Source organism: Muntiacus reevesi, chromosome 1, assembly GCF_963930625.1.
Source record: "Muntiacus reevesi chromosome 1, mMunRee1.1, whole genome shotgun sequence".
NCBI classification, from domain to species: domain Eukaryota; kingdom Metazoa; phylum Chordata; class Mammalia; order Artiodactyla; family Cervidae; genus Muntiacus; species Muntiacus reevesi.
The window spans coordinates 220,703,982-220,820,851 of NC_089249.1; the positions used below are offsets into that span (position 1 = coordinate 220,703,982).

The window sequence follows — 116,870 nt, forward strand, 5'->3', positions numbered from 1 at the left end:
TCAGTGGAAAGCCTTCACTCCACCTCCACAGCTTTTGAAGTTCTTATCTTTTCCCCAACCTGACTCCACCGGATGTTTCACAGGCTGCCGGTCCAAACGTACTCAAACTCCTCCTGATCCACAACAGGTCAAGCCCTGACTTGAGAGTCACCTTTTACCTATGTTAAATTTTAATTTCAGACAATTGACAACACGTATGTCCTAAACACTGCAGGGAGGCAAAAATACTGTCTTATCTGGAACTCAAGTTTAACTGGGCCCCCTGTATATTTGCTAAATGCCATAATCCTACTTGTCCCTCCCCTTTATTTATGCTCATGTCCAGGATTGGCAGCACCATCTCATCTATACCACCAGTGGCTGACACACCCACTCCACCCTGCAGAGAGCCCTTCCTGGCTTGCAGACTGGTGGTTGTGGGGGGTGGGGGAGAGTGTTGCTGGACACCACTGACCTGGTGTGCATTCACCCCAGCCCTGTGGCCATAAGCCTTCCCTCCTCTCACGGCTGGAAGTTTGATCATTCTCATCCTTTACCTCCCAAGAGACCTTCCCTGACTACTCCATCAAAATGCACCTTGCTTCACCCTGCTCCTCCCTTCTCTCCATCTTCACCCCTTCTCCTCTTCCCTCCCCTGAAAGGGACAATAAACATTACTGTTACATAAACTATTTTATTTAAATAAAATCAGGGGCAGACCCTTTCCCCCCATACACACAGGCACATGCATGCACGCACGCACGCCCACGTCCTCCTCCATTTTCCCTCCACCCATGGCCACCTCAAACCTGGCAGTTCTCATCATGACCATCCTGTTTTAACCCTGGGACAGGGAGACAACCTCAATTTGAAGGCCTGCTCCCCACCCCCCACCCCCCATAGTTGATGGCAGCAGCACACAGGCCTAGGCACAAATTCTCCTGTCCAGAGTCCAGCTCTCAGCCCTCCTGGGGTGGGACAGGAGGATCGGTTCCCCAAGGCACCCAGATCCAGTGTAGCTTCCCTGCCTTTCCCCCACACAGCATGGGAGTGCCATCAGACACCTGAAACTGCTCCCTATGGAGGGTGGGTTCCCTCACCGCAGGCCAACCCTGCCCGGTATCAGCAGAGGTTCTGCAGCCAAACCTGAGCATCCCCCAAGAGATCCTGGACTAGGTATGGTTTGGTTTCGAGAAGAGTGAGGGAGAGCAATTGAGCACCAAATTCCCTAACTCCACCCTGTAGAAGAATGCTGAGATTTGGCTCAGCATCCTCTACCCAGAAAAAGTAAACAGACCTAACTCCACAGCAGAAATGGGAAGAGTTTCAGCCGTCAGAACCTCTCTACATCTCCACCCCCCCCCAACATGGACCCACTAGCACCTTGGCAATGTTGGACACAGCCCAGCTGGGGAAACGCAACGCACACAGGAGCCTGTTTGGAGTTGGTAGTGTCCCCTCTGTTGACAATGGGATTGGGCTTCACCTTCTCTGACACCAGTATCCCTCAAGTCCTGCTTTGAGGCACAGGTGGCTTCGGTCATGAGGAGGGAGTACTGAAGGGATGGGTGGTGTCTTCCAGAGGCACACAGTCCTGCAGCACTTCTTACATGTTACCCACAAGGAGGTTGGGACAGAGGATGGGCTGCTGGGCTGCTGGAGGGTTCCGCAGCATCCCAGGAACCACCTGGGAGATGAGTAGGTGGGAGGGGGACCCATCCATTCACTCAAGCTGGGGGGACCAAGATGCTGGGACCCAGATCCAGTGCCCACCTTCTCTGATGCTTTCCCTGTGCCGCCCAGACAAATTTCCCTGAGGGGAAAAACCAGACAGAAATCAGAAAGAGGGCAGCAGACAGACAGACTATGAAGGACCAACACAGGGAAAGGAGATGTCAGAGCCAAAGGTAAGCCTTCTGAAAGGGTAAGGCAAAGAGAGCTGCCACCTGTGGGGGGCAGGGCCAGGTGAGAAAGCCAGGACATATACAACAGACTCAAGACACAGCCAACCTGCCCTCTCTGAGGGAAGCAAGGACCCGAGGAGAGGGAGCTAGGAACCTGCAGGGCCCTCCTTGGGCCAGTGGTGGTATGAATGCATCAGCCACCCTGAGCACGGGGTTACAGGCTGATACTGCGCTGGTGGCGACCTCCACGACCCCCACTCCGAGGACCCAACTCCTGGCCATCTAGACTGGTGTGGTCCGAGAGACCCCGCAGGTGCTCCACGGAATCGCACTTCTGCAGGTCCGAAGCCACAGTGCGCAGGCTCAGCAGGCTCAGCGTGTCGGTGTCCGGGGCAGGGCCAGGCCCCAGGCTAACGCCTTCCTCCAGCCCTCCACCCTCCGCCCCCTCGATGATCCCGCTGTCCGCATCCTCGCCACCATCAGGCCCAGCCTCCGCCCCCACTGGAGAGGAGCGCCTCTGGCCCGGGGTATGAGCAGGCTGGCCCCGGCGCCGCGCATGAATCTGCTCGCTGATTTGCTCCAGGTTGCGCAGGGCGACTGAGTAACGGGTCTTGGCCTGGGCCACCTGCTGCTCCAGCTCTGTCACCTTGGCCTTGTGCTCCTGCAGAGGGAGGGTCAAAGTCAGGTGACCCTTTGGGCAACTGTCTGAGGCCCCTGGAGCTGCCAAGTCCTCTCAAACCATCTGAGATGTCCCGTTCCCAATCTGGGCTCTGCTCATCCCCAACCACTCATCTGCAGTGCAGAACCAACCCTACACAGCCCCTCTCCACTCCTCTTTTTCCTGGGATCCTCCTTCCCCAGCAACCTGCCCTGGTCCTGCGTGACATTCCAGGGCCTTCCTCCTAGGTCTTCATTCCCACCCACTGCTTCTCCTCTTCCCGTTGTTCCCTTTCCCTATCTGGCCAATTCTTCGTTCCCCATTCTCTCTGGTTTCCCCCAATTCTCACTTCTCCTTTACCTCCCTTCTCTGTCAGCATCCATTCTCCAACCCCAACTCCCATTCTGAACATACCTGTCCCACTACACGGGCCTGGTGGACGGCCCAGAGAAACAGACTAGTGTTCCCTCTACCTGCCCTCCCTTCCTAGCCTGCCCCTCTCCCATCCTTCCCCCGACCTCCACCCCCATCCCCCACTCGGCTACCTCCAGGATCTGGCTGAACTGGGCCTTGAGCTCAAAGTAGGGCCGGCTCTTGCCAATGGCGCGGCGGAGGGTCTTCTGCAGGGCCTGAACCCGAGCCTCGGCCTGCTGGCACAGCCGCGTCACCCGCTGGTGCTCCCGCTCACCACGAAGCCGCTCTTCCTCTGCCTCGTTCACCTGGGCCAAGTGGGGCGGAGCACACACATCACTGAACACGGAGCCACTCTCCTGCCCCTACAACCTGCCCAGTCTTGTCACTCCGAATGTTAAACTGTCTACAGAGCCCGGAGACGGCACTGAGCTGCCAAGACGCAAGAGAACCCTGGGTCCTCGCGCCTGCCTACTGTTACCCGCACCACCCGCCACCTCAGCTTTGTTGCTGCCAAGAGGTGCTGAGGTCCTCTAGCCCGCTCATGAGCATGCAGGAAATGTCCATCCATCTGTGACACATCTGCCACATCACGGTTCTCAGAGCTCAACCGTGGGGGTTGGGGGGAGGGAGGAGCCTCACTGGGAGAGCCACAGCTCTGCACTGGGTTCTCCAGGTTTCCATGTCCAAGCAGCTAACAGGCAAGGGCTCCAGCCACCGCATCCAGGAAGACCAAGGAGTCGACCTCACACACACACAGACTCAGCAACCCCTCCCCCAGGGCTGTGTGAGTTCCAGAGGAGTGGAACTCCTGCCCTCATGTGACCCATGGGCCTGGACTAAGGAGGAGCACACAAAAAAGCTTGAGACATGACCACTCATCAGGAGCTGACACTTACTCCTACAAAATAAATGATTGTGTCCCCTCAAAGTTTTTTTTTTAGGTGTTTTGTTTTTGTTTTTTAAATGTGGACCATTTTTAAAGTCTTTATTGAATTTGTTACATTGTTTTATCTTTGGTTTTTTTGGCCACCAGCCATGTGGGATCTTAGCTCCCCCCACCAGGGATCAAACCCATACCTTCTGCACTGGAAGGTGAAATCTTAACCACCAGAGAAGTACACGCCCCACCTCATCCCCCTGCAAAAAAAATTCTTGTGTTGAAATCCTAACCTTAATTTGGGCCCTCTAAGAAGTGATTAACTCAAGAGCAGGGAGCTTTCATGAATGAAATTATCTGCTTTATAAAAGAGGCTTCAAAGAGCTTCCCCAGTCCTTCAGCCATGTTATAATACAGTGAAAAGACAGCTGGCCATATGGGAAGCAAGAAGCGGGCCCTCAGCAAAGACCAAATCTGCCTGTGCCTTGATCTTGAAATGTCCTAGCCTCCAGAAAATAAACTTTTGATGTTTAAGCCACCCAGTCTGTTATTTTGTAGTAAAGCCAAGGGACTAAGACACTTGCTCTTTACAAGGTGAAGGTGGGAGACTAGAGCTGATGCCAGGGATCCTCCCACTCCCCAACCCCCACAAAAGCAACACCAAAGTCTCTCAGTCACGTCCAACTTCAGGCCAGAATACTGGAGTGGGTGGCCTTTCCCTTCTCCAGAGGATCTTCCCAACCCAGGTATCGAACCTAGGTCTCCCACATTATAGGTAGATTCTTTACCATCTGAGCCACAAGGGAATCCCCATAGAAAAGACTGGAAATAATACACAGGGTATACTTCAAAAACCAAGGTACACTGGCAGAGCTCAAAAGCAAGAAAGGTAGAATATTCAGAAAACAGAAACAAAGGGTCACAGCTAAACATAACAAAGGAGAGTTGAATCCAGAGCATTCAGGAATGAACTACTTGAGTCACTCCCACATCTGGAGGCAAAGATTCAAGAAGAGCCAAGAAGGACCTTCTAAGTCAAAAGGAAGTATATATGGGACACACTGGAGGCCAAATAGGGCAGAGAGCTAGGATCAGACTTTTCCTGAAACAGAATCAAAACTGAGGGAAGGGAGGAGCAGAAGACAGACAGAAAGGAGTGAGGAAGGTGACAGGATTCAGGGAAAGCAAACAAAGCACTAGAACTAGCAGAAGGGACCAGCTGGCACTGCCTGGCTCACCTTGCAGGTGGCATGGTTGAGCATCTCCTGCCACGTGGGGTCCAGCCGGTTCTTGTCAGCCATGACGCCCTGCTCAGCCACAAACACCATCTCCCGGGCAGCGTTGTGCATGCTCACAGCCCGCTCATACCGCAGTGCTGCCTTCTGTGTCTCCTGCTGGGCCTGGAAAGGGGGGGTGGGGAAGGATCACCAGGAGAGTGAGCTGCAAAGGACACCTGGCTGCCCACGGAGACCCTCCCTGGGCAAGGACGAGAGAAGGAAAAAGGCCCACTGTAATGTTGGCTTCACCTCGCAAACTGCACTAAGGATAAGTGCTGAGGAAGCAAAATTCTACAAAGAATATGTTGCAAGGGAATAGCTAAGAGAAGAAATACATGTAGAAATAGGACACTGCCAGTGGAGGGCAAAGTGTATAAAATCCAGCACTCTCCAAGGCTGCTGGACTTTTGCCCTAGAGAAAACAAAGAAAATCCACACCTTTTAGTTGGAAGGTGGTTAGTTGATGGTTGAGACCATCAGCTCCAGTCCAGCAGGTAAGCTGAATGAAATAACCAGACAACTGCTTGGAGATATTCATCATAACCATAGTTACCAAACAAAATACTAGATTTTGGGCTAAGTTTTCAGTTACAGAAAACTGGTTAAACAAATAATAGTAAATCTTACATAAGAAAATTTAAGTTCCTAAAAACAATGGCATGGATGGGTAATTCCTGACATGGAACCATGTCCTCAAATAATAGAGATAAAAACACTACAGTGTGATTCCATTTTGGCAGGATATATTAAAAAAAAATTTTTTTAAGAGATTATTTGTGTTGTGTTAATCACATTTTTATTTTCTATGTTTCATGATGTTTTGGTATCTTGGAGGCCTTGCTGGCCCTTCTAGGGCTGCCTAATTTCTAGAGACTAGAACTACTCTGTGAGCACACTTTTTATATGTAAATCCACCAATCTGAAGCCCATCACCTTCTTTATCTAACTCTCTTAAGCCAGTATTTCCCCTGCTCTAAATCAGAAAGGCTAGGTACCAGAAAACTAGAGACCTTCTCCTTGGCCCAGAGCCTGCCTCTGTTATTCAAACTGGTCAATCCTAAATTTGCTCAAAGCTGCCTACCCTGTCTTACCCACATCTTCCCACGAAAACAACAATAAAGGCTCTACAATAAAAGCTCTGAGATAAGCTTTCCCCTCACATTTTCTGCCTCCTCACCCACTCAGGTGCTTCCCCATGTAGTCCTAAATAATCTGACAGGCTCTATTCTCTTAGGAACTAAGTAATAAACTTTTTTAAGGCAGTTGTCTCTGTGTCTGTCACCTTCACACTTGACTAAAACAACTTTCAGATACAAAAATCACAAAACATGCATGAGGTTGAATCTGGGGAAGATTCTGGTTCTCTTGTTTTATTGTTACAAGTTACACTTACAGCCGTCTAACAGTGACACCATATTATTTATATAAAGAAAAATTTTAAAAGAAGGAAAGGGCGTAAACGAGTGGAGAAGTAAGCAAAGAGAGCATGAATCAAAGGGGATACAAGAGGAAAAGATAACTAAAAAAGGTGATCTGTCTCACACCCCATACAGAGACAGAAGACTACAGGGCCAGGCTCTGCATGCAGCCCCCCACTCCAGAATGTGGGTCAGCTGGCCGTACCTCCTTAGCCAGCCGCCGAGCTTCATAGTAGGGCCGGGCCTTCTCAATGCAGCTCCCTAAGTGGGAGCCCTGCGTGTTGAGCTTCCTTGCTGACTCCTGCAGGATCCTCCGGTAGGTGGTTCTGGCCTCCTGGCAAAAGGATAGGGACACGGGCAGAGGGAGGCACGCGCGTGGGCCCTAACCCCTCTTGTTTTTCATACATGCCCCTTCCCTTGCCACTGTACTGAAAGAGGACAGAAAATGATGAAAACACCTCTGGAACCAGCTCAAGAGTGTGAGGAAAAGGAGTATCACTCACATCCAGCTGCAGCTCCACTTGGTTGATTTCCTCGCTGGCCTGGTTCAGATGCTCCAGCTCCTCCTGACAGAGAGAGAGGCAGAAAGTTAGAGCAGTGGAGGAAAGCAGCCTCATATGAACCAGGCAGGGCAGGAACATGGGCACAGAGGGAAAGTCCAGCCAAGTAGCAAAGGGAAGAAATGGAACAGGAGGTCACTATCAAATGCCTTCTTGTCAGAGATCTAGTAACATACAGCCTCTTGTAATCCTCACAATTTCACCTCTATATCAAGTAGTAAACCCCCATTTTAAGGACAAGAGAATTGAGGTTGGAAAACTCCAATGCACACAACACAGTGGCAACAAGTCTGTTGCCATCAGACTGCACCACCACCTCCTTCTCATACTCCAGCCAGGAGTCTCCTCAGAGCTAATGGTCTCTGTCCCAAGCAAGGAGAAACCCCTGGGCCCTACTCACCCGGCATATTTTTACCACACACTTAGATACTCAGCACCATGAAACCTAGAATTTAGAGCACAAAGATGCAGCAGCTCACAGCCCAATAGTAAGCAACAGGCCCTTGGTGGTGTGAGGAGCCATAGGAGAGGGGGGCATGATAAGGGCTGGGAATCAACAGGAGAGCCGGTGATCGGGGCAGGCAGGCTGTCAGGAGAGAAGCCAGAGAGGCTGGGGCACAGGGACACGATACTCGGACTTCTCCCAACGGCAGGGGCAACCCCTCAGAGCTTGATGCCCCCGGTGGTTTAGGAAGGCAGACTTGGGCAATGTAGGGAAAGCTTGGAGGGGCCAGAGAGACAAAAGTGGAGGTTGTCTGTAGTACTTCAGGTGGGAGAGGAGAGGGCAGATCCCTGAGAAATCCAGGATGCAAAATCATTAGGACTTCGTGACAATTAAGGTCAAGATTAGGGAAGAACACGTGGTTCAAGAGACCTCTAACTGCTTGGGCAGTGGTGACAGGACCCCAGGCCCCCACAGAGTAGATCCTATGGCAAGGAGGGAGAGCCTCAGGAAGAAGTTCACCAGTCACACTGGCCTGAACTCCTCACTGGCCCCAGGTGCTGGCAAAAGACGCAAAAGCCACCCGTGTCTTTCAGTGGCAAGGAGGGTGCTGGCCGTGAGTATCCTCCCCTCCCCTTGGTCAAGTTCCTGGGGCCCAGGGAGCCAATGACACTCCCAAGGAGGAGCAGTGCCTGGAGAGATGCCTGGTGCTCAGCTATAGCTTCCTCCTCCAGGAGCCCTGGACAGGCCAGCAGTAGCCAGCCTGGTGTCTGCTTGCTGCCCATGGCCAAGCCCTACATTCCACCTGCACCGGGCAGTGAGGAACGCTGCCATCACTGCTCCTGCATACTTCACTTGGCCCTTTCAAAAGCCCACTGTGTGATCTTTCAGTCCTTTTATTTCTGTACCTCACCTCAAGCTCTAAAAGATTTGAGTCAGCAAGTAAGAATGCAAGAAATCAAGTTATATGCTCTAATTACAGTATAAGATAGAACACAAAGGAGGAAACATACAACAAAACCAGGAACAATCATATGAAAATACACATGCTCACAACAATGTAGACTCTGCCTCAAAAAGGACCACAAACTTGTCTCTAAACTTTTCAGAACAGAGATATCTGACAGAAATATAATGTGAGCCTTATGTGAAATTTTTAGTTTTATAAAAGCCACATTTGTAAAAGAAAGAAAACCACCAAGATGAAATTTTAACAGTACATTTCATTTAACTCAGTATATCTAAAATAATAACAGTTTCAACCTGTTATCGACATAAAATAATAATTACCAATATTGTAACTTTTTTTTTTTAAACCATGGCTTTGAAATCCACATGCATCTGACCTTAGAGCACACCTTAGCGTAGATAGTCGCATGTGGCTCCTGTACTGGTCTGTGTAGATCTAGAAGCTAGTGCACAAGATCCACTGGCCACTGTGGCAAACAGGCAGCCGGCATGGCTCAGAGAACCCCAGAAGAAGCCTGGGGCAGTGCCAACACCACCCTACACACACAGTCCTGAGTTTCACAGGGCCTTCCTGACAAGAACGTCACTTTCAGCTAATGAGATCACCACAAAGAAATTGTCAGAAAGGACAATTCCTGTCTGGGTGAGAGGGAACTGGGCCCTCTTTGCGCTCTGCTTTCTGTGGCTGGACTTGGCCCACAGGGGGTTTCAGATAATCTAAGGGAGGAGATGACCAGTCCTTTCAGCAGTTCCCACTGGAATACTCTCTACCTCAACCCATTCACATTTGACAGACAAGAGACAATAGGGCAGGGAATCAGGGATGGAGTTGGGACCCAGAACCTGACCTATGATCTGGATTTCTGCTACTGTCGATTACATTCCTAAGACTACTGATGTCCTTAGATGGATGCCTCAAAGACAGGTGTACCACCACCTAAGAAAACCACCTAGTCCTGTTAAGATAATAATAATTTGGGGGAGAAGAGGAAGAGGTGGGTAAAAGGCACCTATAACGTTCCTCTGAGTGAACCAAGGTCTAAGACAGGATCCCATTTGATTCCACAGCCCAAAGCATTCTCAGACCCTGACAAGATCATCAGAGGAGTGAATGGCAAGTCATCGTCACTAGAAAGAAAACAAAAGACTTTGGCTCATGGTCTACAGAAGCAGGCATGTATGTCTTTCTACACTGAAACTTGTACCCATGAAGCACGTCCAGCAATTTAAAAAGGCTTCCTATTGACTCTGAGGTCTGCTCCTTAGAGTCACAAAGCTCTAACAGGACAAGGAGACTGGTGAGAGAGCAGGCTGGAGGGCAAAGGGTTAGGGGATGAGGGTAGCCAGGCTGAGGCAGACCCAGGGCAAAGCACAGCAGGAAGCCAACAAGCACCCAGGGCTATGCTTTTGGCCACTGGCGACACATTCCATTTGGCCTGCTGCACCAGGGACTCCTGGCACCTGACTGAAATCGAATTCAAGGAGGATGAAGCCTGAGTCAGCATTCACCATCCATCAGTGAGCCTGCAGCCCGCAGGGAGGGTGACCTTCCCGGAGCACACCAGGCTGATGCCCAGGATGCCAGGCCACTGAGTCAAAGGCAGTTAGGAGACAGATGCTGTTGCCCAACTTGTGCAAGCCATTAAAACACTCAAGCCCAAAATGAAGTATAATCTTATTGTACACCTGAAATGTATATAATACCCTAAATCAAATATTGATATATCTTGATTTTAAAAAAAAACCCAAGTCCACAGTCAGTCAGGAGGACTGGGGTGATCCATGACCTAAAGACTTAGAAATAAAGTAAAAATGACCTCCAAAGCAAGCTAAACTAAACATTTCAGACAATCCAGAGATTGCAAAGTCACTCTGAGGAGGAGGAGGTGAATGAGGAAAGAAATGTGTCCATCACAAAGAGGGCTGAGAAAGGTCATAGGAGAGAAGACCCAGGCCCATCCCAGTACTACCCTCCTCTATTCCTTCCTGTCACTGGGACCCTGCCTCTCAGAAAGCTAAGGCCCAGCCTGGAAGCCTCAGAAAAACTGTGCTGAGGTCAAGGCACACAGAGACATCCAGTGGACTTCCCTGGGATGAGCACACTTCAGGTAGGCCTACAGCTGGCAACCACCTGGCTTCCCTCCAACTTCCAGAAGGATTCTAGACAACTTCCAGACAAGAAGGCACAAGCTGCCTGTCTGCCAAGAATCCCCATTCCCCACGCCAGAAAGAGCCTGGCCCTAAAGGACCATTTCTGGGAGTTCCAGAAAATATGTGAAGAGGGTCTCCATTGTTGGGCTATCCTTGGATCAGTGGACTCGCCCAGGCCACCAGTCATAACTTCTCACCCCAAACAAGAGAAGAATGTCTGGCCGAAGCTCAGGAACAAGTGTTTCTAAACTTCCCTGGTAGGTACTGATGGATCTGTGGGTAGAAACCCACTGAATGCACCAATCTATTTAAAGTGCTAAAACACAGGATCAGGATAACATGATCTTGCACACTGTCAACACTACAGTGTTGCCAACACTACAAAGAACAACAACACTGTAGTGTTGCCAACACCACAAAGAAACTCAAAAGATACATACGCAATGTCTTTCTCATCTAGAAGAGCCCAAACCCAGATCTGAAGGCTACCAGTCTTCACCATGAAAGGCGCTCCTCACATCAAGCTGCCTCTCCCACACAGCAAGAAGACGCTGCATCTCTGCTGAGGCCAGAGAACTACACCAGTCTCATCAGCGAGGGAGGCCTCTAAAATAAGACCTTGCCTCCCTACATAACCTACAACATTCCACAATGTGCCTCTTGGTTTAGCAAGAGAGACTAGGGTCCTCCTGTCCCTCTTGCTTCATTAACACTGAAAGCTCACTGAAGGCAAGGTGAATCTTACTCTCGCTCAATATTCTCAGACCCTTACAGAGTTCACCCAATACAACTGTCGATGATGATGGAAATGTTCTACATCTGCCCTGCCAGCAACACCTGAGGAACTGCATTTTTTTTTTATTGATTCTTAACTGAATTTAAATATCCACATGTAGCTAGTGACTACTTTATTGAACAGCGCAGCATGAAAGCTGCCTTTTCACACCACCACTTTTGCCTGTGTAGGCAATGGAAAAATACACAGGAGCAGAAGCGACTGAGCAAAGAAATCACAACTGATTCTCCTCTTGAGTGGAACAAGGAATGATGCAGAGGGGAATATGAAGGATATCAACAGGCCCTCCTCCCTGACAAACAGAGATCTCTTTCTCAAAGCAAGACCTACAGACTTTCATCAAAGACAGGCAAGAGAGTTTGCAAAAGAAAAGAATCACAGGACAGGGTCAGAGCAGAGCGCAAAGAGCTGTGCAAATAAGCTAGACCAAGCTTCCATGTTACAAATGAAGAAAAGGAGGCTTGAAAAGGTTATGTAACTTACAAGAAAATCACAAATCATAGGGCTAGAAGAGGCTTGAATCTCAGCCCAAGGCTTTTTTTTTCACTACAACTTGTTTCCTAGGCGGACAACAAATCTATATAGAACTAGGAGGAGAAATTGAGTTGTTTTCAATACAATGCCCATGAAACAGAGCAGAAATAAATTACTGACTCATGCCAGTAAACAAATGGCTCACCACTGCTACACTATCAGCACAGACAGTTTCCCCACACATGTCCCAGGAAACTCCACCAAGAGAAAGCAGGAAGGATGCTAGGAGTAGCTTTGAAACCTTCCTGACTCACTAAAGTAGCCTAATAAAGGTCTGTTGACAGAGAAGCCCAGGAATGAGAGCGCTGGGAGGCTCTTGCTCACCTGCAGAGGTGTGAATCACTGCCACTTCAGAATCTGTGGGATGCCACCATACCAAACGGCAGACTCAGGCCCCAAACATACAGGAGCACCCCGCTCTCACCTACCTGAACAGCTTCTCCAGGGAACTCTTCCCTGCCACTGTCCAGAAACACCACAATCCAGCCTCAGCTGGTCATGCATCTACTGGATGTGCGGCCTGTCCTCCTCCTCCACGGCCTCCTTCACCAAGTTCTGCCCCTCTACCAACTAGTAAATGCTTCAAGGCAACAGATCAGCTCCTCCACTCGTTTGATTGACCCAGCATCCTCAAAGCAAGAAATCTGTATTATGAAAGATTGACCGCACCTGATATAACTGTCTGCACACATCAGATTTCGTTACAGGCCTAAGCCTGGTGCCACCTTTGTAAGACATGAAAAGTCTCACCTTTCACAAATAAGAATGTCCCTGGGAGGCAATGATAAGAAAGCAGGAGAGGGGGAAAGATCCAAAATTGCCTCCAATCTCAAATACATCTTCTCTCACATCCCATTCCAAATACGCCAAGGGGGTTGTTGAGCCCCTTGGCGTATTTGGAAAAGAAACAACAGTTCTACTCTCTTCTGACCTAAAGTGTGCTTCCTACACCTACTGCCAATTTGTCACTTCAATTTATCAGTAAAGCCAGCAGCAACACATCCCAGGCACTCAGGTCCAGCCTCTCTCTGTACTCCCACCCACACAACTTTTAGCACTTGTGACACTACACTGCAATGATTTGTTGACAATCGTTTTCCTTTCCTGCCCCAGTGCACTGGGAAAAGAGTAAGTCTAACTCATTTATCTGACAGTTCTTCAGAAAAGCTAGAATCTAATTTCCCTGTCCTCCCCCAGCTCAGTCTTCTCACCTGTATTCTAGGATCCAGTTCTTCTTCTTCTCTTGGGGACAATTTGGCTTCACTGCTGTTGCTTCCGCCTCCTCCAGGCTCCTCTGCAACTGGGCTCCGAGGGACTTCATCCTCTACAACCTCAGGCCGAAGCTCCCCTTGTGGGGTCTCCCGCCCCCCTGGAATCTCCCTGAGTTCAGCCATGCTGGCAGGGAGAAGGCACAGCCCTAAGCATAAAAGAGGACTGACATGCTGGGACCAGGGCCCCAGCTTGGGGCTTCCTGGGCTCTGAGTGGCAAGAGGGTTTCTCTTCTCAAAGGGTGGAAACAGGACACAAGAAGAACCTCAGACTCGGTTAGAGGCCGAGATTCAAGTGGCCAGTGGGGTCCCAAGAGCTATAGCTTTGTATATGCAAAAGTCCTTCCCTCCCCGTCACAGGGAGTCCACCAGGAGAGACCCGGAGCAATAGCTCCGAGGCGGGGGGCAAAGGGGGCCTGGATCCTGGGCCGAGGCCTGCGAGGAGGAGCACCATTCGGGAGGGCGGAGGCAGGCGCCTCCAGGCTGTGGTGGCAACTGGAGAGAGAAGGCTGGGCCTGAGCAGAGGCTGCTGGCTAAGAGTTTCTGAGGAGCTGCAGGGGAAACAATGGCCAAGTACACGATCAGCATTCGAACGTCGGCTACCAGCCTCTTTCCATCCCTCAGCCTCCCAAGGACTTTACTACCTTCCTCCCACACCTCCACATTCCGACCAACCCCCTCAACTCCTTTCCCGCGTCCCAGGATCTCTGGCCCCAGCCCCTCCCCCACCAGCTCCTTCCAGACGTCCCTCCGCATCCTAATCCTCTTCATCATTTCCCCCAACCCTTCCCCAGCCCGCGTCATTCCACCCCAGTCTGGCTTTGCAAATCACCTTTTAACCCCCAGCCCCACCCCACCTCCTCTTCTCTCTCCAATTCTGCGGACAACCCGAGCCTCGCATCTCCAACCCCCGCTCTTCCTAAATCAGAAGGACCCTGGCTGGCCGCAAGCCTCCTACACAGCCAGGCGCAAAGCCCGCCCTCTGTTCGACTTTACCTCAGTTTACCTTCCCGTGCGCGGATCTCCGCTGCAAACAATCTTCCCCCGCCCTCCCCGCAACAAGCTGGTCCAACCAAATACAACGAGGCCGAAAGGAAGCGGAAATACATCATCCTGTTAAAAAAACGCCTTTCTTCCCTCTCGCCCCTCCCTCTCACGCTCTCCTGCTAACCAGGTCACGTCTGGATTCCTCAACGCTCATCTTCTCCTGGCCTTCGGTTTCCGTACAAAATGGTGTCTCACGGCGCTTGACTCTCACCTTACATTGCCTCCAGCCCTTCCTCTACCACTGATAAATGAAACTGAAATACGGGAGGGTTGTGCCGAGGAAAACTACGGAGGATAATGGAAGTCGAGAGATCCTGGTAAATAGGGAAAGGTTGGAAATTAAACGGAGATTAGACAATTGCCTCAAAAAGAGTGCTGCCATCTTGCTTTACGGTGCAGGGTTCCGGCTGCACCCAAAACCGTTTCCGGCCTCGCCCGGGAAGTCGAAAGTGGTCTTGTGGGCATCCCGCAGCGGTGGCACTTGTCTGCTGGAGTCTGGCTTCAGCGGACTGTGCTCCGGGGAAGATGGGTTGTTTTTTCAGAAGTAACTCCCCTTATTCAAGTGATAGGGTTTCCCTGGTGGCTCAGATGGTAAAGAATCTCCCTGCAATGCGGGAGACCTGGGTTCAATCCCTGGGTTGGGAAATCCCCTGGAGAAGGGGATGGCAACCCACTCCAGTATTCTGGCCTGAAGAATTCCATGAACTGTATATAGTCCATGGAGTCGCAAAGAGTCAGACACGACTGAGTGACTTTCACTTTCACTTTAAGGGACTTCCCTGGTGGTCCAATGGCTAAGACCCTGACCTCCCAATACAGAGGGCCCAAGTTCAATCCCTGATCAGGGAGCTAGATCCACATGCTGCAACCAAGAGTTCGGGATTCCCTGGTGGCTCAGACAGTAAAGCGTCTGCCCACAATGCGGGAGACCCCGGTTCTATCCCTGGCTTGGGCAGATCTGGAGAAGGAAATGGCAACCCACTCCAGTACTCTTGCCTAGAAAATTCCATGGATGGAGGAGCCTGGTGGGCTAAAATCCATGGGGTCGCGAAGAGTCTGACACGACTGAGTGACTTCACTCTCACTTTCTTATTCAAGTGAAGTCAGTGGTTCCCTTAGTTAGTAACAAAGTCTAAATGGCAGCTCTGATATGTAAATCTCACTTGCCGGCGTCCTCCCCATGGCTCTGGCGCTGCACTTCGCCATCACCTCCCCGAACCAGGCACTGTCCCACTGAACGTCGTTGCAGTGGTATCGCCGATTAATCCGTGAGCACTGATTAGAAGTTTTGTTAACTGAATTCAGTGCTATCGTGCACTCTGTTCAAAAGCCCACGAGGAAGAGGAGTTTGTTACATGGTTTTGTGTATCAGTGAAAGGACCTGACCTAAGTCACCACTTCTCAGTGTCACCAGGAGAGACCTGAAAGGAGGGCTTCAGGTTGGAAGGTTTACTTTTGCTAAAGACTTAACTTCCTCTGAGGTGAAGAAGTCAAATGGGCTGAATTTTCCGTCTTCCCTTGTGCATCCCTCCCTCCATCCCTTCACCCCATGAATAACCATGTTAAAAAAAAAAAACAAAAAAAAAAAACATTTTTTTTAAGAAGTAGACCCAAATATATTTTTAAGTAATTTAAAAGTGATTTTCTTCCCCCCAAATTGGAATTATATTTTTTAAATTCCAGAATTGACTTTTCTCCAGTGAATCAGTGAGACCCTAAGTAGCAATTCTAAGTAGATAAATCTGATAGATAATAATGTCTTATATCATACTCCTGTTTGTTATTAAGGTGCCATACAAAAACCATGAAAATTACATACAGAAATCATAAATTGCCTGCTAATTTCTTTAATTTTGTAAAACTGGAGCTTCACTGTAATCATTCAGTTTTACCTACCATCTTCTGTGTGTGCTATCCTGAGTTTTCTGAACCTTTCCTATTCAACACTGCTATAATATCTATAATCTTTATATCTTGTCCTACAGCTTCTTTTCCCTGTGTGTTCATTCCTTAGCAGTCATGAGTTTCAAGTCGTCATATATCTCTTGCGTTTGGTGGGAAAACACCTTGAACACACATAGTACCCAGACTGCCCCTAGATCACATCCTGAAGTTCAGTTGCCTCCCTGATGTCTCCACTGACCTATCCTTGGGTTAACTGTCACTCACTGGGAGCAAAAGTGATATCATCATGTCTGTGTGCCTGGTAAGTCACCTCTGACTCCGTGCTACCCTATGGACCATAGCCCACCAGGCTCCTAGGTCAGTGGAATTCTCCAGGCAAGAATACTGGTGTGGGTTATCATGCCCTCCTCCAGAGGATCTTCCCAACCCAGGTATCGGAACGGTGTCTCGTCTCCTACTTTGGCAGGCAGGTTCTTTACCACTAGTGCCACCTGGGGAGCCCCTCATCATGTATGGATTGTAATGTAATCCGCAGAAGTTTTTCTGCTAGGTTTGGATAATGTTTCAGGTGGAAAGAGGTTAGGGAGAGCTGTGCACTGGCTTGTTTTATTGAGGCCAGTATAAACATTATGAGTTTTTTTTGTTTGTTTGTTTTTTCAGAGCAGCACTATCCAATAGACCTACCTGCAGTGATGGAAGTGTTTTATATTAGCTCTGTGCCATATGTAAGCTGAACATTTGAAATGGACCTAGTATTATTAAGTAAGCGCATTTTTAAGTTTAATTTAAACAGCCATGTGTAGCTATTGATTCCATTATTGGACAGCATGATTCTAGAGCATGCCTTTCCTATGTAATCTTTTCCAGGCAGGTAGTGAACCACTGTCTGTGACAAAACAAATATCTCTCACTCTCCACTCTCCTTTCTCTCATCTCTATTTCCTCACCTCTTGTTTATTTCTATAGTCTGACTTCTGCTCCTGCCACAGAAATGGCAGGGATAAGCTCTGAGTATCACCAAGTGACTGACATCTGACAATGGGTTGTTACTTCTCTCTCATCCTTCTTTAGCTTCTGAGTCACCCTTGTCCTGAGTTTCCTCTTTTTCCCTGACCTATTGGTTAATTCCTTTGTATAGTATGTTTACTGAGTGTCTGCTACATGCCAGGAGTTTGTTTGTATGTAGCTTGTAGTCTGTGCTGTCATTTTATAAATTGGTGATATTCAAACTAATCAACTCAGAAATATATTTTACCTTGCAACTTGGTATACATATATGTATGTAAATATATTCATAACAAAACTTTCAAAAGAATTTCAGTTTTCAAAAGAAGATCTTTGTTTGCAGCTGCAATAGGTCTTTGTTGCTGCATGTAGGCTTCCTCTAGTTTTGGCAAGAGGGGGCTACTCTTCCTTCAAGTATGCAGGCTTCTCATTTCAGTGGCTTCTCTTGTTGCGGCACATGGGCTTTAGGTGCATGGGCTTCAGTAGTTGCATCACGCAGTTTCAGTAGTTGTGGGACAGGGGCCCAGTTGCCCCATGGCAATGAGTGAGAGGAATCTTCCTAGACCAGGATTCAAATCCATGTGCCCTGCATTTGCAGGTGGACTTCCAACCCCTGCACCACCAAGGAAGGCCCAGGAAAAGGTCTTTACTTAATATGCAAAGCACATTAATATTTGTTTTACTGTTTTTTTTAATGCTTGTGGAGACCTATTCTGTTAATTTCATGAGCCACTCACAGTTTGAAAATCCTGCCCTAAATGTCAGTTCTTTCCAGGCCCTGATACTAGCCTCTGACCTTCTTATGTAGCCTAATTTCTCTGAAAGCCCTCACCCAAGTACATGGCTCCGATTCCTACCCATGGCTACTGCTCCTTCCTTGCAACTCTGTCTCTACCTAGAATCCCCACAGATCAGATTCTGAGATCCAGCAGCTTCTCAGACCAATGGCCAGTCCATGGCTGCCTCTCACTCATTGCACACAAGTCTGATGCCATCCCCTTTTCCCAAATCCTGCTGCTTCTCCTATATTTAGTTGGTTGGTGAATGATTTTAATCATCAACCTATTTACTCCAAACCTAGAAGACATCTTAAATGAATCCTGCTGTCTTCACTCAGCATCACATTAAGTATCTCAGTATCTGGAGGTGAGACACCTTCTCTCCATTTCATTGCCATTGCTTCAGCTTAGAACCTCCTCACCTCCCATATAGATAATATACTCAAGAATCTTCTAAATTAACTCTACAGAATAGAGCTTGGAGCAATGATAACTAATTTCTGTATCCACACTGTTCAGTATAGTAGCCACTAGCCAGGTGAGGGGTGCTTGAGAACTTAAAATGTGGCCAGTGCAACTGAGAAACTGAAATTTTAATTTCAATTTCAATAACCATATGTGATTAGTGACTAATACACTGGACAGCACAATTTCAACGTTCTCCCCATTACAAGTGTACCCCCTTCCAGTCCCTGACACAAATAACTAACCCCTGTTGTCTAATGAATGAAATATAAAAATATGAAAGTCATATAAAGATGTTAGTAACACCACCAATTACTAAGTAGTATCACAAGTCATCTCTTTCTCAATGAAATAAAGTTTTCTCATAAATTACTTTTAATTTCTTCAAATAATGTTACCTTCATGTTTAAAAACTACCCTTTTTTAGTTTGTTTTTTTCACCAAGAGAAACTACCTTCTATGTTGATTTTTTCTTACTATAAGTCAAATATTTAATAAATAGCACCATCAATTGCTAATGAAATGTTTTAGTTGACTGATGTGTAGTGATAGAAAGCAGATCAGTGGTTGCCTAGGGGAGTGGTGGATTACAAAGTGGTACACAGAAATCCGTGGGTAGTGGATGTGTTCTCTATCTTGATTGTTGTGAGGATATAATTTGTGTATGTCAGAAGTTTTCAAACCATACATTTCAATATCTGAAATTTTGTATGTCAATTATAAAGCTGTTTTTAAAAAAAAAAAATCTGGCTGAATACTTGCCGCTCTTAGAAATACATAGTGTAGAGTCCACTAATACAGATGGATAAAAGGGAGAGCCTTTACTCAAATCCAAGAATTATTTCTACCCTTGTTAAATCTACTGGGTCTTCCAGAAGTAAATTATTTTCCCTGATTTGCTCATATAATTTGACAATAAAAACAGCAAACACTTATGCAATGTTTATCTTGTACCAGGCACCAAGTTCTGAGTAGTTTATAATCTATCTATTCATTTGATCCTCATGACAACCAACTGAGGTATATTGTACTTCCATTTTTACAATTGAGGGACTGGAGGTTAAATAACTTGATCGAGTTTAGCAGAGTTGGAGAGAACAGATTGGAAAGTCAGATTGGAACAGATAGAAAAGGGTATTAATGTCATATCAGGAGCGTAAATTTTATGTAATGGTTAATACAAACCTTGACAGTTTTTTAGCAGGAGTATGACACAGCCAGAGATTATTTTAGGGCAATTCACCTGGCAGTTCACAGCCATATTCCCCAGTGCGTAGAACACCACTTGGCATATGGTAGGCCCTCCATAAATATTTTGAATATTTATGGAACTGTGTTGGGAGTTGTCCCATTTATTGATATAAATTTGTAGGGAAAGAAACATTTGGATTCAATATTTTCAAACTGACAAATATGCCCATAACTTTATTCTTGACCTTCTAACTTTCTCTCACTACACTCATTATTATAGTTCCAATTATCATTTCCATCTATAATGACTCCCCATAAGAAACTCCCAAAATATACCTTCCTGTATTTCCCTTCATTGTTTGAGTTCTTCTCTCCATAGCTTCACAAAAGAAAGTTATGTAATCCAACTCTCTTTCATATGACGGTGTGTCAAATCTGTGCGCAGTCATCATGTACAGGTTTCTCTTTTCCAGGTCTCAGCCCATTCAATCATGTATCTGTCACCATCCTAGTTACCCCTCTGGAACTAACCAGTGTCACTTAAACACATGACATCAATACTGACCAGTGAGTCCAGAAATATCCTAATTAGTCCATTTCCTTGCCTTCAAAAGCTTTGGAGTTATCCTCAGATGATAAAGAATCTGTCTGTCTTTCAGGAGACCTGTGTTCAATCCAGGGGTGGGGAAGATCCCCTGGGGGAGAGCATGGCAACCCACTCCAGTTTCTTGCGTGGAGAATCCCATGGACAAAGAAACCTGGTAGACCACAGCCCATGGACTCACACAGAGTCAAACACAAATGAAGTGACTTAGCACAGCCTGCAGTCATCCTCAATACAGTGCTACCTTAAAATGAATGGTACCTTACATCAGGCACATTTTTCATTTCTGCATCTGCCTCCTCTATTCCTTCTGTTTCAGGTTGTCATCACCCTAGGCCTGTGTCTGTTTTCCATTTCCTTGCCTCCTGCTGCCAAACATGTACTCCCTATTTCATGCCGCTCTGCATGTATCAGCAGACATTCATTGAGTGTTTGTGATGAGCAGGCCCTGTGCTCATGTTCCAGGGCATTGTTTTCAGGGCAAAGCCTTTTTCTTAACTATGGGGAAGAAGGGCATTCCAGCATAGGCATCTCCAGGGTTATGGAGATGGCATTTGACTAAACTTTTAAAAATGGGTGGAATTCAAAGCAGAGTTGAATAGCATTCCAAAACTGCCAGAACCTAGGGGGAGATGCATGGAATAGATTCTTCTGCATATCCTTCCAAAAGAACCAACTTTGCTGACATTGATCTCAGACTTCTAGACTCCAGAACTGTGAGAAAATAAATTTCCATTGCTTAAACCACTCAGTTTGTGGTGCTTTGTTACAACTACCTTAGGAAACTAATACAAGCCCCAAACTAGAAACAACCCAAATGTTAATCAGCTGTATTTATTTAGTAGAACAGGTAAATAAATATGGTATAGTTACACAATGGAATACTATACAGCAACTAAAGTGAACTAACTACAACCACACTTAACAATATGAATAAACCTTACATCTAAAGTTAAGCAAAATGAATCAGATTCCAAAAGAGCACCTATAATATGATTCTATGTCTCAATGAAAAGTCAAAGTGTTAGTTGCTCAGTTGTGTAGGACTCTTTGCGACCCTATGGACTGTAGGCCACCAGGCTTCTCTGTCCATGGAATTCTCCAGGAAAGAATACTGGAAGATTCCCTTCTCCAGGGGATGTTTCCCACTCGGGGATCAAACCTGGGTCTCCTGCACTGCAGGCAGATTATTACTGTCTGAGCCACCAGGGAAGTCAAAACTATAAATTAGCCAAAACTAATTTATGTTGTCAGAATTATGGTTACTCTATACATGGGAGGAGAGACAAAAAGTGAGCCAAAGGGTTTTGGGGGATTCTGGAAATATTCCATTTCTTTTCTTTTTATTTTGAAATATTCCATTTCTTAATACGAATGCTGGTTGCATGGGTTTATTCAGTTGTTAACAAGCAATGGGAAGGGCTTGAAGGATCTAAGTGTACACAAACTACTGAACAACTGCACCTATCTCACACACTAGCAAAGTAATGCTCAAATTCTCCAAGCCAGGCTTCAACAGTATGTGAACCAAGAAATTCCAGATGTTCAAGCTGGATTTAGAAAAGGCAGAGGAACCAGAGATCAAATTGCCAACATTCACTAGATCATAGAGAAAACAAAGACATTCCAGAAGAACATCTGCTTTATTGGCTACACCAAAGCCTTTGACTGTGTGGATCATTAACAAACTGTGGAAAATTCTTAAAGACATGGGAATACCAGACCACCTTACCTGCCTCCTGAGAAATCTGTGTGCAGGTCAAGAAGCAACAGTTAGAACCAGATATGGAACAACGGACTGGTTTCAAATTGGGAAAGGAGTACGTCAAGCCTGTATATTGTCTCCCTGCCTATATAACTTACATGCAGAGTACATCCGGAGAAGGCAATGGCAACCCAGTACTCTTGCCTCGAAAATTCCATGGACAGAGGAGCCTGGTAGGCTGCAGTCCATGGGGTTGCTAGGAGTCAGACACGACTGAGCAACTTCACTTTCACTTTTCACTTTCATGCATTGGAGAAGGAAATGGCAACCCACTCCAGTGTTCTTGCCTGGAGAATCCCAGGGACGGGGGAGCCTGGTGGACTGCCGTCTATGGGGTCGCACAGAGTTGGACACGACTGAAGTGATTTAGCAGCAGCAGCAGCAGACTACATCATGTGAAATGCTGGGCTGGATGAAGCACAAGCTGGAATCAAGATCACCAGGAGCAATAACCACAGATAGGCAGATGACACCACCCTTGTGGCAGAAAGCAAAGAACTAAAGAACCTGTTGATGAAAGTGAAGGAGGAGAGTGAAAAATTTGACTTAAAATTCAACATTCAAAAAACTAAGATCATGGTATCTGGTTCCATCACTTCATGGCAAATAGATGGGGAAATAATGGAAATGGTGACAGACTTTATTTTCTCGGTCTCCAAAATCACTGCAGATGGTGGCTGCAGCCATGCAATTAAAAGACGCTTGCTCCTTGGAAGAAAAGCTATGACAAACCTAGACAGCATATTAAAAAGTAGAGACGTTACTTTGCCAACAAAGGTCCATCTAGTCAAAGCTATGGTTTTTCCAGTAGTCATGTATGGATGTGAGAGTTGGACTATAAAGAAAGCTGAGCACGGAAGAAATGATGCTTTTGAACTGCGGTGTTGGAGGAGACTCGAGAGTCCCTTGGACTGCAGGGAGATCAAACCAGTCAGTCCTCAAGGAAATTAGTCCTGAATATTCATTGGAGGGACTGATGCTAAAGCGTCAATACGTTGGCCACCTGATGCTAAAAACTGACTCATTGGAAAAGATTCTGATGCTAGGAAAGATTGAAGGCAGAAGGAGAAGTAGACGACAGAAGATGAGATGGTTGGATGGCATCATCGACCCGATGGACATGAGTTTGAGCAAGCTCCAGGAGTTGGTGATGGACAGGGAGGCCTGGCGTGCTGCAGTCCATGGGGTCGCAAAGAGTCGGACACGACTAAGCGACTGAACTGAGCAGAGGAGAGGGGTAGAAGCTCTGGATGGATGACAAGATATGTGGCACTAAGTGACCATGAAAGGAAGATTAGAACTGGTAAAGAATGATCCTGAGTGGCATCATACGGAGTCTGACAGGCAGCCCTGAGGGCAGACAGTCACATCCCCAAATGCGTTTCTGGAAAATATTAACAGCACATCTAAGTGGAACAAGACATTGAACAGAGAGCTCAGCCAGTATGCTTTTGTAGAGACAACTGGAAAGCCGACTAGGAGCACCCCCCAATATTGGTAATGCAATCTCGGACGGGTTATCAATTCCTTGGCAGGGCTGTGGCAAGGATTAAGATAACAGGTATCACGTGTGGCCTCTTTGTAAGAAGTCACTAGCTTACTGCGGGGACTTTCGGGCGGGTGGCCCCCAAGGTCACTCCACCCAGGGGCACCCCTAGCCAGGCTGCGGCACCAGCGGGGATATCTTTCTGCGTCCCCGTCTGCCCCTGTGAACCGCAGGAACACAAAAGCATGCACCCGGACTCCGCCACTAGGCGCTGAGGCTGTGCGAGGGGCTCGGAGCCTTTTCCTCTTGATTGGGCGGGAAGAGACCGGGGTGGGACGTAGGCAAAGGAGGAGGCAGAGATTGGTTGAGCCCAGGAAGAAGGTGGGGCCTTGACACGGAAGGGAGGCAGGCCCGGAGTCTCCAGAGGCTCCGTCTATTGGTCCCGCCCCCTTACTGGAATTACGGCCCGCGCAGGTAAGGCCGAACCTTTAGTGAAGCCGTCGTACGCCTAGTAGTTTTCCCAGCAACCGGTGACGCACCGGCGTGAGGCAGGCCACTGGCCAACCCGGGAGAGCGGGGCTGGAGCGTGACCCTCAATCCCGAGGCACCTCCCAGTTCCCCCCACTAGGCCGCCCCGCGCTCCTTCCCTCCCTTCCCCGCCACAGTCCCGCAATCCGGGAGGCGGGGGTCAGCGACCCAGCTGAGTGGGAGCCGCGCGGTGTCCGAGGAGCCAGTCGGCGACCGGTGAGGGGACCGTGGGGCGGGAGGGAGGGTTAGCGCGGGGCAGCCATCCCCAGTTGTCGCCCGGCTTTTTCCCTCAGCTTCGGGCGGCCAGCGTCTGCCGCCGTGAAGAACGCCGCCCTGGCAACTAGTGACGCAGAGGCCCAGCGGAGCAAGGGATTGGCCGGCCCGCGTCCGCTGCTGCCGCGCGGCCTACTCCTCCCAGGCCTTGCCCTCCGTCTGTCCTCACCAGTCTTCCCGCTGTGACCTTCGTTGCTGGCGGCCCCACGACGCAAATATCTTCAGGCTGAGTCCGAAAAGAAAACGGGCAGCGGCAGCCTCCGGGTCCCGACCATATTAAACGCCGCCTACTCTGCACTACGTTTTTGGTGCCCTGTCTTGCCCTTCGGGTGGGCTGGCGCCTAGGGCAGAGTTGAGATAGGCCCAGGGATGGGAAATTTCGTCCAAGGAGAATCTGACCAGCAACTCGTGACGAAAACTAACTGACGCGCCCGGGATTGGCTGCGCTGCGGAGGGGGGCCAGGGAAGGCGATCTGCTCAGGTGCGGCGTTCTTCATTCCTCGAATGGTTGTTCTCAGCTCCCGTTAAGTGCTAGACACCAAGCCTTAAAATGTGTAATCAACGTCAATACTTACTCTAAGCCCCTGGTGTTTGTCGAGGGTCTGCGAAAGCCCCACACATCTCTAATCCCATTAAGTAGGGTTCTTTGCGGGGGTAGGGGGCAGTCGGGGAGGAGAAGGCCTTGAAAGGTTTTGCAGAACGTTTAGGATGCTTAGGAGGTAGGAGTCAGACCCCTTTTTCAGAGTTCCTCAAAACTGTCCTGGGAAGAGTAAATCCTAAAAACTCAGCAACTGCCGTTCTCAGACTTTACACCTACCTCTTTTCGTGGGAGACGTTACAATAGTTTCCTCTACTGAGTTTTCTCAGGCAGGAGTGTTAGGCACACGACTCCCCTGTCCAGGGTCACACAGCCAGTCATGGAAGACCCAAAACTTGGATACTTGGCTCTCTAGTTCCCCGACAGAGGTTGCAGTTCCTAGTTAGTAAACTAAGGCTGAGTATTTGCAGTATATGCAGGGGATAGGGCTATGGAGGATAAGATGACTAGAGAGAGGCACTCTCCTCCAGGAACCTAATGCTTGAAAGAATAGCATTCCAGATTAATACATCATTTTTTAAAAGTATTAGATGCCTTATGTGTGCCCAACTTATTGCTAGGCCCAGGAGGAATGCAAACCACCTTATAGTCCTTCCCCTCATCCCGCTTCTGGGCTGCTCTGGCTCTTCTGAGCTGTAGTCTTGCCCGTGTGTCAAAGGAACATAGAGAATAAACTATTCTGCTATGTTCTCTCCCTGTCAACATACATACCTTCTTCACACTTCCCAGATTTCACAGGAAAAATCTTTGTGAAAAAAAGTTGCAAAAGAATCTGCTTGGATCATGATCAGGCTTGGGCAATTGAGGGGAAGGGGGAACTGTCATTTCTGTTTCCACCAGCTCTTGAAACATGTCAGACTGGACCTGAAGCTGGAAGAGACAAGGTCTTTTAAAATACTGGACCTTGTTTCTGTTAAGGGAAAGAGGGAAGTGAGGAGTGACCACTCTGCTGCTCTGGATTTCATACCCCTTCCTCACTTAGAAAAGAGACTGAAACCTTTCCAGAGTGGACTGAGAATCACTCTTTAATGATACTTTCACTGATTATTCAGAATAAAGCCGGGGCCCGGGGGTGGGCTGGAGAAGTGGAGGTGCTCAGTAGGGTTTCTCTGCGGAGGGATTATTGGGGCAGAGCATTGAATGAAGAAGGGAAAGGGCTTTCAGGTAGAAAGAACTACAAGTGGAAAAGACCCAAATCAGGCTCCAGTGGGCCAGGGAAACTTTTCCATCCATCCAATTCCTCCCTCCTCCTCCTCCCAGCAGTGAAAAGTGTATCATTTGCTTCATAATGGATGTAAAATTTCATCTGCCTCTAGGGGTATCTCGGAGTCCTTGAGACTACACTGTCATTAAGGCTGGGGCAAGAGAACAGACTTTAGGGCTAGACTAGGGTGGGGTTTAAGTATACAGAGAGAGGCCAGCAGAAGAGTCTTCTCTCCCAAATTCAGCTACCACTCTCCAAACCACTTCTAAGGCCAACGGTTTCCTTTCTCATACCAGGATTGCAAAGAATCGAATGCAAAGCACAAGTGAGCCCAACTCCCATGGCAGCCTGTGAGGTCACCTGAGACTTCCTGATCTGCTACTATCAACTGCCCGGGGCCAGAAGGGCTGGAGACTATCAGGGAGAATCAGAGACAGGCCTCCTGGCCTGCCATCCCTTTTCTGTCCCTGGACCCACTTGCCGCCCGAGTGGCTCTAGAAAAGCTCACACTGCAGGGGAACCTTAGGTCACACAGGGGTGCCCAGTAGTACCCACCCCAAAGGACTAGTGGGAGGAGGAAAGTGGTACATACACAGGAACATAGGAGATCCATTCCATACTGATGCTAGTAACAACTAGGAGAGTAGCAGTGATAGGCTTTGCACTAGTCACAACCCCAAGTCCCAAACAGATCTACGTGGCACTATAGATATTCACTTTCCTGAAGAGCAAATGGACCCTCTGGAGGGTGTGGCCAGAGCCCTGCATCTTAGGAGATGAGAAGAGTGGCCATCTTCTCTGGTTCTAAGGGCCAGGGAGGTTAGTGGCCTTTCCGTGCAGTCCCCTCCAGGGACTGTGAGGTGGGGCAGCCTCCCTTTGTTATGTGTTCCAAGCCATTTGGCCACGTTTGTAATCATCACTTGTCTTAAATACAGGTAAAATAAACTATAAAATATATTTCATTATTTCATTTAACCCAATACATCTAAAATTTTATTTCAACATACAGTCAGTATTAAACATTATTCATGAGGTATTTTGCATTCTTTTTCATACTAAGTCTTTGAAGTTAGGAGTGTACTTGACCCTTATATCTCATCTCATTTGGAACCAACCATATTTCAAGTTTCATTTGCCACATGTCGCTTGTGGCACAGCTGATGCAGCCCTCAAACCCTCATCTGCATCCAATTTTGACTTAAAGATGGAGGAATTTTGAGATGATCACTCACCTCTTCACAATGCCCCAGAAATGTTGGCCTGGCAGAAAAGATAGCCAGGGAGGAAAATCTTTATTCTGACTGAACAGTACAACTCAGAAGAAAAAGAACTACACTTCTCTCACAGAAGATTGTTAGTAAATGTACTAAATCCTGATTTAGTCCAACACTCATGTGAACCATTAGATATGACATGAAATGCTGGCAATATCTACTAAGAAGCAAATACGTTTTGTGGTAAACAAAACTCAGAAATGTATTGTGATGTCAAGTTTTGCCATTAGCTTATCTTCTTAGTAGTTGTCTTTTATTAGTTACATAAAATAAATCTGTAAGTATTAAATACTTGAAAGCTACTAAAATTAAACAACTAGGATTTTTCATAAATTCACACATAATTACCCCCTTCCCTCTTTAAAGCCTTCCTTGTACCAAAGAAATTTGGTGGTATAACACTTCAAAACTCAATCAGGAAAATGATGGTTAGGACAGTCTGGAAATTGTTCTGTTGGCAGGGTAATACTTTTTTTTTTTTTTTTTTTTTTTTCAGATTTTCTTCCAGGCATAGACCCTTTCCTTCAAGGGCAAGCTCCAGTATGGGGTAAGGTGAACAGAAGTGAAACTTGAAGGATATACCTTGACACTCAAGCACCAAACCTGCACCCTAGACCAGGATCTCTTATTCCATGTCTGTAATGGGGCAAAATGGTATCTTTGTTTATGTCATTTATGTGTGTGTGTTTATGCTTATACATTTGTCTTACCTTCCTTGGACATGTACCCTTGAAAGCGGTAGACTGGTAGAGGGTTCAATCCCAGAAATTTGGCCTGAGAGGTACCAGGGTCTCCAGAGACACTCAGGTGAGGGGGAACACTCACTAGGACATAAGCCTTGTTTTCCTTGGCATTTGGGATCAACCACTGACCCCTGAGAGGTTTTATTCACACGAGAGCAAACATTCCTTTGATTTTGATCAGTTAGAATCAGCAACCCAAGCAAGTTTCTGGGCTGAAAACTCCTGGGAGAACCAAGAGACTCACTCTAAAGTCTGCTCTCAGGTCTGCAGAGGTCTCTTTCTCCTCATTACAGATTTTGTTTAAAACTCTTTGAATAAGATGACCAGGATTTAAAATATTCCTGTGCACCCCTCCCCCACCCCATCTCCAAAAACAAGTATGGGCTGGGGCAAGTTGGGGGGATGTCGTAAATGAAACATAATTTAGAATGTAAATAAATGCTGAAGGTGAGTGAGTGATCTGTGATACTCTTCTTGTTAAGTTTTTTATACTTGAAAATATCCGTTTAAAAAATAACCTCTCTTCCAGGAAATGTTCCCTTCTCTTTTCTTGCATCTGTCCTCTCTGCTCCATTTAAAATTACATTGTCCCTCTTATTTTATCCCTCCTGCAGGGTACAGCACACCCTGCTCCAGAGGCACAGAGAGAGAACATCCTACATCAGCCACTCCTGCCCAGTAGTACGGAGGGGAGCAGAAGCTTCAGAGCCCACTCCTGCAGGTCTGTAGCTTAGCTTTAAAGGCTTTTTTAAATTGACTCCATTTGCATCCAGAAGATTAGAACCCCATCTGTGGGGTGTTTTAACCACAGCTCTGGAAATTTAGAGTTGCCATCTGCTAATAAGAAAATGACTGATGACTATTGTTTACTTTCTATCTCTGATCTGTTGGGTGACATGGCTGTAATTGATAGTGACTATACCTGTCTCCCATGTCCCACTGAACTGAACTGGGGACAGAGTCATGGGTCTTGAGGCAGTCAGTGGTGAGGCCAGCCAGGTTAGGAGAGCAGCCCCATTTGTGCTTTAGATAGAGGGCACAGGAAGTTATGTGCACAAATGCTGATCCTGCTCATGGACAGCCATCTGGGCCAACTTGTCAGAAGGATTCAGGGATACCATTTGAGATAAAGAGAATAGCAGAGCAGATTTCATCCCCATAAAGGGGCTTCTTTGCTACTTCAGGTTCTCAGATCCTTGGAGCTGGGGAAGTGAGGAAAGGCTGCAGAATGTTTGCAAACAACTTGGATGCCCTGATAATTAGAAAGGATTTTCCTTCTTCCTTCCCTGCCCTCCCTAGAAATTTGAAAGGCACTTCTTCAATAATGGGCTGTCCTTGTGGCTTAGCTGGTAAAGAATCCGCCTGCAATGTGAGATACCTGGGTTCGATCCCTGGGTTGGGAAGATCCCCTGGAGAAGGGAAAGGCTACACACTCCAGTATTCTGGCCTGGAGAATTCCATGGACTGTAGTCCATGGGGTTGCAAAGAGTTGTACACGACTAAGCAACTTTCACTTCACTTTCTTTAATAACACCATCAAATTTTGATATTCTTTTACCCCTTTCCTGGGTCCTGAGTTGCTTCGCTTTCTTAAGGTTAGGCCAGGGAACTTGGAGACTTAGCCCTGGTGTGGAGTGACTGCTTATCAGGTGCTGTCCAAAGCCAAGGAACAATACTTCTGTTTTGTCAAATACCTTCCCTTGCTCAGGTCCCAGCCATTCCTGAGCCTGTTACCTGGGCTGCTGCTGCTTGAGGGGGTTATGCTTCACCACTTCCAGTCTAGGCCTGGCTCAGTTCACATTGGTTACTCAGGAAACCCTGAGTCTTTGGAAGAAGGCTTTGATTGGTTTACCCTAGGGGACTTCTCATTGCCCATCCCTCCTTGGTCATTTCCTAGTGCATCACCAAGCTAGGATCCCTGGTCTAAGGCTATAAAACAAGCTGGACACTCTTCCTCCTCTTCTGACTACTGTACTGGAGGCAAACTTCCCTCTGAGTCCCTCCTGCCCTTCCTAGTGGCACAAGGACACACCCCTCCCTGGCCTATATTTCTAGGGCTCCCATGGTTTTGCCTCCTTTCTTGGAGAATGGAATTCAAGAGATGACCTAACTGAGGGAGCTACAGAAAACAGGGAGCCTGTGCTTGACCCTCCACTCCCCAGGGTGTAGCTGTCATAGCTGTTGCTGGAGCTCACAGTGACCTTCTCTCTGCAGGGCTCATGGTACATGGTGAACCTAGCTGCAGCCCACCTCTGAAACAGCCACAGCACCTGCCATGAGAGAAGGAACCCTGGAATCTACAGACCAATTTTCCAGGTCTCTCCCCTTTCCCTTTGCTACTGTTCCCTTTCTATGCCTTAAAGATAACTCAGATGGAGAAGGTGGACTCCAGAGCGTGAGTGGCACTCTGCACCCTGAGGGCTCCCACCCTGGCCCTCACCATGTTCGCTGCCTCAGAGGTGGCAGTGGGCAGACCTTATGGGTGCAGTGAGTGTGGCAAGAGCTTCCGCTACAGTTCAGTGCTGCTGCGGCATGAGCGCGCCCACAGTGGTGACAGCAGCTTCCGCTGCTTAGAGTGTGGTGAGCGATGCGCAGAGGCCTCAGACCTCCGTGCACATAGACGCGCTCACGCGGGCCAGACGCTCTACATCTGCAGTGAGTGTGGCCAGAGCTTCCGCCACAGCGGCCGCCTTGACCTGCACCAGAGCGTACACAGACGGCGCATCCGCTCCTACCGCTGCCGAGCTTGTGGTGGATGCTTTCCACACCTCCCGGCTCTGCTGCTGCACCGGCGCCGCTGGCACCCTCCCGAGAGGCCCCGCCGCTGTCCGCTGTGCCCTCGAGCCTTCCGCCAGAGCGCGCTGTGCTTCCATCTGGCACGGGCGCACCCATGGGGAACACCTACCGTGCCTGCTGACACACTCCACCGCTGCACACAGTGCTCGCGGGCCTTCCTCAGCGGCGCTGGACTTCGGAGCCATTTGCGTGTACACGCAGCCAGGAGCCCCAGTGACTCCACACTTCGGCAGCCAGGTGCTCCGGACACACACCAGTGTGGTGTGTGTGGCAAGAGCTTTGGCAAGAGTTCCACGCTAACGCGACACCTGCAGACGCACTCGGGTGAGAAACCTTTCAAATGCCCGGAGTGCGGCAAGGGCTTCCTGGAGAGCGCCACACTGGTGCGCCATCAGCGCACACACACGGGCGAGAAGCCTTACGCCTGCGGCGACTGCGGGCGACGCTTCAGTGAGAGCTCCACGCTGCTGCGCCATCAGCGCAGCCATCAGGGAGAGCGGCCACATGCCTGTGCCACATGTGGCAAGGGCTTTGGGCAGCGCTCTGACCTGGTGGTGCACCAGCGCATCCACACAGGTGAGAGGCCATTCCCATGTACTGAGTGCGGTCGCTGCTTCAGCGACCGCTCAGACCTCACAAAGCACAGGCGCACACACACAGGTGAGAAACCCTACCGCTGTGAGTTGTGCGGCAAGTGCTTCACATGCGTCTCCAACCTCAATGTGCACCGGCGCAACCATGCTGGCCACAAGCCCCACAAGTGCCCTGAGTGTGGCAAGGCCTTCAGTGTAGGTTCCAAGCTGGCACTGCACCGCAAGACGCACCTAGGCGAGCGGCCAGCGGAATGTGCGGAGTGTGGCAAATGTTTTAGCCACAGCCGCTCCCTGTCACAGCACCAGCGAGCTCACAGGCGTGCTCATGCCTCCACTGCTCCTGCTGCCGCTGCCACTCAGCCCAAGGCAGGCACTGCACTCATAGTTGCTGGGCAAGCAGGACAGGAAAAGCCAGGGCTTTTTTTGCCTCAATTGAGAGAGACTTGTTGAGACTTCTCTGGAGTGGGCTAGACAAGCACTCATACAATGCCACAGGGACGGTGGGACAACTCGCAGACAGAGGTCTGTGGAAAGACAGCATGGCCTATCATCTTTCTCCATCTCTTGGTAGAACTTCACCTGGCTTCTCACTGCACCCCTACACCTACGACCCTTGTCATCTCTTTGCCTGTTCTCAGTCCTTCCTTCTCCCCCTCTGAGGTGTAGGTGCAGTGAAAACCTCTCAGACCCCACGCGTAGAACAGCATCCAAGTATTGGTGTGACGAATCCCTGCTGCTGTGCTCTCAGGTCTTGCCTGTCTTCCCATCATTGTTCTGTCTTCTCTTATTCCATCTCCTTTTTGCAGCCTGAATCCCCTCTACCTTTTCTTTCTGGGTACTTTTGGTATCCTATCTCTTCAGGTAATGACTGTAGATGTGGCTAGAGTCACATCCCACCAGCCTTGTGGTCTTCTCGCCTCTTCCTTTCACTTGGCTGTTAGTCTCTTGTTGCTTTTTCCCTCAGCTTCTGAGAGATGGGAAATTTGCAGAGAAATGGTGGAAGAGCTCACTTTTCTGAAAGATATCTCCACATCAGAAGCACTCAGAGAAGTGCTTCACAGCATGTAAAGGTGGGCATGAGCCCTCAGCATGGCTGCCCACCTGTCTCATGGGACAGACCTGTTGGTGTACAGATCAGGGTGATTCTCAGGATAGTGTTCTCCAGGTAGGAGACATTAGCCTGGGATCTGAGACAAGACCACATGGGTCCACAAAGCTGGGCACTGCCAAGTGGAGTGAGAATGCTATGTACAAATCACACTTGGAACCACGGGAAAACAGCTCCACAGAGGCCACAGTGCAGGGTTGAAAATTCCCTGGAATTGGCCATGTTTTTTTTTCTTGCAGGTGGTGAAATAAAGAATTGTTTGAGTTCTAGATGCCAAGAGCTCCCTTTGTTAAACCTGAGGCTGCTGTATTTGCAGACACCAAGAGTCACCCAAGAAACAGGCCCTTTCAAAAATCAAGGTCTCTGGTCCCTTCCCAGGCTAGCTCAGCAACCTTGGATGTATATAGCCCCCTCATTTTTGCACTGGAAGGCAAGACTCTTCAAGGGCTCCTATACATCTGGTTGTCTTGGTTGACAAAGAATACAAATGTGGCCCAGAGTCACATACCTCTAATCCTTCCCCAGCCCATCCCTCTGGAATGACCTAGTGATCACACCCTCCCTTACTTGAAGGCAAGAGTGTATGTGACTCTCCACAGAAAAAAGGGAAGCCAAAGTGAATTGGGAAAGAAAGCTGGGTCCTAACAGTGGGGGCAGGTGGGGGGCTGCAGAGAGAGGAACAGGGCCTGCACTTAGGGTGCACTCAGGCACATTCCAGCAGAGCCTGTTTCTAAAAGAATCAAGATTTCTGTACCTCAGGTGCCAAAATACTCACTCTGCCCACACACGTCTATGTAAAATACTGGGTTTATTCTGTCCTTTAGAAAGACTCAAGTAGCCTGGCTCCCCTAAAATCCGGTCTTGCCCCTGCCCTGCATTCCCCATCATCCTAGTTCCTGGACACCAGGCATCTGGCCCTTCTTGCTCCTTTCCAGTCCCTGGATCCCCCAAATTCTGGGGAATACTTGCTGCTAAGGGAGCAGCATGGGAGCCTGAGGAGCCAGAGAGGACTTGGATCCTTCACTGGCCCCCAGGGATGCAGAGGCCAAGATGCTGGAACAGGACTCCAGTGGACCAGATAGTTCTTGTGGGGCCAAGAGCAAGGCCGGGTGGCTTTTGCTTCGATGAGCTGCAACACTGTCTGGCTTCTCAAAGCGCTTGCCGCAGAACTCACAGGGGAATCGCAAGGCAGCCACTGTCTCTGCGTGCTTGCGCCGGTGCCAATTCAGGGATGCCTTCTGGCGGCAGGTAAACCCGCAGATCTCACACCTAAACCAGGGGGAGCAGAATGAGAGAAGGTGCCTCAGCCCATCTTGACTTCCCCAGGGGTTCCTCCTGGTCCCAACTTCCCAGGTGTCCTTCCAGCACCTCCCCACTTCACCCCACACCAGGTTCCCTTCCCCACACTCACTGTAGGGGTTTCTCTCCAGTGTGGATGCGCCGGTGGATGACCAAGTTGCTGCTGGTGCGGAAAGACCGGGCGCAGAACTCACAAATGTAATCTCGGGTGTCTGTGGGCATATAGGGTATAGCCAAGCGTCCATCCCCAAACTGAGGCCCTCCTTGGCCCACCCCTTCCAGTCCTCCAAAGGAGTACTATCCCTATTTAGTCTGCATGTCACTCCTCCCAGCCCCACAACAGTGCCCTGTGACCTGACAGACACCATGTGGGTATCAAGAGCCAATCCCCTCTCCTTTCTCCCTGAACCCGCCTGCCAGCCCTAACAGCACCTGCCCATTGCCCATCTCTAGCAGTTCTCACAGGCCTGGTATGGATTTTATCCTGCACCTCCTGCAGCAGAGGAGACAGCCATCCTTTCCATGGCATCCTGTAGTCTTCTGCCCAACCACTGCTCTGTATATCCTGCCATCAGACCACACACACATGTACCTATAGCCTTCATCCCCATCACTAACGTACTCCACACAACTCCTGCTCCAGGCTCTCTCCTCAGTCACTACCACTGATGTCAATTTGTTTTCTACATGTCCAGCCCTCACTCTCCTGGTTCCCAGACCCTCACTAACCTGGCCCCCCCAACCTCCTCAGCCACCACTCCCAGGTTATGCACCATCACTGCACCATGTAGAAATCACAACTTCAAGCATCCTAGTTCCAGTCATCCTTTGTCCTATTACAGTAATCCCACAACTCCAGGCTGCCAGTTCAGTGGCCCACTGCCTTCCCACTGTCTCCCTCCCTTCTCTGTGACGAGTCCATTTCCAAGGCATCTTCATGGCCTTCCTTCACTTCACCTGTCTCTCTTTTCCTCAGCTATATTTTCCTGGTTAAAACCCAACTCAGGATAAACACAACACTTGGTTGCTCCAGGCCTGCACATGTGTGTTGAGCAGGGCAGACAACCAACTCCCCGATACCCCACCTTGGGCTCTACTTTCATACACAACTACAAGTCTCAAGCCTCCCCACTGCCCTATCACAGTACCTCTGCATTTCCTTGGTCAGTTCACTCTCCCACTTTCTAGAGTCCAGAAGGGCATTTTGCACATGACCTCCTCTTTCTACCAAACTCACTCAGCAATAACCTCATTTTATAAGTCACCCAGAAGAAAACAGTCAGGAAAGAACGCCCACATCTTCCCCTCACCTAATCCACCAGGCAACTTGCTTTCTGTGCCCATATATGTGAATAGTTCCTGCTTCCCTGTGGCTGACTTCCAACTGTGCCCAGACACACCCCCTCCTCACTGACTTAAGGATGCCCAACCCTGGCATCAGCAAGCCTTTCCTCTCTGTGGGATCATCTCTGTATGATCCTGTCCTCCAGCTTATACCTACTTCTCTGCTTGCCTTCACAACAAAACTCCAAAGAGTTGTTCGTACTTGCTGTCTTCACTTCCTCAGCTCTTCTCTGCTCCAGACCCACCCCCTGCTGGCTGCTATCTCCCTTGTCACATGCCATTTTGTCATCTGGTCAAGGATTGCTTTCCACTACCCTATCTGGTGGCCTGTCCACATCCTCATCTTACTCAGCTTGGCAGCACTGGCATAGGTCACCCGTCCCTCCTCCCTAGAGCACTTTCTCCACTTGGCTCCTCGGATACTGCTCTTCAGCCGCCTCCCTGGCCCCTCTGTAGCTGACCTTCCCACCTGCCCTGCTCAGACCTCTTCTCTACCTATGTTCACTCTCTCCCTGTAGAAACACTCCACCCACAGCTCTAAACACCACCCAAGTGCTCATGATGAACATTTTTTTCTTTTTTACCCAACAGCTCTGAACTTCAGATTCATGTTTTCTAGAACACCTGATTAGCATGTCCCAAATAAAATGTTATGTCCCTTCCCTAAAGCCTGCTTATGTGTCATTTTCAGGGAATCACATCACCTTCTATCCAGGTGCTCAGGCTCGAGGCTTTTTCCAAGTCCTCTGACTCTACAGTCCTACCCATGGACAATCTGTTCTATCCACAGTAGCCTGGGCTCCACCTTCACTCACTCGTCAGTCTCCAGCCACTTCTCACCAACTCTCCAGGTCACCATTACTGTGCTGCACATTTCTGCAGTCCCTCTATTCTTCACATGGCAGTCACAATGCTCCTTTTAAAATCAGTTGTGTCCCTCCCTCCAACATACCGGTGCCCATCACACGTGGCCAGGAGCCAAGCCATTGTGAAGATGGTTTTGGAGGCCTCTACTACCTATTTGACCTCTCTTCCTTTCTAAACTCCTGTCTTCCTCTCCATTCCTGGATCATGCTTGGAGATGCCAGTTTAGGATCCTCTCATGAGCTGCCTGTGGGTTGGGTATGGCTAAGCCTCCATTCTCTCTTCACTTAGGTCTTTGCTCAAAGCACCTATCACAGCTCTTTGTGGCCCAGTGTCAGTAGAGTGGACATCTTACAAGGTGAGTACTGCCTGCTTTATTCACTGCCAAATCCAAGCACTTATAACAGTTTAAAGCAGGCAAGATCTCAACAGAAAGAGAGTGCAGGATGAGTGTGTGAACGAAGAGTTATCCCAGAGCAATGTGACAAAACCTGCAGATAAGAGGTGATGGGCCTCGTGGAGGGGGGGAAGGTACCCACAGGGGAAGGTGACAGGACCCACAGTGGGGAGATGAGAAGGCATTTCCACAACTCACCACTGTGCAGCTTCACATGCTCCTTCAGGTGTTTCTTAAAGTTAAAGGACTTCCCACAGGCCGGCTCTGGGCAGGAGAAGGACTTTTGGTGGATGTGCTGGTATTTCTTGTGGTGCTAGGGAAGGAAGCACATGGTTTTCTCAGGGAGACCACCAGAGCTGACCCAGAAGGCAGGCTCTTCTGCCCTCTTCCTTAGCAGTTCTTGTCACCGCCTCATCTATGGTCCAGTCCTCACCTATACGTGAGCACCCCAATCCCATCCCTTCCTGATACCACCCTGCCCTTACTCTGCCCTGCCCTCAACTTCCATTATCTTACCTTCTTGTCACAACATCACCCTGCAATGCCCAGTTCCCTGAACAAAATGCAGTGCTGCTGACACTCCTGGTTCCCTAACTATATATTTGCCATCTGCCAGGGATGGGAACTCATTTTGGGTGGCTATGATTACTCTCCTTGGTATCAATGTCAATGCCCAACAGTGTCTCTCAGATGGCCTGCATTTTATTAATAGCTGACCATGGGATTATGTAATTTTCCCCTAAATGTCCTTTGGGGAAACATTCTCTCTCAATTTGGAACACTTTTAAGGGTAGTGTGTTCTTCAACCTTAACTCTCCAAGTATTTATAGGAAATACTTCTTTTTATCTGGTCTAATTTTCACATCCTGGCTCACTAAGCTGCATGGGCTTTCCCTTTCTCCATAATCCCATTTCCCCATATTTAAACTACTGCTGGGAGCTACTTCAGTCTCCTTCATTAATAAACTCAAATATGTCTGACCAGCCTTGCTGTTCTTATCAAAAGCCTAGAGCTTTGCAACCACATGGGAACCTTCCCCTTCTCCCAAATCCCATCCACCCAGTCACCACCCCTTTGGTCTAGGAGCCCCCCAGCCTCAGAACCCTGTGAGAGCTCTCGCTGAGTGTGGGGCTTGGACTCTTCCGTCTCTGTGCCTCAATCCTCTCCTGTAGTAAGGCTGAGGACAAGACTGTCTCCTAAACCACCCGCATGAGCCAGCAGAGCAAGGCAGCCCAATGGACTGAGGAACCCTAGCACCTTGACACATTAATGAGAAGCCTTCGGCAATGCTTAATCTTTCTGTGTTCCTTGGTTTCCTCAGCTGCAGAGCATGAATAGTATCAGTGCCCACTCCACAGGAATGTTGAGAAGATCAAAAGACTCGACACATATCAAGTGCTTAGAACAGTCACCAGCACCTCAAAAGCCTGAGGAATGCCACCATTATCTCCATGTGGCCAACAGAGGGCCTGTGCAACAAGCACAGTGGCAGCAATTGTGCCCCTGAGGCTTGGTTTCCTGCCTTATCTACCAGTCACCTGGATTAGTGATTATAACTGTAGGCAACTCTGTACATCCATCCCAACCCTTCTCTCCCTGGCTCTGAATTCCCTCCACACCCCAGGTTTCTTTACCTCAGTTTCTCCTTCAGCCCTCCTCCTCCACCCACAAGGCTACACAGAATCCAACCTGTACCCCTCACATGCTCACATTCAAATACTGCCGGTTTGAGAAGATCCTTCCACAGCCAGGGAAGTCACAGGGCAGCAGCTCTCTTCTGGCAGCTTTCCTGAGGGAGGAGAACAGGAAGCAGGAGGACTCGTGCAGGCACTCCCCCACCTCCCTCCTCACCCTTCCCTACCCAGGGCCCCTTTCCCCAGTCCTACCTAATTCTCTTGGGGCCAATCTGAGCAGTGTCCTCATCCCATGCCGAGGCCAGAGCAGACTGAGCCTGACTCCCAGGGCTATGGGCAGCAAAGAGGGAGCGGAGGGCCTCGAGGGAGGGCCATGTCCCAGGACGCCCCTGCCCTCTGTCTCAGCCATCAGGTTACCTGGCCAGGGGCTCAGTCTGCTGGTCTGCTTGAGGGGTCCCCCTGAGCTCTGGCTGTATCCTGACTTCTACAGGCCTAGGAGCTCCAGAACCCAAGGAGGATGCTGATGAGGATGGCGAAGCAAGAGGAGCTGGGATGGCTGCAGGGGCCGGGGGTATCTCCCCATCCTTAAGTGCATGGGTGACAGGGGAAGGGGGTGGTTTGGGGACATCTGGTTCACTGCTGAAAGGAGAATGAAGAGGAGGGCATTATCTCATGGATCCTCAGCCAGCCCCAGCCCAACCCCAATCCCTAAATTGTGAAGATCCCAAACTCACTTTCCACCCAGTTCAAAATCTCTAGTTCTTTCTGTCTTCCCCAAAGCCTACCCTGCCCTCTCCACCAACAAGCCACTCCCTGAAGTCTGCAAAGCAAAGCTCTGAGTGCCCCCCGCCCCAGTCACCAACCACCCCCCACCCCCGACTAGCCCACTCTGTTCAGCATCCTCCCTCAGCCCCCAACTTGCTCATCTGGGGAGGAGCTGTAGGTCCAGGGACTAGCATCACTGAGCATCTCCTCTTCATCCTCCTCTTCCTCTTCCCCATCTTCTCCGAGGGATGGGAAGGTCTCCGGTGGGGGTCCCGCACCCCTGCAGGTCCAAGGAAGGCAAGTGTGAAGTCCTGCTCCCTCACTTCCATTGTCCACCCAGGTCTATCTTGTCCCCCTCTCCACAACCCCAGACTCACCTGGGCATCCTGGCCTCCTGAGCCCTCTCATCACAGTTAGATTCCAAACCTGTTGGCACAGGTAAGGTCAAAAGGGAAGAAATTCTGTACTGGAGGGATGAGGACAGGTGAAGTTCTAAGACCTGAACTGGTGGGAAGACTCTTAGGAAGAAGAAGGAAGAAGGGGCACAGGCTACTGGAGTGGGAAAGACTGTTTGATTTTAGAGATGGTACATTTCACATGACCCAAAAAAAAAAAAAAGTATAAAAAGGTACACTGTGAAAAGTCTCCTTTCCAATCCATACCCCAGCCACCTCAGTCTTCCTGTAGGTAACCTGTTTTCCTATATGCCCTTCCAGAAATTTTTATACATTCATAAGTACATAAATTCCTTTCTTCTCTTGCTTATCCACCAATGGTAACGTATGATACATCCAATTCTGTATTCTGCTTTTCATACCTAAAAATATATTGAGGATATATTTCCTTATCAGCATAGAGTTTTTCCACTGAGAAAGGGTCATTTTTGAAGAATGGGGTTCTGAGTTACACAATAGGGTTCTGAGTTCCCCTCTTTTTTTCTCCATAACTCTTCTTTCCCCCAGCCTACCTGCAGGCTCCGGCCCACTCCTGGCCTCTGGGCACCAGCTCCTCTCGTCAGTACTTGGAAGAGGGGTCGGATTTGGCTCCTCTGGAGATTTGGGGCCTGAAGAGGGGCCCCAGGAGAAGGTGTGGCCGGCTGAACACTCCCACACAAGCCCCCCATCTTGGCCCCCAGGTCCCCGCAGCCCAGGAACCAGGCTGCACTCTCGGCTGTGAGCGTGAGATAGAAGCACCAGATACTGCAGTCCCTTGGGGGCCACAGGCTCAGGACCTAGAGCAGTAAAGGCAACAGTCAAGGGTGAGCTGGGAGGCCCTCTCCTCTCATCCTGAAGAGCCACATTCACAGCCCTGTACCCCAACCCCCTGCTCCCTTCTCCACAGGTGGCCCCTCTCAGCTGTCCAACTCCCCCCATCTCTTCCCAAACTCACTCAAGGCGCCCTCTGATGCAGTCCCCTTAGGGAGGGTGTTTCTAGGTCACACCACTCCCTGTCGCCCCCTCTTCCCCCTCCGGCTCCTAATTCTCTACCCCCGGCCATTCCCTACCCACCTGCACAAAGAACACAGCCTGAAGAAGTGTACCTGCCAGGGGGACAAGAGGCAGGTCAAGTGAGGGCCCATGTGGCCAACTGCCCTCGGCTCTGGCCACTCACACACTAAGGGGTCCTCTATCCTCTGGGGACCAAGAGGTTGGGGAAGACCGTGGGAGCTCACAAACCACCCTGGCCTTGTTTCTGAAACGAGAAATCTGCCAGTGGCATGGAGCAGCAGGACCACACTTCGTGTCGGGAGAGGGGATGGGTAAGGTGCTGGGTGTTGTAGCCTGGGTGCCCTCCCTCAGAACCCCAGACCCGGGCCCTAACCGGTCCAACAGGAACTTGGCCAGCTGCGAGTGCAAGGAGAAGCCCAGCTGCTCCTTGAGGAGGCACCACTGCTCCATATGACCACCCAGGCGGATGCGGCACTTGCTGCGGCGCGCATCCAGCTGCCGCCGCTTCTCCCGCCGCCTGCGGGACGCGTCCTCAGGGGAGGCCGCCATGAGTACCAGGCCCTGCGGGGTGGAGGAGACGCTGATCAGATAAGGGTCCAGAGGCCCCAGCTCCACCCTCTGCCGGGGCCTCAGTTTCCTCATCGGTGAATTGGGGCAGAACCAAACCACTGCAACAGCATTCGCCGCCACCGGGTCCAAACCAAGTCTGCTTACATGTCAGGGCGTATAAACTAGTGCTAGGGGGTGGGTATCGTGGGGGTGGGAGGTACGGGGACAGCATCAAAGTCAGAACGGCCTGATCCCCGGCACACTGAAGTGCAGAACTGGAGCTATGGGGTAAGAAATTTTCAACTAGGGCGGAGTCAAGGGTAAGGTAACAGTTTTATATTGAAGAAGGCCTGAGTCTTTACTGGTAAATGAGGGACGAGGTCGTTTGCACTGGAAGAGCTCCTCACAGTTGGGACGACTTGGGTAAAGCCGGGGCGGGGGGCGGGGGGAGGGGCGGGGTCTGGAGGGCACCCCCCATTCCGTTCTGGGCCGCCCCACTGAACACTCACACTGCGTCGGATGGACCAATTCCTAAGGCAGTTTCCCGGCCGCCCAGATCTCCCGCCGCGACCCACCCCCACCCCGGCCTTACCTGAGCGCCCCCACCCGCCCTCCTCCCGACTGCGCCTGCGCCTCTCCCGTGTCGCGCGCAGGCCCGGAGAGCGGCGGGAGGACAGGGGCCCACCTCGCGCGCGCCGCCGGTGTTTCTCTTTTAAGAGGAACCCGTCCCCCTTCGCGTCGGTGACTCCAGCCTGGAACTGGCTCCGGGGCTTGGGGGGAAGGGGAGAGGGGCAAGGCTGCTTGCGCGCGCATGCGCATTGGCCGCTCAGCGCAACGCCTGCTGGGAGCCGTGGTTCCCATACAAACTGCTCACGTTCCTGGCTGAACCGTGCAAAGGTTGTGGACGGTCGCTGCCCCGGCGAGCTCCTGTGTTTGGTGGCCAAAGACTTAGGGAATGGAGTTCATAGGGCCAAGCCCTCCTCCCGTGCGCCGACCACAGCCCCTTTAACCAGCCCAGGGATGTGGCCTCTGCCACCTTTCCTACTTTGTAGTTCTTTCTCCCTCCCAATTCCCTGTTCCCCGACAGAAGTCACCTGGAGGTGGGAAAGGCAACCCACTCCACTATTCTTGCACGGAGAATCCCATGGACAGAGGAGCCTGGCAGCCTGCAATCCATGGGGTCGCACAGAGTCGGACCTGACTTAGTGACTGAGCACGTAGGCACGACAGAAATCATCCGAAAAGTTGCCCAGATTTGCTGTGGACTATTCCGCACTTCCGTTCTCTCTTCAGTTGACTCCAATGGAGCTTTTCTCTCCACCAAGCCACTAGAACGGGCTTTGTCAACGTCACCTGGGGCAGTGGGTCACTTTGTTAAATGCAGTGGTCTGTTCTCTGCTTCTCTGCTGCTGCTGCTAAGTCGCTTCAGTAGTGTCTGACTCTGTGCGACCCCATAGGCGGCAGCCCACCAGGCTCCTCTGTCCCTGGAATTCTCCAGGCAAGAATGCTGGAGTGGGCTGCCATTTCCTTCTCCAATGCATGCATGCATGCTAAGTCGCTTCAGTCGTGTCCGACTCTGTGCGACCCTATGGGCAGCAGCCCACCAGGCTCCTCTGTCCACGGGATTCTCTAGGCAAGAATACTGGAGTGGGTTGCCATTTCCTTCTCCATCTCTGCTTCTCTACCCTTAAAGCAATATCTGACAATGTAGATATTTCCCTCCATGACCACTCTCCCCTCACAGAAGTTTAGCTTCTGTGACTTCACACACACCTGGTTTTCCTCCCTCCTTCCTGGCTCTTCCTTTCCTTTGTTGGATCCTCTTCAGAGAATTAGCTTGGGGTTTTTCTGTGGACCAAGTCCTGTCTCTTCTGGACTTTTTTCTTCTTGTTTCATTTATTTGGCCCCTCAGCTTTAAAGGGCTTCCCTGGTAGCTCAAATGGTAAAAAGTCCACCTGCAATGCAGGAGACCCAGGTTCCCAGTAAATGTTACCATCATCCACCCACTTGTTCAGAACAAAAACCTCAGAATCATCCTTGACTACATCATCTAGTCCTGCTGATACTATCTCCAAAAATTTGTTGTGAATCCAATCATTTCCAGCTTTTTTCACTGCTAAAACCTTACTCCAGGTCACCTGTATTAGTTTTCTGTAGTTACTGTAACACTTCCACAAACTTGGTGGTTAAAAACAATAGACATTTTTTTTCACTCATAGTTATGAAGGTCTGAAGTTAGTATGAGGTTGTCATCAGGGCAATATTTCTGCTACAAGGATTCTAGGGGAAAATCCTTTCCTTTGCCTCTGGCAGCTTCTGGTGATGAACTAGCAATCTCAAGCCTGTGGCCACATCATTCCAATCTCTCTCTAGTCATGTTGCTGCCTCTCCTTTTGTCTGCATCAAATCTCCCTCTATTTCTCTTTTATAGGGACATTTGTGAAGGTGTTTGGACCCACCTAGAAAATCCCAAAAAATAAAATCTTAGGACTCAATATTAAAAAAACTAAAATCATCTGGGCCCATCACTTCATGGCATATAGAATGAGAAAAAGTGGAAGCAGTGACAGATTTTCTCTTCTTGGGCTCAAAATTCACTGCAGATGGTGACTACAGTCATGAAATCAGAAGATGCTTTTTTCTTGGAAGGAAGGCTATGACAAACCTAGACAGCACATTGAAATGCCAAGACATCACTTTCCTGACAAAGGTCCGTATAGTCAAGGTTCTGGTCTTTCCAGTAGTCATGTAAGGATGTAAGAGTAGGACCATAAAGAAGGATATGTGCAGGTGAATTGATGCTTTCAAACTGTGGTGTTGGAGAAGATTCTTGAGAGTCCCTTGGACTGCAAGGAGATCAAACCAGTCAATCCTAAAAGAAATCAACCCTGAATACCCATTGGAAGCACTGATGCTGAAACTCCAATACTTTGGCCACGTGATGTGAAGAGCCGACTCATTGGAAAAGACCCTGATGCTGGGAAAGATTGAGGGCAGGAGAAGAAGGCACAGAGGATGAGATGATTGGATGGCATCACCAATTCAATGGACCTGAACTTGGGCAAACTCCAGGAGACAGTGAAGGACAGGGAGGCCTGGCGTGCTGCAGTCCAGCAAAGAGCTGGAATCAACTTAGCAACTGAACAAAAATAACAAAGATAATCCAAATAATCTCTCCATCTCAATATCCTATAACAATCACATCTACAGAGTGTTTGCTAGATTGATTTGCTTCCTTCTGCTCTTACCCACACAAGGCAGGAAGGAGGAAATCACCTGCTTAAAACATTTCATGGTCACCAGTACAATCCAAAACCCTTACTATGACATCAAGGCCTGTGTGGTCTGACCTTTGGCTGTTTCTCTGGCCTCCCCCACCTTTCCTCACCTTGTCTACTCTGTCCTACTAGTCCCACTTTTTAAAAAAAATTTTTTTACCATTTCTCAAATGTACCAAACACGCTTGGAGAGAGTCGCTTCTCTCTGGAATACCCACTCTCCATCTCTTCATGTGGTTGTTTTCCTTCTTGTTATGTAAATCTCAGCCCCAAGATCACCTACTCAGATCCTTTTTGTCATTCTCTGCCCACTTTGTCTATTTCCTTCACAGCACTTCTAGTTCTCTGAAATTATTTGCTTGTGTGTTTGTTGTTGGTATATGAGATTGTTGGCTATCCCAGGCTTCTCCTCTGCAGCTTAGACGGTCAAAATGGCATGGTATCCAATCATAAACTACCCTTTAGGATGAATCCAGTATGTCCTGCTTATCTCATATTCTTGAATTATGATACCAATGACTCAACATGGTACTTGTCTGCCTAATATAAGGTTGGAGGAAAGATCACTCATATATTCCAGATACTTTACTAATTAATAAAGATCCTTCATTAATCCAAAGAACAGGACTCCACAGGGGACAAACAGGAAAAAAAAAATCTTTTCTTTCCTTTCATGGTCCCTTAGTAGACATCTGCAAAACACTATTTTCTCTTTCCCATGGATGAAATTACAAACAAGTTTAATAATTCTTGGTTACTCTTAGATAATAATAATAAAAAGTCCCTTACTTGACTTGAGACTCAGGCACACTCTTGGTTCTCTCAGTCTGATATGGTTCAAAATTACAAAGCTCTAAACCCCTTAACCCTCCAATAACCCTCTCCAAACAAATCCTTTTTTTCCCCTCTCAATCTCTCTTCAATTTCTTACATCACTGAAGTAAGGGATGAGCCAACCCTCTCAATAGTCACCCTCCTTTGTAGGTACTGAAGACAAGCACTAACTACTTTGGCATGGATGGGAAGAGGGGATTCTTTATATTTCTTCTCTGCCTTTAGTTCTTAGCCCAATCTGCCTTCAGTATTTAGCCCAATCTAAGAATTCCATTTTATCACCCCCTTTCAAAAGTTATGATTATATTTGAGCTTTTTGTTGCTTTAGCTCTGTTGAGTTACTTTACAGCCTCTTGAAACTGCCAGTTGCTTTTTTTCATGTTAAGTTCCTAAGTCTCCCCATGCAGAACTTGTGAGGAGGCTTAGGGGTTCATGTGGGGAGACATCACATTTATCCTCATGACATTTATTTTTTCTGGATTCTAGATGGCACCATGACTTCCTTTTTATCTCCTGCTTTGGGAAAAGCTCTATCTGATATTATTATTGTACCCTCTGAATTCTCAATATCTTCTTTCTAAATAGAAAAATCACCTTCCACTCCCCTGGTTCAAGGAGAGCCAAATTTCCACAGCCTTGATCTGAAATCCTGACTCGAAGTGGAGAAGGGAGATTTCCCTGGTGGTCCAGTGGTTAAGAATCCACCTTCCATTGTAGGGGATGTGGGTTCCATCTCTTGTCAGGGAACTAGGATCCCACATGTCTCAGAGCAACTGAGCCCACATCCTTCAACCAGAGAGAAGCCTGCACAAGCAACTAAGACCCAACGCTGCTGCTGCTGCTGCTAAGTCACTTCAGTCGTGTCTGACTCTGTGTGATCCCATAGACAGCAACCCACCAGGCTCCCCCGTCCCTGGGATTCTGCAGGCAAGAACACTGGAGTGGGTTGCCATTTCCTTCTCCAATGTGTGAAAGTGAAAAGTGAAAGTGAAGTCGCTCAGTCGTGTCCGACTCTTAGCAACCCCATGGACCGCAGCCTACCAGGCTCCTCCATCCATGGGATTTTCCAGGCAAGAGTACTGGAGTGGGGTGCTATTGCCTTCTCCGAGACCCAACGCAGTTATAAATAAATAAACTTAAAAAATAATAATAATAAAGCGGAGAAGGAGCACTCCACAGGAAGTTTATGCTCTAAATTTCAGGAGACTCACCAACACTGTTAGCCTATTTAGGCCCCAAGTCTTTGCTAGAGTCCTACACTCCACCCTTTGTCTCTCTCTCATCCAATCAGCGTCTGGTATCTGTTTTCTTCAGCCAATTAGCTTCTCCAGGAGCTCTATCTGTTTGTCTTCTTGATCATCAGTGGGCGGTGCCTTTGTCCTGAGCCCAATCACAACAGAGAGTGGCCCGCCACTATCTTCTGTGACGGCAAGTGGGCGGGGCGAGACGATTCAGAAGAAACCAGCCTGCTAGCTGGAAACAGGTCTCAGCCCAGGAGGGCTGAGGACATGAACGGGAAGGAAGTTGGCACCCGGGAGACTTATCCTCTGGAATGTTGCAGCAGCACGGGTGCTTTCCGCCGCTGCGGCAGGGAGCGCGGCGGAACACACAACGCCCACATCGCCGGTCGCGGGGAGACATCGTGGTGCAGGTGCTGAAGCAGCCCCTATCCAGGGACGCCGTGGTGATATTGCAAGTGGTGGAGCGGGATCTTTTCAACCAGATAGCGCGCGAGGTGACCCGACTAAGTCAGGAGGGTGCGGACCTACGAGGCGAGCGCCGGACAACCGCGACTGCTGAGATCGGCTCCACCCTCCGGTCGCTCCTGTCCTCGAGAGTTGCGCTTCGTGCCCGCACCACCTCCTTCTTGATGCGTGGCCGGTGGGTGGCCCGCGCGCTGCCCATGCTAGTCCGAAGGAGTGGGCTCCGCTTGGGGTCCCCCTAGGACAGGCCCCGTTGCCGAATGCTTGCGGAAAATCGTGGATTTACAGACATAGCTAGCTTGTCATCCAGGCTGTAGCAGAGATACGTGCACCTAGACCTTTGGTGTGTTGCTGAAGAAATGAAGGTGTTTCCAGAGTAAATACCAGGAAAGGAAGAAACATTTGAAAATAAGGCAAAAATGTCATGGACTCGGGAAAAGTTCCAAGCAAACGTTAGATTAGAACCCAGGCACGTGGACCAACCTTATACTTCTCCCCCTGATGAAGATGGAAATAAAGGGAAAATCTGAACTTGGCGTCTTGTATGCTGCTTTGTGGGGTGGATGTGATGGGTGAGGAAAGCTCAGATAAAGATAGGGTTCCTCTAGTATAGGAAATGTCCTGTCTCCTCCTCTCCATCCCTAGAGGGGCTCCCTCTAGTTATCTTCATCCCTCTTAGTTATCTTCATCCTCTATACCAGGATGCACTTGTGTAATCAAATGTAGATGAGAGATGAAGAAGCCAGAATGGCAAGTAGAGAGTACTGATAAAACACTAGCCATCCAAGTCAAGCTTACTTAGAAGAGGAGCCTAAAATTAGGACTGAAGGGTAAAGAAGAGTCTTTACCCACCCCTGAACAGGCCCCCTATATGTTTCTACTGTTTCTTGGCAAGTTAGGACTCTCCATTTAGAATTCCCTTTTGCTTTTCTCTCATCCTACTTCATGTCATGGGTTTATTCTTTCTCATCTCTGTCCTCTTATTCCTATTTTATTCTCTCCACTTACTGTCACTTCTGTTTTACTTCTAATTACCCATTTTTCTTCCTTTCTGGCCCTCAGCTTATTCTTGCCCCCTTTTTCTTTCTGTCTTTTCACCTTTTTCTTGTCTGTCTTTCATCTTTTTTTCTCTGTACTGAGAAAGTTTTACATTTGGGCTGAAAATGTAAAGCCCTATTTCTCTAAAAGGCCTGGTAAATGAGGAAGAGAGGTAACCTGCTAATAACCCCAGGAGTAAAATAATGTGAGAAGTATCTTTGGTAGGTGAGGATATATGTTGAGAAAAAATTTAGTTGTAAGGCCTGTCTCTGTTTATTCCAACCCTTTCCCTGGGTTGTACAGACACCCAGCATGATGTCTAAAACAAAATGCTTGCTCTTCTGCCCTCTCCACCGGGAAAACACAAGTCTGGCTACAGCATCTGTTGAGATGACTATTTCAAGATAATTAGTTAAAGTCTTGATATTCTGAAGACATTAATTTCAGACTAGAAGGCAAAATGAGCTCCTTGTGAACACTGGAAAAAGCAGATAGGATCCTAAAGCTGCTTGGCAGCAAGAAGTGAATGGTGTTCAAGAAGCATACATGAAAATTTTTGGAAACAAATGAGGTGGGTCACATCTTCACTGAGACTTAAAAATAAGTCTGTATTTTCTTGGTACACTCTAAGATCATGACGACAGAATGAACTATGACATGGTGGGGGGGGGGGGCTGTTGCTTATGGGGAATGGCTTGTAGCAAACATTCCCTTGCCATGTACTCCAGTGTAGTACAACATGGAGAGAGGAGGAGAGATGGCAGAGCACTGTGGGAGGCTTTTTAGAAGTTATTATAAGACTCTCTTTGTAACCTGAGCATCTAGACTTACTGAGTCCCCTTTGTTTTTCCATTGCTAAGTCTTGTCGAACACTTTGTGACCCTATGGACAGTAGCCTGCCAGGCTCCTCTGTCCATGGGGTTTTCCAGGCAAGAATACTGGAGTGGGTTGCTATTTCCTTCTCCAGGGGATCTTCCCAACTCAGAGATCAAATGTGCGTCTCCCTCATCTCCTACATTAGCAGGTGTGTTCTTTATCACTGAACCACCAGGGAAGCCCACTGAGTCCCCTACTCCCTGCCTACACCTTATACTGGGGCCTAGGAGATAGCAGATGTGATAGTGGTGAGTCCTCCAGGATCTCCAAAGCCATTACTAGCTGAAGGTCTGGGCCTTGCTGATACATTAAAGCTCAGTTTATCTTGGAAAAATCTTGTCTAAGGGGTGGGCAGGATACGGGAAAGAAATGTCAAAGGAGAGCAGAGAAACAACTGGGAAGCTTGAGGGAAAGACCCTAAGGCATTAAGGAGACAAAGTTCCAAGATCAGGAAGAAAAGACCCCCTCTAAATCGGATGACTCTGACCTTTCATTATTGTTCCATCCTCCACCCCATAAATCCTACCCTGCCCTATGCTTGCACCACCTCCTCCTTAGCCTGCCCCCAATTCTTGCTCTGCCAGTCAGCTCCACTTAACCCAGCTCCCCACAACAAGGTAAGAAGACCCCATAAGTCCCATGGCATTGTTATCTTATATTTGTGTATCTACTTCTAGGAGGTCAAACAGCAAGAATGCAGCCCAGTGAAGCTAGAACCAGAGCCATAAAGAATTTGAATGCAAAAATAAAACCAAATAAATCAGTGCTTTTTAATTACAATTATACCCTGTCAATCATAAACAATGTCAGTGATAAAACACTTCTCCGAGGTAAAATCTCCTAGTAGTCTAAAGTCTAAATAACTGTAGATTTACAGTTCAGTTTGTCTATCTCAAGATCCTTATGCATCAAGCTTTTGAGTTGCTCTTTTGTGACCCCATGGACTGTGTAGCCTGCCAGTCTCCTCTATCCATGGGATTTCCCAGGCAAGCATACTGGAGTGGGTTGCCATTTCCTTCTCCAGGAGATCTTCCTGGCCTGTGTCTCCTGTATTGGCAGGCAGATTCCTTACCACTGAGCCTCCAGGACTTCAAGTAGCACATTTTTATTTGTCCTTTAATAAACATATTGGACTTCCCAGGTGGTGCTAGTGGTTAAGAACCCACCTGCCAATGCAGAATTTAGCCAAATAACTTTACAGCTTTTCTTAGTCCTGCCCAGACAGCCCTAAAAAATTTGTCTTCTTGCTACCTGGTAATATTTCAGCTCCTCTCAGAAGGTATTCTAGGTATTTCAAGTATCTTGCTCTAACACCACCTCTCTTTCTAGTTCACTCCTGGTCCACTCTTGACCCTACTGGAACTCCAGCCAACATCTTGTCACTGACCCACTCCACCTCTATCCTCCCCCTTCTCTTTGCCCAGCTTCCGGTCCAGGTTCTACCATTGTAACCATTCCCTGGGCACACACCCTTATGTCCCTGTCCCCTTTCCTTCAGACTTAATCATTTGGCAAGAAGTCTTTGCTACTGTCCTTGTAGCATTTACATAATGTGAGCCCAACCCTTTCCTGGGCACAACAGCTTGCCACTTCCCTACACCTCCATCCCAGCCATGTCCCTCTTTTCTATCACCAATTTTCTCACAATTTTAGGGATTCTTAAGCAGAGATTCCAGTGGAGAGAATTCAGACACCTATGAGTTTTAAAGGGAAACAGTTTATATATCTATCTTCAATAAACTCTGGCTAAAACTGAGCATCTCCTTCCATTAACAATGGAGATAGCAAACCACAGTAGGACCTACTGTCATGAGTAAAAATCATAGATACTTTCATACCACATTACAGTTGCAGGTATTTCAGAATGTCATTTATACTCTCACTAACTCAAAATGCTCTGTATCTTGTTATTTAATGTGTTAATAAATAAGCACACATTACTATATCACAAATTAATTTTAGCGTTTTTATAACAATTCCAACATAATTAGTTTCCTTTGTAACCCCATATATTTTGTCTTATGCATTTAAAAACAATGTAAGGGAACTTTCTTGACATGATCAAAGGCATATATGAAAATCCCACAATTAAGAACATAACCAATGTGGAAAGACTGAAAACCTTCCCCGTTATATCAGAAACAAGATGAAATGTCCATTCTCACCATTACTATTCAATATTGTGCTAAAAATTCTTGCCAAAGCAATTGGGCAAGACAGAGAAATAGAAGGCATCCAAATTGGAAAGGAAGAAGTAAAACTTGCTGTCATTACATATGACATGATCCTGTATGTTAAAAATCCCAAAGAATACACACAGAGAAAGAGACACTATTAGCGCTAATAAATAAGTTTAATTTGGCAAAATTGTAGAATACAAGATAAAAACACACAAATTTCAGTTGCATTTCTATATACCAGCAATACCATTTACAATAACCCCCAAAGAATAAAATACTTTTACATAAATTTAACTAGAAAGGTGAAAGACTTTTTACATTGAAAACTATAAAACATTGCTGAAAAAAATTAAAGGCTTAAATAAATGGAATGATACCTCATATTCATTGCCTGGAATACAGTATTGTTAAGAGTCAAAACCACCCATAGTGATGTAATCTGTAACAAAATTTCTTTTCTTTTCTTTTTTCTCCTTTTTTTTTCAGAAATAGAAAAGCCAGTTCTCGATATGTATGTATAATTACAAGAGCCCTGAAATAACCTCAACACTCTTGAAGAAAAAGAACAAAATTGAAGGACTCATGCTCCCTGATTTCAAAACTTATTACAAAAATATAGTAAAGGTCATCAAAGCAGAGGGGTACTAGAATAAACGAAGACATATAGACTGCTGGAATGGAACTGAGACACCAGAAATAAGCCCATCTATCTAGGGTCAATCAATTTTGAACTATGGGGAAAGAATAGTCTCTTAAACAAATGGTATTAATACAGCTAGACATCCACGTACAGTGAATGAAGTTGAATCCCCTACCTCATACACACCAAAATTAACTTAAAATAGATCAACAACATAAATATGAGACAAAATAATGAAACTATTAGGAAAAAACTAGGGATAAATCTCTATGACCTCAGATTTGGCAGTGGATTCTTAGGGTACCAAAAGCATGAGCAACAAAAGAACAGAAAAATTACTTGTAATCAAAATGAAAAAATTTGTGCATCAGGGACATTATGAAGAATGAAAAAACAGGGCTTCCCTGGTGATCCAGTGGTTAAGAATCCACCTTGTAATTCAGGGGACACTGGTTTGATTCTTGGTCTGGAAAGATACTGTGCCATGTAGCAACTAGGCCCATGTGCCACACTGCTGAGCCCACACTCTGGAGCCTGTGAGCTGCGACTACTGAGGTCACACACTGCAGCTACTGAAACCTCTGTACCTGGAGCCTGTGCTCAGCAACCAGAAAAGCCATGGCAATGAGAATTCCACGAACCACAATGAAGAATAATTCTTGCTCACCACAACTAGAGAAAGCCCATGTGCAGAAAATAAAATAAACAAATCCTTTTTTAAAAAATGAAAAAACAATCTACAGAATGGGAAAAAAAAAAAAACTTGCAAGTCATATAGATAATAAAGGCCTAGTATCCAGAATACACAGAGAACTCTTACAACTGAATAACAAAAAGACAAACAACTCAGTTTTTAAAATGGACAAAGGAATACACATTTCTCCAAAGAAGACATACTAGTGAAAATCAAGCACATGAAAATACATTAATCTTTGAAAGTCACTCAGTGGTGTCTGACTCTTTGCAACCTGACTACAGTCTGTGGAATTTTCCAGGCCAGAATATTAGAGTAGGTAACCTTTCTTTTTTTCCAGGGGATCTTCCCAACCCAGGGATTGAACCCATGTCTCTCACATTACATGTGGATTCCTTACCAGCTGGGCCACCAGGGAAGCCTGAAAATATTGGAGTGGGTAGCCTATCCCTTCTCCAGCAGATCTTTCCAACCCAGGAATCAAATCAGGGCCTCCTGCATCACAGGCAGATTCTTTCCCAGCTAAGTTACCAGGGAAACCCATATTAATCTTTATGGAAATGCAAATCAAAACCATAGGAAGAACCACTTCATACCCAGTAAGAGTGGCCATACTTTTTAAAAGGCAAGGGGAAAATAGGAGAAATTGGAACCCTCATATGTGGCCAGTGGGAGTGTAAATTGTTCAACAACTGTGGAAAACAGATTCCAATGACTCAAACAGAATTACCAATGACTCAGCAATTCTATTCTTAGGTATTTAGTCAAAGAGTTGAAAATAATTACTTAAGCATGTGTACACACAAGTTTATGGGAGCACATTCACAAAGGCAAACATTGCTCAAATGTCTGGCAATGGACAAATTGTGATCTATCCATACAATGAAATATTATTCAGCCATAAAAAGGAATGAAGTACTGACATATGCTCCAACATGGGTGCATACTTCCTTGGTGTGTGTGCTCAGTGAAAGAAACCCTGCATGAAAGATCGTATATAATATATGATCATATATAAATTCCATTTACATGAAATAATCAGAAGAGGTAAATTCACAGAGATACAAAGTAGATTGGTGATTGCCAGGGGCTAGATGAAGGGAGGAATAGGGAATGCTGAGGGCTGAATTGCACAATCCCAAATTTACATGTTGAACCCCTACTCCCCAGTGTGATGATATTTTATGATGGGGCCTTTGGGAGCTAATTAGATTTAGATAACATCATAAGAGTGCAAAAACTTCCCTGATGGCTTAGAGGGTAAAGCGTCTGGTCACAATGCAGGAAACCCACGTTCGATCCCTGGGTCAGGAAGGTACTCTGGAGAAGGAAATGGCAACCCACTCCAGTACCCTTGCCTGGAAAATCCCATGAACAGAGAAGCCTGGTAGGCTACATACAGTCCATGGGGTCACAAAGAGTTGGACATGACTGAGTAACTTCATTTTCACTTTCCCTTTCATAAGAGTGGGGCCCTCAAAAGCATAAGAACATAAATTTTTATTATGCCACATAGTCTTCAGTGTTTTATTACAGGAGCCCAAGCTGACTAAAACAGGGAGTAACTGCTTAACAGGTACAAAGTATCCTTTTGGTATGATGGAAATATTTTGGAACTTAAACAGAGATAGTGGTTGTACAACATTGTGAATGTATTAAATGCTACTTTGAATAGTTAATTTTATGTTACTTCTATTTCTCCTCAGTTTTTAAAAAAAAATCCAAACTCTCGGGAAGTAGAACTCACCACATGGCCAGAGCTGTCCAAAGAAATGCTGAGGAGAGAAACAACACTGGATCATTGCCATCAATACAACATGCCATGTAATGTCACACCATGAAATAAATCGAAACCTTGATTCTGTGGTTTCCTGAAGCTAGCATTCCACATTGCTGATCCCCTTTAAGGTAGAACATCTCCCAAAAGGCATCAGTATGTCCTGTCACCAGTCTCTCCTCCAACCTCATCAGAACCCTGACCCCCTTCATTCTCAACTTACTCCCCTTGGCAGCATTGGACTTTCGATCACTTTTTTTCTCCTCTACCTTCTTTCTCCATGCGGCTTCTACAAACCACAGTCTCCTCTTTTTCTTTCTTTCTCACTGGCCATTCGTTCTCAGCCTTCTATGCAGTTTCCTCTTCTCTCTCAACTTACTGGAATGTCCCAGAGCTCAGTCTTTGGCCTCACTTTCCAAGTGAGCTCATTCTGTTTTATGGCTTTTTTTTTTTTTTTTTCTTTTGCCCTTTGCACACGCAGTATCTTAGTTCCCTGACCAGGGATCCAAACCGTGTTCCCTGAAGTGGGAGCATGTAGTCCTAACCACTGGACTGCCAGGGAATTCCCTGTTTTATGGCAGGGATACAGATAAGTACAATTTATTGGCTAATGAGTTTCCACTTTTATATCTCCCACAGTACTTCAGATGCTTGTATCTCTCTACTTGACACCTCTAATAGGCATCTTAAACCTGAAGATCAAAAACCATATTCTCCCTCCACAATCTGCCTCCTCCCTGGCTTCCCTACTGGCCAATTGCTCAGGTCCAAACACCTCTAATTACATGCCACTTCTTTCCTTCTTGTGCATCAATAAATCCTATTGACTCCACCTTCAAAATAGATCCAGAATTTGACTGCCTATCACCATCTGGCCTGCCGACCCTGGTCTGTCCAAGGGAACTTGCAGTAACCTCTCGACTGTTCTCTCTGCTTCATTCTTGTGCTCTCCCATCTACTCTCCATGCAGGCCATATCTTACCAACATCAGCTCTCCTCTTCACTCAGTGTCAGTATACAGGCTGGAACCAAGCAGTCCCTGCCACGCTGTCTGTTTTGCATTCTTTGCTGGACTTTGCATACTCTTCTCTCTCCCCATGGATATTCTATCTGGTCATTCACTGATAGTCTACTCAAAAGCCACATCCTGAGAGACCTTCTGAACCACCTACCTCTCCCTCTACCCTTCTTTCTCTATTTTTCTTCATAGTACTTATTACTCCCCCACATATAATTATTTTGTTTACTTTCCATCTTTCTTTCCTGGAATATGAGCTTCTCAAGCACAGATAAATATTTTGTTTTCTTCTCTGCTGCATCCATGGTCCTTACCCTCCTGGCTCTCAGGACTTTCTGGGTGAGCTGGAAGGAATGAAGGCTGATTAAGCATGTTGAGGAAAATTCAGCTAGCTCACTGGGGTACATGAGAGACTGTGAGGTAAGGTCAGACTGGCCAGAAATTCCTGAAGGCCGAGTAGGCCACCAGAGAAATTAGAATATTATTGTCAGAGTTGTGGAAAACATCCCCCCCTTCTCTCAGTGCTTATGTCCTCCCTTCAGTGAAGGCTCCAATGTGAAAGAAAAGATTATCTAAAACTTGGAAATAGAAAAGATATTATTAGTGACAAAAATTCCCACTTTGTTCAAAATTTAGCCAGGCTCCTCTGAGCCCTCTTTTCAACTAAACCTTGATCTTGGGCTTCCAGGCTCTGCCTTGTATAGTCTAATTTTAATAAGAATCCTGTTAGGATTCTAGTAAGAATCTCCTTACCTTTAATATCTGATCACCCTCCCACAGCTAAACAAATTCCTCATCCCCCTCCCCATCTTCCAGGTAATATATGATGACCCTGGCCTGCCTTCAGCAGAAATCTTACTAAATCAGTTTAGCAAGAATCTCTTTACTCTTGATGTCTCCTCATAGCGATTTTCCATCCACCAACCCCACCCTGCTCCTTAGCTATAAATCCCTGTATTTCTGTATTTGGAATTGAGCCCAGTTCTATTATATAAGGTCTCTTTTCTCCTACTACAATAGTTCTTGGATAAAATGTGTTCTTACAGCTTTCACTGCTGTTCGGCTCTGATTCTCTTGGACACAAGGTATCCTTACAGTGGAAGGCTTGGCATTGTCTAGCACTTCTTTGGGGATTATCTGACTCCATATGCACCTTTGACTGGCTTCTATTGACTATTTTAGAGTTCTGTATGGGTAGAAACTAACCTGTAGAAAATCGACAGTGATGCAAAGTGTTTCTGTGTGGGAGAAAGGCCAAAGATTCCTATGTATCACAATACAAACAAAATTTGTGAAGAGAGGAACCTGATTTATTTCTGGTTAAAAAAAAAAAAAAAAACCCAAGGTAGAAACCATACCTTAAATATCATACGCTTGATAAATTAACCCATCTCACATCTGTTAGCAATCTCTTTTCAAATTCCCTTGTCTGGCTATTAAAAAAAAAATCTCTTCAAAATCTCCTTTGAATTGATTATAACATCATACAGGGACCCTCATTAATGAGTTGAGTAAAATCTTGATACATGCATCACTCATATATTTGCTTGCAATCATGTGTTTTACTTTTTGAAAATTATTTTTAGAGAAAGGCAGTGAGATCTTACTTGACAATCACAGTCTAAAAATAGACCTGCACTATGTCATTGCTCTGCTTTTGTTTTGTCCTCACAGCTTGTATGTTCCTTTGAGCCGACTATCCCCTTCACTAGCAGTCAGTTTGCCAGGGTAGGGACCTCCTCTTTGTTCACTGCTGTATCAATTTCCCACAAAGGACCATCTAGTCAAAGCTATGGTTTTTCCAGTAGTCATGTATGGATGTGAGGGTTGAACCATAAGGAAAGCTAAGCGCCGAAGAATTCATGCTTTTGAACTGTGATGTTGGAGAAGACTCTCGAGAGCCCCTTGGACTGCAAGGAGATCAAACCTAAAGGAAATCAAGCCTGAATATTCATTGGAAGGACTGATGCTGAAACGGAAGCTCCAATACTTTGGCCACCTGATGCAAAGAACTAACTCATTAGAAAAGACCCAAATGCTGGGAAAGATGGAAGGCAGGAGGAGAAAGGGATGACAGAGGACGAGATGGTTGGATGGCATTACCAACTCAAATGTACACGAATTCAAGCAAGCTGCAGGAGATGGTGAAGGACAGGGAAGGAAGCCTGGCCATGCTGCAGTCCACGGGGCCGCAGAGTGAGACAGGACTGATCGACTGAACAACAAAAACATATCGATTAAGACTCAATGAATAAATGAATGAATTAGTGATTGAATGGTACATGGTCTGGAGCACAAGAAGCGGGACTTCCCGTTGATGCTAACTTGCTATCTTTGCTCTCTTTTGTTAAAACTGTCCCCCCTGAAATCTTTTTCAACTAGGCCTGACTTTGGACTTTCAAGCTTGTCTCTATAACATTCAATTTTAGCAGAAATCCTGCTCAGTATGTTTCACCAGAATGCCCCATCCTTGATATATTATCACTCTGAATATATAATGGGGTTCCTGGTCCTCTACCAAGTGATATCTAATATCCTGGTAGATATTACCCAGTTAGATATCCTTTTGGACAGAATCCTCACCACCCCCGCCCCCCCCCCCCCCCCTCGCCGCGCCCTTAGTAATTTTTCATCCACTGAATGCACCCTACCTCTCTCTTTGGCTATAAATTTCCAGTCTCGCTTGTTGTACTCAGAGTTGAATTCAATCTCACCTCTCCTACTGCAAGCCCCTGGTGCAGTAGTAGCCATACACATCTTGATTGCTATCCCCCACACCACCCATTCAATAAAGTCTTCCTTAGAGTGCTTTAAGGGGTGTCATGAACGAATAATGTTCTTCTTTAACACTGATAGCCCCCCATTATCTCTAGCCAGGACTGGGTGACTTGGTAGAGGAGGCGGTGTGGGTCTTAAAAGGATGGGTATGCCAAAGACAATAAGGCAGAAAGCCCTAATAATTTGGAAACAACAGCAATCACTGTTGCTTCCTCTGTGGCAAGCTATTTCCATACGCTTTCCTTGTATTCACTCACCCAGCTAGGGCCAGGCACGTGCGGCGGGAGCCTGGGATCTGGCAGTGGCGGGTCGCCCGATGGGCAGAAACCTGGCACTTTCTTTTTGCTTTTGCCACTGTAGTTTCCTTCCTTTGCTGGGTCGGATGGTCACTAAACCCTCTGGTTTTCTAGCGGGATTGTCCTTGCTTCTTGACTCGATTTTCCTGCCAACCCGAGAGGCTAGGCAGTCGGCAGGAACTGCAAACCCGGCATTCTTCAACAGTTCCGCAGGCAGCCGCAGGCGCCGAGCGCAAGGTTCTCCTCCGCCCTGACCTGGTGGATCCGCCGACAGCCTGCGCAGTGAGGCGGGGCAACGCAGCAGGCTGTTGTAGAAAGCAGGCCGTTCCGGAACAGTTTTTCTCCAGCGTGTCAGGATGGCCGAGTGGTCTAAGGCGCCAGACTCAAGGTGTGTACCTTCCCCCTAGGGCTTTCTGGTCTCCGAATGGAGGCGTGGGTTCGAATCCCACTTCTGACAGGCGCGTTTTTGCAACCTTTCGCGAACGTATCCAAGAACATTTTCCGTTTAGTGCTGGCGGTTTCTGTTTTCTGTTTCTGAGACAGCGGCTATATTCAGACTTTACGTTGCTCCGGTTCTTCATTATCTGTTTTCTTCGGCTTTGCAGCGGCCGAGAAATCGGTCAGGTGGAAGAGGGAGGCGGTATGAATACCGGAGGTTCTAGTAACCGCATTCAGTAACACAGTTTACGTCACATTTTATACAGTTAGTCTAGCTTACAGTAGAGGATTCTCATATGTGTTCCCTGGTGGTCTAGTGGTTAGGATTCGGCGCTCTCACCGCCGCGGCCCGGGTTCGATTCCCGGTCAGGGAAAATACTTTTGGGGTTTTTTGTTGTTGTTGTTTCAACTTAACGCCAAAAATACAATATTGGCTACCTTTCTGTTCAGAACATAATTACCAGAGGCGAGGATTATTCTGGTTAAGGAGTGCTGGCTGGCTGTGGATCACTGTCCTATACTTACGATACCTTAATTAGGAAAGGAAGAACAAGGCAGACAGCACCAACTGATCCCAAAAGAAAACTCTGATGCTGCCACAAGTGCCAGGTCTTCCAATGCCCAGGGTTAAAAAAACAAAAAAAAAACAACCAAAAGTCCCCCGAATACTCAAAATGACATTAGAATGACCGATGTCAGCTAGAGAGGGCTCACTGCTCACGACTCAGGCAAGTTTTACTATAAAAAAGAGTCAGGAAATTCTTCCCACCCCAACACGTTCCTTTCTATTTTGAAAGTAAACTGAAATAAGTAAAATAATGACATAACGAACACCGGTGTTCTTTCTACCTACATACGACATAGGTTAATATTTTGCCTCATTTTCTCTTTCTTTCTAGACATAATCAGAGCTTCCTCAGTCTCCCACCCGTTTGAAAGTTGCATACATTATTACACTACTCCATGTCACACCTGAGAAAACCAGCATTAACTTGTCATCAGATGCCAGTCCACATTTGAATTTACCCTAATTGTTCCCAAAATATCTTTTATAGCTGCTTTTTAAATTTTTTTATTCTACAAATTTCCACTGCTCATTTTTCTGTTGTGACTCCTGTGGAAAATAATCTATTTTAATAATAAAAACTCTTCAGCCACGTTTAAGTTCTATCTTCTTAGTATTTGTATAATATTCTGACCCTCTATGCTTAATTTGTTGTTTTTGAAAGTATTCATTTCTCCCTGAGTATCTTTTCTAGACCTCCAGGCCAGGCTGTTAGGATATAGCCTACCTCCATATTAGTTACAGCTTGGCTTACCAAACTACCCTTGAACAAGTAATTTTGCCTCTGCTTTTCTCTTTCCTAGCTGTTGGCTTTTTTTTTTTTTTCCTTTTGGTAATTCAGCGTCGTGTGGAGTATAGCATAGCAAATGATGACTGGTGGTCAGGTTGAGCTGAGTGCAAGTCCTGACTGGACTTTTCAGAAGGCAAGTTGTCTATTCTCTCTAAGCTTTAGTTTTCTCATCTGTAAAGCTGGCCAATCAAAGGATGAATAAGAAAGAGAATGAAATTTCATCTAACCTTTAAGTTTCATTTTGAAATTTTCTCTCCTCTTCAAAAGGAATTGGAAGGAACCTAAGTATATATATATATATATATATATATATATGTGTGTGTGTGTGTGTGTGTGTGTGTGTGTGTGTGTGTGTAAAGAATTTTAAAAAGCTGGGACGACATATACTAAATGTAACTGATTTTCTATAACTGGTAGGATTATGAAAATTTTTAATTTTCTTTGTCCTAATGTCAGGCATTTGCTGATTTTTCTACCATGAGTATATACAATTTATTAATAGAAGAATAACACAATTATTTGAAAAATTGCCCACATGTTATACAAAAATCAATTCAAAATGAGTCCTAGATTTAAATGTAATACTTAAAACTATAAAATTTTATGAGAAAACATAGGAGAAAACCATTAAGACCGAGTGCTTAGTGAAGAGTTCCTAAAAATGACATGTAGGAAAATATTAAATTGGACCTTATCAAAATGAAAAACTTATTCTGCAAAAGACCTTAAGACGATGTAAAGACAAGCTACAAACAGAAAAAAAATATTTGCAAACCACATCTCTGACAAAGGGCTCATATCTAGGATGTATAGAGAACTCTCAAAACTCCATGATAAAAAAGTAAACAATCCAATTAGAAAATGAGCCAATGGCAGGACAAGACATTGATGTTCAAAGTTGTTGAAGTGCAAATTAAAATCACAATGAGATATCACCACAAGCTTTTCAGAATAGCTAAAATAAAAAGTGATAACAGCAAATGCCAGTGAAGATGACAAGAAACTGGATCACTTGTTCATTGCTAGCGGGACTGTAAATGGTATAGCCATTTAAGAAAGAGTCTGGCATTTTTTTTTTTTTTTTTTAGGAAACTAAACATGCAGTTACTATATGACCCAACAATTACATTCTTAGGCATTTATCCCAGAGCAATGAAAACTGATATTTACACAAAAACCTGTACACAAATGTTCAAAGCACTCTTATTTATAACAGCCAAAAAACAGGGAACAATTGAAATGCCCTTCAACAGGTGAATGGTTAAACAGGTGGTAGTACCACCATACCATAGAATACTACTCAGCGCTAAAAATAAATGAACTACTGATGCAGGATATAACTTGGATATACCTCAGGGAGTTATGCTGAGTGAAAAAGTCAATAGCAAAAGGTCACATACTTCATGATTTCATTCACATAACATTTTAAAAAAGAAAAATTATAGTGATAGAAAACAGATTACTGACTGATAGGGCTTGGAGATGTTGGGAGGTAGGGAGTGGGGCAGAAGTGACTAAAGAGACGTAGCAAGAGGGAAATCTTTGTGTTGATGAAATAGTTCTGTATCATGTTGTGGTTGTAGTTAGAAGAATATGCACATGTGAAATAATAAAATACCTAGGAATAAACCTACCTAAGGCGACTCAATGGACTTGGGTTTGGGTGGACTCTGGGAGTTGGTGATGGACAGGGAGGCCTGGTGTGTTGTGGTTCATGGGGTCACAAAGAGTCGGACATGACTGAGCGACTGAACTGAACTGAAGGAGACAAAAGAGCTGTATACAGAAAACTATAAGACACTGATGAAAAAAAAAAGACATTAACAGACGGAAGATATATCTTGTTCTTGGGTCGGAAGAACCAATGTTGTGAATATGACAATATTACTCAAATCAATCTACATATTTAAGGCTGCTGCTGCTGCTGCTGCTGCTGCTGCTGCTGCTAAGTCGCTTCAGTCGTGTCCGACTCTGTGCTCTGCCGTCCCTGGGATTCTCCAGGCAAGAACACTGGAGTGGGTTGCCATTTCCTTCTCCTGTGCATGAAAGTGAAAAGTGAAAGTGAAGTCGCTCAGTCGTGTCCGATTGCTAGCGACCCCATGGACTGCAGCCTACCAGGCTCCTCTGCCCATAGGATTTTCCAGGCATGAGTACTGGAGTGGGGTGCCATCACCTTCTCCAGAGTCAAGGCACTCCTTCTCAAATTGTGGCTCAGCCAGTAAAGCCTCTGCCTCCAATGCAGGAAACCTGGGTTCAATCCCTGGGTCAGGAAGATCCCCTGGAGAAGGAAATAGCAACCCACTACAATACTCTTGCCTGGAAAATCCCATGGATGGAGAAGCGTAATAGGCTACTGTCCATGGGGTTGCAAAGAGTCGGACACGACTGAGCCACTTCACTTTCCTTTCCTCTTATCAAATTGTCAATGGCATTTTTTCACAGAACTAGAACAAAAAAGGTCACAATTCGTATGGTAAAATAAAAGACCCCAGAATAGCCAAAGCAATCTTGAGAAAGAAGAATGAAGCTGGAGGAATCAACCTTCCTTATTTCAGACTGTACTACAAAATTACCACAAGGGCTTCCCTTGTGACTCAGCTGGTAAAAAAAATCCACCTGCAATGCAAGAGACTTGGGTTCCCACTCCAGTATTCTAGCCTGGAGAATTCCATGGACTATAGTTCATGGGGTTACAAAGAGTCAGGCACAACTGAGTGACTTTCACTTTCACAAAACCACAGTCATCAAGACAGTATGGTACTAACACAAAAACAGAAATATAGACCAATGGAACAAGACAGCGATAAACCCAGAGATAAACCTATACACCTATGGGCACCTTATCTTTGGCAAAGGAGGCAAGAATATAAAATGGAGAAAAGACAGACTCCTCACGAAGTGGTCCTGGGAAAACTGGACAGCTACATGAAAAAGAATGAAATGAGAATACTCCCTAACGCCATATAAAGGTAAACTCAAAATTGATTAAAGACCTAAATGGCTTCCCAGGTGGCTCAGTGAGTAAAGAATCTGCTTGCAGTTCTAGAGGACCCAGGAGGTGTGGGTTTGATCCCTGGGTTGGGAAGATCCCCTGGAGAAGGGCATGGCAACTCACTCCAGTATTCTTGCCTGGAGAATCTCACAGACAGAAGAGCCTGGTGGGGTGCAGTCCATAAAGTCATAGAGAGTTAGACATGACTGAAGCGACTGAGCACACAAGGATACTATAAAACTCTTAGAGGAAAACACAGGCAGAACACATTTTCACATAAGATCCTCTATGACCCACCTTCTAGAGTAATGGGCAAAAGAGTTCCAGAAAAACATCTATTTCTGCTTTATTGACTACTCCAAAGCCTTCGACTGTGTGGATCACAATAAACTGTGGAAAATTCTGAAGGAGATGGGAATACCAGACCACCTGACCTGCCTCTTGTGAAACCTGTATGCAGGTCAGGAAGCAACAGTTACAACTGGACATGGGACAACAGACTGGTTCCAAATAGGAAAAGGAGTACGTCAAGGCTGTATATTGTCACCCTACTTATTTAACTTATATGCAGAGTACATCACGAGAAACGCTGGGCTGGAAGAAGCACAAACTGGAATCAAGATTGCCGGGAGAAATATCAATGACCTCAGATATGCAGATGACACCACCTTTATGGCAGAAAGTGAAGAGGAACTAAAAAGCCTCTTAAATGAAAGTGAAAGAGGAGAGTGAAAAAGTTGGCTTAAAGCTTAACATTCAGAAAACTAAGATCATGGCATCTGGTCCCATCACTTCATGGGAAATAGATGGGGAGACAGTGGAAACAGTGTCAGACTTCATTTTTTTGGTCTCCAAAATCACTGTGGATGGTGACTGCAGCCATGAAATTAAAAGACGCTTACTCCTTGGAAGGAAAGTTATGACCAACCTAGATAGCATATTAAAAAGCAGACATTACTTTGCCAGCAAAAGTCTGTCTGGTCAAGACTATGGTTTTTCCAGTGGTCATGTATGGATGTGAGAGTTGGACTGTGAGGAAAGCTGAGCGCCGAAAAATTGATGCTTTTGAACTGTGGTGTTGGGGAAGACTCTTGAGAGTCCCTTGGACTGCAAGGAGATCCAGCCAGTCCATCCTAAAGGAGATCAGTCCTGGGTGTTCATTGGAAGGACTGATGCTGAAGCTGAAACTCCAATACTTTGGCCACCTCATGCGAAGAGTTGACTCATTGGAAAAGACCCTGATGCTGGGAGGGATTGGGGGCAGGAGGAGAAGGGGACGACAGAGGATGAATGGCATCACCGACTCCATGGGCATGAGTTTGAATAAACTCCGGGAGTTTGTGATGGACAGGGAGGCCTGGCATGCTGCAGTCCATGGGGTCGCAAAGAGTTGGACACGACTGAGCGACTGAACTGAACTGAACTGATGAATCTATAATTACTTAAAAACTTTACTTGCTGTCTGCATAATGGATGACATCAGCCCTCAGTCAGGAAGAAGCCCACTTCTGGCATTATGCCTTACAAACACCATCATCTGTCACTTATCACACTTATTTGAACATATAGTCCCTGCTATGGACTGAACATTTTTGTTGCCCCCAAAATTCTTATGTTGAAACCTAATCCCAATATACATATATTGCCTTGAGCATGTTGCTGGTCGCACAGTTGTCTCCATCCAAGTTCTCAGCTTCCCTTAAAATTTACAGTCGTGGGAGATGGAGGAGTAGACATGGGGAGGGTAGGTAGGAGTAGACTCAGTTTAAAGGAATAATAGAAGAGTCAAGGACCCCAGATGAGGCCCTTGGAAATCGAAGGCTTCTCTGACTCTCAGTATTCTATTCTATAATTATTCAGATGCCAGTCAGGATGTAGATAAAATATTTAGTGATAGTCTTAAATTTAATGAATGCTTTACTGTTTTAATCACTACTATATCGTATGTTGCTGTTGTTGAGACATTACCAATAAATCCAAGATCATGGGTGACCAACTATTAGAGGGATTCTGTTCCTGGGCCTTATATGGCACCTCTTGGTTGACACTTTTGGAAAAATGTGGAGATAAAATGAAAGAGTAGATTTTGATACTATTCCTGGGTGACCATGGTGACCAGAATTACTCTAATTTCTAATGTCAAGAAGTTGGCTATAGCTCCATTTTTTTTTAATTGAAGTACAGTTGATTTACATGATCAATTCAGGTGTAGCTATAGCTCCATTTTTTTTTAATTGAAGTATAGCTGATTTACAGTATTGTTTTGGGTGTAGCTATAGCTCCATTTTGGAGTGGGGTTCTTTTGGATCTCTGGGGCCCTTTGTCAAAGCCAGGCCCACAGCCTCTTGTATGTTCTGTGCTGTCTTGAGCCCTGATTTGAGGGCTGTGTCAATTGAGCCATGAGGCAGGTTTGTGTGCTCACCAGCAAAGTGGACCCATCTAAGTTCCTGGGCATAGTCCACATACTGGTAGGGAGTGAAGAGGGCAAAACCACCCATGGTTTTGCCCATGGGAGGGCAAAACCACCCATGGAGTAGTCCTGGCTCCAGCGCTTGATGATGGAATAGGGGCACAGGGCCCGCAGTTCCTCCTTGGAGACGTCATGGGTTGTAGCCAGGTCATCAAGACAACATCAGCTGCCTGGGCATGGTCCAGGGCAGCAAAGAAAGAGGAGTTGTCATCCATGGTAAAGGAGGTGAGGATGACTCCTGTGCCATCCGGGAAGGTATGACGGGTAGTGGATAAAGAGGAAAGGCCGATCAGTGCCGAACTCACCCCCAAAGAGGCCTTCATGCTCCCAGAAACTCTGCATGCAGGCCAGGAACACTTGGGTGACACTGCTGTAGTGGATGGATCGCAGTACATTCTCCTTGCCATGGGATAGAGGTGGCTGGAAACGGAGGAGCTGGGCAGCCTTGGCTGTGGTGGCCACAATCATGCAGTCAGCAGTCAGACGTGCCCTGGGTTTCAGAGGGTCAGGCGTTTGGTAGGTGATGTGCACGTGATCTCTGTATGACTCCACCTCTTCTGGTGGCAAGTGGAGCTGAACTGTTCCAGGCAAGAGAGCAGCATGCAGGGCATGGGAGAGCTGGTCAAAGCCCTCAGTGATTTCATCGGATCTGAGAGTGAGCAGGCAAGGGAGAGACAGGAGGAGGAATGTTGATGGACAAGGCTAGGCAGAGGATGGGCCATTTGGACTGCACAGAGGCTAAGGCCTCTAATGGACCTGCTCTGATGTCCCCTCCTGAATATCTGTAGCACTTTTTTTTTTTTTGGTAGGAATCAGGTCACAGAACTCTGAGGGAGAGTGAGTCTCGGTTTCTTTTCTTTTTGCAGCTTCAGACTATCCTGACAGTGACCAGGGGTTTGATGGTTGGAGTCTGGAGTTAGAACTCCCGATTCATCTTCCTTGGCTGAAAGACAGTGAGGCACCTTGTAAGGACCCTTATGTCTGTAACCAGAAAGCAGGTGAGGCTTACAGCAAAGCAGATCTGTACCTTCCTGATGTGACTGCCTCTTAGTCAGAGGTTCTCAAAGTGGGGCTCTTAAACAAAAAGACAGAAAGCAGCAGCAGCCCCTGGAACATGTCAGAAAGGCATGTTCTCAGGTCCTAGCCCAGATGCGCTGAATCAGAGATTCAGGGTAGGGTTCAACCTTTGTGTTTAACAAGGCCCCTAATGATTCTGAGTTCACTGGAGTTTGGAAACCCCTGCTTTCCCACTTCCCCATTTCTTCTGGGATTTTCCCACCCAATTTATCTAAGCTTTCTACCAGTCCCAAAATGTCCTGGTTAGTAACTGGCTCACCCATGCCCATTTCCCCATTTCACCAGCCTGTTTCCCATCGGGAATCCTGGAAGAAGAAGATGAAGTTACACAGGATCTCTAAGAAGGTGTGGTAATAGCCACCATACATATTCATCAGGTCCTCCACCATCTGCAAGGCCCCACGGCTCAGGTTCCCTACTGTGATCAGGTATTGCTGCAACCAACCAACCATGTCCAGGGCATCCAGGGACAAGGAGAAACAGAATTGGACAGAGTGGTGTGGCCAGGTCATTCAGCCAGGCTCCTGCGGGCTGCTATGTGTCTGCCTGGCATACTGGGCCGTGACAGCCTCAAAATGTTCTTCTTGGCCCTAATAATAGGAAAACAGCTAACTCTCTGTGCTGCTTCTCATGTATACACACTCTGCAGAGCCCTTCACTTGTATGAGCCTCATATGATCCTAAGAAGTAGCTTAGGAGGCCTGCCAGCTGTCCCTGTTCCAGGGGCTCTGTCTTTGCTCCCCATAGATTTATTGGCAGCTACTGGCCTCTATCCAAAGGCTGAACTGCAGGCCTCCTTGGCACTACACTCATGGCAGCAGGACCACGAGGGAACAGAGCCACCATTCTTGTGGTCTGTCCATCACACCAGGCTCATCCTCTATTTTGACTAAGATCTCTCTCACTCTGTCTGAGTTCTCTGGTCTCAAGGCCCAGGAGGCAGCATGAAGAGCGCAGTGGTAGGGTCCTCTGGTCTTATCTTCCCCGGAGGCCATGTTCATCTTTCCCAAGTCTCTAGGAAGCATTTTCCACCACCCTGCCTTCTCCATGGAGCAGGACTCCCTTTTAGGATGAGCCTTCATGAGGTTAACTGGTGCCAATTCCTGGTGCCAGGGCTCCTACCAGACACTGCATCCTCCTCGATGGATACTCTTTATTACCATTGTTAGCAAACCTACCAGGCCACTTTTGACTTTTCAAGGTACTCTCCCATCCCAGTTAGCTTTCAGGGTCCTCCACATGGGCTTCTAAGCAGACAGGCCAGTGCCATTATGCCCAATATATAGAATGAAACATTGAGGCTGTGAGTTGGGGTCAGATCCAGCCCTACTGACTTCCAGGAAAAGATTCTCACTCATTACTATTTGTCTTGGCCTTGATGTTGACTGCTAGTTCAAATTATGTGTTCTAACTGTGTGTTCTTAGATTCCTTCTATTTGATATTCATTCATCATAGGGCCGAACCTTCATCAAAGTGTTTATGTCTCTCCTGCATGTCAGCTTGCCTAGACCTCTCCTTTCACTGTGCAACCTGGCTGATCTAAGGCCATACTCCTACTCACACAACAAGTCAATATTTCCCCTGCTCTAACTCACTCAGGGCCAGGTACCAGGCAACCAGAGACCATGCCTACAGCCCAAAGCCCATTGTAATTATTCAAACCAGCCAAGTCTAAGCTGTTTACTCTGTCCTACCTTGCCTCCCCCTCAGAAACTCCAGTAAAAGCTGTGGTCTGTGCCTTCTGATTGCTCCTGTCTTCTGCTTCCTGACCATCCCAATATATCCCCGGGGACTTGTGTGCTGTGCTGTGTTCCCTTCTCTCTGAAACTATAAGTAATAAATTTTACCAATGGCGTTAACCTCTCCATGGCTACTCATCACTTCCAGAAACTAAAATCCTGAGGGTACAAATGAGATTACTGCCCATGCCCCCAGTCTTCCTTACCCGCCCACACTTTTCCCAACCATACCTGTGGCTATAGGGTGTCCTCATGGCACCCAGATCCATATACCACTGTGCTCTGGGCACTCTGTGAATCTCTATTCTGCCACCCACACACCCTGAGGCCTCCAGGACAGTCACCTAGAAAGACAGCCCTTTCCTGACCTCAGTGAGAATGGACACACCCCGTCCTAGCAGGCTCTCACAGCCCTCCTTCCTCTTCCCCAGGTCTCCCTCTGTTATAGAGTCAGACCATCCGGTTCTCCTAGCCCTTCTACCCCCGTTTTAAGCCCCAGACCCAGTCCCCTGCCCCAACTCTCTGAGGCTGTCCACCTCCCTCTCTCCCAAGTTCCCCATGCAGGACCCTCGCAGATCCTACTCCACATATACCTGGTGGCCAGCATCCTGCAGGGACTTGGCAACGGTGAGCCCTGCCATGCCTGCCCCAATCACCACTATCTGTTTCCTTTCGGCCATCTACCCCAGCCCATCTTGGGTCAGCTGCACCATCTCTTCGTACTGGGGGTCCTCAAAGCACCTGGTAGGTTGGCTGTTGGCCCAGCACAGACAGGGGGGTGAGGGCCAGCCACACCAGGCACATAGCTGTGTAGATGGCGAGCAAACAGCTGAGGACCAAGACGTCTTGCTAGTGTTAACACTGGTGTTGCTTTGAGGAGTGTTTGTATTTCTAGACTTGTGATGCAACATCCTGGCACTCGCATACTCTTCTTTCCCTACTGGAGGGTGTCTTAGTCACCAGGACTGCCAAACTGCCCCCAGCACCCCAAGTGCTGAGGACTGCCCCCTCACTTCCCCCACTCAAGGAGCCTTGCCCAGAGTGCCTGCCCTTGGCCAGCTGTACTGTCATCCTTGAGGCCAAGCCCTCAATCCAATGTGGGGGACAGGTGAGGTGAACCTGTCCACCACATTGGATGCCCCATTTCCCCCTTAGGATTGATAGAATGTTGGTTGTGGTGAGAAGACCCAGCTCACTGGCTGTGGAAGGACAGGGTGAGGATAGAGGGTATAAAGGCATCATTTAATAATCTCAGTAGTTTTGAGATGTACTTGGTAGGATACCAGCTTCTCAAGCCCTTGAGAGACATTGTGAGGCCCTTCCCTAGAGACGGTTCATTGAAGTTGAACTTTGCCTAATTGTGAGCCTGCATTATCACAATTGCCTTGGACAGGGTTCCATTCATTCTGGCTCATACGTTTCCTCTAGGAGCCAATGGAAGATATGTGTTTTGTGACTGTCATTTTCTTATTGTTGTCCTTGTTGAAACTATTATCTGTGTTATGGGCTGAATTGTTTCTCCCCACCAAGTCCTGTGTTGTCATCTTAACCCGTAGTACCTCAGAACATGACTGTATTTGGAGACAGGGCCTTTAATGAGGTGATTAAGTTAAAATGAGGCCATTAGAGTAGGCCCTATGCAATCTGACTGTTGTCCTTATAAGAAGAGGAAATTTTGAGACACAGAGACACCAGGAATGTGTGCACAGAGCAAAGACCACTTGAAGACATAGAGAGAAGGCACTAATGTACAAGCCAAGGAGAGAGGTCTCAAGGGAATCAACTCTGTCAGCACCTTGAACTTGGACTTCCAGCCTCCAGAAATTTCTGTTGCTTCTGCCACCCCAGTCTGCAGTATTTTGTTGTGGGGGCCTGAGTAGACTAATACTTTGTTACCAAGTTTCCCTCTGTATCTTTCCCTACAGTATGGAGGAGTCCGACCCTCATGTCAGACTTAACCACCGTATACCTTTAAAAATGTGTATTCATTATTTTTTTATAAGCATCCACACACGCAATGTGTGACTATACCCTTGATTCCCAACTCAGGATTTATGTTTCATTTGGTCCACCCTTCTTCCTTCATTTGTGACTGTGATGGTGTAGTGGCATTATGGAAAAAGAAAGCATAGAAGGACAAACTATATGTGCCCCCACCACCTCATTCTCCCACCCTGCTCCACTCATCACCTTTGACAGTTTTCTGCGATTCCTTCTGTTCTGGCACAGAGTAAGATAGGAGGCAGTTCCTCAATCTCCATTTTGGACCAGAAATTAATCCCTTTTGTACATAGCCTGGCTTATACTGGCCACTAGACATGCTTGTGGCATGCAGAGGTGGATGGAGGGACAGATGGACAAGTGGTTAAAAAAATGGGTAGACAAATAAATGAGCAAATTTGGTGGCAGAGGAAAGACAGGACACATGGACAAGTGTTTTGGGCAAAGGCTTCGTACAAACGCTCTCTCCTCCCTCTGCATTTCCTTGCAGATTTCATGCTTGGGGCAGTGCCCAGCCCAGACTCTCTGTCCTTTGGTCTTCCTGTCTAAAGGTTGACTCCATTTGCCCTGTCTCTCTTGCTTTCCTGAGGGCCTCCTGTGCTTCTCCAGCCTCCTTCTGAGAACCCATGTGCCAGATTTTACAATTTATTTTACTTTATAATTTCTTTTAAACACGTGCATTTCAGAATTCAGCCTTCCTCCACCCTCAGCCATCTACCTTTTCTTCAAGAACAAGAATGGGACTTATCCCTTCTCCCTTCCTTGATGTGAGAAGTGGAATCTGACCCATCCTGAAGTCATAAGTTTTGTCTCTTTGCCTCCTTATCCCCTTGTGAGATTTACATTCTAACCAGAATGCCATATTGCTGGAAAACAGTGCTTAAAATGGTAAGCAATTACCAGCATCTTGCTCAGTCATTAAAAAACCAGAAGATGCACAGCTGGGCCTTCTAGGAAACATAAGTGCTTTGAGTGGAGGAAATTTGCATGGAGTTATTCCTACTTTCCCATCAGCTGCCTGACCCTGCAAAGTTAGGGTAGAGGGCTCCTTCTCAGCAAAAGAGGAGAACAGCACAATACATCTTTGAGCTAAAGGAGCTGCTCAAATTATGCAGCTGATCCCTCTTATTTCACCCAGAAGAAACCAGACCAGGGAGTCTGTGTTGGCCCTGGTGCCAAGAGGTATTCATTATTGGCCACGGTAAACTGACACCAGCCCCACAGCCCTCAATCCACTATTTACCCTCCTGAGCTAATCAGCTACTACCTTAGAGATCTGCTGCATCTTGTCTCTGGGGTGGAGACACCGCTGAGTAGCCCAGACGCCTGCCCTAGGAGCCAGAGGCCAGGTCTGCCTTATCCTCTGTAGTCACGCTCCATACCTGGCACAGCTGCAGCCTCATTGTGACTATTTGCTGTATGGGTGAATAAATATGTAAATGAAGTATAGATCATCCTGCATCTTCAAAAAAATTTTCCTCATTGTCCCCTCCAAAATATATGTCAGATGATATGTTTCCATTATTGGTTTGGAGAGTAGGCCAGGGACAGGGCAATGGGGGAGGCTTAGGGCAGTGGGGGAGGTCCCGTCTAGAGCCCTGGCCTGGAAGGATAGCTGTGGGTACTCACAGACTCTGAGTATGGTTCTTGGGTCCCCAGAAGAGAGCTCACTCCAACAGCCCAGTCCTGATGTGGCTCAGGTCTGTCTGAGAGGCGTGGTCGGGGTGAGGAGGTATATTCTCTCCTGCCTTTGAACTTCCCAGATCCCACTCTTTGAATTGCACCGTGATTCCCTGGTGGCTCAGATGGTAAAGAATCTGCCTGCAGTGCAGGAGACCTGGGTTCCATCGCTGGGTTGGGAAGATCCCCTGAAGAAGGAAATGGCTACCCACTCCAGTATTCTGGCCTGGAGAATTCCATGGACAGAGGAGCCTGGCAGGCTACAGTCCATGGGGTCGCAAAGAGCTGGACGTGACTGAGCAACTTTCATTTTCACTAGGGCCTGGGAAAGTTGCTGGAGAGGAGAGGCTGAATGGAGGATAATCAGGAAGAATCCAGGGCTCTCTTCTCCACCTGCCCTCAAACCTTTCTCCTTGCCTCCCTCAACCTGGACTGCGTGAACCCTTGACCTTCCAGTTTCCTTGTCTAGATACCCCGAAGTAGATTTGAGTCCTCCTTCCCGCTGAATCTTCACCTCCAGGGTTTTCAGCCCCCTCTGCTCTGCCTCTCCAGGGCCTCTCACTGGCCCCCACAACTTCTTAGGTAAGTCTCCCCACCCCCGACCTGGCCAAGATGCTCTCTCCACATCCCTCACAACGGTCACTTCCCCAGGCTCTCCCCAGTTCTCTCCCTTGGCTACCACCAGAATGACAGTTCTAAACACAAGTCAAGTTATGGCAGCCCCTTGACTCAACCTCCCTTACCACCGCCTGCTCAGTTTCTGGTATACTTTGTTTTTATTTCTACTAACACTCTAATTTTGCATCAGTCAGTGAGTTCAGTCACTCAGTCGTGTCCGACTCTGTGACCCCACAGACTACAGCTGGCCAGGATCCCGGTCCATCACCAACTCCCGGAACTTGCTCAAGATTGTAACCACCCCAAGAACTCTCCAGCTCATTCTTTGAGGTCCTGTAGGATCTAGAATGTTTTTCTTGAGGACTGTGAGACTTTCTTTAACTTCAGTTTAGTTCAGTCGTTCAGTCGTGTCTGACTCTTTGCGACCCCATGAACCGCAGCACACCAGGCCTCCCTATCCATCACCAACTGCCAGAGTCTACCCAAACCCATGTCCATTGAGTCGGTGATGCCAACAACCTTCTCACCCTCTGTCGTCCCCTTCTCCTCCTGCCCTCAATCTTTCCCAGCATCAGGGTCTTTTCCAGTGAGTCAGTTCTTCATATCAGGTGGCCAAAGTATTGGAGCTTCAGCTTCAGCATCAGTCCTTCCAGTGAATATTCAGGGTTGATTTCCTTTAGGATTGACTGGTTTGATCTCCTTGCAGTCCAAGAGACTCTCAAGCGTCTTCTCCAACACCACAGTTCAAAAGCATCAATTTTTCGGTACTCAGCTTTCTTTATGGTCCAACTCTCAAATCCATACATGACTACTGGTTATGCATGGTTATGCCTTTATTTACTTGGCTAGCATGTGAACTACATGATATCAGAAACTTGCTTGTTTATCTATGATGTCTAGTGGAGGGTGGGTATGTAGTGGTGCTCAAAGAGTGCTACATTGGTGAATGCAGGAATGAGGTGTGGATTTGTGTGCCCACTGCGGTCAGCAGTGAGGCCAAAGAATCTTTACATATCACTTCTCTGAATTCAGGCAGTGTTCTTGATCTCCTTTCCACCTTTCCTTAGACTTGGATCCTCCCACAAGGGCCCCCTTGTCACCCCCTACTCCTCAGGATTTTCAGGTTAGATTTCCCCACTGGGGTTTTACTCTGGGTGTGAAACTTTCACTTTCTCCTCTTCTGGGTTCCTAGTGTATTTCTGTTTTTCATGCACACCTCCCCACTTCTGAGACTCAGGCCTGCTATACTTCCTATAGTCCTCTCATTCTGAGAACTGTCACCCTCTTCTATCCTGCCCTTTGCTGAGTGGTGAGAATTCAAGATTGCCTAGGTTACAGTAGGAACACAAATGTCAGGTGCAGTCTGGGCTGGAGAGAAGGGGTGGGATTTGACTGGGTAGGAAGTAGAGATTGGTGAATGGTAGGGAAATGTGTAAATGTGTCAGTACCTGTTGCTGGCATAACTCCCTCTCTGTTCTCTGAAACCCAGAGCCATAAAGGGGTGCCTCAAGCTTGGCAGTGTTTAGCAATGTGCTTGCCAAGCTGTTCAGCTGGGAAGCTGGCATCCTGTTTCAGACCTTTCTAATAGCTTCCCAAAGTGCCCCAGTTCTACCACAACTCTTATGTGTGTAACCAAAGGATCTGTTGCTGCTGCTAAGTCACTTCAGTTGTGTCTGAATCTTTGTGTCCCTATGGACTGTAGCCCGCCAGGAACCTCTGTCCTTGGGGTTTTCCAGGCAAGAATATTGAAGTGTGTTGCCATGCCCTCCTCCAGGGGATCTTCCTGATCCAGGGATCAAACCTGCATCTCTTACAGTTCCTGCTTTGACAGGTATGCTCTTTTACCACTAGTGCAAGCGAGGAAGCCCAACCAAAGGAGACAAATCTGCAAAGTGCTGGAGATCTTTGAAGACAAGCATAGTGGCAGCCAGTGGTGAGGGTAAGCCTCTTATTCTGGTGGATTTTATCCATTTTGTTGATTCATTTTTTACCCATTCATTCAGCACATCTTTACTGAATACCCTACTAAAGTGCCTGGGATCCCTTAGGAAAAAACACATAGGACTTTCACAAGAGAATATGCAAATGAACAGGCACCATAATTAGTCATCAGGGAAATATGGATTAAAGCCCCAGTGAGATTCTTCTTCATATCCACGAGCCATTAGAGAGAGTTGAAATCAAAAGCCTGACAGTAGAAAGTGCTGGCAAGCATATGGAGCAACTGGAACTCTCATATGGCATTGGTAGATGGGTAACTTGGTACACTTTGGAAGACTGTTTGTCATTATCTACTAATGCTGCATATATGTATACCTTAAGATCTGGAAATTTCACTCCTTAGTATATATCCATAAATGAGTACATATGTCCACCAAAGACACAGGAATGTTCATAATGGCCCTAAACTCACACAGATAAAATATATATATATATTTTATATATATTTATATATATATATAATATATACATATTCATACAATACTACTCAGTAAAAAACAGCAATTAAACAAAGAAAACAAAACAAATGACTGATAACACTTCACAACCAACATGGGTAGATGTCACAGACATAAAATTGAGCAAAAGAAATATGCTGTATTTGTTATGCCCGATGTCCGAATCCCCGAGCGGGAAGAGAGAAGGCTTCCAAGACAATGCAACTTGCAAAAAGGGAAGTTTATTGCTGACTCAAGTCAGGGCCCCTGCCACATCCAACGCAGTGGTGCGGGTCAGAGAACCCCAAGCCCAAGTTGTTACACAAATTTATAGGGTGAGCACACGCTGTTGGTAGTTGGTTTAAGCAGATTGGTTACAAGTTTGCAAAGCAATTTCATTGGTCAAAACTTTCCAGCGCGGGACTTTCCCGGCCGGGGGGGCGGGGGTGGGGTTGGTTCCGCCCAGTTCCTAATTTCCTAATTGGCAAACAGCGGTCAGTGTTAAGCGACAGCTGATTGATTGTATCCAGGTGGCCTGATAATCTTACCAAGTAGGAAGGCCTACTCCTAATCTAAGCTGCATTACTTCTGCTCGCCTCACATATTGTTTCATGAGGGCCTCCCTGGTGGCTCAGTGGTAAAGAATATTCTTGCCAAAGCAGAAGAGGTGGGTTCAGTCCCTGGGTCAGGAAGAGCTCCTGGAGAAAGGAAAATGGCAACCCACTCCAGTATTCTTGTCTGGGAAATCCCATGGACAGAGGAGCCTGGTGGGCTACAGTCCACAGGGTTGCAAAGAGTCAGACATGACATAGTGACTGAGCAACAACAACAAAACTATTTATGAAAGTGAAGTGAAAGTTTCATACGTGTTTAAAAACATGCAGAACTAAACACTGGGAATAAAAGTAACAGAAGGGATTACTTCTTGAGGGTATTTACTGGAAAGCAGCACAGGAGAACCTTCTGGGGTGAAGGAAATGCATTAAATCATCACCTGGGTGATTGTCACTCAACTATAAAAATACACACAACTTCATCAACTAAAATATCTGCACTGTGCTGTATATAATTTATACATTAGTGAAAATGTAAACAAATTTTAAATCATGAAGTACGGAGGAGAGAGGAAAATAAAATAGCTATGTAGTATGTCAAGTGATGAAAGGCATTCTGGAGAAAGAGAGGAGGGTACAGGGCAGGAGGAGATCTGGGAAGGGTCTTGAACCCAGAGGGAAAGGATGAAGGAGAAGTCAGGGGCGTTGCTGATGGGAATTGAGGCTGACATCTACTGAGAACCTCCCTGTCCTACAGTCCACCTTCATCACTTCTTGGACCTGACGAAGGCCTTAGAAGCCCTGCAGTGAAGTGAAGTGAAAGTTGCTCAGTCATGTCCGACTCTTTGTGACCCCATGGACTATACAGTCCGTGGAATTCTCCAGGCCAGAATATTGGAGTGGGTAGCCTTTCCCTTTTCCAGGGGATCTTCCCAACCCAGGTCTCCTGCATTGCGGGCAGATTCTTTACCAGTTGAGCTACAGGGGAAGCCCAAGAACCCTGGAGTGGGTAGCCTATCCCTTCTCCAGCAGATCTTCTCGACCCAGGAATCGAACAAGGGTCTCCTGCATTGCAAGCAGATTCTTTACCAACTGAACTATCAGGGAAGCCTATAGAAGCCCTAGGCACTGACAAGCGAAATTATCAGTATAACGTTGCCAAATTGCAACAGAAGAGAGTTCAACAAAATTCTGAGTTTTGTTTATGTTTTAAAAATATCCACTATTGTAAATAGTGCTGCAATGAATATTGGGGTACATATGCCCCTTTCAATTCTGGTTTTGGGGTGTGTATCCAACAGTGGAATTGTTGGGTCATATAGCAGTTCTATTCCCAGTTTTTTTAAGGAATCTCAGGAAAGGAGACAGAATTTTTGACTCAGTGGAAGAAGGTAAGGATGGGATATTTGAGAGAAGAGCATTGAAATATGTACATTATCATATGTAAAACAGATGACCAGTGCAAGTTCAATGCATGAAGCAGGGCATCCAAAGCCAGTGCTCTGGGACAACCCAGAGGGATAGGGTGCAGAGGGAGGTGGGAGTGGGGTTCAGGATGGGGGGGGACATAAGTATACCTGCAGCCGATTCATGTCGATGTATGGTAAAAACCATCACAATATTGTAATTACCCTCCAATCAAAGTAAACAAACTAATTGAAAAACATATACATATATTAATTGATTGGATTCAATTCTTGCTTATAAACCAACAGAAAAATAATATCCACTATTGGGTTGTTGGGGAACCCTCATCCTCTTTGGCAGAGTGCCTCCGTGTTGCCAGGGCCCAGGGTGTGGGTTTAACATCACTCTTGCTAGTTTAGCTTTGAGGTTCTTTCACTGACTTGCCACCCACACACCTGGAGGCAGGTCCTCATTACTTTTGTTTTCCAGTGAGGAAGCCAAGGCTCACAGGAAGGAGTCAGGGACTTAACTGAGGCCTGATTGTGTTGGCTTGCATGTGTCTGAGCTGAGGATGATTCCAGAGCTGCCTGGCTTCTGAGTATGCACTGAGGTGTGTTTCCTGGGGGAAATCCTTGCAGGTCTATAGCCTGGAAGAAATGTGACCAACATTTGACTCAAGCCCTGGTACTGCCTTGACAGAACAGGTATGCACACAGACACTACATACAGGAACACATCCGAGCAAGACAAGCAAGCAAATTAGCTCTCAAGAGTAGTCAGTGCTGAGGCAGGGCTGCCACAGAACCCTAGGCCTGAGAGGTGGACTTCCCTTCAGAAAGGTGGGGACCAGGCTTGTAAGGTGTGTCTTGGTACCCATGTTCCCCACAGCTGGGGCCTGACTATGAAGCCTAGGGCTGCCAGCTTCCTAGGCACTTGGGTCTTTGTTGGGGGGTCCTAAAGGAGATCAGTCCTGGGTGTTCATTGGAAGGACTGATGCTGAAGCTGAAACTCCAGTACTTTGGCCACCTGATGCGAAGAGTTGACTCATTGGAAAAGACCCTGATGCTGGGAGGGGTTGGGGGCAGGAGGAGAAGGGGATGACAGAGGATGAGATGGTTGGATGGCATCACCGACTCGATGGACATGGGTTTGGGTAGACTCTGGGAGTTGGTGATGGACAGGGAGGCCTGATGTGCTGCGGTCATGGGGTTGCAAAGAGTCGGACACGACTGAGCAACTGAACTGAACTGAAGCTCTGCTTGGAGGGATTCTCTTAACCTTGTCAAGCATCCTGGACTTGTTCTCCAGTTTACTCAGAGCTGGGAGAGTCTGTCCTGGAGAGGGGCTTCTTTTGGGGGCAGGTCTGTGCTAGAAGAATCTATGCTAGGAGAGTATCCTGGGGGCCCTAACCTGGGGAAGCCTGTACTTGGGGACCTGTGCTGGGGGACTCTGTTCTTGAGGGGACTGTGTTAGGGGGATCCTTTCCTACTTGCCATCTGCTGCTCAGGGAAGAGGCCCCTCAAAGTGTGGGTTGAAGATGAATTGTTCATAGTCGCCTGAGGATTTAACCTGCTCACTGTGAGCAGGGCTTGTGGCAGCTGGGAGGTGATGAGATCAGGTCAGGGAGGATTCAGGAGCTAGAAGGAATAAGACATTGAGCCAGGGAGACATTGGGTAAGGGAGTCCTGCCTGCAGTCCTATCCTTCACCCCCTGCCCTTTGCCCTCCTCTTTCTGTACCCACTCAGTCCCTCCTCCACCCCTTGCCTTGGGGTGTGAGAACCACCTGATGGGAAAGCTCACGCCTTCTGTATCCCACACAGAAGTAGATGATCACGTAGCCATGCCTTCATGCCCTCCTTTTGGTGGAGTTCAGAGTGAAACAGACATGGTGGCTGGGCTATATGGGCCTTGCACCTACCTTCCCACTCTCCTCTACAAGCATAATACAGAACTTCAAAATCTGCCAGCAATGTGGGAGACCTGGGTTCAATCTCTGGGTTGGGAAGATCCCCTGAAGAAGGGAAAGGCTACCCACTCCAGTATCCTGGCCTGAAGAATTCCATGGACTGTATAGACCATGGAGTCGTAGAGTCTGACACAGCTGAGCGACTTTCACTTTCAAAAACTGCATGGAGAACTTTGAATGGGTAGGATAAGCAGGGGAGGTGGAGAGGAGAAAGAACATGGAGTCAGGAGGAGGGCTTGGCACTGAGCACAAACCCTGACTTTGTACAGCTCCAGACCCACCCGCCTCAGACCCTCGTGCAGGCTGACTGGATCACCACAGGTCAAGTATGCCTCTGAGACATCCTCCTCTGTCTGTATAAGCTCCCAGGAAAAAGGTAGACAGACTGTTCTTGAGGCCACCCCAGAATCATCTCACCCTTGTGAGGTGAAATGATGGGCTGCAGGGAGAGGGGTCCCTCCTTTTGTCACAGATGGGGGACCAGTCCCATCCCATCCCAGCCCTTGTACCAGCTCATCAAGAGTGCCAGCCTCAGGAAAGATATGGACAGGAAGGCATATTGGTCCAGACAGAAGAGGAGCAGGCCTCAGGTCAGGGAGAGGTGAGCACATCCTCTTTGGGGATGGCAGGCTGGTTTGAGGAGGGGTTGCTTACAGGGTCTGCCAAGTTCATCCTAAAAGGCTGTGCCATGAGAGAAGGTGAGGGACCACCCACCTGAGTCTGCTTGAGGTAGGGCATGTGCACAAGGTCGGGGCCTAAGCCGAGCTGTCAGCATCTGGGAGAATGGATGGAATCAGAGTCTTGTACAAGGATATACCCATTGTGTTTTCATGCCACTAGGCTTCCTGGTCTCACTTCCCCCTGCTTTTTCAGGTCTCCACTGACAGGCCCTACTGGAGTAAAGGGAGAAAAGGGTGGGATCTCAGGACTGTTAGCCAAAAGCAAATGCTAAGGCTTATTTCCCTTCTCTCAGCAGACACCTAGGAAGAAATCCTTTTGATGCAATAGGTGCATCTGCAAGAGTGTACCAGTCAGTGACCCAGCAAGAGCAGACCACCTAAGGCTGAGTGGGTGGGGCAGGCCCTTGGTTTCTACCTCCTACCAACCCTCTCCACCTAGCTTCTGTGCTCATTTCCCAGCAAATCTTGCTGGAAGCGGGTTGGGCTCCCACGCATGGCTTATCTCTCCATCTTGAAGCCTGGCCTTCCTTCTCCCAAGAAGTGAACACGGACAAAAAGTTCTGGTTTGACCAGCAGCCATTAGGTGCCCCTTGGAGGAATGAGGGGGCTCAGTGGAAGGTCCAGAAGTTGAGTGGTGCCTGTGGCCCAAGCTGTGTCCTGCCCTTGCCTGTGAGCCTTCGTGCTGCTCTCTTCCTCCTGGAAACCCATCTCTCTTACGCTTTCACCCCACCTGGGTGAAATGACATCTGGGGTCAGTGTCATCTTCCCCATAATGCGGCAGGTGGGAGGGGGTTGGAGGAGATGGCTGGAGCACCTGCCCATTGTCTTGCTTGGCTATGAGCTTGGCTCTTCTGGGTTCGCTGTGTGTCTTGGTCATCACACACGTACAGTCTATTGTTTCTGAACCCCACTTTGCCTTGACATGAGAAGATCCATGTCCCCACACACTTTGAACTTCTAATGAAAACTGCCAGTGAACTATCATAGTCTACGAACCAGCTTGTATATTTGGCACAGGTTTTCTACTTGGCTCCATTGATTCTAAAATACCATCTCTCCCATGTGGAGTGCCATTCCTGACCCTGAGGTGCTCAGGCAGCAAGGCTGTGCCTGTATCCTATGAGGGTCTCTGTGCGCAGAGGTGAAGGCTTGGAGGGGGAGATAGAGGGACTGGGAGGTGAAGGAGAAGGGTACAGGGAGGGAGGGCTAGAGGGAAGAAGAAAGGAGAGAGGGAAGGAGAAAGGGGACAGAGGGAGGGAGGATGTGAGGAAATGAGAAAGGAGGGAAGGGGAGACAAGGGGAGGGAAAGAGGGGCAAAATGGCAATATGGATGCCAGGTACTTTCCAGATTTGGACACATGGGTTCAAAGGGCAGGCACATAACAGTGTTTATTAAATCACTGAAAAGAACAAGGAAAAAAATTCCTGCCTTTGAGTAGTTCCTGTTTGCATATAGTAGATAGCTGTATTGAACAATAGCACCACCATTCATATTCCTTCATTTTGTCACTCTCAAGAATGCCTGCTTATCTGTGGAGGACAGGCCCTGAGAATACAGTGGTGAATAAGGCAGGCAAATACCAGGTGTCCTATTGGAATTTACAAAGCAAGGAGGGGATAGGAGGGGTGGTTCCAAATTTAGGTGAAATAGCCGTGCTGGGTGGCTACCTGGAGTGTGTGGTGGAAGTGTATGTAGTAGAGATGTGGAGTGATGGAGTTGTGTAGTGGTGGATGGTGGAGGAGGTGTGGATGGTGGAGGTATATGTGATGGATCTGTGCATAGTGGAGAGGCGTGGTGGTGGAGATGTTGTTTGTGGTACTCAGGTGCCCATGCAACAAATATCCTTCCTGGTGCCTCTGGTAGTAGTCCCATCCTGAATCAGTGACCTTCATTGCTGATTCATCCAAGCCTGAGATGAGCCCAAGGCCATTTTTCCCACCTTCCTCCACCTTCCTGCCTGTTGCTCCAGTGGTCAGTTTTCTCCCCAGGCTCACCCTAAGCTTGCCTACCTTCCTGTGCCTCAGAACACCTCGCCTGATGGAGTCAGTACTGATTTTAAGCCCCAGGGCTACCAGGGGGATATTTTCAAATATAAGTCAGGGAAGGGCCGGCTCTGCTTGCCTCCCTAACCCGATGCCTCTTCAGAAAAAGCTAAGGGCCTACAGAGCCCTCCAAGGCCCACAAAACTCTGCCCCTCTTTCTCTTCAACTTGATCTATACTCTCCTCCTCTTTTGCCTTTAGTCTCAAGCACACAGGCCTCCTGCAGGTCACTGAATAGCTCAGGCTGGCTCCAGTCTAAGCCTGTGGATGAACTGTTCCCTCTGTCTGAAATAGTCCTCCCTACGTTTGTTTCCCAGCAGTCCTTACCTTCTGCAGTCTTTGCTCAAATGCTACCTTCCCAGTCACACTTTCTATGACCGCACACCTGCTCCACTCTTCACCTGTCTCCTCCTTTATTTTCTCTAAAGTACTTGTCATCTTCTCATAGCCTGTATATTTATCACCTCCCTCTACAGAAAATGGAAACTCCACAAGATCAAGAAATGCCATTTTGGTCACTGTTGTGTCCCACTTCTTGACACATTGTAAGTACTCAGTAAGTTCCTGTTGAATGGGAACTCTAAATATTCATTCAATTTGAGACCGCAGAGGAGCTTTTATTTTCAGAGCCTTCAAGACAGAGGGAGCTGAGTTGTGGGGACCTTCCCATTTCTCAGTGACCTTCCACACCTGAGATTCTCCTGCAGAAACAGACAGCATTACATTTGCTCCAGTTTGGCCCATCCTTCTCTGGCCAGGCTGCCATTTGGAATTCCCAGAACACAAGGTGTTCTTCATGCAGTGTCCCCCTTCCCCATCACACAACCCCCTCCTTGGAGCCCAGGTACTTGAGTATCTCTGGTTCTTGATTAGCAGCTCTGTTTGGCTAGGTGTGGGTGGTGAAGAAAGGGAGTGATAGTTAATTATTTCTCTAGGATGAGCAGGAGTAACATTATCTTACCATCATGTGCTTGATTGTGGATGTAAGTCTTTATTGCTGGAGGCAATTGTTGTGCTTTTTGTATTGAATGGAGAGATGGCAGATTTATGCAACCACCCGTCTGTTTCATGGTGTGTGGGTATGTTTGTGGAGCTAATGCAGAGATGTTTGTGGTTGTCTCATTATTACACCTGGGAGCATGTGCCTTCCTTTAATCTCTGACTGGATGTAAGTCATAGGATATAGAGATGAGTGCACATGGATGGGATGCGCCTACTAAATTCTGCTGTATGAACCCAGAGCTTTGGAGTTTATCACCCAATCCATGGAGGAATCCAGGCAAAGGAAAGTCTTTCTCTCTCCTCCCAAACTCTTTCTCTCATAATATGTGAGAGTATTCTATTTACAACTAATGTGAAATATAAAAATGTGGAAATTAGTATGAAAAATGAAAGTGAAAGTTGCTGACTCTTTCAGACCCCATGGACTATACAGTCCATGGAACTCTCCAGGCCAGGCCACTAGAGTGGGTAGCCTCTCCCACAATTAGTTTACTAGGTGATTATTCAACTTATCAGTTATCTTATGATCTTGGACAAATTTAGTTAATTTATTTTTTATTGAAGGATAGTTGCTTTACAGAATTTTGTTCTATATCCCCTCCTTTTTTGACCCTCTCTCCCATCTCCCTCCCCATCCCACCCCTCTAGGTTGATACAGAGCCCCTGTTTGAGTTTCCTGAGCCACAGCAAATTCCCGTTGGCTATCTATTTTACATATGGTAATGTAAGTTTCTGTGTTACTCTTTCCATACATCTCATCCTCTCCTCCCCTCTCCCCATGTCCATAAGTCTGTTCTCTATGTCTGTTTCTCCACTGCTTGTCTGTAAATAAATTCTTCAGTACCATTTTTTTAGATTCCATATATATATGTTAGATATTTATCTATCTCTTTCTGACTTACTTCAGTCTGTATAATAGGTTCTAGGTTCGTGCACCTCATTAGAACTGACTCAAATACATTCCTTTTTATGGCTGAGTAATATTCCATTGTGTCTATGTACCAAAACTTCTTTATCCATTCATCTGTTGATGGACATCTAGGTTGCTTCCATGTTCTACCTATTGTAAATAGTGCTACAGTGACAGTGGGAAACATATGTCTTTTTCAATTTTGGTTTCCTCAGGGTATATGCCTGGGAGTGGGATTGCTGGGTCATATGGTGCTTTTATTCCTAGTTTTTAAAGGAATCTCCATACCATCTTCCATTGTGGCTGTATCAATTTATATTCCCAACAGTGCAAGAGCATTCCCTTTTCTCCACACACTTTCCAGCATTTATTGTTTGTAGACTTTTTGATGATGGCCATTCTGACCGGTGTGAGGTGATATCTCATTGTAGTTTTGATTTGCATTTCTCTAATAATGAGCAATGTTGATCATCTTTTCTTGTGTTTGTTAGCCATCTGTATGTCTTCTTTGGAGAAATGTCTGTTTAGGTCTTTTCTCACTTTTTTTATTGGGTTGTTTGTTTTTCTGGCATTGAGTTGTATGAGCTGCTTGTATATTTTGGAAATTAATCCTTTGTCACTTGTTCATTTGCTGTTATTTTCTCCCATTCTGAGGGTTGCCTTTTCACCTTGCTTATCGTTTCCTTTTTAAAGCAAAAGCTTTAAAGTTTAATTAGGTCCCACTTGTTTACTTTTGTTTTTATTTCCACTACTGTAGGAGGTGGGTCATAGAGGATCTTGCTTTGATTTATGGCATCAAGTGTTCTGCCTATGTTTTCCTCTAAGGGTATTTTTATAGTTTCTAGTCTTACATTTAGGCTTTAATCCATTTTGAGTTTATCTTTATGTATGGAGTTAGGAGGTGTTCTAATTTCATTCTTTTACTTGTAGCTTTCCAGTTTTCCCAGTACCATTTCTTGAAGAGTCTGTCTTTGCCCCATTTTATATTCTTGCCTCCTTTGTCAAAAATAAGGTACCCATAGGTACATGGGTTTATTTCTGGGCTATCTATCTTGTTCCATTGGTCTATATATCTGTTTTTGTGCCAGTACCATACTACCTTGATGATTGTAGCTTTGTAGTATAATCTGAAGTCAGGAAGGTTGATTCCTCCAGCTCCATTCTTCTTAAAATTGCTTTGGCTATTTGGGGTCTTTTCAGTTTCCATATGAATTGTGAAATTTTTTGTTTTAGTTCTGTGAAAAATGTCACTGATAATTTGATAGGGACCGCACTGGATCTGCAGATTGCATTTGGTAGTATAGTCATTTTCACAATATTGATTCTTCCTACCCAGGAACATGGAATATCATTCCATCTGTTTATGTCATCTTTGATCTCTTTCATTAATGTCTTATAATTTTCTGTGTATAGTTCTTTTGTCTCCTTAGGTAAGTTTATTCCTAGATTTTTAATTCTTTTTGTTGCAATGGTGAATGGGATTGATTCCTTAATTTCTCTTTCTGATTTTTCATTGTTAGTATATAGAAATGCAAGTAATTTCTGCGTACTGATTTTGTATCCTACAACTTTGATAAATTCACTGATTAGCTCTAGTAATTTTCTGATACTATCTTTAGGGTTTTCTATGTACAGTATCATGTCATCTGCAAACAGTGAGAGTTTTATTTCTTCTTTTCTGATCTGGATTCCTTTTATTTCTTTTTCTTCTCTGATTGCTGAAGCTAGGACTTCCAGAACTATGTTGAATAATAGTGGTAAAAGTGGACACCCTTGTCTTGTTCCCGATCTACAGGGGAATGCTTTCAGTTTTTTCACCATTGAGAATAGTGTTTGCTGTAGGCTTATCATATATGGACTTTACTGTGTTGAGATAGGTTCCTTCTGTGCCCATTTTTTGAAGAGTTTTAATTATAAATGAGTGCTGAATTTTCAAAAGGCCTTTTTCTGCATTTATTGAGATTATTATATGGTTTTTATCTTTCAATTTGTTAATTTGGTATATCACATTGATTGATTTGTGTATAATGAAGAATCCTTGCATTCCTGGAATAAACCCAACTTGATCATGGTGTGTGAGCTTTTTAATGTATTGCTGAATCTGTTTGCTAAAATTTTGTTGAGGATTTTTGCATCTATGTTCATCAGTGGTATTGGCCTGTAGTTTTCTTTTCTTGTGTTGTCTTTGTCTAGTCTTGGTATCAGGGTGATGGTGGCCTCATAGAATGGGTTTGGAAGTGTTCCTTCCTCTGCAATTTTTTGAGTTTTAGAAGGATAGGCATTAGCTCTTCTCTAAATTTTTGATAGAATTCTCCTGTAAAGCCATCTGGTCCTGGGCTTTTGTTTTTTAGATTTTTGATCACAGCTTCAATTCAGTGCTTGTAACTGGGTTGTTCATAATTTCTATTTCTTCCTGGTTCAGTCTTGGAAGATTGAACTTTTCTAAGAATTTGTCCATTTCGTCCAGGTTGCCCATTTTATTGCCATATAGTTGTTCATAATAGTCTCTTATAATCCTTGGACAAAGTAATTTAGATCAACACTTACAAAACATTGCAACACTATTCAGTTTTTAAAAGTTTATTTATTTTTAATTGAAGGATAGTTGCATTACAATATTATAGTGGTTTCTGCTGCACATCAACATGAATTGGCCATGGATTCAGGATACAAACGTGTCCTCGTTCTTGAACCTTCCTTCCACCTTCCACCCCATCTAAGTTGTCACAGAGCACTGGGTTTGAGCTCCATGCATCATACAGCAAGTTTTCACTGGTTATCTGTTTTACATATGGTAAAGCATGTTTCAATGATAGACTCTCAATTCGTCCCACTCTCCCCTTTCTCCACTGTGTCCAGAAGTCTGTTCTTTATGTCTGCATCTCCATTCAGTTCAGTTCAGTCCTTCAGTCATGTCTGACTCTTTCAACCCTATGGACTGCAGAATGCCAGGCTTCCCTGTCCGTCACCAACTCCTGGAGCTTGCTCAAACTCATCTCCATTGAGTCAGTGTTGCCATCCAACCGTCTCATCTTCTGTCACTCCCTTCTCCTCCTGCCTTCAGTCTTTCCCAGCATCAGGGTCTTTTCTAATGAGTCAGTTCTTTGCATCAGATGCCTGAAGTATTGGTGCTTCAGCTTCAGCACCAGTCCTTCCAATGAATATTCAGGACTGATTTCCTTTAGTATTGACTGGCTTGATTTCCTTGCAGTCCAAGGGACTCTCAAGAGTCTTCTCCAACACCACAGTTCAAAAGCATCACTTCTTCAGCTCTCAGCTTTCTTTATGGTCCAATTCTCACATCCATACATGACTACTGGAAAAACCACAGCTTGAACTAGATGGACCTTTGTTGGCATAGTTGATATCTCTACTTTTTAATATGCTGTTTAGGTTTGTCATAGCATTTCTTCCAAGGAGCAAGTGTCTTTTAATTTCATGACTGCAGTCACCATCTGCAGTGATTTTGGAGCCCAAGAAAATAAATTCTCACTGTTTCCATTGTGTCCCCATCTATCTGCCATGAGTGATGGTACCAGGTGCCATGATCTTCGTTTTTTGAATGTTGAGTTTTAAGCCAACTTTTCATTCTCGTCTTTCACTTTCATCAGGAGGTTCTTTAGTTCTTTTTCACTTTCTGCCATAACAGTGGTGTCATCTGCATATCTGAGGTTATTGATATTTCTCCTGGCAATCTTGATTCCAGCTTATACTTCATCCAGCCTGGCGTTTCACATGATGTACTCTGCATATAAGCAGGGTGACAATATACAGGCTTGATGTACTCCTTTCCCAATTTGGAATCAATCTGTTGTTCCGTGTCTGGTTCTAACTGTTGCTTCTTGACCTGCATACAGATTTCTCAGAAGGCAGGTAATGTTGTCTGATATTCCCATCTCTTGAGGAATTTTCCACAGTTTGTTGTGATCCACACAAAGACTTTAGGGTAGTCAATGAAGCAGAAGTAAATGTTTTTCTGGAATTCTCTTGCTTTTTCAGTGATCCATCAGATGTTATCAGTATGATCTCTGGTTCCTCTGCCTTTTCTAAATCTAACTTGAACATCTGGAAGTTCTCAATTCATGTACTGTTGAAGCCTAGCTTGGCGAATTTTGAGCATTACTTTTCTAGCGTGTGAGATGAGTGCAATTTTGTGGTAGTTTGAACATTCTTTGGCATTGCCCTTCTTTAGGATTGGAATGAAAACTGACCTTTTCCAGTCCTGTGGGCACTGCTGAGTTTTCCAAATTTGCTGGCATATTGAGTGCAGCACTCTAGGGTTTGCTGGCATATTGATTAGCATCATATTTTATGATATGAAATTGCTCAACTGGAATTCCATCACCTCCACTAGCTTTGTTTGTAGTGATGTTTCCTAAGGCCCACTTGACTTCACATTCCAGGATGTCTGGCTCTAGGTGAGTGATCACACCATCATGGTTATCTGGGTCATTAAGATCCTGTATAGTTCTTTTATGTATTTTTGCCACCTCTTCTTATTATCTTCTGCTTCTGTTAGGTCCATACTGTTTCTGTCCTTTATTGTGCCCATCTTTGCATGAAATGTTCCCTTGGTATCTCCAATTTTCTTGAAGAGATATCTAATGTTTTCCATTCTAGAAAGGAGGAGGCAATCATCTCCATTGCTTCCCTGCAAATAGGTTCATCAATACCATCTTTCTAGATTCCATATATATATGTGTTAATATGTGATTTTTTTTTCTCTTTATGACTCACTTAACTCTGTATAACAGGCTCTAGGTTCATCCACCTCACTAGAACTGACTCAAATTCATTCCTTTTTATGTAAATCATGTATAGTATACATTGTATATGTGTACTGCAGCTTCTTTATCCATTCATCTGGCAATGGATATCTAGGTTGCTTCCATGTCCTAGCCATTGTAAATAGCGCTGCAGTGAATATTGTTGTATGTATGTCATTATGTGTCATTTTCAATTATGGTTTTCTCAGAATATATGCCCAGTATGGAATTATTAGGCTGTATGGTAATTTTATTCCTAGTTTTTAAAAGGAATCTTCATACTGTCCTCCATCGTAGCTGTATCAATTTGCATTCCCACCAACAGTGTAAGAGGTTTTCCTTTTCTCCACAGCCTCTCCAGCATTTATTGTTTGTAGATTTTTTAATGATGGCCATTCTGACTGGTGTGAGGTGATACTTCATTGTAGTTTTGATTTGTATTTCTCTAATAATGAGTGACATTGAGCATTTTTTCATGAGTTGGTTAGCCATCTGTATGTCTTCTTTGGAGAAATGTCTGAACAGCAACAATAATGTTTTCCAAAACCCTGTACTAAGTACCAACTGGGAAGTTTTCTCAGACTAGTTGTTTATTGCTAGAATTGGATTACAAATTTTTCTCTTATGATCAAGCTTCAAGAGGCTTAAAGCATAAGCCTCTTATGTTTTACTAAAGAATAAGAACCCGTCCCAATTTTATGAAAAGAACCTGACAACATGGTTTTCAAGGCTTTAAAGCAGAGTTTGATGAACTTACCTTCCCCTTGGGCATCACAGTTATAAGATTCCCTTTTACCATTTGTCTGTGAAAAGGAAGGGTATGCCCTTGGGTTACTCACCCAACAGTGAGTTGGTACTCACCCTACAGGGGACCACCATCAGCCTTTAGGGTATTAATGTCAGCAACTGAACCAATGGCACCTGGATACCCTCCTTGCCTTGAGTGCCATTATGGATACTACCTTTTTGGTTAAGACCTCTGAGAAAATCATTTTGGGATCCCCTTTAACCATTTTTGCATCTCATTCAGTCAAAGTTCTCTAGAATTCTCATCACACTCAACGTTTCTCAGTCAGCTGCCTCACCTCATATGAAGTCCTGTTGATAACCCTCTTTACATAACTACTTTATGTTCTAGTATCCTTAACCCTGATACTCTCCTCCCACTATCTGATGTCCCTCATGATTGTTTAATGCTGATGGGTCACTTTCTGATTCCCCATGATGATGTTTAGATATGTCTTTGAGTAACACTTGACTTCTCATGGTTCACCAATGGTTTGTATTTGAAAGGAGACAAAGGTAGATATCATGCTGGGTATACAGGAACTCCATGGACCGAGGAGTCTGGTGGGCTACAGTCCATGGGGTTGCAAAGAGTTGGACATGACTTAGCAACTACACAACAGATCCTCTTGCAACTCCTTTTGATGTTGTTAAGACAGCGTCTTTACTACGGCTGCTTCTGTTCAACAGGCTGAGGTATATGCTCTTACACAGGCCTGTACTTTAGCCAAGGACAAAGCTGCCAATGTTTATACTGATAGTAGACATGCTTTCTGCATAGCTCATGAATTTGGAATGTTGTGAAAGCAGTATGGGTTCTTTTCTTCTAGTGGAAATAAAATTTTAAATGGTCCCCATCTTCAAAAGTATTAGATGCAATACTTTAACCTGCCACTTTCACAATTATTAAGATTCTGGGGCATTCTAAACTTGACATATTGGAAGTTAAGGGAAATCACTTTGCTGACATTTTGGCAAGGAATGCTGCCTTTAATGGGACCAGCAGTAGTCAAACCTCTGTCACAGGCCAAAGGAAAGTGATAGTCACTCAGTCGTGTCCAACTCTTTTCAACCCTATGGGCTGGAGCCCACCAGGCTCCTTTGTCCATGGAATTCTCCAGGCAAGAATACTGGAGTGGGTTTCTGTTTCCTTCTCCAGGGGATCCTCCCAACCCAGGAATTGAACCCAGGTCTCCTGCATTGCAGGTGGAGTCTTTACCATCTGAGCCACCGGGGAAGCCCTATTTCTCCAAATGATAACTTAGAAAAACTGACTAGAGGGACTTCCCAGGTGGTCCAGTGGTTAAGAATCCAACTTGCAATGCAGGGGACTCGGGTTTGATCCCTGGTCAGGGAACTAAGATTCCATATGCCTCAGAGCAACTAAGCCCACATACCACAACTAGAGAGTCGACATGCTGCAACTACTGAATCCTGCAGAATCTGGAGCCCATGGAACACAACTACTGAGCCTGAGAACCACAGCTAGAGAGTCTGTATGCAACAGTTAAAGATCCCACATGTCACAGCAAAGATCTCATATGCTACAACTAAGACCCAAGACAGCCAAATAAACATTAAAAAAGAAACACTGGTTAGAGAAGCTCAACAATGGGCCCAAGGAAGGGAAAAACAAGATTGGAAATTGAACAAATGTTGACCTGATCAAATTTTCTCAGTTGAGGTCAAATAATAACTCAGTCCTACCAGAGATTCTAAAATCCCCAATGTTCACCACTGTACACACATTAAGTCATTGGTCTACTGACAACATGATATCACTCAGGAGTCAATGTTGATGAGGGGAAATGACAAGGTCACAGAAAATACCTACCTCACTTGCCCCACTTATATAAAATACAACCCAGAGAAACATGTTCATACTGCTTCAGGACATTTTAATTGGCCCAATGGACAATTCAAGTTCTGGCAAATGGATTCCATTCAACTTCCTTCATCTCATGAATATAAATATGTTTTAGTCACGGTCTGTGTGTTTTCACATTGGACTGAAGTCTTCTCTTGGAGACAGGCCATGACCTCTTCTGTGGCTGAAGTCCTTCGGGAAAATTTCTGTTTACCTGGGAAACTCCTCTTAAACTGCATAGTGATTGAGGAGTAAATACATCTGATGAGACTACTTTTCTAAGATATCTGGACCAGGCCTGTTGGGAGTTTGCTGCCCAACCTCTGATGATACATAACACTTCATATGATCTTCAATATCTGTGGTCTTGATAACAGATAATAGTCTTTAGGTAAAACCTTCTTGAGACTTCTCTCTCCTACTCCTCCTTGTTATTTGAATGTGACCTTAATAGGTCTCCAAAACGTGCCATTTCCCTCTAATTTGAGACACTACTAGCAGCAAAGGTCCTTCTTGATGTTGAGACGAAAAGTCACTGAAACCAAAAAACCTGATTCTTGACCAGTTCTGCTTTCAGATAAAGTCCTTGCTTCAAAGGCGCAAATACAAAAAAATTAATCAACAGCAATCTCATTTAAATAGGATTGGGAGACCATAAGGGGGAGCTCTCATACCTTGCAATGATAGCAGAGCCCAGGTGGGATGAAGAGATGGTTTTTCTGGTAAAGACTCAGTCAACAACCCTGGAACTCTTGGCTTAGGATAACCCTTCCAGCTTCCTTTTTCACTCTATAAAAGCGTTCTCCTTCCTTTACTGTGTAAGAGACTTGCATGTGGCTTGCCATGGTTGCAGACCCTGAATTGTAATTCTTTGCTGAACCCAAATAGACCCATCTTTGCTGGAGAAATAAATGGCAGTCTATTTATTTCAGGTCAACAAACCTCACATTTTGTTATAGAAGCTCCAGCCCCTAGCTTGGTGTCTGGCTCAGAAAAAGCATGTGAGAAATGTTGAACTGAGTTCCGAATCAAGATGTGAAGATAGTCTTCTGCGGTCTACATCGCTGAAGACTGAAGCCTGTGGCAGAAGCTGGGTTTGAAATGGAAGTTCTGAGGTCTGTTCTCACCCTGCTGAGATGGTCCTCTGGACGCTCGGGTCCTCCCTGACTTGCAGACAGCCACCTGCCTGACCTGTCCTCACACAGTGAAGGAAGAGAGGGATCTGTTTTCTTCCTCTTCTTCTACAGGCACTATTCCCATCCAGGGGCTCCTGCCTCATGATCTCATCTAAACCTACTACCTTCTGAAGGCTCCAGCTCTGAACAACAGCACATTGTGGGTCAAGGCTTCAACATATGAATTTGGCAGAGACAAACTTTCAGTAAATCATACCTCTTGCCTCTCCAGTCATCCTCATAATTAAGCTCATTTTCCTTCTGTATGCAGGAGTTTCTGAGGCAGAAGAAGTTTCCGCACAGAGTGGTCCTGGGCAGTGGAGAAGAGGAAAGTGAGGATGGAGCCTGACCTGGGTCAGGAAGGGGCAGAACTGACTCACAGTTGTGTAAGAAGCAAGTGCATTGGAAGCCCAAGGCTTTGGCTCCAGTGCGAGTAGTCACAGAGGTTGGGCCCTCTTTTTGAGCCAGTCCTGTACTTTACATAGTATAATTCATCTCACAGTACAGTGCTATTGCTTCAGTTTTATAGATGATCAAAGCAAGGCTTAGAGATGCCAAGTCAACCTCCAAGGCCACACCATACAGCTAGAAATGGTGGAGACAGCGGAGCCTGGCTCCTGGCCTTTCTGAATGTCATCCTTGCTCCCAGCATCAGGAGCATCATGTGAGAGGAGATGACCCACGGTGACTCACAAGTTAGGGGCAGCTTGCATTTCAGTGTGAATTTTGGTCAGTCTTGGAGTCTCTGGGTTACTCTTGGTTCTGCAAGAAGAAGAGGGTGAGGGAGGAGAGACCCCAGAAAAGTGTGAGAGTAGACCAACCTGCTTACTCATCTTGGGGCTCCAGCCACACGACCCAGAACTGAGGCAGTTCTCGCAGCTGTACACTCCTTAGCTGGGCTGCTTTGATTTCTTGTTTGGTCAGTGCTATTTACCACCAGACCTCAGACAGGAAAGGGGCTGTTTTTCCGACTGTGTGCCCTGTGGGCCTTTCTCAGTGGTACTCAGGATTCTTGTGGGTCTTCCCTGCCCTCTTCTTCCTCACCCCTCCTACCTCTGCTGAAGAATGTTTGCAGCTTTTGTGTCCCCAGCACTGAGTTTGGAGACTCTGGGCCAGAAGATTGCTGAGGTCCCGTTCCAGCTCTGCACTCTGTACTCAGAATTGTCACTCTCACTGGCCTCAGTGTAGGGACAATGATGGACTGGCCACTCCTGCCCTGTCCAGAGCTTCATCTGTGAGCCTTGGGCTGTTTTTATACTTAGCTGAGAACTACTAAACTGGCATCAAATATTCCCTATGCTTAATGTTTTACCTAGATGTCCTACTTCCTCCTGACTTTTCTACCTATTTTTCCCTTTCTACTTACTTTTTCCTGGGTGGCTCCGAGGTTAAAGCCTCTGCCTCCAGTGCAGGAAACCTGGGTTCGATCCCTGGGTCGGGAAGATCCCCTGGAGAAGGAAATAGCAACCTGCTCCAGTATTCATGCCTGGAGAATTCCATGGACGGAGGAGCTTGGTAGGCTACAGTCCAGGGGTCACAAAGAGTCGGACACAACTGAGCCACTTCACTTCACTTACTTTTTAAATTTAAATTTTAAGTGCATTTTAAATTTATTGCATTAAATAGAGTTATTATGACCTGTTCTTGAACTTAATTTAGACAGCATCGCCATTCTCTCAGCTCTGTGTTTGTAGGATCTATTCATATTTGTTTAAAAGAATTTTATTTATTTACTTATTTATTTTGTCTGCACTGGGTCTTTGTTGCTGTGCTGGGTCTTCTCTGGTTGCTGCAAGTGGAGCTACTCTTAGTTGCAGTGTGTGGGCTTCTCATTAAGGTGGTTTCTCTTGTTGTGGAGCACCAGCTCTGTGGCCCGCAGGTTCAGAGTTTGGCTTCAGGGCTCTCGAGCACAGACTCAATAACTATGGTTCACCAGGTTAGCTGCTCTTCGGCGTGTGAGATCTTTCTGGACTAGGGGTGGAATCTGTGTCTCTTGCATTGGCAGGTGAATTCTTTACTGTCAAGCCATTGGGGAATCCTGCATCTATTTATGTTGTTGGTGTAGTAAGTTGGTATCATTTTTGACGCTCATGATATGCCACAATTATTTACTCATCCCACTGTGGATGAGCAGTCGGATGGTTTCCAGCTTTTGGCTTTTGAGACTAAAGTTGTGAGAGCATTTTAGCACATGATTTTTGGTAGTGATAAGTACTTTTTATTTCCCTTGGGCATATGTCCATTCTACCTGAGTTTTAAACCTACATCATGAAGGCCTTTTCTCTATGTTCAACTTCATTAACAATTAAGAAAAAGTAACTGTCTTTTGAATGTATTATATGAGTTGTCACTTGGGTCTGTGGCTCTTTTGAAGTTCTACAAAGCTACTAGCCATTTGGAAAAAATAAATAAAATTAGATTATTACTCAATGCCAAAGCAAAATAAATCCAGATAGACTAAATTTTTGCAACTACTTTTATTGTTAAATGAAGCACAAATACAGAAAACCAACAAATGATGTAATACATTTTACGAATTGCCACCCTATAACCACCATCTGGGCAAAAAAGGCAGTCATCCAATGGCCCCCTCCTTGTGCCCACCTCAGTCACACTGGCCTCACCCAGCAAAGCAACCTCCAGCTGATTTCATAACAGTTTCATCTGCATTTCTCTATAACTTTATCATTCAAAGAACATCCCCGGACATTATGATTTAGTCTCATCCTTCCTTCATTTTACAATTCACAATCTGTTAAAGGTGCTGGATGTTTGACTTGTAGTTTCTCCTAGTCTGCACATCGCTGTTTGCAAACTTGTGGTACTGTTTTACCTGCTTCTCTGTCCTCAGAGCTTTGGGTTAACTGGTTGAGAGGCTTGGTCAGATCCAGGTTTGTTCCCTTTGGCAGGAGATGGTATATTCCTTCATCAAGAGGAACCTCATGTCTAATTTGTCTTTTGTGATATTAGCAGCTGTTGATGCTCAATGCCCAAATCCGTTAAGTCCATTATTTCATTGGGAGTTGCAAATGTGATATTCTAAAACAATCATTTCTTTTTTTATTAGTTGGAATACTTTTTATAAAGAGACATTTCCACTTCTATACCTATTGGTATAAATCATACAAGAAAGATAAATTTTTCTCTTTAATTCACTACTTTTCAAGATAATATTCTATGCTATATAATTCTCCAAGTGTAACCAAATAATTTTTTGGTATCATTATGAAATTACTATTTTTAAACATATAGGATACATTTTAACCCTTTGCAGTTATTGTCATTATTTGTCGCATCTTAAAAAATAATTGTCCCATCTTTGACTGGTGGTAGCCCTTTCAAGTTGACCTTCAAGTACTTTAGTCATGACCCTTGTAGTTCTTCTAGATTCTTGGCTTTCTGGCATTACAAGATGTTCTAGGCTTATCTTGTGTATTTCTTGTTCTGGACCTGGAATCAACCATTTGTCCAAGTCTCTTTGGTTTCTTTAACAAGGAAATGGTATTTCAAAACCATGATCTGTTCTGGGGGTGAGGAATACTCAATATTATTTGGTTAGTTATTATTTATAAGCCTTTTCAGTGGACAGAATGGAAACATTAGACACTTCATACATTCATACTTACAAATTAAATGCAGCTTCAAAGATTTTTAAAACTAAATCTCTTCTAAATTACATCTTTACCTCATTTCTTAAACCCTGAGAATCCTGGATCTCATGAAAAGAGGAAATAATGGAATTAGCATGATTTAGTATTATTTGTTTGTTTTTCCATATATCACATAAGCAACAGTTTCAACAAAGGTAATACTAATACTGCCATTAATTTTATAATTACTGAAAACAGATTAACATTTTTTCTGTTCATTCTCTCTCCATTTAAAATACGTTTGTACTATATTTGCATGATTGAACCATATAGACACTGCAAACTATTTTCTCTGTCTTTCAACCTTTATTTAGTATTAGTTCTACAAGTAACTCTGTATTTAATGTCCCCTTATATTCTTTATGTCCATTTTCTCCTGTCATTTTCTTTGTCTAAAGCCCATTCTCTAGCAGATACATACAAAAGTGCTCATAGGAAAAATTTTCTTTGAGCTCTTGCATGATAATAACCTTTTGTCTATTCTCTTTGGTCACAATGCATATCAATTTTGTTGGTGATAAAATCCTTAATCATTAATCATAAAATCATTAATTTCCTTAAGTATTTTAATGTCAATTTCTTTTGGTATGACTGCTGTCAAAAATTTGATGATAACCTAATTTATTTCTTGTCAAGTCACTTATTCTTTCTGTGAACACTCTCAACTGATTTCTTTTTCTTTTTCTCTCAAATTCAATAATTTTACTAGTTTATATCTCGGTATCACTCATTCTAGGTTGGTATATCTAGACTTATGGTGTACTCTTTCAAATATAGATTCAAATCTTTTTTTGTCTCTTTCTTGAAAGTTTTTTAAATTCTAGCTTTCAAAATTTGTTCTGTTACTTTGCTTTATTTTTCTTTATAATGTATTCGCATTATCCATATTGTGGGTTTTCCTTATTATGTTAAATTTTAAAAATTGTCTTGAATCATTTTCATTTCTTTCTTTATTTATTTTAAATTGTTTTCTTCCTTTTCATCTTCTATTTGTATTAAGACATTTTTTGACATGGTCTTTTATTTTTGTATTCCTTCCAGTTTAGTTTTTGATTGTAATATCAATTTTTCTGTTATTCTAATTCTTTCTTACACAAAAACTCCAGTGTTTTTCTATTTTTTATTTCTGTTGTTTTTTCACATCTTATATTATTTTCTAAATGTATTTTAGTTCTTTTTGAACTCATGGGTGATTTGTGTCATTGGCATGTCTTTATAACTTATTTCCATTGTTTGTAGAGATTTTATTTCACTCTTATTCTCTCTTTTTTCTTATAATAGCATGGTATGAACTGAAAACTTCCAGATGTACAAGTTTTGTTTAGAAAAGGCAGAGAAACCCTCAATCAAATTGCCAACATTTGTTGGATCATGGAGAAAGCAAGAGAATTTCAGAAAAACATCTACTTCTGCCTCATTGACTATGCTAAAGCCTTTTACTATGTGGATCACAACAAACTGTGGGAAATTATTAAAGAGATGGGAATACCAGGCCACTTTACCTGTCTCCTGAGAAACCTGTATGCAGGTCAAGAAGCAACAGTTAGAATCTTAAACATGAAACAACTGACTGATTCATAATTGAGAAAGTTGTATGACAAGGCTGTATAATGTCACCCTGTTTATTTAATTTATGTGTAGAAAACATCATGAAAAATGTTGGGTTGGAGGAATCATAAGCTGGAATAAAGACTGCCAGGAGAAATATCAACAACCTTTGATATGCAGAAGATACCACTGTAATGGCAGAAAGTGAAGAGGAACTAAAGAGCCGCTCCATAAGGGTGAAAGAGGAGAGTGAAAAAGCTGGCTTAAAACTCAACATTCGAGAAACAAAGATCATGGCATCCAATCCCATCACTTCATAGCAAATTGAAGGAGAAAAATTGGAAATAGTGATAGATTTTATTTCCTTAGATTCCAAAGTCAGTGCTGAAGAATTGATTCTTTTGAATTGTGCTGGAGAAGACTCTTGGAAGTCCATTTTAGTGCAAAGAGATCAAACCAGTCAATCCTGAAGGAAATCAACGCCGAATAGTCATTGGAATGACTGATGCTGTAACTGAAGCTCAAATACATTGGCCATCTGATGTGAAGAATTGACTCATTGGAAAAGACCTTGATGCTGGGAAAGATTGAAAGCAAATGGAGAATAGGGCAGCAGAGAATGAGATGGTTGGATAGCATTGCCGACTGAATAGATGTGAATGTGAGCAAACTCCAGGAGACGGTGAAGGTCAGAGAAGGCTGACCTGCTGAGTCTTTGAGGTCACAAAGAGTTGGATATGACAGCAACTGAGCAACAAAACTAAATCCAAGGAGAGCTCTGTGGGGCCTTTCTGGGGCAGACAACTCCACCCCCTTCCTGTGCCATGCCTCATGTTTGTAGAAAAACTTTAGCCTCCTAAGCCTTCCCTGAGTTCCAAAGAACAGATTTAATAAGAAGAAGTGAGAAAAGGCAGAAACAAAGGAAAATAGTCAAGCAAGACAAAATAATAACAGTTTAGCCGTTAAACCAAATCATCTTTAGGTCTTTTTCTCCAGGGCCAAAGATGATATTCTGAGCCATGTCCTTGAGGTACTTTGCAGATACTGAAACCGCCATCTGGTGGAAGAAGTTAACTGCATCCTACCACAAGCACATAGGCTCCAGACCAGTTTGAACCATGAGGCTGATGATGTTCATTCCTGATTGCCTCACCACCAACCAATCAGAAAAATGTCTATGAAGTGATCATGCACTCTGCAACTCTCTCCCTTACCCTGTCTTTAAAAACCTTTCCTGAAAGCCATTGATGAGTTCAGGTCTTTTGAGCATTAGCAGTTCATATTCCTTGTTTGGCCTTGCAATAAATATTGTACTTTCCTTCACCACAACCTGGTATCAATCAATTGGCTATATTGTGAACGAGTGCAAGGACCCTATTTGGTTCAGTAATAATTTGACCTTGATGTTTTTATTTTTGCTGTTCACCTCCCTGTGAAATTTGTTTTCCTACACATTAGGAGCCATGGTTCAGGATAGATTTTCTAACTTTGTGGAGCTATCTCTTCTATTGCTTCTAAAAAGTGGTTGCTCACTCTCTGACATGTCCTGGTCTATTGCTGTTTTTTTCAGAGCACAGTCGCTATTGGATTGGGCAAAATCCCTTCTAATTTCGTCTGCTGTTCTCAAATTGGCTTGCTGAATTTTCCAATAAATATCTATTGACAGTTTTGTTGTTCTCCTGTTTTCAGGTTGTCAGATATCTTCTTGTTTGGCTTTACTTCCCCCATACAGACACCAAAGCATGCTGGTGTTGTGACCCACTATTTTGTCCTCACCCCACTGGTACTTTGGGTTTATATGGATATGTGCAGGCTTGTGTGCCAAGTTTCTTCAATAGTGTCCAACTCTGTGTAACCCTGTGGACCATAGACCGCCAGGCTCCTCTGTCCATGGGATTCTCCAGGCAATAAGAGAGTGGGTTGTCATGCCTTTCTCCAGGAGATCTTCCCAACCCAGGAATCAAACCCTCATCTCTTAGTCTCCCGAAAAGTGGCAGGCCAGTTCTTTACCACTGCACCACCTGGGAAGCCCTCATAGGGATAGCTTGTCACTTAATATTGTTATAAATACTGTTGATGAGATTTTGCCATCTAGCTTCTCTGGTTGTTTCTAGGACTGAATACAGTAAAAACTCTACAACCAAGACAAACTTTCCAGAATCCTCAACTAAGGCTTTAAATCCAAAAAAAGGGGAGGATTGTAAAAGTATTAGTTAAAAATACAGATGAATTATTTCATCTGCCCTAAGTGCGGAAGGTCTTTCTAAACATAGAATTAACCAAACATTATGGAAACCAAAGTGAACAAAATATGTATTTGACTACATTAAAAAAATCTGTGTACAAAACCCAGCATAAGCAAAATAAAAGACAAAACATAAACATGAGTACAATTCATGACAAAAGAATAGTATTCTTAACATATGCTGTCTTATAAATTAATTTTAAAAATTAGCTGCCAATTCATAAAAAGTAAGGTGGACAAGAAATTGCAAAAAAGTTAATTAAGATGACAGTCATTTTAAGAGTATGAGGTTTGTAAAGTTTTAAATAAAATAATTGATATAACTTTTCTGGAGGAAAGTTTGGTAATATATACATAAAACCCTTTAAAAAATACATTCCCTCCTACCCAGCAATGACAACCCACTCCAGTACTTTTGCCTGGGAAATTCCATGGACGGCAGAGCCTGGTAGGCTACAGTCCATGGGGTCTCGAAGAGTCGGACACGACAGAGCGACTTCACTTTCACTTTTCACTTTCATGCACTGGAGAAGGAAATGGCAACCCACTCCAGTGTTCTTGCCTGGAGAATCCCAGGGGCGGCAGAGCCTGGTGGGCTGCCGTCTATGGGGTCTCACAGAATCGGACACAACTGACATGATTTAGCAGCTCCTACCCAGCAATAATATTTTCAGGAATTTATTCTGAAGAAATAATTACTCAAATATTGCAAAGATGTGTAAAAGAGGTTCATCAAAGTATTGTTTTTATATGAGAAACGTTGAAAAAAATCTAAATGTGATTCATTCACTGAGGGATTTTTTAAAACAATCATGGTTAAATGAATAATGGGATACTTCTCAGTCATTACAAATGTTGTGTTTTTTGCTGTGATCCCATGGACTGTACCCCACCAGACTCCTCTATCCGTGAAATTCTCCAGGCAAGAATACTGGAGTGGGTTGCCATTCCCTTCTCCAGGGGATCTTCCCAACCCAGGGATTGAATCTGGGTCTCCCACATTGCAGGTAGATTCTTTACCATCTGAGCCACCAGGGAAGCCCTACAAATGATGATGTAGCGCTAAGTTTATTGACACGGACAGCAGTCAGTGGTTTATTGAGTGACAAGCCAAAAGCTTTAAAACAGCCATCATAATATGGTAATATGAAGACATTTTCTGTTTAAAATATAAGCATGTGTTAACGTATAGGAAAATTCTGGTCTGATACTATCAGAAATGTTGACAGGTTTCCTAGGGCAAGGTGCCCACCTATTGGAGGCGTGGGTACTGAACTCATATTTGTAACCTACAGAATCTACCACAGAATTTAAGGCTTAATCATATGCCTTTGTTGTTGTTGTTTAGTCACTAGTTCAGTTCAGTTCAGTTGTTCAGTAGTGTCGGACTCTTTGCGACCCCATGGACTGCAGCATGTCAAACTCCTCTGTCCATGGAATCAGCCAGGCAAGAATACTGGAGTGGGTTGCCATTTCCTTCTCCAGGGGATTTTCCTGACCCAGGCATCAAACACAAGTCTCCTGCGTTGCATGCAGATTCTTTACCACTGAACCACCAGGGAATATGCCTTAGTTATGTCTTATTCACTAATGACTTCATGAATACTACACAAGTCTTGCCTACATTTATATAAGCTCCTCAAGACTGAAGATTGCCTTTCCAATTTTTTTGCTTTGGAGGCAGTATACTAACTGTCAATGGAAATAATCAGTCCATAAAAGGAATAGAAAAGTTTCGTCTGAGCCAAGTTGAGAACCATAGCCTGAGAGACATAGATTTGAGAAGCATTCAAACTGTGTCCCAGCCAGCTACAAAATAACAAGGGGCTTATGAAGCCAAAAAACAAAATCACATAAATTGTTTGATAAGAGGACTAGAACTGGCAAGAATTAAGTACACTTGTTAAGCAAGGATTGCTAGGCATCCAGAAGAGTTGCCAGCAGAGACCTTGATACCAAGAGTTTACAGCTGGCAGAGGCTAAAAGGTATCATTTTGAGAATGACTGATGGCATCTTTGAGTCTGATACAGTTCAGAAAATTTAAGTTCTCAGTGATGCAGGAACATACATGAAACCATATCCACAGTGGCCACCCAGTTCCATTGTGGATGCCTGAACCATAGTTACTCTATTTTGATTTTTAAATACATTATTTTTTGTAATAGTTAAAGCAGATGTACAATGCATGTTTGACAGGCCATAAGACAAGCTCTCCTAGTTAGCATAAAGTTAAAGTTAAATCATGTATAAGCTATAATGACTTCCTCAAACCTCAATGTGTAAAAATTTCTTCCATCATAATCAATCACCATTTGTGGAAAGGTTAAACACAGTTTTACATGTCTACTATAGTCCATTAAAAATGTGTTCAGAAGGATAGTCAGTTCCTGTTTACAGGAGAAAATTTGGAGAGGGCCAGGCCACCTGTGGGCTTTCCAGGTGGCCCTACTGGGAAAGAACCCACCTGCCAATGCAGGAGACATAAGAGATGTGGGTTCGATTCCTGTGTTGAGGAGCCCCTGGAGGAGGGCATGGCAACCCACTCCAGTAACCTTGCCTGGGGAATCCCATGGACAGAGTGGCCTGGAGGGCTACAGTCTATAGGGTCACAAAAAGTCGGACACAACTGAAGCAACTTAGCATGCACACATGCATATACTCAGGCCACTTAGACTCACTCTTAGGCTCCTGTGATGGGCATAAAAATGATCTCCCCCCAAATCCACATTCTAATCCCCAGAACGTGTGAATATATTATGTAACATAGTAAAGGAGAATTAAAGTTGCATGTGGAGTATATAGAATAAGTTTGCTAATCAATGGACTTTGCAATGGAGAGATTGCCCTAGATTATCTAGGTGTGCCAAATATAATCACAAGGTCCCTTAAATGTGGAAGATAGAAGCAGAAGAGCAGGTTAGAGTGAAGTGATATGGAAAGGACTTAGCTCAACAATGATCCTTTGAAGATAGAGAAAGGGGCCATAAACAAAGGAATGCAGGCATCTTCTAGAAGCTGGAAAATCAAGGAAACATACTGCCCCTAGAGTCTCCAAAAGAAACACAGTCCTGCCAACATTTTGTCTTTAGCCTAGCAAGACCCGTGTCAGACTTCTGATTTTCAGAACAGTAAGACCAAAAAATTGCATTGTGTTAAGCCAATAGATTTGTTATAGCAGCAATAGAAATTTGCTATTTTAGAGATTTACCATCATTTGAATTTTCAAACCTAGTCTCAGTTCAGAAACAACACCCCTTCGCATTATTAGACTCAAGACTAATAAAAGGATCCCACCCCATTTCTCACCATCAACAAGGCTTGACAAAGATAATCTCATCAGTTCTGTTGATCTCTGTCACCACTCCCATCTATCTACATTGATAAAAAGAGAAAAGTCAGGGACTGGTTCCCCAGTTGCTTCTTTCCTAAATTCTGCATCCAGGGATCTGTCTTACACTGTGGTATCTGATGTCTCTCAGATTGGTGACTCAGTTTATTTCTTTGTTTTGGCCACCTTGTGTTTGTGATCTTAGTTACCTGACCAGGAATTGAACCTGGATGTGGACCACGGCAGTGAAAACACTGAGTCCTAACCATGCACCACCAGGGAACTCCCGGTGACTCAGTTTAAACTGAAGCAGAAAGAATCCTATTTTAATATCCTGCTACACAATCAAATATGTAGTAACTGCTAAATAAATACATGCAGCCCTTGAGACCAGCCTATATATTAAATTTGACGTTAGAACAAAATTTCTTGTACAAAATTCCTTGCTGGGTGAACATTTTTCACAAGTTCCTCTTGTCAAGTCCCCGTCAAGCTTCTGCTCTTAGCTAGCTTGGAAATTGATCTCTTCCTAGCAAGCTTTCCTATCCTGCATGCATACATCAAAGTACGATATGTTCCCCTTTAATAATCTGTTTTAAGATATTTTGTGCAGACAGTGGTTGCCAAAGGCTTTGCTGAGATTATCTCTGGTTTGCAAAACTTGCCCCACATCCAAACTGGCAAAGTGATGAAGACAGAGCTCTCAGCTCCTGCCAGGTTTCTGTGGGGGATGCTTACAGTTTATTGGCATAAAGGTAGAAATCAGAGTTGTCATTGGTATGTGTGTATAAATTCCTGTTAATGATGTTACTAGTATCAATATGATCAGCCTGATACTTAAGTGTACTTCCATTAGTAGAAATAGTGTTGTCTGTATCCGTCCTAATGTGATCAACTAAATGAGTTCTAACCTCTGGGTCTAATTATTCTTTTGAGCTGAGAAATGAAAGTGATTGTTAATTTGGTACCAAGAGATTCATCACTTTCAGGACTCCTTCAGGAATTGTTTCTGCTCCATCTGAAAGTTTGATCTCTTTGAATTAAAATTATACAGACTCAGGTTTTGAACAAACAGTACAACTGAAAAGTATCTTCCCAGGTGTTGGGATGGGAAATGGGGATTGGAGGAACTGATTTTCATGTGTGGCTCAGGTCCCACAGCACATGTGCCCTGGCCTTCTGGGGACAGGGAATGTTGGTGGGGCCTAGGGACTTAGCATAATAAGTCCTCCCTAACCAGTGCCACGTGAGTCCTCCCTGGAGTGTTTAGTAGGAAACTTAAAAAAAAATAGTTGATTACTTTTCTGTAATAATGCAAAGAGTCAACAGGGAACTTTCAGTGGAAGTTTTCTCATGCTTTCTCAAAGAGCAGACTAATCAGAAAAACTCTACAGGCTAAAACCCTGTGGCTTGCTGGCAGCCAACTCACTCAACATGGAATACACACACACACATACATGTATGCATATATATGTTTATATGCATACATACATATATGTGTATGTGTGTATACACACATAGACATGTCTGCTATTTATTTAGAAAAAGTTTTAAACTTACAGAGAAGTTACAAAAATAGTAAAAAGAGAATCCCTTTCAGTCAGGTTCTCCTAATGCTAACCATAGTACAGTTATCAAAAGCAGGGAGTTAACTAAACTACAGGCTTTACTTACATTTCACGAGCTTCTTCACTAATGTCCAAACAGTATCTCGTATTACATTTTTTGGTGTTGTGTCCAATCAAGGATACTGTGATTTTTAAAAAATTTTTGCTTGTGTTGAGGTATAGCCAATTAACAACGTTGTAATTTTTTCTGGTGAACACCAAATGGACTCAGCCATATATATACATGTATCCATTCTCCCCCAAACCCTTCTCCCATCCAGGCTGTCACATAACACTGAGCTATCTGCTACACAGTAAGTCCTTATTTGTTATCCATTTTGAATACAGCAGTGTGCATACGTCCATCCCAATCTCCTCGGCTACCCCTTCCTCCTGGTGTCACAGAAAGGATGTTGTGTCCTTCCCATAGCATTGTGTCAGGGCATACCTGATGTCAGTCTGTCTTGTTACTGATGATGTTAAACTTGATTAGCAAAGACAGGTTTTGAGTTAAGAGGTGGTGGGAGGATCATGTGTCATAAAAAGCAGAATGTTCCAGTCTGGGCAAGTGTCCAGCCATTGCTTTGGGAAGTAAGTCTGTCCGCTCACTGCCCACAGGGGAACTTAAACCTAAAGTGAACTTCTATCCCTCAGGCTTGGGCTGTGCAAAACCACGATCCCTTCTTCAGGTGTTAAAAAAATCGAGCTGGCTTGATGGAAGCCACTGACTTTGGCTTTGTCAATCCTATCCTCTAGGTTACTATTTCTCAAACACTGTTTCTCATGTTTGACCATGATCTATAATAATAGCAACAGTGATGAGAATGATGAAAATAAAATAAATAGTACTTACTGAGCCAGGATGGTACTAGATGCTTTACATTTAAGTTTTTATTCAGTCCTTATGATAACCTTGAGGTAGTTACTTTTTTTTTTTTTTTTTTTTAAGAAATTGAGACTCAATGAGATCAAGAAAATTACCCAGAGTCACGAAATCCCTAACATGCAGGGCCAGGCCTTGACTCTTATCCTTCACCACTTAACCATGCTGCCTCCAACCAGTCAAAGGGCCATAGGAGTAATATACGTCAGGAAAGGACCCAGCCCACTCATGTACACACACTTCCCCACACACTCTCCTATACTTACATAGTCACACACACACTCATACCTACAGTTAGCATAACTGAAATAGAAGCTATACAGAATCTGCCTCTGCCAGGTGTGATGCCTGAATTTCATCTTGTCTTCCATTTCATTTTTCAAAATGTTGGACATTAATGGCTCTCTGAAGGATGGGGAATCCCTGCCTGCAACCCAGTAGCCTGAGAGATGTTCACACTGTACTTTCTTCTAGGTGTTGACCATAAGGCCAGATATTAGTGGGACCCAGAGGGTGAGGACTAAATGGATTGGCTGTGTCACAGATATTTCTGGGAAAATCTGTAATTATGAGAGTGGACTATGGGTTAAACTTTTTGAGTTTCCTAATTTAAACTTTGAAGATTTTTACTCAGTAACTTATCATTCTTTTTAAAATATTTTGTATATGTTTTAGCTGCTCTGCATCTTTGTTGCTGTGTACAGGCTTTCTCTCGTTGCAGGTTCAGCAGTTGCAGCGCATCCTCGAGGCATGCGGAATCTTCCTAGACCCATGTCCCCTCTACTGGCAGGTGGATTCTTAACCATTGGGCCACCAGGAAAGCCCCATCGTTCCTTTTGCTTAATCAGAATTATGTGCATTGATGGAAAGTCACAAGAAAATCGTCAAAGATACTTTTAAAATATGCTTTGAAGAAAAGTCCAACCCCTTATAGCCAAAGTCTTTACAGCTAATTTCTTCCTTTCTAGGCAATGACCAATGAAAGTTTCTAAGCCCTTTATGAGGTCTAGGCAGTAAAGACTGAGGTCTGGAGCTTCCAAACCTTGCACATAGCAAAGAAGGCTTTGCCTGGCTCTTGGGAGGTAACTTATAAGACCTTGGAATAACTTGTCTGATAAGAGAGTCTTTGTTTGCCTGAGGCTTGGACTACCTCATATAGTCTACAACAATAACTTCAGTTATATTGGGTACCTTAGGCCATGCAGTGTCAACTTGACCTCTGCAAGGGCTGGAGACTAAGGTCAACCATAAAATCTTCCATAAAACTCTGAACACCAAAGTTCCGGGGAGTTTTTCTGGATGATAGTATTTTGTGTTGTCATCACTGGAGAACTAAGCACTGTTTGTATGACCCCACCAGGAGAGAACACCTGGAAGCCTGCTCCTGGTCTTTTCTGGACCCTGTATGTTTTGGGGGGAACCTGTACCCTGTTGCTTATTTTAATCTGTATCTTTCCACTGTAATAAACCATAGCAATTAATATAACAGATTTTCTCAGTTCTGTGAATCCTTCTATTGAAGCTGAGAATGGTCTTGGGGATCCCCAACAACAGGCTGTTTTTTGGGAACTTAAACAGAAAGCAGCCAGAGGGGTGTGACCGTGGCTGCTTTCTAGTTTTGCTCTGACTTCATGGAGACTAGTCCCAATGCTGCAGTGTTAGTTATTTTTGGTGTGAGTGGCCCCCATATATGCAGAGGCCATATTGCCAGCCCAACTGAACACACACTTGGGTATAATATACAAGCGGGAGAATGTGAGCAGTGAGGGGTCTGCTGCTCAAGGGAGCAAATCTGTGGCAAGACTGCCTTTGAGAATGTCATGACTGATGGACTCTGACCCTGAGAAAGCTGCTGAAGGAGAAGTAGCAGCATAGGTATGAGGGTGGGGAAAGACTCCTATCTGTCTTTGGTGGACCAGGAAAAACAAAGTCAACCCTTGCTTTATTCAGAACCCTGTTAATCAGTTCCCTCATTTAATTGGAAATGTGACTTTCTGATATCCCTTTTGGGGTGGAGTGGGAAGAGCTAAATTACAGGGAAATGAGCAAACTCAGAGATTTAGGAACTATAGCTTGGGGTGGGGGGCTGGCTTCTCTTGGGGAGGTCGAAGTTCAGGGGTCTTGTTCTAATAAAAATGAATGATTTGTGAGTGACTCAGTGGTTGTTGCCAGTCTATGAGCAGAACAATGTGTTTCAGGAAGAGTTCAACCCCAAGTTTCTGTTTTATCTTCACCTAACAGAAACTTGAATTGAATACAGAACCCTAAGCTCCTTCTTTGAAATTTGTCTGAATTGTCTGGGCTCCCAGGCCACGTCCTCTCCAGGCATCCTGCCCTCTCCAGGTTGGCAGCTGAGATCTGGCCTGCATGCACAGGTAGGCATTGAGGCCACTGAGAGATTGAAGTTCACTCAGCTCAGCCTCCTTGGTTGGGAGGACAGATGGCCTGGAAGGAGCTCCACTCATACCCTGCAATCCAATCCACTTACCCTCATGACTTGTGCTTTCCTTGAGGCTGGAAGCTTTCAATACCATTTATATTCTGCCTACCCCAGTCTATCTGTCTAGCCAGGAGCTCCACACGAGTCTATTGGGATATCTAATAGGCACCTCACATGGGTCAAATTGATCTGCTAATCTCTGTCCATCCCAGCCCAACCTTGCTATCTTCCCAGTTTAAATAAAAATATTCCCACACTTCCAGCTGCTCAAGACAAGATCCAGGGGGTTGTTCTGGACTCCTTTCACACTCACATCAGCAGATTCCATCAGCTCTACTTTCAACTTCTCAGCCCCCCCACTGCTCCCATCCTGGTCCCAAGACCAGGTGCTCCCAGACCATCTTCTGTCTGGACATCTCTGTAGCCTCCCAGCTTTTCCCCTTGCATCTGCTGGCCCCTACTTGTCTATTGTCAACACAGCAGTTAGAGACCATGTCTCCTTCAAGTGTTTAAATGAAGGGAAGGGTATTATACACTCTGGATTGTCGCACTCTCTATTAAATTCGGATAAATAATATTTTTTAAATATAAGGATATATATTAAAACAAAGAAATGAATTCTTTATATTCATTGAAACTCTTTTCATGTGCTGTATCTATATAGAAGATGTGAAAAAAAGTGCCATATTCCTCTCTATGCCAAGTTTCCATGTCTTTCCCCACTAATATTCTATTAATGTTATGTAAACAATTTTGTATAGTATATACTATATGTTGTCATACATAAGTATCATGGAGATTATATTTATATAATATACATATAGTATTACCGTAAGCATGTACATTGTATTCTTGGTGTTACATAACACATATTATGTTTAATTGTGCATATATTTATCATCTCCATTGATATTCTTTACCAATAGTAATTTTAAATTTTATGTAAGACATTAACTCCTTAATCATACAGAGTGCATTCAATCAGTTCAATTCTCAACAGCATGTATATCACAGTCAGTATCATCCCTTAACAAGTTTGGGGAAACAGCAGCCTCTTGGTTAATGCCACTTTCGTTGCCCTGGGCCTGTTAATAGCAAGAGATTCTAGCCTGACTCTATACTTGGCATCTGATTCTTTCTTCAGAGTCATCTTGCCTAAAAACTTCATGCGTTCCCCTAAATAAGACACCATGATGAACAGATGACTAACCTGCTAGTGATCCCATAAAACTGTGATGTCATGCATGTGACATCATGCATACTTAATTGTTGAGTAGCCCGTGATTCTTCTCAGGGCTAATGAAGGCCTTTACGTTTAAGTTCAGGTAGCTGAGCTATAATTGAATGCTATTTATCAACATCATCAACTGTAAAGTATTATTTAGTTCATGCTTGACAGACATGATCATTTTTATATGTAAAAATTTATCTCACACATACATGTGTAGATGTATATGCATACACGTGAAATAAACTCAATGATCACTTAAATAATGATAGAAGTTTAATTCCTCATGTTCCTTTTCCTCCTTAAATATGTCTTATGGCATTTTTACAAACACCCTAAAAAAATCATCAACCCCTTAAAGCAAGACAATATTTATAAATGAGCTATGACAGATTTATTTGAAATTTGCTCGTAAGATAATAAACTTAAAACTTTTTTTTCCAAAAATTTTTTCTTTAAAACATCCTATTTCTCAGTTAAAGACAATTTCAAAATTTACATTTTAGAAAGAATTCTGGTTTAAAGGGCTGATTTTTCTAATTCCTATTATGTAGATTTTTTTCTTCCTTTTCATCCCCAACTTTTTGCCTCATTCTTCATTTGTTAATATGGTGTATCACATTGATTGGTTTGTATATATACACTTTGCACCCTTGGTGTAAACCTCACTCGATTATAGTGTATAATCCTTTTAATGTATTATTTGATTCTATTTGCTAGTTTCCTATCAAGGATTTTTGTATTTATATTCTTAAGTGATACTGGACTGTAATTTTCTTTTTTTGTGATATTATGTCTGGTTTTGACATCAGGGTGACGGTGGCCTCATAGAAGTAGTTTGAGGATATTCCTCCCTCTGCAATTTTTGGAAGAGTTTGAGAAGGATAAGTGTTAACTCTTATCTAAATGCTTGATAGAATTCACCTGTGAAGCCATCCCGCCCTGGGCTTTTGTTTGTTGGAAGATTTTTTATTACAGTTTCAATTTCAGTGCTTGTGAATGGTCTGTTCATATTTTCAATTGCTTCCTGGTTCAGACTTGGAAGGTTGTACTTTTCTAAACATTTGTCCATTTCTTTGAGGTTGTCCATTTTGTTGGCATATAGTTGCTTGTAGTAGTCTCTTATGATCCTTTGTACTTCTGTGGTGTCAATTGTAATTTCTTTCTTCATTTCTTATTTTATTGATTTGAGTCTTCTCACTTTTTTTCTGAATGAGTCTGGCTAGTGTGGCCCTAGCAGTAAAGAACCCACCTATCAATGCAGGAGATGTAAGAGATGTGGTTTCCATCCCTGGGTTGGGGAGATCCTCTGGAGAAGGGCATGGCAACTCATTCCAGGGTTCTTGCCTGGAGAATCCAATGGACAAAAGAGCCTGGCAGGCTACAGTCCATAGGGTTGCAAAGAATCAGACACAACTGAAGTGATTTAACACAATGGTTAATCTATTTTGTTTATCTTCTCAAAGAAGCAGCTTGTAGTTTATTGCTCTTTGCTATTGTTTTCTTCATTTCTTCTTCATTTATTTCTGCTCTGATATTTATAATTTCTTTCATTCTACTAACTTTGAGGACCTTTTTCAGAGGGGTGTTGTTGTTCTTTCTCTAACTGCTTTAAGTGTAAGGTTAGGTTGTTTGAGACTTTTTCATGTTTCTTGAGGTAGGATTGTACTGCCATTAACTTCCCTCTTAGCACTGCCTTTGCTGCATCCCATAGGTTTTGTGTTGTGTTTTCATTGTCTTTTGTTTCTAGGTTTTTTTAATTTTCTCTTTGATTTCTTAAGTGACCTCTTGGTTATTTAGTGGCATATTGTTTAGTCTCCAATTCAAATTTTAAAAATTGTTAATGTAGCTTAATTCCAAGCAAGGCACTGAAAATGTCTACATGGGCTCTTCAAACCTCTGTAATTAATTTTTGATAAAGTTACATGTGCTAGCATTCACATGTAACATTAACAAAATGCTCCCTAGGTGACAGATGCTCTCTAGATGCAAATGCTCCCTTAGAATGATCTCAGAATTCTCTCTACATTATAAAAAGCTGAAAGGAGCAAGCACTGAGCACACTGTCTATGTTTATGTAGCTCATTACTCCTTGCTCAATTCACTTTCATAGGACACAGCAATAATAAAAATTATGCAATAAATGAAAGTTTGACTGAGTTATACTCAGAAGCATATATAAGGGTTGATAAATTTCATACCAGACACTGTGAGCATATGCTAACTCAACAAAATTTGGCACAAAGTGTATTTAAGAGAAATAAAAAATAAAGTTAAACTTTAACCAAAGCCATCAAAAATCTGTAGCTGAAATAAAAATAAGCTACAAAAGTGATTTTAACATTTTAAATACATGAAAACCAAGATTCCACCATGCTGAGCCCTAAACCTAAACAACTAACAAAACACATTTTTTGTTTGTTTGTTTTGCCAGAATACTATGAGCAACAGCTTAAAACACAAAAGTAAGATGATGGATGTCCTTATTGGAGACAGAAAAGCAGAAGGCACACGTAGACACATGTTGAAGAGGCAGAGATTGAACTGATGCAGCCACAAGCCAAAAAACACCAAGGACATTCATCACTGGATTTAAGGCCCACCACAATCCATGATGATTTCACTTCTCCTTTATCATATCTGGAAAGACTCTTATCCCAAATAACAACCTATTCTGAGGTTCTGGGTGGATATAGCTTTTGAGGGAGCATCAATCAATTCACTACAGTGCTGGTTAAAACCTCCAATACCACTAGCAAAGAAATTGTTTTTATTTTAAAAAATTCCTTCAGTGTACTCTGAGAAGGCAACTGAGTGTCAAAGTTAATAAAAGGGAACTATATTAGAGTTGGGAGGCCAGCATGGGAAGCTTCACACATATACCACTCCATGTCAATACAAATCTCAATAGGAAGACACATGCTTTTGCATCTCTGGTTGAAAATGACCCTATTTTACCCACTGCCAGCGTGAGGAAGAAAGATGCTTTTCTCCTTGTTTGGCAACAGCACAACCAATGTGATGTTGTCACAACTCAGTCAATGAAAAGTCACTATACTTCAGTGGTCTTATTGTAACAGCCCATCCCAATATCTTCTTTTCTATAAAAGGTTTCCTCTCCTTTTATAGGACTTGCATGTGGTTCACCATAATTGCAGTTCTTTGCTGCCCCCCAATAAACTCATTTTTGCTGGTAAAATAATTGGTTGTTTTATTGTTTTAAGGTAGCATCAGTCAAGGAGAGAGCACCTGAGTTACTAGATGGGCTTACTTGGAGGACCCTGGTACTATCCCATCATTCTCCTCTTTCTTCTCATTTCCACCTCAGTCCATCTTTTCATGATTATTTTCTTCTCCATTTAGATCTATGCTTATTTCTCCCTGTATCTTAGACCCTCTCTCCCTCAAATCTCTATGATCTTAATATCCCACAATAGGGATCTGATATTGTGGTTTGTATGAAGGTTTATTCTGGAAGAGTGTTGGCCTCTCATTCTCAGAGTCCTCCATCCTCTATTTGAGGTGATTTGTGAATGAAGAGTCACAGTTGCCAGCACAGGTACTGCTGCATGAATAGTGAAATCCTTTCACATACCCCTTCTGTTATCTGAGGAGGAAGAAATTGGGATCTAGAATGGAGGGGGATGGCTCAGTAATCCCTTCCCAGGCTAAACGCTATGAATCAGCCAGGGGTTGTGAATATTTTCATTATTTATATGAGGAAGCTAAATTCTGAGTGTAACAAACCAGTCATCCAGGTAAAATCTGATTTTTACTGAGCATTTATGCAGGAGAAAATAACTTAGCTCAGTATCCTAACCATCAATTAAGACAGAGGTGGGTATGAGTTGAGTAAGTATTTCTCCATGTAGAAAAGAAAGCCAGTCAGTCACCTCCACTAACTTGTGAAGCAAGGTCCCAAAAGAATGAGGATTATGTTGTTGTTGTTGTTGTTGTTCAGTCGCTCAGTCATGTCTGATTTTTGCAACCCCATGGACTGCTGCACGCCAGGCTTCCCTGTCCTTCACTATCTTACAGAGTTTGCTCAAAGTCAAGTCCATTGAGTCGGTGATACCATCCAGTCATTTCATCCTCTGTCTCCCCCTTCTCCTCCTGGTGTCAATCTTTCCCAGCATCAGGGTCTTTTCCAGTTAGTTGGCTCTTCCCATCAGGTGGCCAAAGTATCAGAGCTTCAACTTCAGCATCAGTCCTTCCAATGAATACTCAGAGTTGATTTCCTTTAGGATTGATTGGTTTGATCTCCTTGCTGTCCAAGAGACTCTCAAGAGTCTTCTCCAGCACCACAGTTCAAAAGCATCAATTCTTTGGCACTCAGCCTTCCTTATGGGCCAAACCTCACATGTGTACATAACTACTGGAAAAAACCATAGCTTTGAGTATACAGACCTTTGTCCGCAAAGTGATATCTTTGGTTTTTAATACGTGTCTAGGTTTGTCATGTCTTTTCTTCCAAGGAGCAAGCGTCTTTTAGTTTCATGGCTGCAGTCACTGTTCGGAGTGATTTTGGAGCCCATGAAAATTAAGTCTGTCACTGTTTTCATTTTTTTCCCCACCTATTTGCCATGAAGTGATGGGACTGGATGCCATGATCTTATTTTTTTGAATGTTGAGGATTATATATCTAACACCAAACTCCTCATCTCCCAACAAACCTGCTCCTTCTGCCATCTTTCCCTTCTCAGTCAATGACAACCCTATTCTTCCACTGTGAAGGCCCCAAACCTTGAGTGTTCCCTGACTCCTCAGTCTCATGTTCTACATCCAGTCTATAAGCAAACCTTGGCTCTACCTGCAAAATGCTTTCAGAACGCTACTATTTCTCTCTGGCTCCATCTTTCGCACCTTCAAAGTCACTATCATCTCTGGTCTGAACCACTGCAATAGCCTCCTGTCTGACTCTTTGTTCTTGCTTCACCTCAGAGGGCACTTATAAAAGCTTCATCAGACTGCATTCTTCCTCCGCTAGAACCCTCAATGCATGCAGAGGCTGGCCACATATCTGGCACATAATTTATCATCTCTCCAACTTCATTGTTTTAATTCCCCTTCTTTACTCAGCTGCAGCTATTCCATTCCTCCAAAAGGTTGGGGTTCATCCCACCTCAGGGTCTTTGAACATGCTATTCTCCCCATCTCAAGTATTTCCCTGCTTGAATTCTGCGTGGCTTATTCTTCATATCTTTTGGCTTTTCCCTCAAATATAATTTTTTTCAGGGATACTTTCCATGACCACACTATTTAAAACAGGATACAACATCCCCCTTTTCTGATTTTATTTTCTCCATAGAACTTTCCACTTATAATAAATATCACATATTTTACAAGTTTGTTGACTGTCTGTTTCTCTCACTGGAATGTAAGCAGTGAGTGTCACAGAGTGGGCATTCAGTAGCTGTGTTGCCAAAGTCTTGGCTCCCTGTCTGCAAATGCCAAATAGAAATACGGGGACAGAGTTTGAAGTAAACAGAAAAGAGTGGCTTTGTTATTTTTGCCAGGCAAAAGGGAAACACAGCCGACTAGCTCCTCAAGAACTGTGCTCCCCTTGCTCAGGAATAGGGAGAGGTTTCATATCCTCTTAAAGGTCTTGCATTTTTTTGTTTTATTCTTCAAAGTCTCAAAATGGCCACAGCTGCCATCAGGCAACTCAGCAACTGGGTCTAGTGACCCTGAAGTTATTGACCCATGACCTTCTTTTTGAAATGCAGAATGTTACAAGAGTGTAGGGGGCAAAGAATGCCAGATGCAGAATATAATCTCTATATCAATCAGAGAGTGATTAGCTTTGTGAAGGACAAGTTCAGCTACAAGTGTTTGCTAGTAGTAACAGCTACAGAATAGCAAAGATTGTTTAACTCCTGCAGGCCTGTTTGACTGGTATGTGCCAAAGGCCATTCACTCATTTCTGTTTTTACTGCAACAGATCTTGCCGAATGTGTGAATGAATGAGAGGTAGGTATGGGGAACAAAGGAAGGTAGGAAACACTGCACTTATGTTACCTAAAATAGCACCCCACCGTCCCAGAACTCATCTACCCACTTAACTTGCTTCCTTTTCCTTCACAGCACCTATCACCTTTGACACTATTTGTGTCTTGAGTGCCTCTTTTGTTAAAAAGAGACTCCAATGAGAACAAGAAGTTTTTTGTTCTCTGCTGTATCTTGTTTGCAGGCCATCAATACAGATTTGTGGAATAAACAATGACAAACTTGAGTGTGCCCTTGGCTCCAGAATCTCACAAATGAGGATGATGACTTCTTTTCCTGACCTAGGTGGTTTACATTTAACACTAACCAAAAACCCTTATGGAGAAATGCCAATTTAGAGAAGTCAATAGAGAATCTTCACTACTTGGCCCTCTTCTTGAATATTTAGCACAATTTGGTCCCAAGGATTTTTGTGTTTAGAAAATCCCTTGGAGGTCAAGGCACATTTTACTGTAAAGTACACTCATATATACCTTATGGAGCTGAGTCTCAAAGTTTGTGTATAGGGAGGAGATGGGGGTAATCCTGGGTGGAAAGGGGACTTTGCCCACCACCCCTTTCAGAGTACCTGCAGACAATTTTAGTTGTTGTCAACCTCCTCCCCCCCCCCCAAAAAAAAAAAGCACAATGTGAGAGTTATGAGTTAAGTTTTATTTGGGGCAAAAATGAGGACTGCAGTTCAGGAGACAGCACCTCAGATACCTCTGAGAAACTGCTCCACAGAGGCAAGGGGGAAAGGTCAGTATATATGTGATTTTAGTAATGGGGGGGGGGGGAGTACCTGCAAACAAGCACATATTTTCCAAAAGGTTTTTACTAGTCTCGCGAAGCTTCTGCTAGTCACAAGAAACAGTCATCACCATGAAGGATTTTGGTGCTTTTCTAGATATGAGATGATATGAGAATTGGGCTCATAAAATCAGCTCCTGAGAATACCTAACTATCTGAAGAACCTGTCCTGCCAGTTTTCCTCTGAGCACAGAGCGCCTCATTTCTCTCCAACCTCAACTCCTTCAGGGGGTGTTGAAGGTCAGCAGCTGCAGCAGCACATGACTTAATCCTTGTAGAAGTAGATGGAAAGCACCCATGGCAAGTGCCAGTTTGTAGTTGATGTTCTCATAACTGGTGGAACAGGGGGTGTGGTTTGCTATGGGCACCTAGTGGATACAGCCTAGGGATGCTCAAAATCCTAAATCAGTGCTACCAGATTTAACAAATAAAAATACCTATAGGTAGAATCAGCAAAAAAGGTCTTAATGACCTGGATAACCATGATAATGTGATCACTCCCACAGAACCAGGGGTATCCTGGAGTGTGAAGTCAAGTGAGCCTTAGAAAGCATTACTATGAACAAAGTTAATGCAGGCAATGAAATTCCAACTGAGCTATTTCAAATCCTAAAAGATGATTCTGTTAAAGTGTTTCACTCATTGTTGTTGTTCAGTCGCTAAGATGTGTCTGATTCTTCGTGACCCCATGGACTGCAGTACACCAGGCCTCCCTGTGTCCCTTACCATCTCCCAGAGTTCACTAAGTTCATGTCCATTGAATCGCTGATGCCATCCAACCATCTGCTGCCCTCTTCTCCTTTTGCCTTCAGTCTTTCCCAGTATCAGGGTCTTTTCCAGTGAGTTGGCTCTTCACATCAGGTGGCCAAAGTATTGGAGATTCAGCTTCAGCATCAGTCCTTCCAATGAATATTCAGGGTTGATCTCCTTTAGGATGGACTGGTTTGATCTCCTGGAGGAGGGACTGGCAAGCCACTCCAGTATTCTTGCCACTGTTCTTGCCATGAACAGTATAAAAAGGCTGCACTCAATATGCCAGTGAATTTGGAAAACTCAGTAGTGGCCACAGGAAAAGGTCAGCTATCATTCCAATCCCAAAGAAGAGCAATGCCAAAGATGTTCGAACTACTGCACAATTGTGCTCATTTCACATGCT

General features: G+C 45.1%; 3 protein-coding genes, 1 long non-coding RNA gene and 2 other non-coding genes across 22 annotated transcripts; 4 read left to right on the forward strand and 2 right to left on the reverse strand.

The window, feature by feature from the left end:
* Window positions 1-653: 653 nt before the first annotated feature.
* Window positions 654-14,337, reverse strand: SH3BP5L (SH3 binding domain protein 5 like). 2 transcript variants are annotated; one of them, XM_065918374.1, is made up of 7 exons: window positions 14,244-14,337; window positions 13,191-13,798; window positions 7,031-7,093; window positions 6,733-6,861; window positions 5,071-5,232; window positions 3,087-3,260; window positions 654-2,544 (listed from the first exon to the last, which is right to left on the reverse strand). In XM_065918374.1, exons 2-7 carry the CDS (start codon window positions 13,371-13,373, stop codon window positions 2,098-2,100), a joined length of 1,158 nt encoding a protein of 385 aa, XP_065774446.1. In that variant the 5' UTR covers window positions 13,374-13,798; window positions 14,244-14,337; the 3' UTR covers window positions 654-2,097. The 2 variants fall into 2 exon arrangements, with proteins under 2 accessions (XP_065774446.1, XP_065774447.1); XM_065918375.1 differs by having other exon boundaries at window positions 14,254-14,324.
* Window positions 14,338-23,906: 9,569 nt separating this feature from the next.
* Window positions 23,907-38,681, forward strand: ZNF672 (zinc finger protein 672). 9 transcript variants are annotated; one of them, XR_010660903.1, is made up of 6 exons: window positions 24,259-24,776; window positions 27,868-27,918; window positions 28,729-28,835; window positions 30,329-30,430; window positions 36,410-36,476; window positions 38,641-38,681. XR_010660903.1 is itself a non-coding variant. In XM_065918386.1 (5 exons), exon 5 carries the CDS (start codon window positions 30,556-30,558, stop codon window positions 31,951-31,953), a length of 1,398 nt encoding a protein of 465 aa, XP_065774458.1. In that variant the 5' UTR covers window positions 23,938-23,968; window positions 24,316-24,776; window positions 27,868-27,918; window positions 28,729-28,835; window positions 30,329-30,555; the 3' UTR covers window positions 31,954-32,880. The 9 variants fall into 9 exon arrangements, 8 of the variants coding, with proteins under 8 accessions (XP_065774462.1, XP_065774458.1, XP_065774460.1 ...); XM_065918386.1 differs by lacking the exons at window positions 36,410-36,476; window positions 38,641-38,681 and adding an exon at window positions 23,938-23,968 and having other exon boundaries at window positions 24,316-24,776; window positions 30,329-32,880; XM_065918390.1 differs by lacking the exons at window positions 24,259-24,776; window positions 36,410-36,476; window positions 38,641-38,681 and adding an exon at window positions 23,907-23,968 and having other exon boundaries at window positions 27,868-28,025; window positions 30,329-32,880.
* Window positions 33,403-41,736, reverse strand: ZNF692 (zinc finger protein 692). 8 transcript variants are annotated; one of them, XM_065918376.1, is made up of 12 exons: window positions 41,598-41,736; window positions 40,737-40,924; window positions 40,424-40,455; window positions 39,883-40,146; window positions 39,293-39,341; window positions 39,073-39,195; window positions 38,568-38,789; window positions 38,403-38,480; window positions 38,227-38,305; window positions 36,714-36,828; window positions 34,023-34,122; window positions 33,403-33,880 (listed from the first exon to the last, which is right to left on the reverse strand). In XM_065918376.1, the coding sequence occupies exons 2-12, from the start codon at window positions 40,910-40,912 to the stop codon at window positions 33,583-33,585; spliced, it is 1,536 nt and encodes a 511-aa protein (XP_065774448.1). In that variant the 5' UTR covers window positions 40,913-40,924; window positions 41,598-41,736; the 3' UTR covers window positions 33,403-33,582. The 8 variants fall into 8 exon arrangements, with proteins under 8 accessions (XP_065774448.1, XP_065774450.1, XP_065774449.1 ...); XM_065918378.1 differs by lacking the exon at window positions 41,598-41,736 and adding an exon at window positions 41,505-41,585; XM_065918377.1 differs by lacking the exon at window positions 41,598-41,736 and adding an exon at window positions 41,422-41,493.
* A 16,638-nt stretch (window positions 41,737-58,374) lies between these two features.
* TRNAL-CAA (transfer RNA leucine (anticodon CAA)) lies at window positions 58,375-58,481 on the forward strand. The gene is made up of 2 exons: window positions 58,375-58,412; window positions 58,436-58,481. It is a non-coding gene; the product is annotated as a tRNA-Leu (tRNA).
* LOC136167606 (uncharacterized) lies at window positions 58,401-98,488 on the forward strand. The gene is made up of 3 exons (XR_010663097.1): window positions 58,401-58,412; window positions 74,247-74,334; window positions 96,921-98,488. It is a non-coding gene; the product is annotated as an uncharacterized lncRNA (long non-coding RNA).
* Window positions 58,765-58,836, forward strand: TRNAE-CUC (transfer RNA glutamic acid (anticodon CUC)). Its single transcript has one exon. It is a non-coding gene; the product is annotated as a tRNA-Glu (tRNA).
* Window positions 98,489-116,870: the final 18,382 nt, after the last annotated feature.

Bases quoted from the DNA above. Each gene is read 5' to 3' on its own strand.
- SH3BP5L (XM_065918374.1), bottom strand. From the start codon at position 13,373: ATGGCTGAACTCAGGGAGATTCCAGGGGGGCGGGAGACCCCACAAGGG. The intron at 7,094-13,190 runs GTGAGAAGACTG...TCTCTCTGTCAG, and splicing joins AACTGGATCCTAGAATACAG to GAGGAGCTGGAGCATCTGAA. The intron at 5,233-6,732 runs GTACGGCCAGCT...CCCCCTTTCCAG, and splicing joins CTCGGCGGCTGGCTAAGGAG to GCCCAGCAGGAGACACAGAA.
- ZNF692 (XM_065918376.1), bottom strand. From the start codon at position 40,912: ATGGCGGCCTCCCCTGAGGACGCGTCCCGCAGGCGGCGGGAGAAGCGG. The intron at 38,306-38,402 runs GTAGGACTGGGG...CTCCTCCCTCAG, and splicing joins ATTGGCCCCAAGAGAATTAG to GAAAGCTGCCAGAAGAGAGC. The intron at 36,829-38,226 runs GTGAGCATGTGA...TTCCTTCCCTAG, and splicing joins CAAACCGGCAGTATTTGAAT to CACCACAAGAAATACCAGCA.
- ZNF672 (XM_065918390.1), top strand. From the start codon at position 30,556: ATGTTCGCTGCCTCAGAGGTGGCAGTGGGCAGACCTTATGGGTGCAGT.